Consider the following 111,750-nt stretch of genomic DNA (forward strand, 5'->3'; position numbering starts at 1 on the left):
CAAACTCAAGGGAACAGGGCTGGAGAAACTGGCAAATAGACTTTAAGGTGATAACCAAAGACTACCAGTAACTTTAAATACTTAGTATTTATAGATACTTTTTTTTTAATATATGAAATTTATTGTCAAATTGGTTTCCATACAACACCCAGTGCTCATCCCAACAGGTGCCCTCCTCAATGCCCATCACCCACCCTCCCCTATTTATAGATACTTTTACTGGATGAGTAAAAGCTTTTCCTTGCCATTCAAAAAAAGTCTCAGAAGTAGTTAAAGCCTTATAAAAAGAAATTATTCTAAGGTTTGAGTTGCCTTTTTCCTTCCAGATTGATAACAGAGGAGCCTTTGTGGCCAAAGTTACTCAAGAAGTCTCTGGGCCTCTAGGTATTCACTGGAGATCACATGCTTCTTTGAGATCACAACTGAAAGACTAAAAACAATAAACCATACCTTTGGAAGAAAAAAAAAAAAACATTAGCAGAAATCTCTCAGGAAACTAACCTGACTTGGGAAAAAGCCTTATTGGTGGCTCTGCTTAGGATAAGGGTGGCTCCTAGAAGCAGGCTCCCATTGAGCCCTTATGGAATGATGTATAGGAGACCTAGACCTTTCCTTTGTTCTGAATATCATTTAGGAGATCTGGAGGGAACTGGGGTAAGAGAACTTGACACTGTAGAATATGTGGAATCTCTCGGTGCAAATTTCACACCATTTCATGTTTGCTTCCAGGGAAGGATGTACCCTACAGATGTGCCATTGTACCATTTGAGTCCTGGTGACTGGTTGCTGTTCAAATCCTAGAAAAACAAACACCCTGAAGAATAGCTTTAGCCATGGTGGGTGGGACCATGTGAGGTCTTATTGGTTACTCACTCTTCTATCAAGTTAAAAGGTGTCAAGCTAGGATTCATCATTCCTGTGTGAAGCTGGTACCAAAACAGCCGATCCAATCACCGTGACTTACTTATCAGAACAAGACTGGAGACAGGAATTTTTCAAGTCAAAAGCATAAAAGCCAGGATGGCCCTAACCTTGGATGGTGGCACATCCCAAGCACAGACTTCACTCAGTCACTTTCAGAACGGGAATTTGCCAACTATTCTTGGGAGCCTTGACAGATTATAAGTTGTTTGTTATTCAGCAGACAATCAGACTAACAGAGGAATATGACTACTGCCAATTGTTGGTTTTTCTCTGTAGTTATCTCTTGCTTGGAAAGATAATTCCATGGTTAGAATTTTACAGACTTAAGCTTCTCCTGGTAACTTGTCTGATTGCTGGATATGTCACCTGAAGCCCTTCTCCATAAATGATCATGCTGACCCCATAGTTATGCTCATAACCAATTTCTGAAATGTGCCTAACTTCATGGCATTCTATGGAGAGAACCCTATGGACTTAACCTCTTGGGTCAGAATAGTTAACAGAGGGTCATATGTCCCCTGTTTCTTTTTAACTCCTCCTAGAGATCCTCCTAATGACCTTTAGTAGCTCATGCAAGGGCACTGGAACCCATGGTCATAAATACCAGACATTTGCTAACAGACAGGTGGTAACTAATGGTCTATTTAACACAAATTTACATTTTTCGGGCCCAGTATCTCTCTCTTTAGTTCAGCAGAGGTGTACTAATTATATTCTTCTTTTCTCCTATGTGCAAATTAAAAGTTATAAAATAATGCATACCTTAACAGAATCCCTTCCCCTTTATAGGCATATAGTATAAATTTCATGATTCCAGTGATGCTCAGCATTGTAACAATTCTTTAAAAAACATTTTCCAGAACTAGAACTAGAGGGTAGGTCCATATTAGACAGTGACTCACTCAATTTGCGGAAAAGTGCAAGGTTACCTATCAGAGTATCAGGAAGATGGAACAGGCTATTTCTTTGGAAGAACTTTATTATCATGGGGAAGTGGCAACCCGTGAACATATGACTAGAAACCCATCTATAATTTGGAAATGTTAGCCAATAAAACTGCTTTAGTTCTAGCAGCTCAACAGAAGTATCTGGACTCTTTAGCAGAAGTAGTCTTGGACAAAAGGATAGCTTTAGATTATACTTTGGCTGAGCAGGAGGGAATCTGTATGGCGGCAAACATGTCTCTGTGCCTATACTAATACTCCCTATAAAGTAGAGGCTCACCTAAACAAAATTAGACAACAGGCTGCCTGGCTTCAAGAGATTTCAGAAGATATTCTGGGATCAGACTGGTTTTCAGGTTTATTTTCATGGATCCCCCAAGGCATTGATTAATAGTATAAGGACTAATAAAAATGGACATGTCCATATTCATCATACTAATTACTAGATTTGGAATGACAAAATGTGTGCACAGTGTTACTCTAAGATGGTCAAAGAAGGAACTCCTATCCTGGTCATGCAAAATGTACATACAAAGCTGGAAACAGAAAATGCTTCCAACTAGGTACAAAAGAATTTCATTCCTCAAACCCCAAACTGTGCCTCTAAAATCAGCAGGAAGTAGCCAGAGTGATCATCATCCCTGTCTTCCCTTAAGACAGTGGAATGATCAAATGATAGAGAAGACTAAAACCAATATGCTGAGTTAAAAAACGCTTGGCTCTTCCACTCTAAGGACACACTGGTTAACCTGATTGATTTATGAGCTTGTTTTGCAGAAGTTGACTGACTAGCTGAGACTGGAGCAAACCAGGAGGAATTCTTGCAGTTACACAGAAGAGACCAAGAGTAAATGAAAGTAACCTCTTTGATGACACACTCTGAGATCTCTCTCACTTGCCATGCTTATCCTGCCATTTAAGGAACATACGTCCCATGAAAAGACATGATTCCTGAATTCCCATCTCAGAAAAGAAGACATCTCCCATTTCCCCTATAACCAATCAGCATATTCCATTCAACCTACATACCCTGTGACATCCTGACCCCTTATCCTTAAATACATTCAACTGTAAGCCTTCAGGGAGGCATATTTGAGAATTTTTTTCCCTATTTCCTTGCTTGGAATCCTGCAATGAAACCCTTTTTCTCTGACACAAAACCAGCATCAGTATTTGGCTTGTTGTGCATTGGATAATGGATCCTTGTCCAATAATAGCAATGAAGGTGTGGTGAAGACAGTGTCTCTGGTCTTCCACGAAAATGTAAGAGGTCTCCAGTCTCAGACCCCCTCATCTATGTCACCAGGCAGGTACTACTGGAATGGAACTTTTCCAGGGATAAGAAGCAACAAAGGGTAGGATGATGAAGGTCCCTTATGGGCTGTAACATTCTATGACAAACTGCCCTGAAAGCTGGCTTTGCCAGACAGAGAGTCCTGCTTATAACCTTGTGTTTCAAAGCCCCAGTCCATTAGACTGACCACCAAGGTACATCCAAGTAAATGCACCCTCTGGATGGTAGAGACAAAGAGAATATTCTTGTTGGTCACGAAGCTGAGCTCTTAGGACATAGCACAGGATGAAAGGCAAAACTTCGTCTGGTTCTTACAAAGAAAACCCACAGCAAAGTTTGTCCAAACAGACATGAGTCTGAGGAGAAGACTATTCTATCAAAATTACTAGAATTATCAAGTCCAAGCAACCAGTTCCACAAATATTTTCTAGAGCTAATCTAAATGTAGAAAGAGAGAGAAAAAGGCCTCTAACTTGTTTCAAATACATTAGCCCCACCCTCCCCCAGGCAGAGAGCCAGGGGCCGATGTGGCAAAAATTCCTACCTACTTCCAGTGTTTGTTGGGTGTCTCAGGATCTCTCAGCTGCAGTTGTGTTCAGCCAGGGAAGTTTATCCTGCCGATTTCACCAAGTGTTGTTGAGGCAAAACATTCCTGTACTCTTCAAGATTCTTCTAGTTGGCTTAAGAGTTAAACTGACATGAGATAGATTAATAGAAGAAAAAAAGCAAAGTTTAATTTCATGTGCACAGACGCCCAATATTAAAATTGAGACTCAAATGACTAAGGCAGGCAGCTCTTATATTTTTTAGAAAAAGAAGCGATAAATCTGTGAGGAATTGACAGGACAAAGAAAACTTGTTTGAGAGCTTCAGTTAGTAAGGGATTTTAAACAGAATTTGGGCAGTGGTAGTAAATTGGTAAAAGTAAAATGCTTGTTTATACAGCCTTCTTGACTCTGAGTTCCTGAACTCTGGTGATCGGATGCCTCTTTACCTCCTGGTACAAGATGTCTCCTCTTTATTTATGAGATATTTTCCCTGCTTTCAGGAGACAAAGGAGGGGGGAAGTCTAAGTGCTTTCCTTGCACTGTTGCTTATATAACTTTAATTCAAAATTGTTAATATGCCAAAGTGGCCCATTTTAGGTGGCATGCCTTGGCTCCCCCCATATGTGCATTTGGGTTGGTTAGGGCTTGGAATAAAAAAAGATGCCATGGAAGGCCAAGAGACTGCTCTTGAGACTTGGATTCTCCATACATTGCAGATTCTAGGTTTCTGGCTTTCCAAATCTACATAGCCAAGAAATGCGCAGTATGTACCCCAATATCTGATTTTTGGCAGCCAAGGACCTTCAGGCATGTGAAGTTGGGCTGATACACATCTACTGGCAGAACCTCCAGGGTAAATGGAGCTCAGTCCTGAAATCTTTTTAGGTGTCACCTTTAACTTGAAATGGTACCCATTTGACCACCTGCCTGGTGGGTCCTGGACTTCTGTAGCCACTAAGACTGCCAAGTCTCTCTTATTAAAGGATAGTCCTGCCAGCCTGCCCAGCAACACCCTGGCAGGGCAGTCCAGCTTCCTCCTGATCTGCCTTCAGGGGAAATGAATGCATTTGTATAGGTTAAGGCTTGAAATAAGGCAGAGGACTTGTAACCCCAAGAGCCTGATTCTGTAACAGATCTTTGGCTACCCTGGCCTGTGCATACTGCGCATGCACAGAACATACCTTTAAGCTGGCCTTGGGCAGACCTGGCCCTCCAAGCCTGTGGAACTCTAGCCAGGCCAACAACCACCTGCATAGCCTCTGGCATGGAGAGAGCCCACCTTTTGAAAAATGTTCTGAAGTTGGCAAATGGGCACCAGTGAGTCCCCATGTGGACTTGTTGCCTGATGGGGCCCAGGTCTGCTTTAGGAATCAAGACTCCCAGGTGTCTCCTAATGGAAGATACCTTGTCCTGTACACCCTGCCCCTCCATGGCAAAGCAGTTGAGAAACTTCCAGTTCTGTCTTGAGGGGGAATATAATGGATAGGTATTGCCATGGCAGTCCAGTGGCCTTGAGCTCTGATTCAGAGATATTGCCCCTTGGGTGAGACAGGTATTGCAAGTACTCATGCATCTTGTCCCTAAGAACCACTCTTCTACTCCAGCCTCCCAAGACCAGTGCCCTGTTCTTGGTCCCTGGCCACCCCGAACTGTGCCACCTGTGCAGTTCATCCCCCTGAGACAGCTGGGAACCTCGAAGGAGTGGTCGTGGTGTCAGACACCAGTACCTACATAGGCTAGGATGTGGGGCGTGTCCACCACCAAATATCACTGGCGGGGGGGGGGGGGGGGGGGGGGGGGGGGAGGGGGGGAGGTGCGGGGGCTGCAGCTGCAAATTGGCCATTATCAGTCTCCATTTAGACATCTTGCCTGAAGGGGTTGTGGGCTTCTTCACAACCAGGATTCCCAGGTGCCTTTTATTAAATACCCCAGTGAGAAAGCCTAGCCCTGCCCAGTCAAGGCAGACCAGTTGCCTTCAAAGGAAATGTGTATTTGCATAGGTTACAGTTTGAACTGAGGCAGATGCCTTTTGTCCACACCATCCTATTCCTTGACATGGTCTGCCTGGATCTATACCCTCTTCCAAGTTCCTGGTTACCTCGAACCTCTTTGACCATGCATGGGTGGTTTATGTCCCTTCAGCTGGCCTGAGGCAGCGGTTTGGGGGGGGGGGCCCTCCAGGCTGGTGGAGAGGGCCCAGCCCCAACATCACATGGAGGCAGAAGCTGCAAATTGGCCACTATCAGTCTTGACTTAAACTTGCTGCCTGTAGGGATCCCAGGGTTTGCCATCAACCAGGACTCCCAGCTGTCTCTTATTAGAGGATAGATACCCAAGCTGGTCTGCTCAGCCCTGCCCTAACAAAGGAGGGCAGTATCCTTCAGATTTATCTTCAGGGAGAATATGCACATTTGTGTAAGGTAGGGCTTGGAATTAGGCAGGTGACAGGGACACCCAAGAGCTCACTCTTGAAACCAGACCTCTTGAGCACTTGCCCTGTTGCAGGTCCCTCGCTTCCCTGATTTGTGTGACTTGAGCATGTGCAGTATGCACTCAGTTTGGAGGCACCACACGCCCTCTGGGCCTCTGAAGCTGGGACCAGTATCCAACCATCTGCATAGCCTCCAGGACAAAGGAGCATACCCCTGAAAATCTGTCTAAAGCAACAGCTTTTAGATTGGTCACGGCCCCCATTTGGACTGGCTGCCTGGGCTTCTCCAACAATCAAGGCTCTTAAGTGTCTCTTATTGGAGGGTATACTGGCCATCAGGCCCAGTCCAGGCAAGGCCAACCAGATTTCTCCAGTTCTGTCTTCCAGGGGAATGTGCACATTTGTGTAGGTTAAAATCTTGAAAACAGGAACACACCAGCTACTTCCAATAGCCTGCTTTGGTGCCTCAACAGTGGGGGGGGGGGGGGAACTAATCCCACCTCCTGAAAATTGCCCTGAGACAGCTGTAGAAATGGGCAACAGTCATTTCACAGGTTGACTTACTGTGTGCTGAAGTCCCGAGCTTCTGCGTCAATCAAGGTTCCCAGGTGTCTCTTACTGCAGGATACTGCTGTCATCCCATTGATCTAGTCCTGGCAAGGGGAGTCCGGACCACTTAAAGTCTGCCTTCACGGGGAATATGCACCTTTGTATATCAATCACAATTATGTAGGCTGGGGCTTGGACTTAGCCAGATTATTTTTAGCCCCAAGAGTCTTTTCCTGTGAACCCTACCTCTCATGAAGCTTGGTCTGTTTCAGGTCTCTGGCTACCTTGATGTGCACAGCTCATACATGCTCGGTTACACAATCTTTAAGCTGGCCTCTGGCACACTTGATACTCCAAGCCTGTGAAATCCAGCCAGACCCCAACCATTTCTGTAGCCTCTAGTGTGGAGGGAGCCCAGCTTTCAAACACTGCACTGAGCTAATAGCTACAAAAGGCTGACAGACGTCCCCGTGTGGACTTGCTGCTGGAGGTGGTCCCAGGCTTCACCCACGATTGTTCCCAGCCAGGTGTCTCTTACTGGAGGGTACCTGGCCATCCTGCTTGGCCCTTCCCTGGCAAGGCCATCCAAATTTCTCCAGCTCTGCCTTCAGGGGGAGTATGCACATTTGTGTGGGTTAAAGTATGGGAAGAGTCAGATGCCAGGTACTTCCAATAGCCTGCTCTTGTGACCCAGCCCCACAGGGCACTTGCACTGTTCCAGATCCCTGACTACCCTGACCTGTGCATGCACAATACGTACTCTATCACTGCCGTTTGACTGCGGCAATGAGCAACAATCAATCCCCATGAGGACATACTGTCTCCTCAGGTCTGGGCCTCTGGATCAATCACAGTTCCCAGGTGTCTGTTATTGGGGGATACTCCAGATTACTCAAGGACTTTCTTCAGTGAGAATATGCACAATTATGTAGGTTAGGGCGTGGAAGTAGGCAGATACTTTGTAACTCCAAGAGCCTGCATCTCCACATGCTTGCCCTCTTCCAGATACCCTGGCTCCCCAGACCTACACCACCCATGCAGGTACATACATTCCCTGTAAGCCAGTCTTGGGCAGACCGAGCCCTCAGAGCCTGTGAAACACTGACTAGACCCCAACCACCTTCGTAGCTGCCAGCGAGAGGGGGCCCACCTTATAAAAATTGCTCCTATTTGACAGCTTCTACTAGGAGAGTCTCCATGTGGACTTGCTTCTTGATGGGGTCTTGAGCTTCTGTAGGAACCAGGACCCCTCGGTGTCTCCACATGTCAGATACCCTCTCCTGTGGGCCTGACCCTTGACTAGCAAGGCAGTTGAAAAACCTCCAAGTCCGCCCTATTCCAGATCCCAGGCCAATTTAACCTGGGAGACCCACGCATGCGCTGTCTGCACACGACCAGCTGGTCCTGGGCTGCAGGGGGCACTCCAGGCTTGCGGAACTCCAGCCTGACCCCAACCACCTGAATGACATCAGCGGGGAGTAAGCTCCACCCTCTGAAAAATCTTTCTGAGGCAGCAGCTTAAAACTGAAGACAATCTGTCCCCATTTGCATTGACTTCTTGATGGGATATCAGGCTTCTCTAGTCATCAGGGCTCTCAGGTGTCTCTTACTGGAGGGAAGTCCAGCCATCTAGCCCAGCCCTGCCCGGTCAAGCCCAACTTTACTTTTGCAGCTCTGTCTTCAGGGGGAGTATATGCATCTGTGGAGGTTAAGCCTTGGAATTAGGCAGGTGCCATGTACCCTAATAGCCTCCTTCTGACCATCTTGACCTGCATGGCCTGTACGTGTATGGTCCATACCTTGTCAGCTGGCCCTTGGCTTTTGGGGCCCTCCAGGCCTGTGGAGCTCAAGCCTGTCCTCAAACACCTTCTAGCTTGTAGGGTGGAGAGAGCCTGAAGCCTCCTTCTGAGGCTTCAGCTTAAACTACTGTCAGCCCCCATTTGGAGTGGCTACCCAATGGGATTTCAGGCTTCTCCAGCAATCAAGGATCCCAGGTGTTGCTTACTACAGGGTTTCTCAGCCATCTCTTTTTGCCTCACTGAGGCAAGGCAGTCCAGATTCTTCTAGCTCTGCCTTTAGCAGGAATGTGTGTCTTTTTGTATGCTAAACCTTGGAATTAGGCAGATGGCAGGTATCCCAAATGCCCCCTTTTGTGACCCAACCTTAGCCAACATTGTCCAGTTCCAGGTCCCTGGTTACTGTAGCTACTTTGACTAATAGGGCCTATGCTTGACTTGTCCATACTCTGTCAACTGGTTCCTGGCTGTTGGACACTCTATGCCTGTGAAGGTCAAGCTGGTCCCCAAATACCTGCTGACCTGTAGGGTGGAGAGAGCCCACCCCCACTAAAATCATCCTGAGGCTCCAGCTTAAACTAGAGGCATTCCCCATTTGGACTGTTACCTGATAGGGTTATTGGTTTCTCCAGCAATCAGGGATTCCATGAATCTGTTACTGGAGGAAGCATGGCATCTATATGATCCATTCAGGGCAAGGCAATCCAGATTACTTTAGCTATGACCTCCGAGGGAATGTTTACATTTATGTAGGTTAGAGGCTTAGAATTAGGCAGATTCCTTATACCCCAAGAGCATGCTTCTGGGACCTGATATCTCTGGATGTTTGACCTCTTTTCTAGGTCGCTGGCTACCCCTTACCTGGGAGACCTGCATATGGGCAGCATGTACCCCAAAGTCTGGCTTTGGGCAGACCCTGCTCTCCAGCCCTGTGAAATTCAGACCAGGCCTCAACCATCAGCATAGCGTCTGGTGTGGAAGGAGCCCACCTTTTGAAAATTGCTCTGAGCCAATGGGTGCAAAAGGGTGACAGTCAGTTACCAGGTAGATTTGCCACCTGCTGGGCTCCAGGGCTTCTCTAGGAATCAGGACTCCCTGTGCCTCCATATGGCAGATACCCTGTCCTGCCAGGCAGGTCACTTCCTAGTAAGGCAGTCAATAAACCTCCAGTTCTGTTTTTGGGGGGAGGGGGAGGAATATTCCATAATGTGCAGGTAGGCTTTGCTCATTAGGCTGATACATTGTACACCTAATAGCCCTCTCCTGTGATGAGCCTCCCCCAACATCGCCCTGTTTCAGGTTTCTGGCTAGCCTGAACTGCCACGCCTGCTCATGTGTTCTCTGTATCCTGTCACCTGGCCTTGGGCTGCAGGGGCACTCCAGGCCTGTGGAGCTCTGGGTGACCCCAGCTACCTGAATGTCCCCTGAGTAGAAGGAGCCCACTCCTAGAAAGTCTTTCTGAGGCAACAGCTTTAATCTGGCAACAGTGTCCTCATTTGGACTGGCTGCCCGATGGAGCCCTGATGTTTGTCAGTAATCAGGGGGCCCCCAGGTGTCTCTTATTGGAGGTACCATGGTCAGCACTCCTAGTCCCGCTCTGCCAATGCAACCCAGATTCCTCCGGTTCTGCCCCTAATGGGAATATGCATATTTATGTAGATTAAGCCTTGGAATTAGGCAGATGCTTCGTAACCCCAGTAGCTTCATCTATAGACGGCTTATGCTGTCACTGCCTGTCCCAGGTCCCTGGCTTCCCTGGACTATATAGCTCCTACAGGTGTAATACATACCCTGAATTCTGCCCTTGGGTGACTGAGGCTCTCCAGGCCTGTGGAGCTAGGGTTTATCCCCAACAACCTCAAAAGAGGAGGTTTCTAGCCCTGTGAAATTCCCTCTGAGGCAGCCACTGATATGGGTGACAGGCCCCATGAGGACTGGCTGCCTTAAGGGGTCCCAGGCTTCTGTTGTTTCAGCTACACCCCAACCACCTGGTTAGGCTTTGACATGGAGAAACCTACCTTTGGAAAATTGCTTCAAGCAGACACTGACAAATGGACAACAGTCAGTCCCCACGCAGACTTACTGCCTGATGAGATACCAGGAGATTCTCCAGCAACCAAGTTTCCCTAATGTCTCTTATTAGTGGAGACCCTGGCAAGCCCTCCCAGTCCCTCCTGATTATCTTCTGAGGCAGCAGCTTTAAACTGGCGACTGTCAATCCCCATTTGGACTGGTTGCCTAGTGGGGTTCTGGACTTTTCCAGCAATCAAGGCTCTCAGTTATCTCTTATTGGAGGACACCCTGGCCATCCCACCAGGACTTGTCCTGGCAAGGCAGTCCAGATTCTTCCAGTTCTGTCTTCTGGAGGAGTATGTGCATTTGTATAGGTTAAAGCTTTGGAAGTATGCAGATGCCAGGTTCCCCCCATAGGCTGTTCTGTGACCCAGACTCTCCCAATATTTGGCTTATTCCAGGTCCTGGCTACATTGACCTGCAAGGCTTAAGTATGGGCAGTATGTACTTCAAAACCCACCCTTGGGCAGCTGTCCTTGGTCCCCCCAGGCCCAAGCCTGTGTGGCTAAGGTCCATCCCTGACCACCTGCATAACCTCAAGGGTGGAGAAACCCCACCCCTTGAAAATTGTCCTTAAGGGTCCGTTAAAATGGATGATAGTCCCCACGTATATTTATTATCTGCTGTTGTCCCTGGCTTTAGCAGCTATCACACTTCCTAGATGTCTCTTATTAGAAGATAACCCAGCCAGCCCGCCAGACCCATCCCTGGAAAGGCGGTCCAGATTCCTCCAGCTCTGCCTTCAGTGAAAATATAGTACATTTGTGTAGGTTAGGGCATGGAATTGGGCAATGCCTTGTAACCCCAAGAGTTTCTGTGACCTGACCTCTCCTGATGTTTCCAGGTCCCTGGCTACCTTGACCTAAGAGGCCTGCATATTTTTCACTCAATAAGTCATTGTCATAATACTTGTATTTAATTTCTTAGAAATGGTTCCTTTAGTTCTTTGAACATATTGATAATGGCTGTTTGACATCTCCATCTGCTTATTCCAAAATCTAGACCCACTCAAAGAAAGTTTCTATTGCCCTTTTCCCTCTTGTGTTCAGGATACACTTCCCTATCTCCTTCCATGTCTCTTCATATTGTTGTTGTTAAAAACTGGATATTTTAGATAACATATTGTAGAATTCTGAATCCTCTCCAACCAAGGACTGTTGCTATTGCTAACTTATTTGTTAAGTAGCCCAGACTAATTCTGTGGAGCTTGATCGTTGCAGCGTGCAGATTTTGATGTCATTGCTCAGGTTTTATTTCTTCTTATTTTTTAGTCTGACTTCCTAGGAGTCATTTCTGAGTCAGCATAACTTAATTAAATCAACCTATCATTGGTGGGAAGTTATGCTTAAACACACTGGCCCACTACACATCCTACCTTTTGTCTCTGAAACTGTGTGTGGTTTGGGAAATGTTTTCAAAGTTCAGGGAGTATAAAAGTCGGCTCCACATTTAACCAGTGACTAGTAGCTCGTAGGGCTCTCTCTGGTTTGTCTGACTGGGCACAGTCGTTATATGTCCAGTGATTTCTGGACCACCAGCAATAAGTGTCATCTTAGTGTAGCCCTTTTTGGCTGTCTTTTGCTTCCAAAGCAAAATTTCTGTTAAATTTCTGGCTGGCCTGCCATTTTGTTTCTTGCCCCAACAGTATCTGTTACTGTTGTAACAGACACAATAGTATCATGGGGAGATATCAGCCTTCCTAGATTGTTTCCCACTGTAATCTCTATTGTATTCAACAGTGTCATTGCATGTGGATTTTTTCCCAAGATCTGCCATAAAGTCATTCTGCCCTAACAGGGCAGCATAGCAGCCAGTTCACAATGCCTGCCTTGCCCATCCCAGGTCATACTTCTGAGCCACAGAATTGGGCAGGAATCAGAGAAGGATGGGAGCAGCCACTCTATTTTAGTGAGATTTACAGAGATTTTCTTTAATCAGTATTTCTCAACAGTATGCTCTTTAGCCAGTTTATAGAAACTCTGCATGGTTATTTTTTGTACATAATTTTGCCCAGTTTTATTTCTGCCTTTTGGAGACGGAGTCTACCACACCTGTGTCATAGCCATTCTTGAAGTCCCACCTAAATGAGTTTGAAATACACTTTGTCCAAAAATTTCAGGAAGCATTATTTGGCAAAATTATTCTTGACTACACTGAAAAAATACTAAGAGGGAACCTAATTCTTAATGCCAGTGTGAAGAAGAATTCATAATAACTGAAGGTTGACATGGTATTAAAATGAGGACAGATGACCTACACTTGGTCGCTTTCTGAAACAGGTGACTTCCTGGCCAGAAAGAAGATAAGAAAGGGCTTTATTTTTCCTGCTCAGTGGTCCATGTCTGAATGCTTCAAACTTAGAAAATTAGGAACCGCAAGAAGGAAGTTGCACAGCTATTATTTTGCTCAGATAAATATCAAGTGTTGACTTTAAAGTATTAATGTGAAAACATTAGTTATCTCACACCACCCTCTGTGAACTTTGATATTTACTGAAAGTATTTCACTGCACTGGCTTCCCGGCAGTGCACTGAAATTCGAAGTTTGCATATAACCACAAATGAAAGCGGGATTTGGAGTTATACCACCATTGCAGGACCATTTCTAAATATATGTGATTGGGCTAACCTAGCATGCTGCTTTTAATTAATGCCATTCTAATCTTATGGATTTCTACTGTTGAGGGGCAAGGTAAGTTGAAAACATGAAAACAGATCTAAATATTTTGTTCTTGTCTCAAATGTGTGTGTGTGTGTGTGTGTGTGTGTGTGCGTGCATGTGTGTGCGTGTGTGTGTGTGTGTGTGTATGTTTTAAAATGAATAATTATGTAAGAACATTTTGAATAAAGGATCATATTTGAATCTATTTCATCAATATTTTCTAATATGAAATTAAGAAAAAAAATCAAATGAAATGAATCTTCTCTGTTCTCGAAGCTCCAAAGTGTGAATAGCTACCAAAGACAACATTTGGGGAAGAATTCTATGATGAAAAAGCTGCATGTAATGAAGTTGAAAAGGTCACGTATCAGTGTAATTCTCCATAAACTCTGCAATGCCACTGACTAGAGAAAGCATCCCCAGAAAAATTGGACACCTTCAAAATGTTTGCATTTTCACAGATTTGTTAATTTAAGATTTAAATATCATTAAATCAGGAACTTCCTTTTTCGATCTAATTATCATCAATAAAGAAAAATCTTTTTTAGTAAAACAGTACAGTATATCCTAATTTTTGTGTGTAATAAACTGGTGAAATGTCCATGAGTTCTTTGCTTTTTCTGAGCTCTTTAGCAAATTTGAAAGTGAAAGGAAATTGTGTATCGTTTTTTATTAAAACTATAAGCCACATCTTAAAATATGTTGAAAGCTGTCTCATCTTATTTCACGCTGAAATAAAAACCATCATATCCGAATAACTGCAAACGAAACCTCTAACAATGCCCAGGACAGCTGATTAGACCATGTGTGGAAGTGGAGTTTCAATCCTGTGTCTTGTTTGATTTCCAGCAGGGCTTTCTTTTGCTATTTTGTTGCTTGCTAAATTTTGCATGCAATGGAAGTTCTCCCTTCCAAGTACTAACCAGGCCCGACCCTGCTTAGCTTCCGAGATCAGACAAGATCGGGCGCGTTCAGGGTGGTATGGCCGTAGACTACAATGGAAGTTCTTTGGGGAAGTTTCTCTTTAGTCCTCACATAAGAGAAAAATAGGAACAGTAAAAATGCTTTACTTTGAAGATGCACCTTCATGGGGTGCCTGGGTGACTCAGTTGGGTAAGCGTCCATCTTTTGATCTTGGCTCAGGTCATGATCTCACAGTTCATGGGATCAAGCCCTGAGTCCAGCTCTGCCCTGACAGCATGGCGTCTACTTGGGATTCTCTAGGTCCTGTCTCCCTGTCTCTCTGCTCTTCCCCCATGTGTGTGCTCTCTCTCTCTTTCAAAAATAAACATAAAAAAGAGATCCACCTTCATAAAAGTTATAAAACCCTATTTCTATGGATTTGAAACTTTTATTTGTTACTACATTTAGCATTGAGATGTACTCACAGGAGAACAGTTAGCTGATGGGGGTAAAAGTACTTTTTCTCTAATAGCATTCTTAGTCACTTAGTCTCAACTAAAAATACCAAATTCCCTGTGCACCTGGGTGGCTCAGTTGTCTGACTTAGGCTTAGGTCATGATCTCCCGGTTCATGGGTTCTAGGCCAACATCGGGATTTCTGCTGTCAGCATGGAGTCCACTTGGGATCCTCTATCCCCCTTTTCTCTCCCCCCTCTCCTGCTTATGCTCTCTCAAAAATAAACATTACAAATAATAACAAAAAATTTTAAAAATACAAATTCTCTGTTTAGACTATGCAGCAGCCTCTGCATATATATATATATATATATATATACACATATGTACATATATATGTATATGTGTATACATGTATATGTGTATATGTGTATACATGTATATGTGTATATATGTATATGTACATATATATGTACATGAGTATATATATACATATATACATATGTATGTACGTGTGTATATATATATATATACAGTTTATATACATATAAAACTGTGTGTCTGGTATATATTGTTTTAAACATCTGTTAGATATGGCATTAAGAGGGGATTTCTAAATGGGGAAAAAGCAGAGGAAAATAAGTATAAAATGTGAGACTAACATGTAGAATTTTTACAACCCGTAACCCAGAAAAAGATCTTCATCTTCAGTCTAGTTTTCCAGAGAACCTTCAGGGAAGCTCTATCCCAAAGCTGTGTAGATGTTAAATGACCTGTCAGTTTGTATTGCATTTACATTTAGGTGCCTATTGAGAAACTGGCCCCAAAGCAAAGGCAGCATATCAAGGTAACACTTTTATAAAAACTCTGCATGCTTTCAATAGTGAAATATTTACCGAGCAATATATTATGCTGCAGGCTGCGGTAAAGCTCCAAAGAAAATGAACGCTCCGTGCCTGTCTACACCTTCCAGTGTGCTCAGAGGAAAGCAAAACATGCAAATAAGTAAACAGAGAGCAAAACTATGTGTGTGTGTGTGTATGTATGTATATATATATATATATATATGCAATATATATATGTGATATATGTATGTATATATATATAAGGGAGTGTATTTCATAGGAAACATCATAAGCTTTTATCCGAAAGCTTAGACAAGAGATATTATCTCCTACTTTTGGCGACTGGATAAGGGAGGCCTGCCAGAAGAAGTTAACTTTCAGAGCTAGCACATCGCTGTGTGCACAAAGAGTATTTTCTTAATGTAGAATGAGCATTGAAGGGTAGGTAGAATAGGGACAATTGGAAGATGAAAGTGAAGTCACTCTGGATGGCAAAGTATATGTAGGTAGAAATGCATGGAAATCAAATGCTGTAATTTGAGGGGAGGGCAAAGCAGATCTGAAAAAGAATTCTGGAATGTACGGATGTCAGTGTTATGTGGCAGGGTGGGGGTGTCTCTTCCTCCATACCTTTTCCCAAACTACCAGAGAATGACAAATGTCAAATTGTAAACCGTCAGATAAGAAACTCCAGGTTTTGCAGGCTAAAGGCCACAAGCATCACCCGTGTGAAATATCGTGTGACAGGGAAAGTCACCCCTAGATAAATGCCAGAAGGGAATTTTCCCAATTAACTGGTTTGGGAGCAGAATTTCTGGAAGTTGTTTCCTTTTTTTGCATAAGGGGAAAACAAAACCGCTTCATCCTCAAGCACCAGGGAGAACCAGAGGACACAGAGGCTTCAGGCAGAGATTCCCCCGGGGTATCATCAGCGTAGAGAAAGGAATGGATGGATGAGCCCCCAGACCACTAGCACCTTGTGGGGACAGGTCACAACTGCTGCTGACCCCCCCCTGCCGTGTTCCTAAACCGTGGGGGATTTGCTTCTAGAAGTTACTGCAAAAGAGATTTTATTCCCCCTGACTCCAAAACATAAACTGCATTGACAATGGCCTTTTCAAATACTCTTGTACTCTTAAGTAGGGATCATTTTTTGTTCTCAACTAATTAGTACACTGGAAGGCACATAAGGTAAAGGAATTTGAGCTAGAAGAAAGAAAAAAAATCAATGAGATGATTAAAATATGACTTAATGATTCACCGATGTAGGTTAATTCTTCAGTTTTGTTTTCTTTTTCCCAGTGGGACATTGTGATTTTCCAAGAATCAACCATGGAATTCTTTATGATGACAAGAAAGATGCGCCCTTTTCCTCAGTTCCTGTTGGGAAAACTTTTTATTATTCTTGTGAATATAGCTTTGCGTCTCCTTCAAAATCCTTTTGGAATCGCATAACATGCAGGGAGGAAGGATGGTCGCCAACACCCAGGTGCCTCAGTGAGTAAATGCCCTGATCAGTAGATGCGAATGTGTCATTCAGTCAATAGAGAAGATATTCCGGAAGGGATGTCGGGCTCTTGGGGCTCTTGGTGGACAATCACGGGCATCAGGACTAGAGAAGCCAGCGAAGATAAGAAATGTAGCCCTTTCTTGAAAAGCCTTTTATGAAAACCAAATGAAGAATAAATGTGTGAACTTCCTTGTATTACCTAGAAGTGCTTTACACATTTTAATCTTAAAAACTGATGATTTATATGTTGAACTACTAATATGCAGTTCCTAATATTTCGTATCAGCCTGGTCATACTTTTCCTTTAAAACAAGTCTTTCTAGGGGCGCCTGGGTGGCTCAGTTGTTTAAGTGTCCGACTTCAGCTTAGGTCATGATCCCACGGTTCATGGGTTCGAGCCCTGCATCGAGCTCTGTGCTGACAGCTCAGAGCCTGGAGCCTGCTTCAGATTCTGTGTCTCCCTCTCTCTCTGCCCCTCCCCCACCCACACTCTGTCTCTCTCTATCAAAAAAAATGAATAAACATTAAAAAAAATTTTAAAACAAGTCTTTCTACATACTCATTCTGTTTTGAAACTTACTATTTGCAACAATTTGAAACTTACTATTCCTGCAATGCAAAGATTGCATAAGTGTAAATATTTTCACTTTTATATTTTCCATAAATCCCTTCTTTTGTTCTTACAATGATATCTTTCAATGAACGTGAAGAGCAGACTCTGGAGAGAATAGATAATATTAAGCAAAGAACAATGGGAGGCAGAACATATGAACCAACAAAGGAGACAGTAATGGTCTTTCTCCTTCTATAAGAAACATTTAGGAAAATTGAGAGAGAAATGGGTATATTAAAATCTTGTTTTGTACCTGGAAAAGTGTATAAAAATAAAATATTTTTAAATAAAAACCACAGAACAAAATGAAATGTTAATTTACTTCCAAATATGGAATATATGACTATATTTCATATAGTAAACATCATATATATAGTAGTATGATCTAAATTCTTTTGAAATTTTGTTTTTATATGTGATTTCAGTTTTGAGAGTTTGACGTTCTTTTTAAAACATTGCAAAACACAAATTTAGTTTGCTCTTTTTTTTTTTTTTTTTAACACTTCCACCTTGTACATTAAACAATTTTTGGTCCTTAGGACTGTGTTTCTTTCCTTTTGTGGAAAATGGTCATTCTGCATCTTCAGGACAAACACATTTGGAAGGGGACACTGTACAAATTGTCTGTGACATCGGCTACAGCCTTCCCGGTAATACTGACATCATTACATGTTTGGAAGATGGATGGTCTTCTCCCCCCAAATGCAGTTCCACCAGTAAGTAAAATACTGTCGTTTCACATCCTGACATGTGATGCGATTTTTTAAAAGAAATATATCCAAAGAATAAATAATAAATAAATAAAATAAATATATCTATTGTCAGAAGCTAAATGTAGGTTTCACCTTTTGCTTTTATCATTATGCATTTGTTTTTCAGTTCCAACTGTGTCTGATAGATGTACAGATAGCAAAGTTTGCCTGCCTACACAAATCTAATGTATGCAATAAGTAAAGTTTTTAGACAACACAAACACTTTGAAGGCTGTAACTTTAGGTTAAAGTAACACCCTTTAATTGTTTCCATGAAAATTATCACATTAGTTGAAAATGAACTTAATTTAAAACTCGAGTATTAAGCTGAAGAGAGTATTTAAGTGAAAATATGTCCAATACTAGTTAAAAATGTCCTATGACTAAGATAGATTTTTATAGTTATTTTCTGTGTGTATACTAAACTCCTATGCTGAATTCAATAAACTGTCGGTTTTTATGTTTAAAATATTTTGTACCCGTAAGCGTTAGGTTTATTTACGAGTGGCTTGGAATTTGGGAAACAATTCCTTTGGAAACTATAATATGACGGGATCTCCCAGATTTGGGTGAACGCTTGTAATTCTTCATCTTTAAGAGTCCCTGGCAATCACTCTTAAGCCAGCTCATGGAATTCTATCCTGTTTGCACAGCTTAGTACACAACCAAAGACTCAAGAACACTCTTAAAACGTCTCTGGCTCTTTCTCATCATAATACGCTCTCTCTGTTACTCTGCCCTGTAAATTCTAGCCACCATGGTCTCCGAAACTGTGATCTTGCTCTTCCCGCTAGACTCTGTATAGCTTCTCCTTCCCTGCCACACAGTCTGGAAAGTGCTACCAGAAAGCTGAAACAACCACAGATCAAACTTTGGGGTTTGGGTGATTTTTTGTCCCCCTTTTCTTGATTATCACGGACTCGCACCAGCCAGTTTCCAGTTTTTTAGAGAGAGGTTTTATACAGTTTTCTAATGTTTTCCCAGTTGGAGGCTATGCTGACACCAGCTACTCCATCTTATCAGGAAATGAAGTCTTCTGATTGGCTTTTTTTTTTTTTTTAATGTGATTCTGCAACTTCAATATTTAAATTCTTCTAGAAAATAGAGTCTTTTTAAAGCGGCTTGAATTACAATACTCACTCGGTTACGTATTGTAAGCTAGGCCACGACCTCTTTCAATTATGAGGGGCTTGCACATGACTAATATTTGCAAAAAAATAACAAAAGAACACATTTATTGACTTCCTACCTGAAGTGTCCAGTGGTTGAACAGGGCTCATAATTTAGAAGGCTTCAGTTATGGTATAAATATTTCATTGTTATCTCATCTCGAGTACCAGCTCTCTTCCTTTTTGTGAGATGATGGCAATCATCAGCCCAGCAATTGTATTTTAGAAGCCTGACAACTCAATTTGACAACTCAACTCAGTAGTAACCCACTCAAGCTGGTTGCTGTGTACGTTTTGTGAGACTCCGTTAGCCTTTGAAAAATTCTGTGTATCCAAGGTGGGGTGTTGGATCAAGAACACCATGGAGAAAGTCAGGGGCAGCTGGGTGGCTCAGTTGGTTAAGCAACTGACTTTGGCTCAGGTCACGATACCACCATTTGTGCTGTCAGCACAGAGCCTGCTTCGGATCCTCTGTTCCCCTCTCCGTCTCCCTCAAAAAATAAATAAACATGAAAAAAAAAAAGAGAGAGAGAGAACACCGTGGAGAGTCAACAATGTTTCAGAACAACTGGACTCCAGCATGGGTTCTGAGAAAAATTACCTCTGGGTCCATGAGTAAATGATTACCTATTTGAGCTGAGATTACTGATCTACAAAGTGAGTGTGCTGAACTATCTAGGTAACAATGATTAATGATTTTTCTTTAAATCCCTAAATTATTTCCACCATGGTGGAAGCTCTTATTTTCTACCAACTATGTTAATTTATTGACAAATATTTAGTGAGGAATGGCTTTTAAAAAGAATTAGACCCTGATTTTTTGTGGTCCTGTGAAGGATGATGAAGAATGTCTTTCAGCTTAGAAGATGGTTGTAATAAACCTAATAATCTGAAAAAAAAAATAAATAAAAAGAATTAGAGTAGCAAGGGGAGAAATAAAGAATGGATAATGAAATGGTGGAAAGAAACACAAAAAGATGAAAAAATAGATAAGAGGAATGCAGGAAAAGAATAGAGAAAAATAAATATCTAGAACAAGAGTTCTAAACTTTTTCTGGAGCATGCACACTTTTTGTTTCCCCAAAGAAGCTGTGGAAATGCTGATAAAATCATTAATCGTTTCGTAAATCAATCATGAGATGCATGTGCATTTAAATTTGGTATCCAATGTTACTAACATTGTAAATCATATGCTTTAAAGATATATTGGCTTTACTCTTAATGCTACAGTCTTAAAAAGGTTTTGTTTTTGTTTTTTTGTTTGCTTTTGTTTTTTGTTTTTTTGAGAGAGAGAGAGAATGAAAGAAAGAGAGGGAGCATGTACGCACATGCGAAAGGGGTAGGGGCAGAGGGAGACAGAATCTTAAGCAGGCACCATGCCCAGCACAGAGCCAGATGAGGGGCTTAATCTCACAACTGAGAGATCATAACCTGGGCTGAAATCAAGAGTCGGTTGCTTAACTGTGCCACCCAGGCGCCCTCACTAATATTTTCTTAAATATAGCAAGTACATTTTCAGGGAAGTCTGTCTTATATCAAACTCCTTTCAAGTACCACCATGATTTTCTTACAGGAGCAAACTGTGATTTTATTTTCCTAGCATAGCAAGGTCTCCACCAGGACAGGTAGTCAACACAAAACAATATTAGCCTGTGTTCCAATATAGGTGTCTGCATACAGTTGCTTAAGTTGCATAAATGATATCCCCTAAAGTTGTATAGATCAAAATATGTACAAAACCTTATTGCAGTCCTGATACAATAAACCATCTATTTATATCTATCTATCTACCTACCTATCATCTATCATCAACATCTATCTACCTCTATTATCTATCTGCCTATTTATGTATGTTACCATATACATACATATCTACATATATATAATATATAGAGAGACATTGATTTCTCTCTTACAGTGACTTTTATAGGTTCAGGCAAACAAAAATTATTTTATGAATTGTTTCTAATATACATATCAATGTTACCAAGTAGTAAATTCACATTAACAGGATTACATTTAAGATTTTCTATACTTTGTTGCATCCTCTTTTTACTGTAGTTTATTATATTACTTGATAAAACAAATTGTTGATGCTTGTTTTTATCATCAGATCCCAATATTATGTTTGAACAGTTTTGTTTTGGCCGTTTTTGAATTTTAACTGTACATAAACGTCTCAGAAGTATGCTATAAGCTTTAAACATTATGCTTTAATTCTCAGTTATTAAAGATGGAGAGAGCACTGTATCTGCTCTACCAGCCACTCATATACTTCTTTTTTATTTTTTGATACACGACTATATATAATTAAAAAATGTATTTGGGAAAAAACCTTTCAAAAATGAATAAGGTCTAAAATTCTGAAGTTTCTGCTATTGTAGTGAAAGTCCTATAGGCTTCAGGGATCAAAATGATTTTTAGCATGGCTACCTCACTCTAGGTCAGAGGTCATTTGCAGACATATGTGATAATACACTTATAGGCTACAGTTCAGCTGATAGAGTAAAGGCAAACTTTAAAGCTAATTTATTTAACAGAACTCCCAGAAATTGGTGCTTCAGTGTGTCATTCTATAAGGTTCCTGTGGCTGCTGTAACAAATTGGCACACACATGATGGCTTAAACAACACAGGTCTGTTCTCTTTCAGTTCTGGAGGCTAGGACATCCAAAATCAGTTTCTCTAGGTTAAATCCAAAGTGTAGGCCGGGCTGATTCCTTCCGGTGCTCTAGCAAGGAAACTGTTTACATACTTTTTCCAGCTGCCAGAGGCCCCTTGGTTTGGGGCCCCTTCCTCCCCCATCAAAGCCAGCAGTTTGGCTCCTTTAAATAGTTTTCTCCCTGTTCCTCTCCTTTTGTGGTCACATCATTTTCTGCCTGACTTCGACTTTTCTTGCATGCCTTTTGTAAGGATCACTCTGATCAAATCAGTCACACCTGGATAATCCAGGATAATCTCCCCATCTCCAGAGCCTTAACTTGACCACATTGGCAAAAGTTCTTTTGCCATGTGAGGTAACATTCACAGGTTCTGCGGATTAGAACGTGGACATCTTTGAGGGGGTATTATTTAGCCCACCACAGTCATTTACAGTAAAAACAAGGAGCATATCGATTCATGGAACACTACTACTGAACAACTAAAGGAATGAACAGTCTGCCTAAAAACCTCTGACCTCACGTGAGTTATACATGGACTCCTTTTTGTACTCTCATTGCACCGTTTCCATATCCCAATCCTCTAGAGCCAATTGTTTTACTATCTATTATTTCCTATTTGGTTTTCCAGTTACGAATTCAGTGCCATTTTTGGTCTGATGCAGGACCTGGTCTGATACTCCCAAGTTAAATGAATTCTGCCTACTAGTAACCCCAAACCAGTGTGAAGCCTAATGCAGGGGTCTGATTTATTGGAAATCACCCATAACACTTTATAGGAAATTATTAGATTACTGAATTGGATTTCTCTTGGGCATGCCAAAACTCTACTGACAAGAATTCTTTGCTCTCGTTTTTTTTTAAAAACAATACATCTATTTATAATCTACCTTACTGTATATAAAACTTAATATAGTTTACATTGTTTCCTAGAATGTTTTATTTGAGGATTTATGGCTAATTCATTTTTATTTTATTTTATTTTTTTATTTTAGAGGGAGAGAGAGCATGAACGGGGGAGAGAGACAGAGGGAGAAAGAGAGAAAATCTTAAGCAGACTCTATGTTCAGTGTGGAGCCCTATGTGGGTCTCAATCCCACAGCCCTGGGATCATGACCTGAGAAATCAAGAGTTCGGTGCTCAACCAACTGAGTCACCCAGGCGCCCACAGTTATTTTTAATAAACGAAAAGTGTGCACTGAAAGAATAATTCTAGGTTGTAGTTTCCCTGGCATAACCCTTATTTTTTTTCTCCTAATGGCCATATTTATTAACTTATCATGACAGTATTTACTAAACAAACACTGATATTTTCAGTGTGGTTATTTTCATAAAAATATTTAAAATCAGATATTGTAGTTGACAGTGGTTTTTGTCTGAATCTGAATATGCTTATCCATTTTTATAAAAATTTATTTATTTTTTTGCTTAGAGAAAAAAAAATATATATTAAAAATTTCTTCATGGTCCCTGGGTGGCTCAGTTGGCTACGCATCTGACTTTTGTTCTTGGGTCAGGTCATGATCTCATGGTTCTGGAGTTTGAGCCCCACATTGGGTTCTGTGCTAATGGTGGAGTGCTTGTTTGGGATTCTCTCTCTCCCTCTCCCTCTGCCCCTCCCCGACTCATGCTCTCTCTTTTGCTCTCTTTCTCTCTCTCGCTCTTAAAATAAATAAGTAAACTTAGAAAATAAAAACAGATTGGAAGCAGCATAGATTTCATGGTATGTAGTGAATATGACTGGTGTCATTTGCCCAAATGCTATCGTAAGTACTTTTTTATCCAGGAAATAGAAGCAATTCTGAATATATTTCTTTTCACTAGACTCTTTTGAAAGATATTTCCTAATGGACAATAATCTAAATTTAAGGTGTCTCCATATAGCTTTAAAAGACCAACATTAAATGTTGATATAATAACAGATCTTTGAAAAGCACTTAGCCCATCCAAAATAAGATTGTTTATATGCCATGTACATTATAATATTTATGACCAAAATTAAAGCTATTTTCAAGGTACCTTGAATTAAAACTGCCTCATAATTCAAAACTAAGCAAACATTACCAAATTTATAGTTGGTTATACATGCTGCAGTCACTTTAGATACTTTATTCCTTGACTTTCATCCTCTTCCGTGTCATTGGATTATTACTCATAGTTTATAGCCAGAGACTTGGTGTTTTTGTTTATTTTAGAGCAGTTTTGGGTTTCATGACAAAATTGAGGGGGAGGTATAGAGATTTCTCTATACTACTTGTGCCACACATGCAAGATAATCTGTCCCATTTTCAACTTGACAGGCCAGGGTGCTATTGACAATTGACACATCACAATTACCCAAAGTCCATAGCTTACATTATAGTTCATTCTTGGTGTTACACAAAGTCTTTGATTCAAATGCAGCCCAGAATGCCTCAGGTCATGCCAAATCATGTGCCTTTTAAATATGGTTGTACATTTTTTCCCATATGTATTAGTTTTCTACTGCTGCTGTAACAAATTACCATAAACCTAATTACTTAAAACAATACAGACTTATTATCTTACATTTCTAGAGGTGAAAAGTCCTGAAATCAAGATGCTGAATCATGTTTCCTTCCGGAAGTCCGAGGAAAGGATCGATCTCTTTGCCTTTTACAGCTTCTAGAAGCCCTTTGCATTTCTTGGCTCATGGCCCTTCGTCATATCACTTCAACCTCTGCTTCTGTTGTCATATTGCCTACTTTGATTCTGACACCTCTGCTCCCTTTCGTAAGAATCCTTGTGATTACATTGGGTCCACTACCACCCAGATAATTCAAAATAAGCTCTCCATCTCAAGTCCTTTAATTTAATCATTTCTGTAAAGTCTGTTTTTCCAAGGAAAGGTAACATATTTGCAGGTTTCAGGGATTAGGACGTGGACATTTTGGGGAGGCCATTATTCTGTCTACAACACTCTGTGATAATTACACTTAAATAAAGCAGCTAGAAAATCCTACATCAGCCAAGATAAATTATTTTCAATAGCTTTTTTTTTTTTTTTTTTTTTGCAATTGGATAAGAAAGGGAATGTAAACAACCAGTAAGTAAAGAACTGTCATGCAAAATTATTGGAATAAAACACAGAGATGCATGGGTACAAATTTTACTAAAGCTGAGTGAGTCACATTCCAGGGGGTTTGTACAAACTGTTATTAAACTATTAAATTGCCGATAACAATGTATAAAACTGGCTAGTTTAAATAGTATTTCTGAGATTTAATTAGAAAATATTTCATCATATTTTTGTGCTTGATTTGAGAGTATTTGTCTTGAATGTCATTTGTATTTTTACATGTGAATTTCAATATCTAATTTTATAAATGAACCACGAATACAGATTAGAAGAGAAAAATACACATACATATTCATATATATATCCATTTTTACCTGAACCAGAAGGCATTCATAATGCATTGGTATTTAGAAAGTTATTATAGATGTGGTTTAGGAAGATATTAGAGATGTGGTTGGGTATAATGGAAAGATTCAGAACACCTAGAAGCAACTTAGCCATGTTGCTTAGCCATTTTTTTGAAAAAGTCCATATACTACATACATTTATTATGGTCCTGAGGAGATTGTCATACAAAATTTTACTTTGCTGTTCAAAATGTTAATTTCTTAAAAGGGGCTTACACATATTTATTGGGTGTAAATAATTAGCTTATTTTTTGAAGGTAAGAATATAAGCATCTCTGCGTATGAAGTCCCCCTAATCTTATTTTTGTATTGCACATGTTAAATTTAATTTCACAATGATTATTTCACACATATTTATTTACTTTTATTTTTTTTAGATACAGAATGTCTTGTTCCATTTTTAGAAGCTAACATACATGTTTATCCAAAACAAGAAAAATACACACCTGGAGATGTGTTGCAATTTTCCTGCAGACAAGGACTTGTAAGAGTTGGACCAGATTCAGTTCAATGCTATCATTTTGGATGGTCACCTAATTTTCCAACATGTAAAGGTCAATATTTATTTTAGAGCTGATGAAACAACTTATAAAATTTTATATTAATGTCTATGTATTTTATCGGATCTTATATCTATAATCTGACAAACTGCAAAAAAATGGCAAAAGTAGTATTTTAATTGAGAAGAAGGAGGGATGCTGGGTCATAGATTAGTTATGTTTCCTTTATCAAGAGGTAATTCTACCTCTGTGCTTTGAAACATGTAATGGAGTTTTATAGATCAAAATATAGTCACCGGGACTGAGAAATGTTAGGGATTTTTCCCCAAACTCAATTTAAAAAAAGAATACTTTAAAAAATATTGTGTGGGCCTTGTTATATTTTATTAAGTAATTAAGAAGTAATCAAATAAACATATGGATTATTCAATATAAAAGAATTATGATTTTTTTACTTGCTTCAGATGATATTACTTTTTCAAAATTTTTGATAGTTATTTTATATATTTAAAGGTATTAATTAATAAAAACTATAATGGCATATGTATCTCATATCACATATTTGACAACTACTTACTTTTATATGATATCCAGATCATTGAACTACTTTAAAATCTTCAAGGGTACAATTAATATCTTGGTTATAATTACCTGCACAATATGGGGGGTAGGCGCAATCAGGATATTTGCATATAGAAAGAAGATAAGATTGCCCTAAAAATTATTAACTTAAAGAAATGCAATAAGATGTTTTGTATATGCTGGTCAGTGTTCTTATTTCTTAGGTATTCTGAAGAATTTAGAAGTCAAATCTTACTATGTCTGTCATTTACTTTAAATTACTTCACAAAAAAATTAATTGGGCAAAATGTAACATTCATATGATCGGTATATGTGTTCATTGTGCATCTTTCTTTGCTCAGAATTATTTATAGAAAAAGCATCAATATTTGAGAAAAAGAATAGACTTTACACAATACACTATGTACACCGTAAAAAGCAAACCTGAAGAAAATAGGAATGTAGCATAAATGTAATTTAGTTCTAGGTCAACCAAAATAGTAACTCCACGTTTTGCCAGATTTATAAGACTATTTAAGCATTATTTAAACAATTTCTTTATGATAGAGCAAGTACAGTCATGTGGTCAACCCCCTCAACTCCCCAATGGTAAAACAAAACAGATAAGGAAAGAAGAATATGGACACAGTGAAATGGTGGAGTATGATTGCAATCCCGCTTTTCTAATGATGGGACCTAAGAACATACAGTGCATCGATGGAGAATGGACAAATCTGCCTACTTGTTTTGGTAAATAGATGTTAATGTTTAAACACAACAGTTTAAACTTTGCACTTTTCATATACGTGTGTATATATATATATATATATATATATATATATATATATATATTTACATGTATATATTTGAAATATTTTAAAAGTAAGCAGATCTTTTATTACATTTTCTTAGAACACGTGAAAACATGTGGATATGTACCTCACCTCAAGAATGGCTATGCCCAGCCCTCAGTCCCTCCCTATCGACCTGGTGTTTCTGTGGAACTGCACTGCAGAAATGCATATACAATGGTTGGAAATAATGTAATTACTTGTATGGATGGAATGTGGACTGAACTTCCCGAGTGTGTTGGTGAGAATACATTTCTTAAGTTTGTATTTGATTGTTTATAATTTTTTAAGTCAGTAAATATAGCCACACCAGCACATGCTGGTGCCCATCAGGTATTAAACAGGATATAAGATACTTACTAAGTTGTTTGCTCCTAATTACTTAGGAAAGTGAATTTGTAAAGATTTTCTTTGACCTATGAACACTGTGAAAAATTACTGAGATGCTTAGAGCTCTGTGAACCAGGAGAGTTTGGGACTTCTGCTTCGGGGTAATATCAGATTGCTTTTCCTAGGTATCTACCGCTGGATCCTATCTTCACCATGTGATGGAGCTATGCAAAATGGATTTTCCTTAGCTTCTGGATAAGCCATGTTCTTTTAAATCTCTGTGCCTTTCCTCATTTGTGCCTTTGCTCTCTTCCTGAAATGTCTTTCTCCGCTGTAATCATATGCAAAACTATTCACCTTTAAGAGTCAACTCAAAATTCACTCACCTCTGTAACCTCTCCTGGTTTATTTTCCAGTACCCATATGCTCATCTCGAAATTCTAGTAGACGGATATAGCCTCTCCACTGTGTTGTCTGTCTGTACATTTATCATTGTCATGTACCTAATAGATACTTGTCTTCCATTTAGATTATAAAGTGCCAGAATATCAGGGCTCATCTGTATGGACCCAATCTCTAATTCACTGCCTGAGTAATCATTCGCTTACGTTTGCATAAAGTATTTTATGCAATACTCTATTACTTTATTTGCATAAAGTGTTAAGATTCTGTGTCAGTAACTCATTTCATAATTATTTTTGGTTGTTATCCCACAAGCTCCTCCTCTGGGGCACGGTGCACTTGGTATCAGCTCTCTTTTTTGTCTCACATACCCGCATTCTACCTTCTGTTGGTCTAGACTTTGTCATACACATAGGAAGTCTATATAGATGCTGCTTGACATTTTAATTGAATTAATGTCTCAAAACTTGTCCTCATCTCTCCTCCTCAGCCTAAACGTGTTGTAGTCCCAGAGGGGTTCTAGATGAGAAGGCATAGCCAAGGTACTTTGATTCGATTTTTGGTTAAAGTTGAAAAAAATGGGGAAAAAAAGAATGCTATAAAACATCTGTGTTACACTATTCACAATTGATATTTTTGACATTATTTGCTTTAAATATTTTGTAATAGAATAAATCATTGAAATGAAAACATGAAAGAAAAACAGAAGTATCCATTATCCTATCATCCTCCCAAGGGAAATTCCAATCAAGTAGAAAGTAGAATTTGTACTTTCCATTCTACTTTTTGATATATATATATATATATATGAGTGTTGGAGGAAATTTTTGTGTTTTTTCCCCTAAGCTTATGCAAAATTATTGTCTACTTGCAAAGTGCTTTTTTCTTCAACATTGTAATTTTACTGTGTTGTAATCTACCTTGAGAACGTACCTTGCTTTATCACTTCATTACCCTATTGGAAATGGAAACTGTTGTGTTTTTTTTTGTCCTGGTATAAAAGACATGCTTCAGTGTTTCCTAAAACATACATCTGCAAGTGGAATTGATGGTATTGGATTGTAGATACTTTTGATTTTACAAGGTACTGCCAGATGTATACGGAGACCTTACTCCTCTTGCCCTCACTTGATATTTTAATATTTTTGAACTGGCACCAAGACAGTGGGTCAAAATCATTTCTCGCATTTAATTTCATTTGTCTGACTGATAGTAATATTGAGTGTAAATTCAAGTATTTGTCGGTAGCTAGATTTTCTCTTACGTGCAATGAACATTTTTCTTTAACTTTGTGTTTTCTTTCTCCTTTTAAGATTTGAGTTCTGCATTAAATATTCTCATAATTATATTGCAAACCTTTTAAAGTTTTAAAGTTTTTTTTTGCTTTATTTTCTCTATGATGCCTTTTTCATTGGAGGGTTTTGTTTAAACTCAATTGTCAATCTTTCTTTTTCCGATTGTTTGCATGCTTGTGTGTATCTTGTTTAGGAATCCCTCATTTTTTAGGTGCATAAATATATACCCTTTTATTCTAAGGATTAAAATCTCATTACTAAGATTTATTTTTTTAATTTATTTGTTATATTTATGTTGTATTAGAGTACTTTTGTTTGTGTCGATGTGGAAAACTATGTCAATACTAAGTGAATTGTTCTATTTTCTACTAATATTTATTTCCCCCATGCCATTACTAGTACCCTATTTATATCTATTTCTAGATTATCTATTCTGTTCCCTTAACCTGTTTGTCTATTTTTATAGTAATATGGAAAAAATCATTATTATTACAGCAATCTTTTTTACTTATTATAATCATAGCAACTATTCTTTAAAATGCCCGAATCTATCTGTTTTATTTTATTTTTAATTTTTTTAATGTTTATTTTTGAGAAAGAGAGAGAGAGAGAGAGAGAGAGAGAGAGAGAGAGAGTATGAGCAGGGGAAGGGCAGAGAGAGGGGGAGACATAGAATCCGAAGCAGGCTCCAGGCTCCGGGCTGTCAGCACAGAGTCTGATGTGGGGCTCGAACTCACAAACCATAAGATCATGACCTGAGCTGAAGTCAGATGCTCAACTGACTGAGCCACCCATGCGCCCCTCTATCTGTATTTTAAAACTAAATTCTTTGATAATTCTGGTTCAATTTCGTTTGGGATTACATGAAATTTGTAAATTTGGCCAGAATTGCAATTTTATTTATTATTGATTCTTCCTCCCATGAATATAATGCATCAATCTATTTAGTCAGGTCTTATATTAAAATTTATATATAATAATATACATTTCTCATTAAAATTATTTCTAAATAAGCTTTTCCCCTAAGTTCTTTGGGATTCTATTGATAAAATAAATGAGATCTTTTATTAATTTATATATTTGAAGAGTTATACTTTCTATATACAGGATTATATTTTATTTTGAGATCTTTTATTAATTTATATATTTGAAGAGTTATACTTTCTATATACAGGATTATATTTTATTTTGTATATTGGTTTTGTCTCCAGCAATCTTGCTAAATTCCCATATTAGTTCTAATAATGAATTTGGATATTTTATTTTTAAAAATAATCACAATTTAATCTCTTTTATTTTATTTCTTTAGTTCATGAAACTATCTCTACATGGTCCAGAAACAACCACCAAAATAACAACCATGTAGCCTGAGTTCTATTTACGTCTGGGATATTTGGATTCTCCTCTTAGAGAAAGAGTTGAAGGCAGGACCTAGGAACTAGGCCTGATTCTTACTCTTCCTGTGCCTCTAAATCTTTTAACTCTATTCCAGATTTTCTGATCAGCTTGTCCATTTTCTTCCGCAGAAGTAGTGAAATCTCTTTCAGGTTTTTCTATCAATCCATCAGGCTGTGTGCTGTGCTCTCTCAACTGCATTCAAGCAGTCTTGGGCTCTCAGCCGTAATGTATAAGTATGTGCAAGTTTTGTCCTGATACCCTCAGATACTGTTCTCCTTCGTCCTATCTCCAGAAATCTCAAAATATGAAAGCCTTTAATTCTGAGCTTTAAAAACTGGCACTCTCTGTTGCTGTTCTTCAAGATTCTAAAGTGGAAAACCCAGACCCACTCTCTTCCCTCATTTCCTAGACTTTTGGATTATCAACTGACCTACCCACTTCTGGTGATGAAAACTGTCGCTCTTGTGCTTCTTTAAGCCTGGCAGACACCTTGGCCACTGGCAATTCATGATGACCTACAGGGAGGGAATGTTTTCCAGCCCCGAGAGACTGGACTCTGTTATAAAAAGGTGTAAATTGTATTGCTCATGGTCAACAATTATTATATGAGGGAAATACAGATACCCAATCACTAGCATCACACAGGGGAGATTTAGAACATGGATTAAAAAACACTTGGAAGAAAAGCAGTAGCAGAGCAATTCATGTCTCATTATGCCATCCTTGGACACCCTAAGGAAAGATTCCGTGATGAGCTACATATTTATGGACAAAAGGGAAGAATCGTAACAATAAAAACTATGTAGACAAGCATGTGGCCCATTGTGAATGCATGTTCTAAGGCTCAATAGTGTTGTTATCAGGGGGTTCTTCCTGTGAGCATACTCTGACTTCTTGCATCAGGGTCTTTACTGAGCTTCTGAAATGTGGGAGTAATTGAACCTCAAGGGAAATCCAGACTTATCTCTCCTAGTACTGTACTTCCCACAGATATGTGGTTATTTAGTGGGAAACAGATACGCATATCTTTTCATGGCCTTTAAAAACTAGGCTGACTCTGGAAAACAGTGTGGAGGTTCCTCAGAAAATTAAAAATAGACCTACCCTATGACCCAGCAATAGCACTGCTAGGAATTTACCCAAGGGATACAGGAGTACTGATGCACAGGGGCACTTGTACCCCAATGTTTATAGCAGCACTCTCAACAATAGCCAAATTGTGGAAAGAGCCTAAATGTCCATCAACTGATGAATGGATAAAGAAATTGTGGTTTATATACACAATGGAGTACTACATAGCAATGAGAAAGAATGAAATATGGCCCTTTGTAGCAACGTGGATGGAACTGGAGAGTGTGATGCTAAGTGAAATAAGTCATACAGAGAAAGACAGATACCATATGTTTTCACTCTTATGTGGATCCTGAGAAATTAACAGAAACCCATGGGGGAGGGGAAGGAAAAAAAAAAAAAAGAGGTTAGAGTAGGAGAGAGCCAAAGCATAAGAGACTCTTAAAAACTGAGAACAAACTGAGGGTTGATGGGGGGGTGGGAGGGAGGGGAGGGTGCGTGATGGGTATTGAGGAGGGCACCTTTTGGGATGAGCACTGGGTGTTGTATGGAAACCAATTTGACAATAAATTTCATATATTGAAAAAAAAAAAAAAAACTAGGCTGAATGAAGTTTCATAAGGACTGTTCTCCAGTCAAAACGCTGGACCAGACTAATTCATCTTGCATTCCCATTTCCTAAGCAACTTTGACATATTTTTCTGTCATTCAAAATGGAACACAGCTTTTAATTTTCTTTCTCATTTTTTCAACAGCCAGTATAGCCTACGCAATGAAATTAAGAGTAGTTTTATGTGATATGGCCTAAAGGCATCAAACATGATTTCATTATACCGCTAATATTTCAGATATTTTACTGAAATAATTGCTAGTTTCTGTTCAATATTCTGCTCATGTATCAATATTTTCCTTTTGAATAGCAACAGACCAACTTAAGAGTTGCAAAATACCAAATTTTTATCGAAGAAAACTGCTAAGTCCGCGTATGCCTGAATATAATCATAATGCCAGAATAAATTACAGATGTTTGGGGAACAGTGCACAGATGCAAATATCCTGCATAAATGGAAACTGGTATCCTGAACCAAACTGCAGAGGTAAGATTTGTTTTAGAGATATTTTTGTAAGAGAAAAAAACCCAGATTTTGTAGAACTTATTTCATCTTTATCAGAAAAGTTGTCTTGTAATTAGCATGTTTTTAAATTAAATTGTTTATTGCGTCACATAAATTTTTAAGTTGATGGTGAAGATAGAAACTACTCACAACACTATTTTCAAATATTATCACTTAAGAGCCCTTGCCTTCTGGTAAAGGTGATGAAGTAAACCCATTTTTACTCTATTACCATCTCTTGAATGATAAAAGAAAAAAAAAAAGAACGGTAAAAATAGAACAAAAACTCAATCTTCAATGATGTTGGGAAACAACTAAAACCCAAATGACACACTGTGAAGGTTAAACTAACAGACATGACAAAGTCTGGACCAAAAGTAGAAATTAGTCTGGGAAGAAAAATGATCAAGGAATTGTTTTCCTAATATTAAATCTCACATTCCTCAAAGGCTTGTTTTCAAATTATTTAATTTGAGCAACAGGATTATAAATTACAAACAATTATAAAGTGGGCACCATATTAAATTAAAATAAACCAGGCATAGAAAAGATATAATGCTTACAGAGAAATAACAAGATAGAGAAAACAGAGTAGACTTCAGACTTCTCACCAGCAATAATATAAGAAGCCAGGATAAAATGGAGCATTATCTTCAAAGTGCTTAGAAAAAGTAATTGGCAACCAGTGTTTTCCATACCCAAAGTATTCATTGATGATTACAAAATAAATACATGTTTAAACACAGGAGAGATGAAGGGAATTTACCACTCAAAATCATCCTTTGAAATAAATCATATAAAATATATATCGGCAAGATGAAATATTAATTCTTAACAAAAGAATGTGGTGTTATCAGAAATTGTGAGGGTAAAAAGTAAAATATATTAAATTTAAAGAAGTAATAATTTCAAGAAGCTAGGGTAACTATATTTTGTTTAAAACCACTAAAATGTTTTTATTTTTGTTAAATTTCTTTATTCAATATATTTTTATTTTTATGTAAGGAAGTGAAGTATTGCTCTGAGTGTTTCAACCATTTTAAAGCCTTTTCTGTGCCCATGTAATGTTTAAATTAATCTGTTATTGTGCATTAAATAATTCTCATAAGTTTCAAATATTAATACCCTATAGATTACTTTTTATAACCACAAAGAAATAATACTTAAAAGTAATAATAATATCTATCTACTTCCTTACCCTTCATTTTGTGAAATAATTCACTTCCAAATAACCTAATAACATAGTGTTTACACTACGAAGAACTATAATTCTCAGAGCATATAGTAAAACCCCTTAGAGGCAACCTAACCAAAATTTAGAGTGAAATGTATAGCCTTAAAATAATAAGTTTGGATCTAGTATCTATCTATCTATCTATCTATCTATCTATCTATCTATCATCTATCTTTCATCTATTATCTATCTCCCCTAGGCTAGGAAAAGTAAACTCCAGATATTAGGAGGCAAAATAATAAATGTAAAAGAAGATATGAATGAAATAGAATATTTTACTTACAGCTGATCTGGGAAATAACAATAATTTTATAAAGGTTAATGAGCAGACCTAGCTAATCAATTCTACTCTAGTCAAGAAGAATGGTGGGTAGGTCCAAATAAACATTTCTATAAGCCAAAATTAGATGAATATACAAATATAAGAAAAATAATATAAGAATACAGTTTTGAAAATGAAGGAGTTAAAAACATTAATTGAAAAGGAAAATCCCATGAAAAGGGCATTTACAGATCTTAGGAGAATGCCGTTTCTGGAGATTTCCCTTAACCTAGGGTAGTTGTCTTGACAAAGTTCTAGCAATCCTGGATTTCAAGCCCATTTTTCCATTGGACTTATTTCACTCCCCACAGTTGACTTTTCATGGAAAGCCCTTTTAAGACAACCCACAGCTAGCCTTTACCTGTGGTTTCCATCCTAGCCACTGAGATTTGGAAATGGAAAATATCACCAGTGCAGGCATGCCTTTAGGTGTTACCAGACAGACTACTTCAGTTATTCTCAAATTTCAAGTGTGAGTCAGAAACTGTTCTTTGTACCATTAATTCCCTGGGAAAAGCAGTTGTATAGAAGCTTCCTACTTTCACTTGGCCTAAGTGGAATGTGATTTTACCCTTCTCTCTCCCATGATACAACATGCAGACAGCACTCTTTAAGGAAACCTTTACTACTGGCTCTTTAAAACTCATCCTTTTAGCCTCTCATGCGTGCAATACCAGTTTAATGGGAGCAGAGCATAATTTATAATCTCTTGGCATGTCTTTAAAAAGTTTTTTATTGAGGTGTCTGGGTGACTCAGTCAATTGAGCATCCCACTCATGATTTCATCTCAGGTCATGATCTCATGGCTTGTGAGACTGAGCCCCACGTCAGGCCCTGTGCTGAAAGCATGGAGCCTGCTTAGGCTTCTCTCTCTCTGCCCCTCCCCTGCTTGCATGCTCTCTCTGTTTCTAAAAAAAAAAAAAAAAAAAAAAAAAAAGTTTTTTTATCATCTCATTTTAAATCTTGGTATAATTGAATTTGGAAGACTAGGCAAAGGAAAGAAGAATATTCTTATTTTAAAGCTTTGTGTTGCATATACAAACATGTATGGGTCTCAAAACATCATAGTTCATGAAAAAAGCAAGTTGCCTTACGATATGCTATAGTATAGCCCTTATAAATGCTAAAAAATAAATAAATTCACAGACACGAATTTTTCTTGTTTTCCAGATATAAGTAACATTGTCTTCTTCCTTTTCTTAATAAAAGAAACTAGATCCTGCAGCTATAGTAAAGTTCCTCTTGTGGCCTCACTGGTTTCCTCATTTTTCCTTCTACTTAATCACATATGTGTAATTTCTAGTTTTTATTTTCTCTAAACACATACATGTGAATCCACATTTAATATCCACAAGAGGAACTTTACTATAGCTGTAGAATCTAGTTTCTTTTATTAAGAAAAGGAAGAAGACAATGTTACTTATACCTGTAAAACAAGAAAAATCAAGATAAAGTATGAAATTATAGTGTTTTTTTTTTAATTTGAGAGAGAGAGAAAGAAAGCATGTGTGAGTGGGCAGAGGGGCCGGGGTGGGGGGGGGGTAGAGAGAGAGAGAAAGAGAGAAAGACAGGGAGAGAGAGAGAGAGAGAGAGAGAGAGAGAGAGAGAGAGAGAGAAGAGAGGAAGAGAGAGAGAATCTTAATCAGGCTGGATGCTCAACGCAGAGCCCAATGCAGGGCTTGATCCTATGACCCTGGGATCATGACCTGAACCAAAATCAAGAGTGACTGAGCCACCTAAGCACCTCTAAAATTATAGTTTTTTTTTTTAATTTTAAACAGTCTTATAAGAGAGCTAAGAAACCAACGAATGAAATTCCAGAATATAATATGCCCCTCCAAGGAAAAAAGCAAGTCACATTGCTGCTCTTATCCTTCCTGGAACAGTGAAAGGATGAGAAAGCCACTAGAAACATAAACATAAATAAAATAGCAGAGGTTTTTTGTGTTTTTTTTTAACACTTATTTACTTTTGAGAGAGAGAGAGAGAGAGAGCACTAGTGGGAGAGGGGCAGAGAGAGAGAGAGGGAGACAGAATCTGAAGCAGGCTCCAGGCTCTGAGCTGTCAGCACAGAGCCCGTTGCAGGGCTCAAACCCACGAACCGTAAGATCATGACCTGAGCCGAAACTGGACGCTTGACCAACTGAGCGACCCAGGCGCCACAAAATAGCAGAGTTTTAAAAGAAAATTTACAAGTGGTATGAAGGCTAGCACAACTGTTAAAATTTCCAGAGTCCTGAAACAAACAACCAAAACATCTGTCAACCTTTTCCAAGTGCCCTGCTAAAGTCTGATGTTAGGGTTAGAAAATAAAAAGAAAGCATCTGGGAAATCTGTCTCCCTCTGATCCTCAATGTTGAGATGACTTCAGAATGCTCACCTCTCTTTTCCTGGAGTTTCCTTTGGAGTCCTGAGTTCCATTTCCGTATTATATTTCCTGGTCAGTTCTTCATCTTGGCAGGATCGACACAAAAAATCTTGGGGAAAAGAAAATGGGATTATTGCTTTATTGCTGCTTAAATCCCAGAAGTTTTTTTGTGTAAATATTTTCACTTCCTGACAACCCCCCTTCTCCTTTCCAGTCTACTCATACCCTTAACTCCATTTGGGGAAAAAATGTAGTTTGGGCCAAATGACAAAAACAAGACATCCTGCCGCTCTCATTCCCCATGATGCTTTATGTTTGTCTGAGAGAGCCACTCAAGTGACTCTGGAATAAAACATATCTGCCTATATGGAGAAGCAGCAGCATTAAAAATATTACACCTTAATGGTACTTCATTATTAATCCTATTATCATATCATACACATTAATATCTATTCTGTATTGTTGATTTCACATCAGAACCTAATATGTTTGTGTATTAGATAAGGTGGTATATAATGTACCATTCCTCCATTGCTGGTTGTCAGATTACTGATAGTTTTAATACTAAAAATTCTATAAAATATACAGAACCCATTAACAATGGTATTTAAAATCCCCAAATATTCGATATGAGCTAGATAAAAGTCATAAACATTTGATTTATTGCATCAACTTGATTTTCTTAAAGGTTGTACTTATACATAATAAAATTATATTTCCAGAATGAGGTAGAAAACTGAGGAGGAAGCTTTCCTGAAAGCTGAAAGAAGAGTTTAATAACAATTTCGAGAAATGGTGGTAGGTGGCAGGTGGAGATTAGGTGAGGATATTATCAAGTGGCAAATATTTGTCACTCAAATTGCCAGACTTATTTTTTCTTTTTTTATTTTACAGAGAGAGAATGAGAGCAAGCGTGAGTGGGGGAGAGGGACAGAAGGGGAGAGAGAGAGAGAGAGAAAGAGAATTTTAAGGAGGCTCCACACTCAGTGCAGAGCCCAATGTGGGGCTCAATCCCACGACCCTGCGATCACGACCTGAATCGAAATCAAGAGTTGGACGCTCAACTGACTGAGCCACCCAGGCGCCTGCCAGACTTACTCTTAAGAAACACAACAAAGTCCTTCATTTTACAGACCAGGAATACAAGACCCCAAGAAGTCACTTAGCCAAAATCAAGACTGGAACTCGTTTCTTGGTTCTTATATTAGTGCTGTTTCAACTACACTATATCTATACTAGGTTGAAATTTCTAAAGACAATGTCCATACTTCTGTAAGGAAAGTAAGTTGGACAACTGACGTAATCATGCATAATATTTTTCCTAAAATATAATAGCAATGATATTTGAATATTTAACTTGGTTAGTTGGGATTTGGTTTACATTTTTTAAATTATTATTTATGTTTGAGATTACAGACAATGTCAACCTTCCTATTTCCCTATTTGGGACTTCTAGGAGGTAAACAGCACATGGTTGCTGATTCCCAAGATTGGCATCACACACCTTGATGCTCAGTCAAGAGTCTTGATGAAATTCAACAAGTATTCATCCTTGTGACTTTGTATTTAAATAAAAATATTTGCACACCTAAACAGAAATGAATAAATGACACTACAAAATTCTTCAACAAAGGGGAAATGGGACACCCAAAGTAGGAAAACGTCTACGTAACAGAGCAAACTGCCCCATCTATCTATTGAATGTGTCTTATCTTCTTTTCATGTACTTTTCATAGCTTGTCCTCTGGCCTATGAGCCAGACTTCACCAACAGAAAATGTGCAATAACAGTAATATCAGGCTATTCTTTATCTTCTTTTGCAGAGTTAGTTGAGCCAAAACAGATAATTAAAGACTGACCCTGTTAAAGGTTGACTAGAATAATGATGACACTGGAATGAAATTCTTTTATGCCATATATTTCTTAAACCAATAAACAAATAGGGCAAGTCATATAGAGCATAGAAATATGCTTGAGTGGTCCCACCTCTCAGAGAACCCTCTGGGTTTTCACAGAAATAGCTTTTGTTTACAGGATTTGAAGTATAGAATTCTAATGCGCCTTCCTTTCCTTGAAAAAATAAACCCAATGTAAAATTCAGGTTCCAGGTAGTATGTGTGTTTTCGCTGAAATTATACTGATCTTAGGTTCTACTCACATAATTTTGGAAATGTTTACTATAAATTATTAGTATATTTTTGAATGTAGTGAAACCAGGAGAGATAAGCTCACTCTTCTATATTGGTTTTAAAAGAAAGTAGTATAGTGGGAGATAAAAAATATGTATTAATTTCTTTGTAATAATTTTGAAGGGAAGTACCACTTTAGCAGCTTCTGTCCTGGGGTGGGGGGTGGAGAATGAACTGAAGAACACTGTATGACTCCAGGTCAGGAGGTGGGACTGTGGCTCAGTTAATGATGTTTTGGCATCCAAATTGGCCATTTAAAATTTATCCCTTAGAACAAACCAAGCAACCAAAAGTAAGTTAATTTCTACTCAAACAGAAGCATTCTAATTACATTGATCACCAGTCATTGTCATGTTTAGAACAAAAGGCAAATCACGAAAGCTTTTATTGAGATCAAAGGTTAGGTTATTAAGGGAAGTCTTAATTGGTTCCCTCATTACTATTACCAATTTAATTTTTTTGTGTTCACTTGTTTGAATAACATGTGCATAACTTATTTGAATCATATAAATTAGCTAGAAAAAACTAAAAGGGTTAATTTGTACAAGAGACAGAATAATGAATAGGAAATAGAAGGGAACACCAGAGAAATTTTAATCTGATGGTTGTACCCCAAAAGTGCTTGTTAAACCTTAAACTATGTTAACATAAAGTACATTTGTCACTATAGCATCATATATATACCTAAAAATATACATACACACACAATCGTTATACTGAAATATACTGAAATATTATCTTGTTGAGCTGTTTTCTTTAGATTTTATTAATCAAATAAGTTAATTCCAATATTTTTTAGGAAAAGAGACACAACTCTGCCCACCTCCACCTCAGATACCTAATGCTCAGAATATGCTAACCACAGTGAATTATCAGGATGGAGAAAAAGTAGCTGTTCTTTGCAAAGAAAATTATCTACTTCACGGAGCAAGAGAAATTGTGTGTAAAAGTGGAAAATGGCAGTCATTACCCCAGTGTATTGGTTAGTAGTTTATTTCTAAATAATGTTATTGAAAAAGTATTTACTAATCTTCTTTGCTTTATCTAAAGAAAAGGAAAAAGAATTTATGATTTATGTGGTGCACCGTATTTTGAAGCATTAAATTGTCATCTAGTTACTCAATGCTGTCACTTTTAAAAACTGTTTCTTTAGGAGGTATTTACAACAGTGACCGTATAAGAAAGAAGCTTGAGGTCTTTACTGGATATCCACTTTTATTAAGTGTGTTTACTTGATATGCAGCTTAAGATACAGAATGGGCAGTTGGGAGTGGTCAGGGCTAGGATGTAAACTTGGTAACTGCTAGTATATAGATGATTTCTAAAGCTACAGGACTGGATGGGATCACATGGAGAGCCCAAATGGCTAACAAAGAGAGGAGGTCGAAGGGACAGCCTTGGAGACTCTCCATTATTAGAGATCTGGGAAATGAGGAGTAGCCAGATAGTACCCAGAAAAACTAGGGAAGGCTGATAAAATGATTCTAGGACACAATTACATTGTGTGTGTTGGGGGAGGCGGGGTTCCCCCACATCCAACAAGCAACTCTTAGGCACCTGCTAGGTGTCCTACAATTCAACTCAATTCTGACACTATGCAGGGCTAGCATCAGATTTCTACAGGTTAAGAACTCAGTCTTAGAAGACTGCTTCTCGTATCCACTTCAGATGCCAGTCGCACATCTAGGTTGCCATCTGTGTGTTTCTGACTGACTGGCTATAGCTTGGAGGTTCCCACAACCCCCCTCCTTGTGTTTGATTAATTTGCTAGAGCAGTTTGCAGAACTCAGAGAAACATTTACTTACTAGATTATGGGTTTATTATAAAAGTATATAACTCAGGAACAGCCAGACGGAAGAGATGTATAGGACAAGGTATGGGGAAAGGGCACAAGACTTCCATGCCCTTTCCAGCCACCACTTTTCCCACGTCTCCATGTATTTACCAACCCAGAAACTCTCAGAACCTTGTCCTTTTGGGGTTTTATGGAGGCTTCATTACATAGGCATGATTGATTAAGCCATTAGCCATTGGTGATTGATTCAACCTCCAGCCCTTATCTCTTCCCCCGTAGGTCAAGATGGGAATGAAAGTTCCAACCCCCTCATCACATGGTTAGCCCTCCTGGCAACCAGGTTATCCTCTGGTGACCTACGGGTCTTATAAAAGTCATCTCACGAACATAACAGAAGACACATTTACTTCTCTCATCATTTGTGAAATTCCAAGAGTTTTAGGATCTCTGTGCCAGGAATGGGGAATAATACCAAATATTTATCATAAATCACATTATCAGAGCTGGTGTCCCAGAAGCAATATCAAGGACATACTTCAGAAGGACATGTTACACAATATCATTCAAAAGGTGGGCAAGCATGTCAAAGACTACTTAGAACTGGACGAGATGACTGATAATTGAACAATGGATTTAGGTACCTAAAGTTATTGGTAGCTCTGCTTAGAGGTATTTCAGCACTGGGAAATACCTAATTGCAGTGTGTTCCAGAGAGAATGTGGGCTGATAAAGTAAGATCAGGGATGATAGGAAACAAGTAGGTTTGCTCTAAAGGGACGAGAGAAATGAGGCAGTAGCTGGATATGGGGTGTGGATAAAGGGAAATTTTACCTTACATTGTGACATTTTCAACACGTTTGTATGTCGATGAATGATTTGGTAGAGAAGGACAAATTAATACAGCCAAAAGGGACGATTCATGGTCTTTGCTGAGTTTAATGGAGAAAGAATCTAGTGCCCACGTGAAAGAGTTAGTCCGAGAAAAATACAGGAAGAGTCTCTCAATGAAACAAGAAATAGAAGAAGTTATTCAGGATAAGATTATTTATTTGGCCATTTCGTATCTATATCCTTGGTGATATGTAGGAAGATAAATCAGTACAATGGAATGTATCCTAGCCATTCTTAACATGAAGTTGAAATTTTTATTGACAGAGAAAGATGCCTACGCTATTATTTGGAATTGGAAAATAAATGGAAGGCAGTAGGTCAATAATTCATTTCACAGGTACATGCTACTTGCAGAAAGTAACAGTTGTCCCAGAGAATAGAAATGGGAAGGGAGTTATTTATTTTTACCTTTCCTCTTTAAATAAAAAAATTTATGGAGGAGGTGGACAGTAGACCAGATAAGATTTACTTATCTGTTCATCACACATTAAATAAAAACTATTTCTAGTTGCATGCCCTTATAATACATATGTACTCAATACCTAAGTTTATTTGACTTATGGGTGCCCTTATAATACGTGCTCTTATAAGATATATGTACTCAGTACTTAAGTGTATTTGACTTATGGGTGAAGAGAAGCACTATAATTTTTGGTTATCAGGTTATATTGTAGAAATTATATAATGAGTTATTTGAGCTTGCAGACATCATATTAAACATCGAACATATAATATAAAGAAATGTATTTATACTAATTTATTTAAACTACATATCGGTTTTCTCTCAACACATAAATGTTATTTTCCAGAGTCAACACAATATTGTGGTTCCCCTCCACCTATTAGCAATGGAGATATCACCTCATTCCCATTAACAGTATATCCTCCAGGATCAAAAGTCCAGTACCATTGCCAGTCTTTCTATGAACTTCGGGGCTCCATAGATGTAACGTGCAGAAATGGACAGTGGTCAGAACCACCAAAATGCATAGGTGAGTTTGTCGTATTCTCCTAGAGTCTGAGATTTGATATTCATAGTAAAGCTCTCATGGACTAACGTCATAGGATGATTTTTACTTAAGTTCAGTTCAGCTGAAAACCTATCTGACATGGATTCAAGCCACTTAGCGAGTATTTGGTGGAGCTAAGAATCAGACACAGGAATCTGGTTCCAAATTTCATGTAGTTAAGCCTGAGGCTATGGTGGCCTCTCCTGTCTACAAAAAAGTGAGGGAGAAAAAAGATCAACCTCACTCTAACAGTAAAAGGACTGGTCTATCATATGTCATCAGGAAAATACTTGGTAATGTACCTTATAATCCTGGGCATGGACAAATCTAGGTATGAAAAGAAGTTCCTTATGGTCACCACTGCCTAGGATGGCTCCTCAAATTTAACCATGTGCTTATTTTTAAAACTCAGAACAATTCCCATATCAGAGATGATGGGCTATAGAGAACATGCTGCTTAGTACTGCTGGGCATGCTATTTACTCAGGGAAATGTTACCTCTCAAAATGCTAAATTTAAAAATGAATGAGGGGACTCTGATCATGGGGGGAAGGTAATACTGCTTTCCTACAGAAATCAATGTTGCATAAAAGTGACAACCCACTGATAATTACTTTGTGGAAAAGGAGCTCTAAATAAGAAATAAAATAGCTAATATAATAGCTAGTAGAATTTTTGGTCTTATTGATAAATAATTACCTTCGAGAATATGCTAAGTGAATATTTTAAGAGATGGTTGGTTTTTATATATATTGTGCCTTCTTCAGTCCACTTTCTGCACCGTGTATCTGATAGACAGAAGTAAACTTGTTTTTACTGTAATATTTAGTAAGATGTTAATACATCCGTATGCTCAAACTATGCACATTTTGGAAACAATGTAAAAGAGAATCCTGAGTTGGGAAAGGAGGGTGAATAACACTGACCCTAACAGAACATTTTAATTTAATCCTATATGGCATGTGGTTTTTAGGCATGTAAAGCACAGTAACTGAGAGCACAGACTCTGAAGTCAAACTGCCAGGGTCCATATTCTGGTTCAAAATACTCATTAAGTTATGTGACCTTGGAGAAATTACTCAGTCTTTCTGAGCCCCCATCTCCTGTTGTGTAGCTCAGGGAAATGATGCACAGTGTTTAGAGATAAGGCAAAGTACTAAGAACAGTACTGGGCAAACTCAATAAATATTAGCTTTTAATATCCTTTCATAAATTTTATTTAATTCCAAAATATTCTTAAAAGAAATGTCACTACTCTTGGAAAGGGAAAGGTATATTATTAATGATGTATTTTTTTTAATTCTTTCAGATGCATGTATAATATCTGAAGATAACATGAACAAATATAACGTGCAGTTAAGAGGAAAAGACACCAAAAAACTTTATGTAAAAACAGGGGATTTTGTTGAATTTGAATGTAAATGGCCACATAAAGCAAACACGTCAATACAGTCATTTCGGGCAATCTGTCAGGAAGGGGAAGTTGAATATCCCAGATGTGAATGAAACAAGCATTAATTTCCCTGAATATAAATTTTAAAGTAATGCTATATGTATGTTGTAAGTATGCATTATATAGGCAATTCTATAATTAATGTATTTATTCTTTCGAGTGTTGCTTATCTCAGTTTTACTTTGAACTCTGAATTTTCAGAGATTCACAAATTTATAAACCAAGAGCAACGCTTCACTTATTAGGTGGACCATATTATACCTGGGTCAAATCATAGTGCTGGGTCTCCTGTTCATATATTACCCACAGAAAGTGAGCATGTGCCTCAATTCAGTACTTTGTCCCATCTAACCTCTTCTAATTGTCTAAAATGTATAAGACAACTTCAAGGCTTTCCATCTTTCTATCACATCATAAAATATAAAAACTGTAGGGTGCCTGGGTGGCTCAGTCCGTTAAACATCCGACATTGGCTCAGGTCATGATCTCACATTTCATTAAGTTCGAGCCCCGCGTCGAGCTCTGTGCTGACAGCTCAGAGCCTGGAGCCTGCTTTGGATTCTGTGTCTCCCCTCTCTCTGCTCCTTCCCTGCTCACTCTCTGTCTCCTCTTTCTAAAAAATAAATAAACATTAAAAAAATGTTTCCTAAATACAAAAACTGTCACCTTTTATGCTTGTAGCAAGCATTAGTAAATATTAAAAAGTCCTCTGATGGGAGGCTGATTACTCATCAAATACTAAATACACCATCTTCCACAAATGGGTGGAAGACTAAAATTTTTACAAATCCTATTGCAGAACTTCTATTATAGTCAAGATGTGATACATGCATACAAAAAGGTAACCATAAATGAAAATTATTAGGTTACAATAGTGCATCTATAGGATTATCTAGATATGCATACATACTTAAAAAAGATTGAGAGTAAACACAAAGTTTGGCTGTAATAATTCTATGTGGTCTGTGGTTTCAGAAATTAGAATACTTGTAAATTTTTATATTCCTACATTTTATAATTTTTCATTTTGAATTATATTACTTTTACAGTTAGATGAGAGTTATCAAGAACTGTGATTAGAGACCAAGAAAGTAGAAGATTGAGAGTATAAGAACTCTGTGCTGTGGGCCAGGAGGCTGACTTCATACCAAAGCTCCGTTATTTTTTGATGTACCATAGTTTGGGGAAATACTGAACAGGAACTTTTAGAAATGTCCTTTGCATGTTCCTGTATTTTAGGTAGCATAGTATAGTTAAAACATTTTTTTGGCCAGCAAGTTTTTTTTAAGTATCTATGAAAATGGTGACAATTTCTTAAAATCTTCATGACTAGAGATACAGCAATAGATTTTTAGATAAGACATCAAAACAAACAATCAAGAAATAGAGAAATTGGACTTTATCAAGACTAAAAACCCTCATTCTTTAAACAATGCTAATAAGAAAATGAAAGCATGCAGATATAATCGGAAAAAATAGCTGCAAATTATATATCTGATAAGGGACTCGTATCCAGAATTAAAGAACTCTTACGAGTGAAAATAGAAAGACAACCTGATTTTAAAATGAGCAAAAGATCTAAACAGACATTTCTCCAAAAAAGATGTACGAATGGCCAAAAAACACATGAAAAGATACCTAACACCATCAATCATTAACTAAATCAAAATCTCCATGAGATAGTACTTCCCACCCACTAGGATGGCTATAATCAGTCAGATGGTAACAACTATTGTTAAGAATGTGGAAAAATTAGAACACATATACACTACTGATGGGAATGTAAAGCAATACGCCCAATTTGGAAAATAATTTGGAAGTTCTTTGAAAGGTTGAAATAGAGTTATCATAGACTCAGTAGTCTACTCCTAGATATATACCAAAAGAAAGACAAACATGTATCACACAAGCACTGTAACATGAATGTCTTAGCAGAATTATTCATAATAGCCCCAAAATAGAAACAACCCAGATGCTTGTCAATATACACAAAACATGCATCTTACATACTATTATTGGTTATAACAAAGGAATAAAGTGCTATCAAATGCCACAGCATGGATGAACCTCAGAATCTTCATGTTAAGTGAGAAAAGCCAGTCACGAAGACGACGTATTATGTGATTCCATTTGTAGGGTATGTCCAGAATAGACAGGTGTAGAGGGGACAGAAGGTAGGTCAATGGTTGCTTAGGGCTGGAGTAGGGAGGCAGGGGCTGATAGTTAACAGTGACAATGTTCTAAAATTGATTGTGGTGATGAGTGTACAACTCTGTGATTATACAACAAAACATTGAATATACATTTTGAATGGGTGAATTGTATGATGTGTGAATTATATCTCAATAAAGTGTTCTAAAAACTGTGGCCAACATTTCAAAATCAGGACAAACACTGGTAATTAAAAAATAAAATAAAAAATTAAGACCATATCAGAATTTATAATGAATTTATTCATTTATTTATTTTTAAGTTTTTTAATGTTTATTTATTTTTGAGAGAGAGAAAAACAGAGTGCAAGTAGTAAAGGGGCAGAGAAAGAGGAAGACACAGAAGTGGAAGCAGGCTCCAGGTTCTGAGCTGTCAGCACAGAGACCAACCTGGGGCTCGAACTCACCAACCTCAAGATCATGACCGGAGCCAAAGTCAGACGCCCAACCAACTAAGTCAACCAGGCACCCCTATAGTGAATTTATACTAACTCAAAGATTGATGGGGTTGAATAAAAAAGTAAAAAGTTGGAACCCACAGTGGTTATCTATTAAAACAGCTGACTTCTTGGATAGGAGAAAGGCAGGCAGAAGTTTTATTTTTCCTCCTCCAGTTTGAGGAGGAAATCTTAAAAGGAAACTGCTAACTTAAAATGTTTAGAATGATAAAATACATACACAATATTTTACTTAGGGGCACGTGGGTGGCTCAGTCGGTTGAGATTCCAACTTTGGCTCTGGTCATGATCTTGTGATTGATTCATGGGTTTGAGCCCTGCATTGGGCTTGCTGCTGTTAGTGAAGAACCCGCTTTGGATCTTCTGTCCCCCCACCCCGCCCTCTCTCTCGGCCTCTTCCCTGCTTGCGCTGTCTCTCGCAAGAATAAAAATAAAAATCTTTATAAAAATATTTTATTTAGAACACAATACATAGCAGTATTTTAAACTTAGATATTCTTTCTCAGTTTCTGAGAATTTCTTTCTCAAACTATTTTGTGGCACGTAATTCTAAGGAAGTTGCTTGAGTGGCAGTATAGTACTTGATAAGATGTGCTATTCTTAGCTTACTACTCTCTTCCAAGATGTGAAGAAATTAAAAAGAAATACAAAAGGAGTACAAGACTGGCAATTCCAGAAAGCATTCCTTTATAGACAGTTGTCAGATGAGTAAATTATGTGATATACAAATAACTAGAAGAATGTGAGCTAAACCCATTCTCAAGGGAAAAGACAGGTAACTGATATTGACTATAAGATGATCCAGATATTGGAATAGAGAAGTATTTTAAACAAGAATTATAGCTATTCTAAAGGAAATAATAAAAAAAATATGCTCTCGATGAGTAAAAACATAAGACAATAGTGGAAAAATAGAAACTATAAAAGAGAAAGAAATTCTAGAACTTATAATTCAACATCTGAAGAAAAACTTCATGGGGGAGACTTAAGATAGATGGAATTGACAAAAGATAGTGAGCATAAAAATAGATGGAAATAATGGAAATAAACAATGGAAATAATCCAATCTAAAGAAAAAAGAAAAATAATTATAAACTGAGTGTGGGAACGGTTGGTTGGACAATAGAAAAATGAAATGTGTAAATGGAGGCTAATAAGGAATGGAGAAAGGAGGAATATGTAAGAAGAAATATTTGAAGAAGCCAGATCATCAGTTCCTCAAATTAGATGACTGGCATAACTATATGGGATCTAAAAAATTAATAAAGTCAATGCAAGAAAAATAAAAAGAAAATATATTAAATACAAACTACCAAAAACTAATGATAATGAGAGAATCTTGAAAACAACCATTAACTAATGATGCATTACATACAGGGGAAAAATAATTTCAATGAAGGCTGGTTTCTTATTGGCAGATATGGAGGCTGGAAGATAATGGAAAACAGTTTTTCAGTACTAAAATCAAATATTCTGAACTCAAAATATTATGTCTAGTGAAAAATTACTTTAAGAAGAAAAGCAAAATTGGCACATTTTTAGAACAAAAGAAAATGAAAATAATTAACTAGGAAAAGTCATTGCCAGGAGACCTACACTATCAGAAATAGGTGTGTATCTGGGAGCCTGGGTGGCTCAGTCAACTGGGCGCCTGACTTCACCTCAGGTCATGATCTCACTGTTGTGGGTTCGAGCCCCACATTGGGCTCTGTGCTGACAGCTCAGAGCCTGGAGCCTGCTTTGGATTCTGTGTCTCCCTTTCTCTCTGCCCCTCCCCTGCTCACACACTCTCTCTCTCTCTTTCAAACATAAACATTAAAAAAAAGAAGAAATAGGTGTGCATCTGACATGAATTCTCAGGTATATTCTCTTCCTTCTCAGGGTTTTTTCCTCATAACTAACCTTCAGTCACCTGGTTTGAGAAAGAAAACATGAGCTACTTTTGCAAACCAGAAGCTCCTCTCAGGTGTCTCCAAACCCCTCTATTCTATTACTAACTGTAGGTTTTTCTCACTTGAAGTGCATTCTACTTGAAAAATAATGTCAAAGAACAAAGAAGTGGTATACAACTAAATTAAGTCTAAGTGGTTTTCTTAACCAGACTTCCCTCTGGGAGTGAGCAAAACTCTTCTAACCTGAAAAGCCTTCTTGACATTTCTAAACTTAATAAACTAATACTTTCCCCCATCTTTAAAAAAATTTTTTATTATAAACAATATTTTTTAATGTTTATTTTTGAGTGAGAGAGAGAGAGAGAGAGACAGACCAAGTGCGAGTGGGGGGCAGGGACAAAGAGAGGGGGAGACACAGAATCCAAAGCAGGCTCCAGGCTCTGAGCTGTCAGCACAAAACCTGAAGCAGGGCTCAAACTCACGAACCATGAGATCATGACCTGAGCCGAAGTCGAACACTTACCTGACTGAGCCACTCAGCTGCCCTGTTTTCCTCCTATCTTTAAATGCCCAGTATTTATTTCCTTTCTTCATACCTCCCCCTAAAAGTCTTATTATGCCCAAACTCTTTCGCAATCAACCTCAAATCTCCTGCCTCTCTCTTCTTTTGAAGGTCTAGTCTAACAAATTTCCATATGGAAGAAACTTATCCATCAGTCTTCTCTATCCCAGTACTTAAGCAGCCAAGCGTTGTGGAGAAAACTAAATAGGCAGATGGGTATCTCTCAAAATTCATGATCATTATGTTTTACCACTGCTAAATAATCCCATTCTATTTTATTTTTGTCTGCCTAATACCCTCCACTCTCGTTTGGATCAAGGCTTTGCACCCTTGACAAAATTACCGGACATGTCACATGACTGTCTCATTACCAGGTCTTAACACTCCAGCCTCTTTGCTTTCTTTTTGTGTGTTTGTGTACATTGAAAAATAAGAATATGATAGAGTAGGGACTTCCACAATTTTGAACTAAAATGATGTCGCTGGCAACATAAACAAGTACACTTACAGATGTATGTAGTTGAATGGTTTAAATAGTGATTAGAAACTTATTACATTCTTTGACTAGGATAGAGCTCTGAATGTGCGAAAAGAAAAAGTACTACTCATAATAACGATAAAATTATGTTAATAAAACAAAGTTTGGAGTTCTGGTCTGATCTGATGTTGGAAGAGCCTGAACTCATCTTCTCCACACGAAATCGCTACCTACTGAGAGAGCAATTCCTCCTGAAGAAGAACTGGGGGTTGACGGCACAGCTTCTGCACAACCAAAGACAGAGAGACCACACAGAATGGCAAGAGAGAAAGAGATCAGTAACAAAGGGAACTATCCCCGCCCCTCCGCCCCCCCCCAGCCCTACAAACTGCCTCATAGTGTCAGTGGGGTCAGACACTATGAGAGATCAGATTTGCCAGCCCTGGGACACAGAGAAAAGCCCAAGTTGAAAGAGCGACTAGTATTTAAAGGAACTAGGCCTGAACCTTGCCAAGTGGTGAGACAGCTGCCGGCACTCTCCCTGGGTTGGAGAGGCTGGACGTGCCATGGTTTCTGTTCCTCTTTCACCTTGATAGTGCAGATGGGTGAAGGGTTCTGGGCGCCATAACTGGCCTGCCACCTCAGTGAGCTGCAGTCCCTGATGCACCCCAGGCCCAGACACTCTGGTGCACAGGAAAAAAATCCTTGGTTTCAAAGAGCAAGTAGAACGTAAGGGAACTAGCCCTAGAAATCCACCAAATGGCAGGGGAGCTACTGGAACTCTCTCCGTAGAGCTGCCCAGTGCCACAGTCTGTGTTCCCTGTCCACCTTGCCATCATGGTTGAGGTAAGATCCAAGCACCACAGCAAACCTACTGCCTCAGTGAGCCCCTGGCTCTTAGCCCACACTGGCCCTAGCCATCCTACCAAAGCAGCCCCGCAAGGCACACATCGGGACACCCCCCGGTCAGAGCTCACTACAGCTCTAGCCATCACACCAAAATGACACAGATACAAAGCATCCCAGAACACTCCAGGCCCACATCACTTTGGGTCCAGATGGCTTGCAAAGGCACCCCTCAGTGCAGAGCACTGCTGTACCTCCCGGCTCATGCCCGCTTTGGCTCTAGCCACCCTGCCAAGGTACTCCTTGCACAGAGCACCCAGGAACACCCCAGCCTGTGCTTGCCTTGGTTGCATCCTGTTTGGAGCACCTTGGAACCCCAACCTGTACCCTGCTTGGGCTTCAACTGCCCTGCCAGGATGATCCCTGTACTGAGTACCCTTGTCACCCCAGTTTGCATGCACATCAGTTTCAGCTGTCCTCTGCATGTGCCCTCTGAGTAGAAAGCCCCAGGAATACCTCAGCCCATGCCCACTTTAGCTATAGCCAGGATGCCCCCTGCATGGGGCACCTCAGGATTGCCTATCCCATAACCCAACTCAACTCCAGGTATCCCATTGGATGCCTTTCATGTGGATTGCCCCAGATTCCCTGGCCCATGCCCTGCCTTGGCTCTAGCCACTTTGCCAGGGTGCCTTCTGCATGGTGAGCCCCAGAATACCCCAGTTTGTACCCAGTTCAGCTTCAGCTATCCTGCAAGGGTACCCTCTGTGCTGAGAATCCAAGGACCACCCTGGCCCATGCCCACTTCAGCTTTATGTCCTACCAGGGTTCCCTGTGTTCAAAGAGCCCCAGGACCACCCAGGCCCACATACACTTCAGCTCAGGCCATCGCACCAAGGAAGTCTCAGCACAGAGTGCCCCAGAATCCCCAGCCCACACCAGACACAGCTCCAACCAACCAGCAAAGTCACCAAATACACAGTCTGCATGGGGGAGTACCATACACAAGACCATTCCTTCAAGTTTAGGAGAAGTAGCTGTTCCGTCTAATTCATAGATTCAAAAACAGAAAGTCAGGTAAAATGGGGAGATAGAGGAATATGCCCCCAACAAAAGAACAAGACAAAAACCTGGAAAAAGAACTAAGCAAAACAGAGATAAGCAGTATGCCTGACAAGGATTTTAAAGTAATGATGGTAAAGATGCTCACCAGCCTGGAGAAAAGACTGCAAGATCTTAGTGAGGCCTTCAGCAGAGAGATAAAAAAGAATTAATCAGAGTTGAAAAATGCAACAACTGAAATGAAAAACACACTGGAGAGAATCAATAGTAGAGGAGCAAATGCAGAAGAACGTATCAACAATCTAGAAGACAGGGTAATAGCACTCAATCTGAATAACAAAAAGAAAAGAATTTCAGAAAATGGGGTTATGTTAAAGGATCTCTTGGACAACATCAAGTGAACAAACATTTGTGTTGCAAGAGTACCAGAAAGAGAAGAGGGAGAGTAAAGGAGGCAGAAAATTCATTTGAAGAAATACTAGCTGAAAACTTTCCTAACCTGGGGAAGGAAACAGACATCCAGGTTTAGGGGGCACAGAGAATTCAAAACAAGATGAACCCAAGGAGGTCCACACCACAACACATAATAATTAAAATGTCACAAGTTAACAATAAAAAGAGAATTTTGAGAACAGCGAAATAGAAGCAAAAAAATCACATACAAGAGAAGCCCCATAAGATATCAGCCGATTTTTTAGCAGAAAACCTTTGTAGGTCAGAAAGGAGAGGCATGATATAGTCAAAGAGGTGAAAGGGAAAAAATTACAACCAAGAATATGATACCCAGCAAGGCTATCACTCAGAATTGAAGGAGAAACAGAGCTTCCCAGAGAAACCAAAGTGAAAGGATTTAATCGCCACTAAACTTTTTCTACCAGAAATGTTAAAAGGACTTCCTTAAGTGCAAACGTAAAGGCCATAATCAGAGGTAAGAAAATTACTTTAAAATTATATAAAATATAACTACACTTATATAAAACATGGAGGAGAGAGTAAAAAAGAAGTTCTTTTAGAATGAGTTCAAACTAAACTATCAACTTAACAGTATATAAGTATGTAACAGACTGTTACATACCTAGGATCATATATTTGACCCTCATGGCCACCACAAACCCCAAACCTATAATAGATACACAAAATATAAAGAGAAATAAAGTCAAGGATAACAACACAGAAAGTCATCACTCATGAGGAAAAAGAGAAGAAAGAAAGAAAGAAAGAAAGAAAGAAAGAAAGAAAGAAAGAAAGAGAAGGGGGAAGGAAGAGGGGGAGGAAGAAGAGGAGGAGAAGGAGGAAGAGGAGGAGAAGGAGGAGGAGGAGGAGGAGGAGGAGGAGGAGTGGAAGGGGCAAGGGGAAGTGGAAGGAGAAGAAGAAAAGAATAGAGAACTACAAAGGCAACCAGAAAATAGTTAAGAAAATGAAAATAAGTACATACCTATCAATATTTACTTTATTGATGTTTATTTATTTTTGAGAGAGACAGAGCATGACCAGTAGAGGGGCAGAGAGAGGGAGACACAGAATCTGAAGCAGGCTCTAAGCTCTGAGTTGTCAGCACAGAGCTGGATGCGGGGCTTGAACTCAAGAGCTGTGAGGTCATGACTTGAGCTGAAGTCAGACACTCAACCAACTGAGCCACCCAGGTGCCCCAATACCTATCAAGAATTACTTTAAATGTAAATGCTCTGAATATTCCAATCAAAGACATAGGGTGATGGAACAGGTAAACAAGAGCCATCTCTGTGCTGCTGTGAGAGACTCACTTCAGACCTAAAAACACACAGAGTAAAAGTGAAAGGATAGAAAAAGATACAGTAGGCAAATAGAAGGAAAAAAAAAGCCATGGTAGCAATACTTATATTAGACAAAAGACTTTAAAACAAAGGTTATAATAAGAGACAAAGAAAAGCATTACATAATGATAAAGGGGTCAATCCACAAAAGGATATAACAATTATAAATATCTATACATCCAACATTGCAGCGTCTAAATACATAGGCAAATATTAACAGAAATAAAGGGAGAAATTGACAATATGGCTGTAGTCTGGGACTTCAACACCCCACTACATCAATGGATAGATAATCCAGGCAGAAAATCAAAGACACAGGAAACTGTGTCTTTGAACAGCACATTAGACCAGAGGGACTTAACACATATACAGAACATCCATCTAAAAACAACACAATATACAGTCTTTTCAAGTGCACATGGAGTCATCTCAAAGACAGATCAGATGTTAAGCAACAAAACAAGTCTCAATAAACTTAAGAGGATGAAAATCATATCATGTATCTTTTCTCACCACAATGGCGTAGAACTAGAAATGAATCACAAGGAAAAAGCTGGAAAAAAAATACAAACACATGGAAGCTAAACACCATGCTACTAAACAGCCAATAAGTCAATGAAGAAATCAAAGAGGAAATAAAAAAAATACACAGAGACCAATGAAAATGAACACACAACAGTCTAAAATCTTTGGGATGCAACAAAAGCAGTTCTGAAAGGGAAATCTTTAGTGATATAGACTTACCTCAAGAAACAAGAAAAATCTAATAAACAATTTAAACTTACACCTAAAGGAACTAGAAAAAGAACAACAAACAAAGCCCAAGGTTAGCAGAAGGAAGGAGATAATAAAGATAAAAGTAGAAACAAATGAAATAGGAAAGAAAGAAAGAAAGAAAGAAAGAGAAAGAAAGAGAGAAAGAAAGAGGAAGAAAGAAAGAAAGAATGAAAGAAAGAAGAAAGGAAGAAAGAAAGAGAAACAAAGAAAGAAAGAAAGAAAGAAAGAAAGAAAGAAAGAAGAAAGGAAGAAAGAAAGAAACGGGAAGAAAGAAAGAAAGAAAGAAAGAGAAAGAAAGAGGAAGAAAGAAAGAAAGAGGGAGAAAGAAAGAAAGAGAAAGAAAGAAAGAAAGAGGAAGAAAGAAAGAAAGAATGAAAGAAAGAAGAAAGGAAGAAAGAAGGAGAAACAAAGAGAGAAAGAAAGAAAGAAAGAAGAAAGGAAGAAAGAAAGAAACAGGAAGAAAGAAAGAAAGAAAGAGAAAGAAAGAGGAAGAAAGAAAGAAAGAAAGAAAGAGAAAGAAAGAAAAAGAAAGGAAGAAAGAAAGAGGAAGAAAGAAAGAGAAACAAAGAAAGAAAGAAAGAGAAAGAAAGAAAGAAAGAAAGAGGAAGAAAGAAAAAGAAAGGAAGAAAGAAAGAGGAAGAAAGAAAGAGAAACAAAGAAAGAAAGAAAGAAGAAAGGAAGAAAGAAAGAGAAACAAAGAAAGAAAGAAAGAAGAAAGGAAGAAAGAAAGAAACAGGAAGAAAGAAAGAAAGAAAGAGAAAGAAAGAGGAAGAAAGAAAGAAAGAAAGAGAAAGAAAGAAAAAGAAAGGAAGAAAGAAAGAGGAAGAAAGAAAGAGAAACAAAGAAAGAAAGAAAGAGAAAGAAAGAAAGAAGGAAAGAGGAAGAAAGAAAAAGAAAGGAAGAAAGAAAGAGGAAGAAAGAAAGAGAAACAAAGAAAGAAAGAAAGAAAGAAAGAAGAAAGGAAGAAAGAAAGAGGAAGAAAGAAAGAAAGAGAAAGAAAGAAAGAAAGAGGAAGAAAGAAAGAAAGAGGAAGAAAGAAAGAAAGAAAGAAAGAGAAAGAAAGAAAAAAGAAAGGAAGAAAGAAAGAGGAAGAAAGAAAGAGAAACAAAGAAAGAAAGAAAGAAAGAGAGAGAAAGAAAGAAAGAAAGAGGAAGAAAGAGGAAGATAGAAAGAAAGAAAGAAAGAGGAAGAAAGAAAAAGAAAGAAAGAAAGAGGAAGAAAGAAAAACAAACAAAGAAAGAAAGAAAGAAAGAGGAAGAAAGAAAGAAAGAGAACAAGGAAGGAAGGAAGGAAGGAAGGAAGGAAGAAAGAAAGAAAGAAAGAGAGATAAGATCAATGAAACCAGGGAGCCAGTTCTTTGAAAAGATAAACAAAATTGATAAGCCTTAGCCATACACATCAAGAAAAAAAAAGAGGAAAAAAATAAATAAAATCAGAAACAAAAGAAGAAAAGTAACAACTGACACCACAAAGGATTTTAAGAGACTATTATGGGGAATTATATGCCAGCACATTGGACAACCTCGAAGAAATGGATACATTCCCAGAAACATACAATCTTCCAAAGTGAATCAGAAGAAATAAAAAATCAATTATTAGTAACGCAATTGAATCAGTAATCAAAAAGCTCCCAACAAACAAAAGCCCAGGACCAGATAGATTCATACTCGAATTCTACAAAAGAGTTAATACCTATTCTCCTCAGAGTATTCCAAAACAGAAGAGGAAAAAACCTTCCAACTACATTCTATGAGGCCAGCATTACCCTGAAACCAAAGTCAAGGACACTAAAAAAGGAGAAAATTACAGGTCAATATCCCTGATAAACATAGATGCAAAATCCTCACCAAAATATTAGTAAATCACGTTGAACAATACATCAACAAATCATTCAGCACAATCAGGTGGGATTTATTCTGGGGATGTAAGGATGGTTAAATATTGGCAAATCAACTTGATATACCGTATCAACAACACAAAGGATAAAAATCATATGTTTATCTCAATAGATAAAGACTAAGCATTTGATACAATTCTACATCTGTTTATGATAAAAACTCTCCACAAAGTGGACTTAGAGGAATCTATCTCAAAATAATAAGGGCTATACATGAAAAACCCATAGCTAACATCATACTTAACGGTGCCACTGTAGAAAACAATATGCAGTTTACCCAAAAAATTAAAAATAGGAATACCATATGATCCAGTAGTTCCAATTCCGGATATTTGCCCAAACAGGAAACCTAATTTGAAAAGATATTTACATCCTTATGTTTATTGCAGTATCATTTTCAATACCCAAGATAAGGAATATGGAAGGAACCCAAGCGTCCATTGATCGATGAATGGATAAACAAGATGTGGTATATGTATATGTGTCTTATATAGTTCTAGGGCCTAGATGGTATTATGTTAAGTGAAATAAGTCAGACAGAGAAAGGCAAATACCATATGATTTCATTTACATGTGGAATCTAAAACACAAAGAAACAAAAGGCAGAAACAGACCTTCAAATACAGAAAACAAACAGTTGCCAGAGGGGAGGATGGTGGGGAGATGGGCAAAATGGGTGGAGGGGAGTGGGAGGTATAGACTTCCAGTCATGGAATGAATAAATCATGGGGATAAAAGGCATAGCATAGGTAATATAGTCAATGGTATTGTAATAGCGTTGTTATGGTGACAGATGGGAGCTATATTTGTGGTGGGCATAGCATAATGTATAGATTTTTCCAATCACTGTGTTGTATACCTGAAACTAATGTAACATTGTATGTCTGCTATGAGTCAATTAAAAAAAATTAAGGCTGAGATGTACATGTGTTCCCTGAATTTTCCAGATTAGAATAAACTGAATAATGGGGTAAGAAGTTGATTTGCAGTGAGTTGAGGCATTATTTACTCGATATCATTTCTTGTTATTTATATTTGTGCTTTATTATCTCTCTATTCATTTTTCTCTTTGGCTACTTTTTTTAAAAGCTCAATTTTTATTTACTTATTGTCTGTATGTTTCCTATTTTATTAAGGTTTGTATTTCCTTGTGTTAATTTCTTCTTTTTAAAATTTTATTTATTGTTCTTCCTCCAGCTTTTAGATTTGGCTGTTTAGTCCATTTTTAAAAACATTAATTGATATATATATTTAAGCTGATATTTTCTCTGAGCATTGTTTTATCTATAGCCCATAAAGTCCGATAGGTAATGTTTTCATGTTTTCCAGAAATTCGGCAGTTTTAGTTCATATTTCCATTTAAACCCAACCTGTCGAATAGAAAGTTTGTACATCCTTAGGAGAACGGCCCCTTTTATTTTGCTTAAGTTGTAAATGTATTGCATATAACCAGAGAATTTTGCTTATATTAGTCTATTTGGAATTTAATTAGAATTTTTTATGGCCTAATGTATGTGACCAGTATTCATGACTGCTTCACATTCACTGTTATTTAGGTACAAAATTAACATAAATTTATAAGATATACCTTATTGACTGCTTGTTAGAGTGTTCTATATTCGTTACTTATATTTTGTTCACTTGAAGTATTTTAAGCTAAAAAATTTACTTCCTTGCCTTCTTACTGCCTGTCTGACATACTTCCTGCTTCTAGTTACTCCCACAAGCTTCAGACAATGTCTATTGGTCTCTATCGTGAGAAACAATAAAATTAGCTTACAATCTTTTCCTTTCGCTTCTTCCCTCCTTCTCCTCCATCACCTGATTTTATTTCATGTTAAGATCTTTCTTGGCATTTATATTTGTTCTTTTAAATATATTTAGAATTCTATTTCACTTCTGCTTTAAATTATATTATTTGATTTCCACCTGTAACCTATGAAGGAAGGAATTAAGGAAGAAAAAAAACAGAAGGAAGGTAGAAAGGAAGTGAGGAAGATAAAAACAATTGAAAAGTCCGTTAATGAGAGATTAATTAAATAAATTATGTTACCTCCAGCTCTTGAAATACTATTTAGATCTTATAACAAATGAGATCAATCCATGTGTGTTGATATGGGGATAGGTCTATCATATACCAAGCAAAATTGAAAGTCTTAGGGGGCGCATGGGTGGCTCAGCTGGTTGAGCACTAGACTCTTGACTTTGGCTCAGGTCACGATCTCACGGTGTGTGAGTTTGAGCCCCGGCGTCCGACTCTGTGCTGACAGTGTAGGGTCTGCTTGGGATTCTCTCTCTCTTTCTCTCTCTCTCTCTCTCTCTCTCAAAATAAATAAATAAACTCTTTAAGGAATGATTTGAAGTTTTCTTCCAATAAATGGCATATAGAAAAAACAAGTCTTTATTTTCTCCTTTTTCCTTTTTTTTTTTTTTTTTTTTTTTTTTTTTGAATGCTTCGTGTTGGAGGTGGAAGGAAAAGACAGGAGACTGGTCACATCAGTGTTGGGCCTCTGGGGAGTGCTACTGGGTCCTCCAATGTGCACCCATATCACCAAACACGGGTGCGCTCCTGCACTAAGGAACCTGAGATGGGTAAGTTCTGAATAGGCTGTCACAGCTGTGGCATAGCACAGGGGGGTCTGCGGGGTGCCTGGTTCTCAATGCTTGCGGGGCTCCTGGCCTCCAGGAGTAACAGGAACGAAGACCAAATCATGACGGGAGGTCTCCCACTGTGCTACTGCCCTACCATGGGTTCCCTTCTGCGGGCCTTATAAGGTGCATTTAAAGACTAAAGTATATAAAACACAACGTGGTGTGTATCTAAAGAGTAAAACAATTCATTGGGGCGCCTGGGTGGCTCAGTCGGTTGAGCGTGTGACTTCAGCTCAGGTCATGATCTCACGGTTCGTGAGTTCGAGCCCCGCGTCAGGCTCTGGGCTGATGGCTCAGAGCCTGGAGCCTGCTTCAGATTCTGTGTCTCCCCCTCTCTCTGCCCCTCCCCCATTCATGCTCTCTCTCTGTCTCAAAAATAAATAAACATTAAAAAAAAATTAAAAAAAAAAGAGTAAAACAGTTCATGAGAAAATAAAAATCAAGTATATAAAAACAAATTAAAATTCTTGTTGGTTGAAACCTTGCATATTGTCTAATGATTAGTCCTCAGTTTACGTTTCAGAAGTATATTAGGCAAACCATTTTTCAGTTTCGGTTAGACTTTTTACATTTCTCATGCTCTCCATTTTTCCTCCAAAGGAATCATGCTAAGTTTCCCTGAATTCATTTATTTAAGTTTATTTATTTTGAGAGAGAGAGATGGAGAGAGCATGAGAGGGGCAGAGAGAGAGGGAGAGAGAGAATCCCAAAGAGGTTCCACACTGTCCGTGCAGAGCCTGATCTGCACGTGAGTTCACGACCTGAGCCAAAATCAAGAGTTAGACGCTTCACCAACTGAGCCGCCCAGGAGCCCCTCCCTGAATTCAGTTTTAATGTGTGATGTTCTCTAGGGTTTCGATCTCTCATTATGAAGAAACAGAGATATCTATGAACTTCTCCCTTTGAAAAATTAGTTTCTCTCTGCACCACCAGGCAGTGCCCTTTTAAACTGTGGGCTACCCTAGGGCAATCACCTTGTTAGGGACTCTTTGATCGTCGACTCATCTGTCCTACATTGCAGGGGTGGCAAATCATGTCAACACTGTTTGCTTTCATATTCATTATGCTAAAGATAATCTTGCAACATGAAGCTCTCTAAAAAGCAAACTGGTCATTATGGTAACATTATTCTCAGCACATCACACATCACATCGCATTGAAGTGATCATTCATTGAAACGGTTACAGCTTGCCAGATCACCTTGTTGGATTGTGCTTGCTTATCCCCTCACCCTCTGACTTGTTCCGAGTTTCTCTGGTCTCCTCCATCCTTCAACTTCTCTGCCCACATATCCCTTCCACATGCCCAGCAGTGACTTCCCTTCCTTCACAGAGGAGACAGAAATTATGTGACATGAATCACCTCCCAGCCAAGAGCCACCCTCCACTTGTGTCTTGGGTCCCATCTCTTCTCACTTTTGCAAGAATCCTCTGCAATTTGTTATGCAATATTTTCTCAGTATTTTCCAACCTGTCCTTCTTTACTGACCCATTCCCATTTAATGAAAACATTCTCTGATTTCTTCCATTCCATTAAAAAAACAAACCCTTCTTTATCCCTCCCTCCCCCTCCAGGCCAACCTACCTCTCTCCCCTTCACTGTCACACTTACTGCCCAGCTCACTACAGTCACGTCTCTGTTTTTTGTACCTTAGATTTATCCCTCAGCCTGTTCCTATCTCCATTTTACACTTAATGGTACTGTTTCTTTCAAGGTAATCAATAATATCCGAACACTATTTTCGGTCCTCAACTCTTCTGGTTTTCATTGGAACAGTCCAGCCATTCCTTATCAGTTTTCTTCATTATACCTTTTCCTATAGGAAGTCACTAAGCTTTAGGTATCCTCAAAGCCTTAAACTAGGCCGACTTCTAACCTAACCCTGAAAAACTCATCTATTAACTTAGTTTTAATAGACATCTGCTAACTGACAACTGGAAATTATGCCCAGAGCTCTGTTCTGATAATCAGGCTTATATAATTCTCACAGGTTGGGTTCCCAGGCTAGGAGATGGAAATTAACAGCCAAGAGCATTTTTAGGGAATACTCTTAGGATCCATACCCATGGAAGGGAAAGGAAGGAAGCAGTGATATCTGCCAACTCTAGGGGTAGATCTGAAGCTGGAATGTCCCTTTCAAAGTGTCCTGAGTTGGAATGAAGGGTCTTTCCTTAAGAATGCCTGTTGACCAGTCAGTGGTCAATGGCAGGTCACCCTTGGAAGGAGTTATGACCTTGGGAGGAAGGATTTTCTTCAGCTGAAGCAACTGACTTAGGACGCTGGTAATTGAGAACTTACAGCAGCTGAGAGAATAAGTCTTTTGTTTCTGAATGTGGGTCATTCACTACAGCATTGACTGCAAGAATCAACTGTCTCCTTCATATTTCTTCTTGGCTACCCAACAAATACCTCAAAAATTACATTTTTGACACTAAACTTTTCATGCTAATCCCCACTCCCTTGCACTGCTTTTTGCTCTGATTCCTCTGATTACACTTAGATGGCTAGCATCCGCTTAAGCCAGAAACCAAGGTGTCCTCCTGAACCTTTTCTCTGCTTCACCCCCACCCGCATCTAATCAGTCACCATCATAGTGACTTCACATCTTAAGCATCTCTTGCTCCAGTCTAGCTTGTACCGTCCATGCTGCTGCCTCTGTTGATTTGCAACCCTCCTGGGTGCCTCCCACATATAATCTGAAATTGGCCCCTGTACTCAGAGGGTGGGCAGAGTTTGAAAAAAGAGGCAGCCCGCTCCAGATTGGTAGGTGGCAGTTTTAGTAAGCAAAGTGAACTTACATATGAAGTTTGCCTTGGGCATCAGGAAGAGGGCTAGATCTCTGCACCTGCTCATCAGATCTTGAAGTTTATATAGAGGCCTTAACTAGGTTCAGTCATGTGTGCCATGCAGGTGTTCTTAATACCACAAGACTCTCTCAAGTCTATGCCGTTGGAGTAGCCTCTGGGAGCAGGAAAGGCAAATGGAACCCATATTCCAAGGACAGGGGAAGGGATTAGGAGCTGGGCACAGCTCACAGGTCAACTGGTTGCCTCGTCTTTTTGATGACCTTCCCCAACAACCTCCAGTAAATTACTATCATAATTTGCATGGATGATGTCATTCTTTCCCTAAAAGTGGCTGTCCTTATGCCTACATTTTTCCTCCTTCAGACCATTCTCTCCTTATGGCAGTCAGTGGTGTCTTTTTAGCAATTACTAGAAACATCTCATTTCAATCAGTGACTTCCAAAATCTTTGATTTGGCCTACAAAGGCCTTCATCATGGGACTCCAGTTTCTCCAGGTTTACCTTGTTCCCCTCTCTCCTTCACTCCTTCCACTCAATCCATACTGGATATTTACTATCTTCTTGGAAACATCGTATTATCTGCACATGTTTTCTGCATGATCCTCCCTTACTCAAAATATTTCTTTTCTCCCTTCAAGTCTCAGCTGATGTATCACTTCCTCAAAGAAGCCTTTCTTGAGCATCTGGGACTAGGCTGCATCTCCTTGTGTTCATGGACATGTCTTTCTTGGCACATGTCATCATGTAAGGATTTAGTTAATACCTTCCTTTCCCATCAAAGCACAATGCTCCATATCAGTAGACACAACGTATCATATTCACTGTTTTATCTACAGGGCTCAGCATGATGCCTAGCATATGGTATGTGCTTGATATTTGACTTTGTGTGTGCCGTTTCCTCTACTTGGGATGTCTTCTCTAGCCTTGCAGACCTTGGGCTTTTCCCAGGAAGCTTTATACACCCACCAAAAAGTTAATTACCACCTCCTCCATGCCATCACTTTATTTTATACATGCTTCCAGTGTTGTACTTTTCACATGTTCATTTATTCAGCATTTGGAGTTGACAAATTGGCAGCTTATGAGCCACATTGCTCACAAAATATTTTTAGATCCCCCTCCACATATCAAAATCAGAGGAGATCTCACCATTAAAAAATCAGAAGATATGGCAATACTGAATACATATTCCCAAGAGAGTTACCCGCCTTGAGCAAATCTTCTATTTTCTAGGATATAACAGGTGCTCAATATTGTTGATTAATGGATTGATTGATGCATTAATTGAAAATGATTAACACTTTGCTGTTGATATTTAATTTCAATCAAATTTCAATTTTATGGGATCCACTGTGGAAAACAACTACAGAATATTAAAATCATGATTATCGACTCAAGGATAGTTCTGAAGTATACATGTTCAACACTGAACAAAGTCTTATTTAATCCACAGAGTTGGGTCCAGTGTGGCTTCACTACAAGAAGGTATCCCTTAGCACACCAGTGGAAAATTGTAACTTGAGGGTTTAAAGAATGTCATCATATTGAGAAGGTCTTGAGTTCGATGAACCGAGTATCTTCTAGATAAGAAAATGTGCTGTTCTCGTAACAACAACCAGTCCTGACAGGGGTAGTGTGATTACATGTGCTTCTGAATGAACTGTAATAACCATTGGAAGTATAACTGTCCTTCAAACAGAAAGGTGACAGTGTGGCCATTTGAACACTTCAAAAGATGCTGGTAATACTACACTCTCAGGCTTTGTTGCTTGCAGGACAGATTTTTGATTTCATAATCTGCATGCTTCCAACAATTACGTAACCTAAAAATATTAATTGCAAGTGTAAAATATAAAAATGGAAAGGTTCTTGTTGGGATGAGCACTGGATATTGTATGTAAGTGATGAATCACGGGAATCTACCCCCAAAACCAAGAGCACACCATATACACTATATGTTAGCCAACTTGACAATAAATTATATTAAAAAAATGGAGAGGGTTATTCTTTTTTAAGCCATGTTCCTTGGGCAACATTTTAAGATGTGGATAGTTCACCACCTCACAATTTGATTATTAATCTTGTAGCTAATATTATAGTTAATTGCTAAAATTCTTTACATTTAGGAAATCTGAAGGGTAGTCTCTTCTGTATTTAAGAAAGTAAATCCTCTTATATGATGTATAGTTTCTTATCTCTAGTGTGTTTGGTTCCTTAATATTGACATAAAGATTGAATTAAAAGTAACAGAAAACCCTAACATTAATGAATATGATAAAGACAAATGTGAATTTTTTCACATATATTGAAGGCAACAGTATAGCACAATGAATGGATAATAGGTATCAAAAACATTTTTGCATGTAGATCAATCTTTTTAATAGATGGAAAATATTCAATAAAGGTTAAGTTACATGTCAAATCATTCAAACTAGAAAGGAAACAACATGTTCTGGCTTATTTATAAATAAAAAAATGTTCAACATAGACAATTTAGATTCAAATCCTCAAGCAAGTAAAAACTTAGAGATTTGTATTTTCTTCTAAAAATCATGTTTTACAAAAGATTTTATGATGTGTTGATATACTATTCTTCTCTCTGCCATGCATTTTTATGTCCTTAAGTGTTCTTGATAAGACAGCATCCTTGATGAGAAAGACAGAAAAGGAGAGAGATTTTTGAAATAAGCACCATTTCTGGTCAAGTATTTATTACATTCTTAGCCCTTCAACATTTCATATAATTAGTCACTGTTTTAACTAACTATTGTTGAAAGCAAGTTGCCCAACTTGGTAAATCATACCAGCAATTAATTCCTTTTTAAACACTCAATGTCATTTGATACAATAATACCATATTTTGAACATTTTTTCTAAGTTATTTACCTCTTTTTCTCTTGGAAATGAGAAATCCAAAACACTTAAATACATATAAAATTTTCCTCCACTGATTTTACCATAGTTAAAAATTATTTTTAAAGTTTTCCACCCATGTGTGTCTTATGAATGTTTTTTTAATAGAGTGTTCAAAGTATCTAAAAAGTTGTCTTAATGTTGTTCATACAGTTCATTGTTTACAATGACTAGGACAGTAACACATACACTTTGCCATAAGTTATTTTTATAATATTCTTAATTGAACATAAAGTATAATTTCCATTTTATACTGCATCATCTAAAAGGTCAAAATCCTGATCCTATAAAATTGTTTGCATTTACATCATTTCATTGTATTATTGTAACATATTTTTCTAAAAGCAGAATTATTTTTCATTCATCAAGAAGTATAAAATATGGTTATTGTTTTTCTTTGTCTGACTTATTTCATTTAGCATAATACTCTCTAGGTCTACTTATGTTGTCACAAATGGCAAGATCTCATCCTTTTTTATGGCTGAGTAATACTCTATTATATATATAATATTCCACATCTTCTTTATCCATTCATTTATCAGTGGACACTTGGACTGCTTTCCTATGTTGACTATTGTAAATAATGGTTCAATAAACAAAGGGTTGCCTATATCTTTTTGAATTAGTGTTTTTGTTTTCTTTTGTTTTCTTTGGGTAAATACCCAGAAGTGGAATTATTGGATCATATTGTATTTTGATTTTTAAATTTTTTCAGGAACCTCCACATTGTTTTCTATAGTTGCTGCATCAATTTACATTTCCACCAACAGGGCCCTAGGGTTCCTTTTTCTCCACATCCTTGACAACACTTGTTATTTCTTGTCTTTTTTGTTTTTAGTCACTCTGACAAGTGGAAGATGATATCTCATAGTTTTGATTTGCATTTTCCCTGATGATGAGTGATGTTGAGTGTCTTTTGTCTTTTCATGTGTCTGTTGGCCATCCGTATGTCTTCTTTGGAAAAATGTCCTCTGTCCATTTTTTAATTGGAATATTTGGGGGATTGTGTGTGTGTGCGTGTGTGTGTGTGTGTGTGTGTGTGTGTTGAGTTGTATAAGTTCTTCATATATTTTGGATATTAACCCATTGTCTGATATATCATTTGCAAATATTTTCTCCCTTTCAGTGGGTTGACTTTTTGTTTTGTTGATGGTTTCCTTTGCTATACAGAAGGTTTTCATTTTGATGTAGTCCTGATAGTTTACTTTTGCTTTTATTTTTCTTGCCTCCGGAAACATACCTAGAAAAATGTTGTTAAGGCCAAAGACAAGATTACTACCTATTCTTTCTTTTAGGAGCTTTATGGTTTCAGGTCTCACATGTAGGTCTTTCACTCATTTTGAGTTGTGGGTGTGTGTGTGTATCATGTAAGAAAGTGGCCTAGTTTCATTATTTTGCAGGTAGCGGTCCAGTTTTCCTAGCACCATTTATTGAAAGACTTCTTTTCCCCACTGTATATCCTTGCTCCCGTTGTCGTAGATTAATTGACAATGTAAGTATGGCTCTCTATCTTGTTCCATTTATGTATGTCTATTTTTGTGCCAGTACAATACTATTTTGATTACTATAGCTTTGTAGTTTATTTTGAAATCTAGAATTGTGATACCTCTATTTTTGTTCTTCTTTATCAAGATTGCTTTGGCTATTCAGGGTCTTTAAATAAGTCAGACAGAGAAAGACAAATACCTTATAATTTCACTTATATGTGGAATCTAAAAAACAAAAAAAAACACAAAAAGCAAAAACAGATCTATAAATACAGAGAACAAACGGTCACTAGAGAGGAAGGGGATGGAGGGATGGACAAAATGGGAGAAGGGGAGTGAGTGAGAGATACAGACTTCCAGTTTAAGTAAGTTATGGTAATAAAAGGTACAGCATAGGTTATATAGTCAATGGTATTATAATAGCATTTCATGGTAACAGATTGTAGCTATACTTGTGGTGAGCATAGCATAACAATAGAGTTGCTGAATCATTATGTTGTATCCCCGAAACACAGAATTTTACAACTATATGTGTGTCAACTATACTCAAATAAAAACCAGAAAAGAATGAGGAAAAAAACAAACAAAAAGGTATAAAATATATATTTTTAAGTTGTCCTATGAGGAAACACTTTAGTGTTTCCAAGCTCTTGCACAGAAATGTGTTCCTGAAAATAACATAATTTTAATCATTGTTATTAATATGCTCTTCTATCAATAGAAAGATTTGTACAGTTTTGTTTCTCATATTTTTTAAGTTTATTTATTTTGAGAGAGAGAGAGTGGGCATGTGAGTGGGGAAGGGCAGAGAAAGAGAGAGAGAGAAAGAGAGAGAGAATCCCAAGCAGGCTTCATGAATCACCCAGGTGCCCCTTATTTCCCCCATCTTTATTACTCATACTTGGGTCTATACTGAGAGGTGGGAGAAAATGTGATTTTCCATCTCAACATATAGGTTAATTTTTCCACATTTAAATATTGCCCATATAAATTGATTTGCCAAGTTGCCAAGTGTCACAAATATGAAATACAAACAACACTTTGACTTCAGACAACTCAGAAAGTTTGTTGAATTAATTAATATTTCTAGGAGTTTGCCTGGCTTAAAAAAATAAAATCATTTTTTCCTTTATAATGACCATAAAGTAGGAGTGTCATAGAACCTAATATTTCTGAAATTTATAACAAAAAAAATCTCTTGGATAACAACATGAAGAAAATAATTAATTGTAGGCACAAGTTTCTTCTTACCTTTCTTTTGGAACACATCTTGGATATTTTAACTGCCCTCTGTCACACTGCACTCTGAGTTCAGATCCTATAATAGAGGACTCATCTGTATATGTATCTCTCCTACAAAGAAATTCAATATACTCGCCATGGAAAATATATGGTCTGTTGTCAAAACTCCATTTCAGGAGTAAGTTATTATTTTCCATTTCAACAAAAGATAACGTACAAGGCTCTGAAAAATAAAAAGAAGAAAATAATCTTGACACATCTTGGCACTAACAGGAAGCATTGTGGCTTCCTACTCATGATGACCTTAAAATTCCCAGGCATTTGAGTGGCAACTAAGTTAGTTAGAATTAATATTTGAGTTGGAAAATATGTTCAAAGCTCACAGAAAACAGTCTGCCATTTATCTCTGTGGTCCTGGATTTGGCAAAGAAAAAAGTGTATATCCTGCCAGTCACTTAGCTTTATGTCATTAAGATTTTCAAAGATAGCAAATAAATAAAGGTGTTTTTTAATAAAGAGCATTGAGAGTTACTAACAATTATTCAAGTAAGCTTCCTTTTCTTATTTTTTTTTTCCTCAGAAAGCTCAAATAAAATCCCCACGAGACAAAGTATTTGTTTGATTGTTGGATAGATAAGATATTATTGAAATGTAGAAAGAAGCTGGATTCTCAACAATGATTCAAACTCTATCACCTGATGGCATCCAGAGTGGCTGACAGTTTTCTCTCTTTTAAATTTCCAGTTATTAAGGAATATCAATATTGGATTAAGGTGCTTTAAATTCTAAGCATTGAAAATATTATTGTGTCCTTCCACTAATGCATTAAAACAAAACAAAACAAAAACTTAAAAAAGTTATTAGGAGACCTGATAAATTTCTTTGATTTTTTTTCCTTAATAAAAATATTGATATTTTAAAAATGTCAAGTTATTTTAGAAAATGAAGTTATTTGTGTCCTTATTTGCCTCTTGAATGACCTAGCACTAAACAGTAGATTCTGAGATAGGTTAAAGGTCCAGAATTGTTAATAGAGCATATGAATCATATAATACATTAACAAACTTCTTTATTCAAGATTTCAATATTTATTGAATCCCTATGTATCTGCTGTTATGCTAGAAGTTCTATAGATAGAATAAAAATGAATAAAGATAATCAGAAAGACTCTAAGAGAGTCTTTGTAGTCACTGAAAAATAGCTTTGAAAATGAGGTCAAATGGCACTATAATTTAAAATGTTGTTCTACAAAATATGAAATTTTAATTAAAACAAGTTAAAAATTAATTCATGGACCTTCTGTTCTCAGCTATGACAGAATAGCCTATATCAGACAAGCACTTATACTAAAACATGGAAAATCTGAAAAGACATAAAGCAAGAATTTCAAGGAATTAGAGAATTCCCAAGCCAGTCAGTTTAGCACTCATGGTGCTAAGATCCTGGTAAAAGCTCATTCAGAAGAATCCAACATTCTAGGGGCATTTTCCTCTTGGAGATTTAGTGATTCTCAGCATGAGCTGAGAGACTGTGTCGAAAATGATCAACAACAAACATAGGGCTAGCAGATCTTTTGGGAATCTAGTGTTGTTGAGGATAGAAAAAATGGAAGTTTAGGTCAGCCATGACAGCCAGGACTTAAAGGGTCAAGACCCAGAGTAATGGGAAGTGCAGAGAATGAACGTGATACTTGGCATGGGTTTTTCCCTTGAAGCATTTGCCTATTCTTGACTTGTGTGAAATGAGAGCATAAAGGGCCAAGCAGAAAGTGTATGGAAAGCTATATTAAACTGTTGGTAGTCTTCCAGTAATATGATAGCCAGTCAAGAAGGAGGAACCTTAGTATGAACACCAAAATTCTTAGCGAAGAAACTTGCAGGGTTACATTCTATGAGTAGAGGCAAACAAAGGATTGAAAATAAGCCTGGAAAAAACTTCACTTCTAATTAGATTGAGACCAATTTCCCCTACACTATTATCCAGAAGATGAGATGAGTATTCTCTGGAACAAGATGGCACTGTTGCTTCCAGCTACTAGAAACTTCCATGAATAATATTTGATATTCAATCAACTGTTAATAAAAATAGCAAGAAATTAGGCTAGAAATAGAAATAGGCCTACAGATGATCCAGATAATGGAATTTTCAGACAAGAACTTGAAATAAGTGGGATTAACATGGTGAAGAAATGGAAGTTACGGTAAAGACTTTCATCAGAGAACTCAAATCTACCCGCACACAAAAGCATAAAGTGGACATTTTAGAAATGTAAAGATATTGAGAGCTTAGTAGATGAATTTAAAGCAGACTGGACATATCTAAAGAAAGGGTTAATGAATTGGAAGATATATCAGTAGAAAATAGCCAAATGGAAACAAAAAAAAAGATAAAAGATACCTCCAAAACCTATGAAAAATATCAAGCCACAGATTCAAGAAGTGCTACCAGCTTGAAGAATGAAATGCTCAAAGAAACCCACATCAGGCCCAGCATAAATAACCCACTGAAGATAAAGGGGAAAAGAATGTCAGGACCAGCAGAGGACAAAAAGAAACTTAGTTTCAAAGAAGTACAATTATGAATAACATTAACAAACAAAAACTACAAAAGGCAAAAAAGGATAAAAAGACATCCTTTATAGCACTAAAAGAAAAATGAGGACCAAACTAGACTTCTACCTTTGGCAAAAATAACTCTTCAAAAGGGAAGGAAAATAAAGAAATTTGCAGACAAACAAAAACTGAGAAAATAATAAAAAAATAATATTTTTCAGGCGTATGGAAAATGATCCCAATCAGAAACAGAGAGAAGCAGGAGAAGATGAGAAACAAATCACTGAAAAAACACAAATTTTAAGGAGTATTTTTGAACAACATAATATTCACAGTATCATTGAGACTTAAACTGTAAGGAGAATGAAATGGGTGACGGTAGTACAAACAGTGGGAAGGGTAAATCAAGTCAAGGTGTTCTGGGTCCTGGAGAAGTGGTAAAAGTACTAATTTGTATGCAATTGTAATAAGTCCAGGTTGAATTATGTAATATCTATGATAACACTTAAAGGAAGCCAAGAGGAAATTATAACCAACAAGCTAGTAGAGAGTAAAATGATATGAAAAGAATTGATTTACCCAAAAGAAAGCAAAAAAAAAAAAAAAAAAAAAAGAAAAAAGAAAAAAAAAGAGAGAGAAAAGAATACAGAACACATAGGATATATATCTAGTACAGTAAGATGGTAGCTATAAACCCCAATATATCAGTACTTATATTAATATATAAATAGACTAAATACTATAAAGAGAAAGATTGTCAGACTGAAAAAGTATGCCTTTAAAATTAACTATATATTGCTTATAAGACATACATATTGAAAGTAAGAAACCAAAAAATTGAAAGTTGAAGGATGATAAAAATGTATGCCTTGTAAATACTTGTCAAAAGTGCGCTAGGACAGCTTAAGTAGACTTCAGGCAAAACCAGAAAAAACAAAGCACGGCATAGACAAAGGAAGACTCTCTTAAAGTTTGGCGGGGCCAATACACCAAGGTTTAATATGCTTCAATTTGTGTGTACCTAGAAGAACAGCGTGAAAACACAAAAGCAAAAATTGACAGAACTAAAATAAGAAATGTTTTTAAATGCACAGCGGGAGAGACTTTAACATACTTCCTTTGACAACTGACAGAAAAACAAACAAACACAAATCAGCACAGATATGAATGACCTTAACATGGAAAACAAAATTCAACTGACATGTGCAGCAGCAGTGAATCCAACACTGACGATTATTTATTCATTTATTTCAAAAGAACATGTACCTACCACAAATACAGTAATAAAGTAAGTATCAAATGAAACTCAAAGGATTGATATAATTCAAAGTATGTCTCACTGGCGTTCTATGTAAGTGACGCATGACTAAATTGTACTCCTGAAACTAATATTACACTATATGTTAACTAACTAAAATTTAAATAAATACCTGAAATATAAAAAAAAACAAAAAAACCTTTAAAAACTAAAAAAAAAAAAAACCCAAGTCTTATAAAAAAAAAAATGTCTCAAGGGATTTACATTAGAAATCAGTAACAAAAGAAAATCCTCCAATGTTCAAAACCTAAAAACCTCAGAGTGCATACAAGATATCAAAATGGATATGGATCAAAATGAATCAAAATATATATATATATATTTTCTTTTTTGAGAGAGAGGAGAGAGGGAGACGGAGAGCGCTAGCTGGGGAGGGGCAGAGAGATAGAGAGGGAGAGAGAGAATCCCAAGTAGGTTCTTTATTGTCAGCGCGGATCTTGAGCAGGGCTCAATCTCATGACTGTGAGGTCATGACCACAAGATCATGACCTGAGCCATCCAGGAACCCCATGATATCATATATTTTTAAACTGAATGACTGAATGATAATAAAATTCCAAAATGTAAAAACGTGTGGGATAAAGTTAAAGTTGTGCTCAGTAGGAAATTTATATCCTTAAATTCATATATTAGAAAGAAAACAAAGGCTGAAAATCAGTAATTTAAGTATCTATCTAAAAAGCTAAAAGAAGATCTATAGGGGCACCTGGGTAGTTTAGTCTGTTAAGCCTCTGACTTAGGCTCAGGCCATGATCTAACCGTTCGAGGGTTCGAGCCCTGCGTCGGGCTCTGTGCTTATTCTTTGGATTCTGTCTCCCTTTCTCTGCCCCTCCCCTGCTTATATTCTGTCTCTCTCTGTCTCTCAAAAATAAATAAATGTTAACACAATAAAAAAATAAACAATAAAAATAAGATCTATAAAATAGACTCAAGAAATTAGAAGAGAGGAAATAAGGATAAGAACATAAATTAATAAAATCGTAAGCAACATTTGATGATGCAAATATTAGTTAAGAGGCCTCGTAAAAGTTGTAGACCCTTAGTAAGACATGCCAACAAAGAAAGAGATACATATTAATAGCAGTAAAGGCAAAAGACTCACCACTAAAGGCATTAAAAAGAATGTAAAAAGATGTTGTGAACATTATGTCAACAAATTTGACAATTTAGATAGACAAATTCCTAGAAACCACCCTACCAAAACTGACAGCTGTCATTATCTGTCCTCAAAGAAAACTTGATGCCCAAATGGCATGTTTGATGGATTCTTACAATTACTAAGGAAGAAATAGTACCAATCTTACACAAATTCCAGAGAATTCAAAAAGAAGGGACATACCAATTCACCATATGAAATAAGTAGAAAGTTCATACCAAACCCAAAAGGAAAATACCAGACTTATCTCTCTCATGAAAATAGATGCAAAACTTCTAAGTAAAATATAAGCAAATAAAACCCAACAACATGTAAAAAATCATGATTCATCACAACCAAGTGTGATTTATTAGAGGAATATAATCCCGCTTTTAACAATCAAAAAGAAGCAATTATAATTCTAGGGGGGAAAAGTACTCATATAGTCATTTCAATAGGTATTGTTAAACACTCCCTGAAGATTAAAAGAAATTAGAAAAATAGAAATTAGAGCTTTCTATATTTTTAATTCGATTTTTAAAGACTTTATAACACTGTAAATAAAGATGAATTATTGAAAGTTTTGCTTATGAGTTTGGGAAACAAGATATCCACTACTTCTTCTACTCAGCATTGTACTCAAGTTCAAGCTGGTGAAATAAAATAGCAAATAAGTCAAATATGGACACAAAAAAATTTTCTTTTTATTTAAAGATATGCTTTTTTTTTGACTTCTGAGAATCTTGGTAGATATTGTTACTTCTACTCAGATACTTCACTAATAAGGCATTAACTTGCTTCAACTTTCTATCTTTGTTTCCCCATTGCACTCATGTTTCCTATTATAGTACCAATCACACTGAATGATAATTGTTAACACGTTTACCCACACCACTATGACTTAGTCATAGTCATAGCCCCTTAGTCACTGTATAGCCCCATACAACACCAGTATCTGGTGTATATTTGTATTTAATAATACTTGTTAGAACCAGCTGGACAATAGTTATTTATGATCTAAAGGAAAGAGGAGGAACTAATGATTGAATAGGTACACTGAAGCACAAATATAGCAAATTAAGCATTATAATAGTGTTATATCAACTAAAAGAGAATAGAAAGTGAAAAAATATGGTTTTTATTTTATTAAATAGTGGGATATTTAGTAGTACATACCTAAACATGATGGTGGTGTAGTCCACACTCCATCTAAGCAATAGGACTCCCTAGACCCTTGAAGGAAATGGTGATCAAAACATCTGTATTCTACTGAAGAACCATTTTCGTAGATGCCTAATGTTGAACTAATCATGACTCCATTTTTAATAAGTGGAGGATATGCACACATTCCTTTAGATTCTGCAAAAATAATTTTAGAAGGATATAATGAATTTCCATATAGTAAGCATCCAATACTTTAATAATTGCTATGGAAATAAAATGGCACATTTCATGTAAAAGCATTTTTAAAATAGCTGTCAAATTTCAAATATTGAGAGCATTCTGTAATAACTTAATATCATAAAATTGATTATTGCAAGAATTAGAATCTTATTATAAAATTGAAATACACATTTAAAACTGGCAAAGAATTAACAATCATGATTTTATTTTTCCCTTTTTATGTAGCCAAAAGTGAAAATGTATGAAACCCCATTGAAGCCAGGCTTTCTGTATGTATCTTCTTACATTTTTTTTCTTATTAAAAGTAATAGTTCCATGTCCAAGGAGCACAAAGAATCTCCCAGTCTGTATCAAGATCTTTTCTGAGACAATACAAACCCAGCAAACCCCAAGAAAGGCAATGTTTTCCAGAGTTGTTGATTGCTCACATTAGGGTGATCAGTCCCCTGATAGTCTGGGGATATTTATAAGACCTATTAATTTCTCCCTTTATAAAATTGACTTATTGGAATTAAAAGATGTCAGCATAGTCATCTTTTTTAAGTATTTGTGCTTACTGGAAATTAATCAGATCATTACCAATGTTGTATATTAGAAGATGATGATAGTGAGTTGTGTAGGGTCTTTCTTATACTTTGAACCCAAGTAGTGATATTAATCACCTGAGAAATTGTCAGAAAACACTGTTATTTTACCTTTTATAATACATAAAGGATATCTCACTTCTCCTCTATTGCACTGTACAGATAATTCAGACAATGGGGTTGATGGAGATAAGTCATATCCTTGTTTACATACAAAATCTATTAAATCTCCATGTAAGACCTTTCCTTCATACTTCCACTTCATCTCTATGTTATTTCTTTTCATGTAATCCACATTAATAGTACATGGTTCTGTAAGAAAAAATGTTCTTTTCAATTATTTACTCATTTGACAAGTATGAAGCTTAATATATTTTTAAAATAAAAATCTGACAGGTATCAGAAGCAATGTTTTATATTTAACATTTACATTATTAAAGCCCCTCAAACATATACATAATAAAATATGCATTATATTGCTATCAAATGAATTTATACATTTCTTATTATTATCATTATATTATAAATTTAAACCACTTAATTTGAACGTTAAAAATATTGTTTAAGCTACAAAAGATGCACTTAAGACTTAAAGGTACATAGAGACTAAAAGTGAAATGATACAAAAAGAAATATGATGCAAATAGAAGTAAAAAAAAAAAAAGCCAGGGTAGCAATACTTACATTGGACAAAAGAGACTTTATTTATTTTTAATTTTTTTTAATGTTTATTTATTTTTGAGACAGAGGGAGACAGAGCATGAGTGGGGGAGGGGCAGAGAGAGAGGGAGACACAGAATCTGAAGCAGGCTCCAGGCTCCAGGCTCTGAGCTGTCAGCACAGAGCCTGATGCTGGGCTCGAACACACAAACTGTGAGATCATGACCTGAGCCGAAGTTGGATGCTCAACCAACTGAGCCACCCAGGCGCCCCAGACAAAAGAGACTTTAAAACAGACTATAACAAGGGACCAAGAAGCATTACATAATGATAAGGAAATTATTCCAATGAGAACATATAACACTTATAAATATCTATGCACCCCAAAATTGGAGTTCCTAAATGCATAGAGCAAATATTAACAGACATAAAGGAAAAAATTGACAATAATACATTAGTAGTAGGGGACGTTAACATCCCACTACATTAATGGATAGATCATCCAGGTGTAATATCAATAAGAAAACAGTGTCTTTGAATGAACTTTTAGACCAGAGGGTCATAACACATATCCCTAACACATTTCATCCAGAAACAACACAATACACATTCTTTTCAAGTGCACATGGAACGTTCCCAGGATAGATCACATGTTAAGCCACAAAACAGTATCAATAAATTAAAAAACATTAAAATTATATCACACATCTTTTCTTACAACAACAGTAAGAAACTAGATGTCAATAACAAAGAAAACAATGGGGAAAAAAACCCACAAACAGGTGGAGGCTAAACAACATGCTACTACACATCCAATGGATCAATGAAGAAATTAAAGAAGAAAATTTTTTTAAACATGGATATAAGTGAAAACAAAAACACAGTGATCCAAAATATTTGGGATGCAGCAAAGCAGTTCTAAGAGGGAAATTTATAGCAATAGAGGTTTACCTCAAGAAACAAAAAAATCGAATAAACAGTATAACCTTACATCCAAAGGAACCAAAAAGAGCCCAAGGTTAGTAGAAAGAAGGAAATAATAAAGACAGCAGAAATAAATAATATAGAGACTAAAAAAAAAATAGAAAAGATCAGTGAAACTAGAGGCTGTTTCTTTGAAAAGATAAACCAAATTGATTAGTCTTTAGCCAGACTCTCAAGAAAAAAAGAGACAACAAAAATAAATAAAATTAGAAACAAAAGAGAAGTAAAAACTTACACCACAGAAATACAAATGATTATAAAAGAATACTACAAAAAATTATATGCCAGAAAATTGGACAATCTAGAAGAAATATATAAATTTCTAGAAACATAATCTAAAACCGAATCTGGAAGAAATAGAAAATCTGAGCAGACCAATTAATAGTAACAAAATTGAATTGGTAATTTTAAAAATCCCCAAAAAACAAAAGTCCAGGACCAGATGGCTTCACAGGTGAATTCTACTGAACATTTAAAGAAGAGTTAAAACTTATTTTCCTCAACTATTCCAAAACATAAGAGAAGAAGGAAAGCTTCCAAATACATTCAATTAGGCCAGCATCACCATGATACCTGAACCAGACAGACGCTACAAAAAAAAGAGAACTACAGGCTAATATCCCTGATGAACATGGATGAAAAAATCCTCAACAAATTATTAACAAACTGCATTCAACAATACATTAAAAGAATCATTCACCATGATCAAGCAGAATTTATTCTGGAGATGCAAGGATGGTTCAATATTCATAAATCAATCAATATGGTCCACCACATCAAGAAAACAAAGAATAAAAACCATATCGTCATCTCAATAGATGAAGAAAAAGCATATGACAAATGTCAACCCACAGTTAACATCATACTCAATGGTGAAAAACAGAGTTTTTCCTCTCAGACCAAGAACAAGAAGACAACGATGCCCACTCTTGCCACTTTTATTCGACATACCACTTGAACACTCTGGCCACAGCAATTGGATAAAAAAAGGAAATAAAAGGCATCCAAATGGATAAGGAAAAATTTAAACTGTAACTATTTGCAGATGACATAATACTATACACAAAAAACCCTAAAGACCCCACCAAAAAACTATTTAAAATAAAAAAATGAATTCAGTAAAATTGTAGAATACAAAATTAATACACAGAATTCAAACACATTTGTACACACTAATAACAAAGCAGCAAAAAGAGAAAATAAGAAAGTAATTTTAATTTTATTTATAAATATGTCCAAAAGAACAAAATACCTAGGAATATACTTAACCAAGGAGATTAAACCTTTACTCTGAAAACTATAAAACTCTAATGAAAGAAATTGAAGATTACACAAAGAAATGGAAAGACATTCCATGCTCATGGGTTGGAAGAATTAATATTGTTAAAATGTCCATACCAACCAAAGCAATTTATAGATTCAATGCAATTACTATCAAAATACCAATAGCACTTTCCAGAGAACCAGAACAAATAATCCTTAAATTTGTATGGAACCACAAAAGCAAAAGCAATCTTGAGAAAGAAGAACCAAATTGGTGGGATCACAATCTTAGATTTCAAGATATACTACAAAGCTGAAGTAATCAAAACAGCATGGCATGGGACAAAAATAGACACATAGGTCTGTGGAACAGAATAGAGAGTACAGAAATGCTCATATGGTCAATTAATCTATGGCAAAGGAGGCAAGAATATTACAATGGGAAAAAGTCTTTTCAATAAGTGGTGCTGGGAAAACTGGACAGCTACATGCAAAAGAATGAAACTGGACCACTTTCTTATGCCACATACAAAAATTAACTCAAAATGGATGAAAGATCTAAATGTGAGACCTGAAACCTTAAAGCTCCTAGAAGAAAAGATAGGCAGTAATCTTCTTGACTATGGCCTTAGTAACATTTTTCTAAATATGTCTCCTGAGGCAAGGGATACAAAAGTGAAAATAAACTATGGGGATTACATCAAAATAAAAAGCTTTTGTGCAGCAACGGAAACCATAAACAACACAAAAAGGCAACTCACTGAATTGGGGAAGATATTTGCAAAGGATATATATGATAATGGGTTAATATCCAAAATATATGAATAAGTTATACAACTCAACACACACACACACACACACACACACACACACACACAAAACAAATAATCCAATTAAAAAATGGGTAGAGAACTTGAATAGATATTTTTCCAAAGAAGACATATAAATTGTCAACAGACACATAAAAAGATGCTCAACATCACTCATCATCAGGGAAATGCAAATCAAAACCACAATGAGATAGGGGACCCTGGGCGGCTCAGTCAGTTAAGCATCTGACTTTGGCTCAGGTCACAATCTCATGGTTTGTGAGTTTGAGCCCCAAATGGGGCTCTGTGATGACAGCTCAGAGCCTGGAGCCTGCTTTGGATTCTGTGTCTCCCTCTCTCTCTGCCCCTCCCCCACTTGTGCTCTGTCTCTATCAAAAATAAATAAATGTTAAAAAATATTTTTTTAAATAAAAAAACGCACAATGAGATATCACCTCACACTTGTCAGAATGGCTAGAATCAAAAAGAGAGGTAACAAATGTTGGTGAGGATGTAGAAGGGGAAAAAAAATCACCTCGTGCCCTCTTGATCGAATGTATATTTGTATAGCCACTGTGGTGTACATTGTGGAGGTTCCTCAAAAAATTAAAAATAAAAATACTATATGATCCCATAATTCCACTTCTGCATATTTACCCAAAGAAAATGAAAACACAAACTCAAAAAGATATATGTACCCCTATGTTTATTGCTGCATTATATACAATAGATAAGATATGGAAGCAACACAAGTGTCCATATAATGGAATATTACTCAGCCATGAAAAGGATGAAATCATGGGGCACCTGAGTGGCTCAGTGGGTTGAGTGTCCAACTTCAGCTCAGGTCATGGTCTCTTGAGCCCCATGTCAGGCTCTGTGCTAAAAGCTCAGAGCCTGGAGTCTGCTTCAGATTCTGTGTCTTCCCCTCTCTCTGCCCCTCCCATGCTCATGCTCTGTGTCTCTCAATAATAAATAAATGTTTAATTTTTTTTTTTAAATAAAAGGATGAAATCATGCCATTTGCAACAATATGGATGGACCTACAGGGTATTAAGCTAAGTGAAATAAGTCAGAAAAAGACAAATACCATATGATTTACTTATATATGGAATCTAAAACGTAAAGCAAATGCATCAACAAACAAAAAGCAGCAACAGAGCCATATATACAGAAAACAAATTGATGGCTGCCAGAAAGGAGTGGGGTATGGGGACTGGCAAAATGTGTGACCCTTCACACATTGTGGGAGATACAGTCTTCCGTTATGGAATTAATAAATCATGAAGATAAAAAGTACAGCAGAGGGAATGTAGTCAATGGTATTGTAATAGTGTTGTAAGGTGACTGATATTGGCTACATTGGTGGTGAGTGTAACATAACTTATAGACTTGTGGAATCACCATGTTGTATCCCTCAATGTAAAATTTTGTGCCAACTATACTTCAGTAAAAAGAAAAAAAACATATATATATATATATATATATATATATATATATATATATATAATCACTTAGGTTAAGCATGATTTCCTCCCTCTAAATAAAAATCATGACATAGCAAACATATTTACTGTATAATATTTGTGGGACACCTACCACTTGAGATATATCAAAGAACAAAACAAAGATCTCTACCCTCATGGACCTTACCTTCTAAATGGGAGAAACACAAATGAACTAGCAGTAATTAAATACATGGGTTTTATAATTTGTGGCCATCTTAAAACCACATATAATAAATTAGATGGAGAATAAGTAGTGGAGGGAGAGGAGGGGCTATCAGAGCGATGGGGTAAGGGAAGTAATTTTTAAGTCAAATGGTTGTGATAAGCCTAAGAAGTAGTATCGACACAGACTTGAAGAAGGTCAAGGAGTGAACCATGGCTTTTTCTGAGGGAAGGGCATTCCAGGAAGAGGAAATAGCCCTGAGGTAAGAGCATACTTGTCTTGTGTGAGGAAGAGCAAGGAAACCAGAGTGGCTGGAGTAGAATGAGAAAGGGAAGATCGGCGGGAGGTTGAAGAGGTTCATAATGACTGGAACAATAATTCACAGATGGAAGATTCTGCTCCTTACACCATTTTCTCCATTTGTAGTGAGAGTACTTGCAGTTTCTGAGGACAAATAAGATGTACAGAACTCTGCCCTCTTGCCCTGATGACAATAAATGGTCTTCATTTCGTATCTGCTTTGATTTATGAGCACCAAGTCTGTGTGTCTCGAGACAATTGTTCCAGACGGAATGACAGATTTCCCTAAACCTTGTTATTCCTTATGAGGTTGTTTCATTACTAGCTTTTCCATTGCTATTTCCATTTAGTCTCCATCCTCAGAGATGACTGTACTTCCATTCAATGCATTATCAATCATATCATCAAAGCCTTAATATCAAAAACTTTTATAAAAATAGGAAAGCAATAGAAAAGCTACAGGTAGGGGTGCCTGGGTGGCTCAGTCGGTTAAGTGTACAGCTTCGGCTCAGGTCATGTTCTTGCGGTTCGTGAGTTCGAGCCCCGCATCAGGCTCTGTGCTGACAGCTCGGAGCCTGGAGCCTGCTTTGGATTCTGTGTCTCCCCCTCCCCACCACCCCACTCGTGCTCTGTCTCTCTCTCTCTCAAAAATAAATAAAAAACACTTAAAACATTTAAAAAATTATAAAAAAGAAAAGCCATAGGTAGACATATCTGAATTTGCATGAGAACAGTAGCTTAAGAATGATTTGGAACAGAGAAACCACAAAGGAGATGTGGAAAGAGCTTAAGATTTAAAATTTAAACTTATATATATATAAACAGTATAAAGAAAAGGAAAATAAAAATGGTTGCAATATACATTGTTATATCTTGCATCATTGTCCAGTGAATAATATAATTTATACTAATAAAACTTTTATTACAAGTATAAAAAAATCAAGGTCATTGGAAAAAAAAAACAACCTGTGGCCAGCCACTAGAAAATTGACAAATGCTCAATTGAGTAATACTTAAATAACCAAATCAAATAAATAAACTCAATTTATTAATACTTAAATAAACCAAATTAAAATAATTTTAATTGTTGGATTAACAATTTGTGAAGATTAAAATAATCAAGTTGACAAAGATTAAGAAAAGTGCTACTTTGATTCACTGATGGTAGGGTCATAAATCAGATTAACTTTCTCAAGGACAATTTGACAATTTACAGAAAAATAATTAAAATTCCAAATTTCTTTCATCCAAAGTTCTCCTTCAGAAAATCTGAAAAAAAAAAAAAAGCTAAAACAAAATAAGACATGTGAAAGAAACATACTTAATTCTAAAAATCAAAAACTAAAGTGTTTTCTAAGCGTGCAAACATTTAGTACGAAAAAATGTACTGTTTGGAATATAAAAATGTTGAAACCACACTAAACTTCCATTAAAAGTGATTAATTTAATTATGGCATATCTGCATTATAGAATACTATGCATCAATTAAAATGTATATTGTACAAATATATCAAACCACATTCATAATATAGTTTGTGGGGAAAAAACAAGTTACATAGCCTCTCATGATAGCATATATTTTTTATAAATATGCGTTGCATATGTGTGTGTGTGTGTGTGTATGTGTATGAAAAGGCTTAGAAAACCATTATCTAAGTAATTAACAGCTTTTGTTTCCTCCTAAGTTACTGATATTTTCTGTTTTCTTCTAGTTGCTTCTATATACTTATTTTTTTATTTTTTTAAAAATTTTTTTTTTTAATTTTTTTTTTTTAACATTTATTCATTTTTGAGACAGAGAGAGACAGAGCATGAACGGGGGAAGGTCAGAGAGAGAGGGAGACACAGAATCCGAAACAGGCTCCAGGCTCTGAGCTGTCCGCACAGAACCCGACGCGGGGCTCGAACTCACAGACCGCGAGATCATGACCTGAGCCTAAGTCGGACGTCCAACCGACTGAGCCACCCAGGCGCCCCTACTTATTTTTTTAGTAAATAACAATGATTTACATTTATAGTTTGAAAGGCTAACATTTTTAATTAAATTACTATTTTATTTTAACTTATAGAAAGTTTATGATACCATTACCTATTTGTAGAAGTCACAATGTAAGAAGTTCATTGCAACTGTAGTGACCAATTACACTCCTTTAAATATAATTTTGACTAGCAATGTCAAAAATGAGGCAAATATATAGGCTTGAAGTGAAAGGTGAATATTATTTTCTGAAAGTTATCTCAATTTAGATAATTATTTAGATAGCTGCCTTAATTCTCCATTTGACACATTGTTAACTATATACCATGTCTTAATACAAAATATATTTACAGTAATTACAAGCATGTCTTTATTTGCTCAGCAAAATAAAAGAAAGGTGATCATTCAAGTGAGGAATTGATAGCCAAGAAAGCTATTAACAATATGCTCTAGCGAGGAAGGAACTGGATTGATTATCCTCTCCAAATGACATTCTGGGGACAATATAGGAGAGATGCTGATGACCCTAGTAAGGGAAAATTTCAGTTCAGAGAAAGATGACACGAAATGTAACCAGTCACAAAAATGTGAATATATTTAATGCCACTGAAATGCACATTTACAAATGCCTAAGATGGTAAAGTTTTATTGTTCATATTTTACCACAATTTTTAAAAAGTAACAGGTAAGAACTAGTGGAGTTTTAGACCCTGTGATATTAGATTTTCTGCTTACAGAAAAGCGAAGGGATATTGGGATCAGCACTGGGTGTTGTATGGAAGCCAGTTTGACAATAAGTCATATTTAAAAAAATAAAATAAAAACCTCCTAAAAAAAGAGAGAGAGAAAGAAACATTTGGGGAAAAGTTTATACAAAATTCATCTTTTCCATGCCATAAAACATGTAAAAATCACATAAAAATAGACACATAATCATAAAAGAAATTCAATGTGTTCTGTTATAAACGGAATAAGTTCCAGAGATCTAATGTATATAATGGTGACTATAGTCAATAGTATTATTTTGATACTGGAATGTTGCCAGGAGAGTAGATCTTCATAATGACAAGAATGACAAAAAATGGTGATTATGTGAGGTGAAGGAAATGTTAACTAACCTTATTGTGGTAAACATTTCAAAATACATATGTGTATCAACTCACTGCATTGTACACCTTAAATTTACACAATGTTATATGTCAATTGCATCTCTTTATTTAAAAAAAACCACAATGTGTTCTCTATCTTACCTAAGCAAACGGGTGGGGGTGACCATCTTCCTTGTTCACAACGAGATATTTTTGCCCCACTCAATAAGTAGTATTCATTGCATCTATATTCCACAGAGGATCCTGTTGTGTAGCTTGCTAGTAATCCATCAACAACAGCCCCATTTATTACAGCAGGTGGAGGCTTACAATTCTCATTATTTTCTAAGGAAAGTGGTTATTTTAAAATTAATATGAACTTATAACAACATAATGATATCATAAAGTTACCACACTCTAGTTCTTCAATATTTAGGACAATTGATTCAGGACAATTGATTTCTAAACTCTCCAGAAATGAGAAAAATGCTATTCAACTCAAATATTTTAAAAATTTACTATGTAAGAATAAACAGCAAATGTTTCACCTAAGAACACATATGCATATTTGTCACTTTTTTTGCTTATGAATGAATCATAATAGAGATATTCTTAAAATGTATGGAAAGGTAAACAATAACCCAAATATTATCGTCAGTTTTTTTTATTGTTTATTTTTTTTATTCTCATTCCCTTCATCTCAGATCTCAGTCAATCCATGGATGAGATTTTCTACTTTTTCTCTCCCTTTAGTTTTTTTCTTATCTGCTGATTTCTTTAGCACCCTTCATAGCTTTTCTCTTATGCAATAAATATCTTAAATAAACATGTTTGTGGAGATCTTTCTAGGAGAGCTCGAGAAATGAGAAGGATGACAGGAAGGGTAGCACCTAGGAGTGGCAGTATAGCCTGCTTGTGCGTATCAGCAAAACAAAAGACCAGAGACATGTCTCAGAAGGATGTAGGGCTCAGACTGGCCAGATGCATAAGTAATATCAGAAGGACTGACTCAAAGTCAGTAACAGAGTGCGCTAATATAACTTTGCAGGACATAAAGGGGGAGGAAGTAGATCATGATCATGGCCAGTCACCCAATCCAACATGCCCTTATTTACTTCTCTAATGAAGCACACTGTTACTTATGTAATTTCATATAAAGCTCAGAAATCATGGTATAAAATAGGTCAGATAACAGTGCTTAGCACTAATGGACATTCAAAAATCTTTTTTAGTTTCCCAATTCTTTATACTGGGTCAAATTCTATGGATGGCTGCACACACGCGAAAACGGTAGTAGAGTAGGTGCCCTAGTAGGCAGTAGTGTCTTGCTATAAGCGTGTGGGTTAAATAAGGAGAGTGAAAAATTGTACGGAATTGGCTTAGCTGTTGATGGTAAATATAGCATACATACCAACACACTCAGGAGGACGTGTCCAGTTTCCACGTTTACAAGTTATTTCTTTTGATCCACGGAGATGATACCCGCTTTTACATTCATACGCCACTGTATCCCCATTGTAGTAAATCGTAGAGTGTGGGTTTGCCCTGCCATTCTCAATGAAAGGTGGGTCCTCACAGGCTATCTTCTCCTTTTGTTCTGCAAAGAAACAAATGAAAGGAAAGAGACTGTTTAGCTACACATGCAAACCTCATTTTAGGGAAAGCTTATTCAAGGTGTTGCTAACCAATGCATTTTGGAGGTTCTGTCCATTTTCCATTTTCACAACGTATTTCTTCTGATCCCTGTATCTCAAAATTAATTTCACATTCTACATGAACTACTTCTCCATGACGATAAGTTGTTGAATGTGTTTGGATTTTGGAGTTTAGTGGCAGAGGTGGTGGAGGACATCGGTTTCTTCTTCCTTATAAAAAACATCACCATATTTAGTCATATAGTTACGAAAATAATAGGTAGATTTAATAAACACATTCATTGAGCCAAGTACCATAGGAAGTATTGAAGACAGACCCTAGGTCACCCCCTTGATCTCCACTTTTGATGTGTTTGTTGTTCACTTCCTTGTGTGATACCCCTCCCCACTGAGCAGGAACTGTGACTTCCTTCTGACCAATAGAATGTGGCAAAGACGAGGGGATGTATGTGATTATGTATGTATAATATGCAACATACTACTGTAAGGCCATTCTTGTCGAGAGACTCTCTCCCTGCTGATTTTGATAAAAAGCACACTCCCACATTGTGAGCTTCCAAATGGGGAGACAACAAGGCCAGGAGCAGAAGGCTGACTCCAGCAGGCAGCTGGGAAGAAATTGAGGCTCCCAGCTCAGCAGTATGCAAAGCACTCAATGCTGTCAACAACCACAATGAGTTTGAAAGCAGATTCTTCCCCAGTCAAGCCTCAGATGAGACTGAAGCCCCAGCTGACACTTTAATAGTGGTTTTGTTAGACAAAGATGCAGAGGATCCAGATAAGCTATTCCCAGACTCCTGACCTACAGAAATTATGAAATAATACAAATGTGTTGTTTTAAGCTGCTAAATTTGTAATAGCGGTGTTATACACCAATAGAAAACTATAAAAGCAAGTAAATTAAAACAGCATTCATTATCTCCTTTATTCCTAAAGTAACTTTATTAAGCAGGGACAATTATTTCTCTCATATAGATAAACTAAAGCTTCTGAAGTAAGTATATTAACTATTAACTGGTGGATCTGTTCTTGTACCATGTCTATATGAATTAAATAAAATCTTCTTAACTATTCTAAAATGCAGACTGTATTAATTTCCTATTGCTGTTGGGACAAATTATCACACTTAAGTGGCTTAAAATAGCACAAGTTTATTCTTTACAGTTTTGGAAGGCAAAGCCCAGAACCAGTTTCACTGGTCTAAAATCAAAACATCAGGAAAGCTTCATTCCTTCTAGAAACTTTAGGAGAGAATCAGCCTCTTTGCCTTTTTAAACTTCTGTAGGCTGAACGCATTCGTAGGCACACGACCTTTCCTCCTATTACTCCAACTTCTTGCTTCCACTGTCACATCTCTATTCCTCTTCTGTAGTCAAATTTCCCTCTGCCTCCCTCTTGGGATTACATTTAGGGCCCACATGGATAATCCCAGAAATTATTCCTACCTCAAGATCCTTAATTTTATCACATGTGCAAAGTCCCTTTTTATAAATGAGGTAACATTCACTGGCTCCAGAGATTAGGATATAATTTATTATTATTCAGCCAACTGCACTGCCTACCTTACATCTAATGACTATTTACTAGAGAAAATAACATGGCATGCTGGCATGCTGACTAATTTGGATGGGGGGAGGGGGTTGGGCATAATGTAGGTTTGCCATTTATTTCTCATATAACATGCGGCAGGTAATTTGCTAACAATCTTCCTCTCTACTGTTAGACCAAGGTTCTTGAGCAGGACTGGAAAATTAAAAACAAAAACATTGAAGTTATCATTTGGTGCATTTAAAGAATTAGGATCCTTCTGGGCAGTCCCATCTCATACCTCTGGTCATCTCCCCCTTTCACTCTTTCTAGCTTCACTCCCTCTTCCAAGTTCCACTTTCCTGTCTTCCTCCTGCCTGTCAATAATGGCATTATTTTCTATATTACAGAGAAAAGGCTATCAAGACCTTTACTTCTCCCCATCTCTCCCAATCCTGAAACTCCTACTTACCTTTCAGTTCCAATACTATCCAACACCTCCAAAAATGCTATCGCACCCCATACCTCAAAATCTTCAATGTTTGTTCAAATACTTTATACCTGACTTTATTATATTTGTCACATTGTATCAATGTGTTCATTTTCAAATGAACAATTTTCAAATCTGTTCCCTCTGCTAGGCTAGGATCTCTTTCATATCTCATTGTAGGTACATTTAAATGACTGTTGGATTGTTGCCTTCCAACAGGTGATCATACTATCTTCTTGGACATGTCCAGTGATAGAAATTTACCCCATGGATTACATTTTACAATAGCTCTTACTAGAGGATCATATTTTTCATTTTTACTCTGGTTAATATTCTGTTGATTTTTCTATTCTTTACCCCCAGTGTTCTGAAGACTGTATTTTCATATCAGGAAATATGTAGCCAGATAAGAAAGAAACCCTCACAAAGCTGCCAGCTTGGAATAATTGAATCTAGTAATTCTCAAAAAGAAAATTTATTCATTGTTATAAGATATTTAAATTTATAATAAGAGAGTTTAAAAGTTATAACCACTCTACAAACTAATGCAAAATTTAAGATTTCTTCAAATTTAAATGTATTAAATATTGGTGAAAATAGCGCTGATTTAAAAGACCATATTTATCTTAAAAGATAGCACTCAGGACAAGGATTAGATATCATCAGAAACATATTTTTTCATAAAAATTAAAGCTGATTTGGGATGAGCACTGGGTGTTGTATGGAAACCAATTTGACAATAAATTTCATATATTAAAAAAAATTGAAGCTGATTAAGACATGACATTTTATTTGTATGAGTGTGAAATTTTTAAAATTACCTTCACATACAGGAGATTCTGGATACCAACCAAAGTTATAGCACTGAATTAAATCAGATCCACTTAGATAATAATTTTCATGACAGAAAAACTGAACTACATCTCCTTCTTCATAAGTTTGCTTTATAGGATGAAAATAACCATTTTCTATTAATCTTAAAGAAGAGCACTTTAATTCTAAAAATGAAAGAACGACATAAAATACAAAAGAAAGTGTCATTTTTTCTGTTGAACAAAATTCATCTATTTATATATCATATCTGGAATGGAAATTAGTAAATTTGCCATATTTTGTAATACATATAAAAGCTTGTCAATTCCTATATTTATGAAATATCATTAGTTTTATGTTAATTTAATTATCTGAGCTAAAAGAAATTCTGCTATTTGAGAGCTTTATGTTTATTTTTTAATTTTTTTTTAATTATTTTTTTTTCCTGTGTGGAGGCTTGACTTTCAACAGACCTCAGCGAGGGAGCTACGTATGAAACCCCTGAGAGCTCTAACTGATCAAAGCCTATGATCGACATAATTAAAACCAGAAGCAAAAAAAAGTATGAAAAATGAAACATAATCAGGGTGACAATTTATATACATTTCCATATAAGAGAAAGTTTTTAAATGAGACCAGATCATCTTTAAAATGAGAACGTACTGGTACATCTTGGTGTAAGAGACCATCCATATGTGCGACATTCTACCTCCTCTGCCTTCCTTCCTCCAGCTGTATAGTAGCCAGCAGTGCATTCGTATTGTACTCTGTCCTTCACCTGGAATGTTTTCTGCGTTGTGGAATAATTTCCATGATGTAATTCAGGGACCAAACATGTTTCTAAAAAAAAAAAATCAACGTTATTTATTTTATGAATTTTATCATTAAAATAATATTAAAAAGAAATCTCAAAATGTATTTTCACAAAATCTTGAGCATATTTGGTGGAATCATCTTTGGCAAAATTGAAAAACAGCCAGTTTGCCTTTGTTTCTCTATTCCCTTTTTTTTTTAAATACACCTTGTGTGTTAATGCACCAGTCTTATACTCTTTTTTCTAAAAAAAAAAAATTATTTTGAGAGAGAGAGACAGATCTGCACAAGCACAGGAGGGGCAGAGAGACAGAGACAGAAAGAGAGACACAGAGAGAATCCTAAGCACATTCTGTGCCATAAGCACAGAGCCTGATGCGGGGCTCAATCTCACCAACCGTGAGATCATGACCTGAGCCAAAACCAAGAGCTGGTTGCTTAACCAACTGAGCCACCCAGGCACCCCCTCTATTCTTAAAATTCTACTCTAGTGTAGTTGAAAAAAGGCCACAATTCAACTAAAGGCTTGTTCAGTAACAATTTTTTGATTATGTGCCATCTGAGGATTTGTACAGTTTAAGCAACTGACAACACGTTAACAAAGTATGTCTATTCAAGTTACTGGATTATTTTAAGTGTATCCGATATGCATCTGCCAATACAAATCATGGGCATTATCTTGAATTCTTCTTTAATAAGGGAAATAGGAATTTACATATGTTGCAAGGAACAGGTTTAAGGTTTTTTTATTTTATTCCATTTCATTCTTTTCTTTATTAGTATAAAGTAGGAACTGCTTCCACCTTTTGGCTGTTGTGAAAAACTGCTGCTGGGAACCAACATTGGTGTAGACTGAGTTCCTGCTTTCAATTCCTTTGGGTATATACCTAGAAGTGGAATTACTGGATCGTATGATAATTCTATGTTTAACTTTTAGAGGAATTGTCACCAATCCACGTGTCCATCAGTGGATAAATGGACAAACAAAATGCTATATGTATATATATATGTGTATATATATATATATATACACATATATATATACATATATATATAATATTAGAATGTTATATATATACATATATACATATATATATAACAGAATATTATTCCATCATAAAAAGAAATTAACTCTGATACATGCTAAAACATAAATGAACCTTGAATACATTGTGCTAAGTGAAATAAGCCAGACACAAAAGAACAGTATTGCATGGCTCCTCTTATACAAAGTTTCTAAAATAAGAAAACAGAGACAGAAAATAGAAGTTACCAGGTACTGGGGTATGGTGGGGGGGTGTAGGGGATTATTAAAGGTAGAGAGTTTCTCTTCGGTTTGATGAAAAAGTTTTGGAAACAGCGGTGATGGTGATGACAACATTGTGAATGTACGTAATGCTACTGAATTGTACACTTGAAAACAGTTGAAATTGTAAAGTTCATGTGATGCGTATTTTGCCACAACTAAAAAACAAGATGAGGGCTGCCAATGGTTTGAGGGAAGAAAAAATGGATGAATAGGTGGAAAACAGGGGGCTCTTAGGCACTGAAACTATTCTGCATGACACCTTACTGGTAGATATGTATCCTTAGACCCTGGACAAAACCCATAGCATGTGTAACACAAAGAATGAACCCTAATGTAAAGTATGAATTTGGTTATACATTGGCTCATCGATTGCAACAGATACGCCTCCCTCAATGCAAGATGTTAATAATAGGGGAAACTGTATGTGGCCAAGGGCAGGAAAGGGTATATGGGAACTCTCTGTACTAGCTGATCAATATTTCTGCAAATCTAAAACTGCTCTAAAAATAAAAGTCTATTAATATCAAAACAAATAAGTAGGAGCTACTGGAGTAGGTGTGTTTTAGGAGTTGAGAACCCCTGGGTTAGGGAAACACCTAGCACTTAAGAAAAACAATATAATACCAACTTCTTGCATTTGCAGACATGATGAAAAATAAATTCTATTAAATAAAAATGCCTATCAATATAAGAAAGTACTAGCCTCACTGTCCCTTTTCTTCGGTTTTAGGAAATGGTTCTTAAACACATACCATGTTCCTTCCTGCAGGTAGGTTGAGAAGACCATCCATCAGCAAGACATTGAACCACTTCTTCATCCTTCCCTCCAGTAGTTTTATATCCTGAATTACAACTATAACGCATGTTCTCTTGAATTTTGTACCATAATTTTACATCAGAGATGTAACCATTCGTCAGCTCGGGCTTAGTGCATTTTTCTATGGGAAAAAAAATTCTTTGTTTAACTTGGTGAACTTAAGTTTGTCTTTTACTTAGCTGTAAAAATAAGGCAAAAGTTTAATATTATTCTTGGAATTTATTTATTATTATTATTATTTTAATGTTTATGTATTTTTTAGAGGGAGACAGACAGAAAGAGGGTGAGCAGGGGAGGGGCAGAGAGAGAGGGAGACACAGAATCCAAAGCAGGCTCCAGGCTCTGAGCTGTCAGCACAGAGCCCGACACAAGGCTCAAACTCATGAAGAGTGAGATCATGACCTCAGCTGAAGTCAGATGCTTAACCAACTGAGCCACTCAGGTGCCCCTATTATTCTTGGAATTTAAAGAATGAAGAACAAATTTCACTCCCAAATTCCTTAATTTTGGAAGTATCCTGCATGTTCTGTAACAAACTTCAAAAATCGATTCAACTTCATACTGACATTCTTTGTATTTATTAACTTCAGTTTTTATAGTGACACCTACACCTATCACATCTACTTTTAGAAAATTTAACAGCGCTCTTCCACTAACTAATTGTCATTAATGGCAAGTAGAAGCAATTTCATTTGAATTTACTTCCTAATATTTTTAAGTCCACTGTGTTTGACAATTTTTAACACTGTGTAACACAAGCACATACCGACTTTCTAAATGAAAGAGATTCATCTAAAACCTCTACTCTGCAAAACAGAGCTTAGAGGATTCTTTGTTTGAGAGAGGTCACCTGATCTGATGGAAGCTAATTAATAGTTTGACTATAGGGTAGCCTGGCATTAAATAATGAGACAGATCCATCAGATTTATTTTTCCTAAATTTGAACTCAAAATTCAGAAAACACATTTTTTAATGGACATTATGGGAGAAGAAGTTGGTGCACAAAGGAGAGATGAGTCTTTCAAAGGATAAAACACTACAGTAACAATCTTACTCTTCTTCCTATGGCCAGTGACAAGCATTTTTTTCTGGCTTCCTATGCACATTATCTGTGTAAGTGCCTCACTCCTTAAAGTAACTTATTTGTATCTCTGTTTCTGGCAGTATGATAACACCAATTTCAATAAATGTTTTTATTCTCTTCACAGGGTATTACTGAAAATAAAGACAATAGCATTTTAATAAGAAACATTATTTATAGAATTTCAGAATATGCCTTCATTTTGTAACAGAGACCCTGGACCAGTAATTTTGTTCTTAATCTACCAAAACTTTTCACCACCAGCCAGGTTTTATTGGACCCTTACAGACTACTCTCTTCGCATATTATACATATTTTGTGGACACAGGCCACCAACTCACTGAAGCATCGTGGTTCTGGAGACCAGCCCTCTTGGGTACATGTGATTCGCTCCTCTTGTTTTCCAGTTGCAGTTGAATAACCAGCCAAGCAGGAAAATGACAATTTTTCATTTATTCTCATTGGAAAGTAATAGCTTTTAAAAGGATAGTAATATTGGGCAATCCTTCCATTTTCCACACTAGGAAAGCCACAGGGTTTCTCTGAAATGAGTAAATATCAAGATGAAAACTGAAAAACATACCTAAAACCATGAAACCAAATGGCAATACTTTTTTTTTTGGGGGGGGGAGGTGGGGGGGGGAGGAGGAGGGGAGGGACAGAGGGAGAGAATCCTAGGCAGGCTCCACGTTCAGGTGCAGGGCTCCATCCCACAACCATGAGATCATGACCTGAGCCGAAATCAAGAGTCAGACGCTTGACTGACGGAGCCACCCAGGCACCCCAACATTTCTAAATTCGAAATGTTTACAGCCACTTTAACTAGTACTTCTTTTTATTAACTAAAATTTTAAGGCACTTCTGTGACAATTTTTTCAATCAGAATTAATCTGCTTGTAATCCCAATACCCAACAGTAAGAAGAAAATTGGTCAGGCCGCTTCCTCAGGGAAGCTTTCCCTAGCTTTGTAAAACAACACTCACTAACAGAAATATAATGCAAGCCACACATGTAATTTCAAAATCTCTAGTAGTCACGTTAACAAATGGAACAATTGAAGTTAATTTTAATAATAGGTATTATTTGACCCCTTCAAATATTAAAATTATTTTTCATTATTTTTTTCCTACTAAGTCTGAACTTCAGTGCATATTTACACTTACAGCACATCCCAGTGTGGACTCACCACATTTCAATAGCTGTATGTGGCTAGTAGTCACTATCCTGGACAGCAGAGTTCTAGAATAGGTGAAGTTCTGCTTAGGATTTGCAAACGTACAGAATTTTTAAATGAATGGCTTTTTTTAAAATTTAGAATGAAAAAGACAACCCATTAAAAATAAATAAAAGACTTGAGCAAGAGATTTACAAAACAGGATATGTAAATGGTCACAGACCTAGTAAAAAGTACTCAACTATCTCTGGCGATATTAAAGCAAAATATGCACATACCATATTTAAAAAGCATTCATCCCTTATGAACATTGATGCAAACATTCTCAACAAAATAGCAGCAAAGAGAATTCAGCAGCGTATTAAAAGGACCAATGAGCATGTGGGCTTTATTCCTGGAATGCAAGGATCATTCAACATACAAAAATCCATCAATGTAATACACCACATCAACAACATGAAAGAAGAAAGAAAAAAAAGTATTTATCTGTGCACCCAAAGACATTTTAGAGAATGTTTGTAGCAGCATTATTGGTGTAGTCCCAAACTGGAAACAATCCAAATGCCCATTCATGGTGGAAAAGTTAAACATATTTTAGACTATGCATTCCATGAAATGGTATACAGCAATACAAGTGGTGAATTCTGAATGGTGACTCTCACAAACATATTATTGAGTGACAGATGCCTGTCACACATAAGTAAATATTATATGTACTTACATAATATTTTTATCGAGGTATAATTGATATACAACATATTAGTTTTTGGCATACAGTATAATGATTACACATATATATTTGTATATATTGCAAAATGATCTCACAATAAATATAGTTAACATCCATCACCACACAGGTACAAATTCTTTTCCTTGTGATGAGCACTTTTAAGATCTACTCTCTTAGCAACTTTAAAATATAAAATATAATATTATTAACACACATGTGAATATATATATGCCAGAGAAATTATAACAAAGAAATAGGGTGATTATATGGACAGCATTTATTTCAGAGTTATTTGTGGTTAGAAGCAAATTAGAGGTAACTATGTGTCCATCACTAGGAAGATGGATAAGTAAAATTTATGAAACACTATGTAGCAGTAGCAACAAAATAGATTGAGCAACATGGAAATGTTTAAATGATAGCAAGTAAAACAAACCAGTAAGGAGAGAAAATCTATGGCAAGCTTTTATGTGAATGTCAAGCACATACACAAAAGCAGACATAGTTCAGAAAGATGGTTACATATTTAAGAATATATCAAACACATTATAGTGGCTCTCAGTTTGATGCTAGGGGAAATGGAGTTTGGGATCAGGGATAAAGGGAAGAAATATATAAATAGAGCAAAAGTGGCACCTTTCATAGGCCAATGATGATTGCATGCTATGAAATCAGTTATTGCCTGTTAGGTTTCCAGTGGGGGTGACCATGAGACTGTGGTCCCTGTCTTCAGGCAGGTTATTTTTCTGTTTGCTTGGGAGAAAGAAGATTATGACCATGTAAAAATTAGGAAATTATCTAGAAAATGCAATGTCTTCATGATAAAGATAATAGAGAACTGTATCAGCTGGTTTTTCTCTCTTTAGACAGAAAAATGAAACCAAAGGAAACTATTCCTAAAAAATAATTTTATTGTAGAATTAACTGTATCGAATAAGATGAATTCTATTTATTTCACTTTTACTGTTTTAATAGCAGACTTTTTTGGGGTACACAATTTATAGTAAACTCTTCACCTAAAAGGCAATTATAATCTGTAAGATATTTTATTTCAACAAATTCCCTAAGGTGTTTATTTTAGAAAAGCCTTATTGCTGTGGTTTCCCATTTTGTATATTCACTCTGCTGACACCTAATGACCCGTCTGGTTTCTTATCCCTAAAGCTTAATTATTTCTAAATAATCCACACTTGTACACTGCCTACCTCACATTCGCTAATTCACACACTGGAAAGTCTGGCGATGAAGATTTCTGAGTCAGGGAGTCAACAGATATTGGTTTGTCTGGACACTCTTGATTTGCAACGGTTGTCCCACACAATTATTAATAGAGCTCCCTCTCACTCTCAAAAGTATCCTTGTCTGTGTAATCAATTACATGGTCCTCCTGATCACAACTTAAAGATTTAAGCCAATAAATAAATTAGGGTAAAAATCAAAGGGTGAAGAGTCAAAAATCTTGATGATTTATGGCTATTTTTTCTTTTCAAATTTCCCACACTAACATCTCACTTTATGAACAGAGAATTAAATTTGTACAAGCTTTGCAGTGTTATGAATCAATTCAATTATGAAGTTAGAATTAAGATTAACATACGACTTCTAAATGGTGGTACTGTTAGCCTGAAAACCCTTTGAGGTATTTAGATCCTAATCTCCTATGCCCTAAAACCTAGAGATACAAAGCAGGATTTTGTTTTGTCTTGTTTTGTTTTTCTAAATACTACAAAATACTAAATACTACAAAAATACTTACTAGTTATGCCCAAAGGAAAAATAAATCTGCCTAACTATAACAAATTCTATTTATAAGAACTGTGCTTTTATAAAGTTGATACACAAAAATGAAAGACTATATTAAAAGTTCAAGTTAAGTGGATGTTAGAATTTCCCTTTATGGTTTTTAGGGAATAAGAGTATTAAAAACTCAATTTACCTTCTGCATAGAGTTCTCCTGAGATGATTAATACGATGATAAAAGCCAAGTCTTTCGACCTCATCTTCAGTGGTGTGCCCCAGAAAGATTGTAACAATTGTAAAGCACTAGGGACTCCTCATTAAGTACACAATACTTTGCCTGAAGAAAAAGTTAATTATTTACAACATCTGTCTAAGTCCCTTTGTAACAAGACACATCTTTCATTTAAACCATTTTTGGAATAATGTTAAAATAACACAACTATGTTAATTGACAGAATTTTTGGTGCCAGAGTCCAATAAGGGCATGATCACCTATAAGGGCAACAAGAGCGGCAGCATAAATAATTAACTCAGACTGCATAAAAAACAAGGTAAATTTTCAACTTCAATTCTCTATTGTAAGTCCATGGAGTAAAGTTCACCTGTGGCCATTGATTTCTCTACCACCATTGATCAAAAGGAGAGATGAACTTAGAAACATGAGATAATGATACCTGATGTAAAAATACAGTGCTGTCTAGGTTGCACTGCTGGAAGAGAAAAATGACCTTAATTGTGTCAAGCAATGATATCATAATATTATAGTAAGATCTAATGTTTAGAGTGTTTGTATTCTGTGGCAGGTGATGGAATTAACACTGTGCTATATTATCATTCATTGATAAAAAATGTTTGGTGTGACCACTATGTACGGGTCATGTTCTAATCTTGGGTATATAGCAGTGAAAAAAAAAGATTAAAATTATAGTCTTCATGGAGTTTACATTTTCATGGGTTTTAATCTAAATAACAAAGTAAGATGGGGAGATAAGAGCTGTTATTATTTTAATTTATGTAACTTTTTATTAAAATATATTAAGGGAAAAGGCACACAAATAATCAGAGCACAGAACATGAATTCTCACCAACTGAACCCATTTCAAAATAAGAAATAGAATATACCAGCACCTCAGAAGTCACTAAATATGCCCACCCTGATATGAAACATTACTTTTTTTTAAGAAATCACATTGTTTGTTTGTTTATTTAATATAATTTATTGTCAAATTGGCTAACATACAGTGCATAAAGCGTGCTCTTGGTTTTGGGGGTAGATACCCGTGGTTCTTCGCTTATATACAACACCCAGTGCTCCCAACAAGTGCCCTCCTCAATGCCCATCACCCATTTTCCCCTCTCCGCCACCCCCCTATCAACCCTCAGATTGTTCTCTGTACTTAACAGTCTCTTATGGTTTGCCTCCCTCCCTCTCTTTTTGTAACTATTTGAAACATTATTTTGACTTTTACCAGTGTAGATCAGTTTTGCCTGGTTTTACACTACATAAATGGAATCATGGAGTGGTTTTTTTTTTTTTTTAATGTCTAGCTACTTTTGTTTAATATTTTGCTTATGAGATTCATCTTGTGCTGTAGATAGTTCCTTCTCTGTATAGTATTCTATTCTGTTAATATGCCACAAATTATCTATCCATTCTACCGTTCATGGGCATTTTAGGTGACTTTTAGTTTAGGGATATACCTCTGCTTATTTTCAAAGTTTTTTCTTTTTTTTTAATTTGAAAATTTTCAAACATTCTCACCTGGGTCTACCATTAACATTATATTACACTTCCAAAATCACATATTTATTCACCTATTCATCCATTTTTTAATTCATTTCAAAGCAAATTGCAGATATCCGTGCATGCCCCTCTACTTAAGCAAATATATCATTAACTGAAGCTCAGTATTTTTTACAGATTATTCTTTTCATATGAAATTTATAAAGAAATGTGCAACTGTTAAAAGTAACCTCTGTGGGTCTTGAACAGTGCATTCACCTGTATACCTCAGACCACTGTCAATCACCATCACCCAGAAAATTCCCTCAGACTCCTTTCCAGGTAGTCCTCACCTTCACTCCTGTTATAGGTAACCACTGTTCTCATCTTTCCACCAATCGTATTACTTGTCTGTTCTAGAACCTCATATCCATGGAAAACACAAGGACTCTTTTTCTGTAAGGCTTCTTTCATTGAGCATAATGTTTGGCATTTATCCATGTGGTTGTGGGTACCAGCATTTCAGCCTTTTTTATGGCTTAATTTAATAAAAGAATACTTTCATAGAAAGTATTGAAGTTGGTTTGTCAAAGACCACAAAGCTAGTGATAGATCCAGGCTTCGAAGTTCTTTTTAAAAAAGTAAAATATATGTTATCAAAATTAAGTATCTAAATTTCTAATCAATTAAAAGTTGCCAGCATCTACTAATTTCAGTAAATGTAGTAAGTGTATTACATCTAAAAATTAAACTAAATGAGGGAGTATATTTAGTGTTTCAAAAATTAAAAGTCTGGAAGAATCTCTTTTATTCCAAGTAAGAACAAAGCTAAACAACATAATTTTAAAGGTCTTATGTTCTGAAATAATATATTTACATGGTGCTAACTTCAAAGGGTACAAAGTGAAAACTCTCCATCCCACACTTGTTCCTCAGTCACCCACTTCTCCTCTGTAGAAGGTAAATAATGCCCTCAATACCTTTTGCATTTTTCTGGAGTTATCTTCGGTGTAAACGAGCAAATATATACCTTCTAGCTCATTACTTTTTCACTTAGTATATATTGGAGATCACTCCATAGCAATGCCCAAGTGACTTCCTTATTTGTTTTTAGATCAGTTTTCTAGTATATGGATGTATAAATTAAATTATTATTGGATAATGAAGTTGCCTACCATGTTTCATCATTGCTAGAATTTCTGCAATGTTTAGTACTACACGTGTCACATGTCCCCAGCTTGGCTCATTTTTCTATTGAAGTGTTGGTCTTTTTGCTGTGAACTTGTATGCACTTTTTATATATTTGAAAAAATGGATTTAGTCTGTGATTTTGAGTTATACATTTTTCTCCTTGATGTACTATTTATCTTTTAAATTGTCACAGTGGATTTTGCAAATTAATCATTTCCTTGAAGATTACAGGGTTTGTGTTATTGTTAGAATTACTACAACTTTTTTTTTTATTATTGCTATAGTATCTTACAATACTCCTTTGGCTAACTTTTTTTTAATGTTTATGTATTCATTTTGAGAGTGAGAGAGAGAGAATGGGGGAGGGGTAGAGAGAGAGAGGGAGAGAGAGAATCCCAGGCAGGCTCTGTGCTTTCAGAGCAGAGCCTGATGCGAGGCTTGATCTCATGAACTGTGAGAACATGACCTGAGCCAAAATCAAGAATCAGAAGCTTAACCTACTCAGCCACCCAAGTGCCCTCCCTTGTTTAATTTTTAATCAATGAATATAAAATAAATCTTCATGAACATGTCAACCTTATTTTTTCCCAGATAGTTGCCATGCTATCCCATTATTTATCAAATAATTCATGTATTTTGCCTCTGATCTGCATTTCCACCTTTCTCATATGCTAAATAATCTTATATGTTTCGGCATTTAAACTAGCCATGTTTTTTAGTCCTATCCCATTAGCTACCCTAGCTATAAAATATATGTGAACGTTTAATAATTAATGTATGCCTCACACTTAAGTTTCCCTTTTCAGAAATTTCCTGTCTAGTTTTGCTTGCTTATTTACTGTTGATATACTACAGGTTTGGAGTGAAGACTTTGGAGTCACTCAGCTCTGATTTATAATCTCAATATCCAGATTGTGGCTTTGGAAAATGAGAACTCATTTACCCCTACATTTCTACATTTCTAAAATAATGGTAAAAATAGTAGCTTTCCCAAGCATGTTGTGGAAATTCTGATGAGAATAATTTAGTACTCCACAGTTTGCTGATCCTAAAAAAGTTGCATTAAACATTGTCTTAGAAACAAAATCTTGGGATGCCTGGGTGGCTCAGTCAGTTAAGCGACCAACGTTGGCTCAGGTCATGATCTCAAGGTCTGTGGATTCAAGCCCCACGTCAGGCTCTGGGCTGACAGCTTCGAGCCTGGAGCTTGCTTTGGATTCTCTGTCTCCCTCTCTCCCTGTCTCTCACACTCTGTCTCTCTCTTTCTTAAAAATAAACATTAGGGGCGCCTGGGTGGCGCAGTCGGTTGAGCGTCCGACTTCAGCCAGGTCATGATCTCGCGGTCCGTGAGTTCGAGCCCCGCGTCAGGCTCTGGGCTGATGGCTCGGAGCCTGGAGCCTGTTTCCGATTCTGTGTCTCCCTCTCTCTCTGCCCCTCCCCCGTTCATGCTCTGTCTCTCTCTGTCCCAAAAATAAATAAAAAACGTTAAAAAAAAAATTAAAAAAAAAAAAACATTAAAAAAAATTAAAAAGAAAAAAAACAAAATCCTAAGTCAAATTTCATAAATACAGTCCAATGAAGTATATCCCAATTCTGGGGGAGAAAAAAGGGTAATAATGCCTTTAGTGGAAATATCAAAAGATAATAAAAGATGAAATCATAAATATGTCATTCTAATTCTCTTTCCTTCTTTCTTCCTTCATTATCTCTAAACCTTATCTGTCAATAATAAAAATCTAAAATCTACTTCCTATAGGTTTTGAATATAACAACAGTTCCTTTTTAATTATATAACTGAGTATATTCTATGGGCTATAGACTTGCTTGACAAAATATCATTTCCACTCAACATTTTTTCAAAGTTGGCACTTTAGGGATAAACAATGAAATGTTTGGCTCACTTCTCTTATTTGTATCTCCTGTAAAGTTTGTTTAATGCATGCCAAAGTACACTTCCAAAACTTTAGGACACTATGGCTCTTGTACCGACCTAGATTTTACCCAGTAGATACATGTTCAGAAAAAAATAGATGTGAACAGTGAATATCATAAAGCAGAAGCCACATTTATGTTGATTCTGCCATTTTGCCTGGTTTGAACTATCCTGGAAGCACAAGCTTTACTAAACTGCTGCAGAAGAATCAGAAACTCTTGTTTCTAACTTCATAATGTCAAGGGACAGGTTATGGAATATTTACTGTTGACAGCAATGACAGTAAATGTGGTATGGCCCTGACCTCAGCATTGTGCTGGTGTCTTCCTGATTCAACTTCAAGATCATGACCAAAACAGCACATGCCCAGGCCAGTTTTGTTGTGTGCTACTAGGAGTAGTAGGAGCATATAGACATCATCAAAAAGTCTATCATACTTCTAATTGGAGTTTCAGCATAAGACTGATGGAAATTTAAGTAAAGGGGAATGGACTTGACAGATATATTTAGAACTCTGCATCCCAAAGCAACAGAATATACTTTCTTCTCGAGTGCACATGGAACATTCTCCAAGATAGATCATATACTGGGTCACAAAACAGCCCTTCATAAGTTTACAAGAATTGAAATTATACCATGCATACTTTCAGACCACAATGCTATGAAGCTTGAAATCAACCACAGGGAAAAGTCTGGAAAACCTCCAAAAGCATGGAGGTTAAAGAACACCCTACTAACAAATGAGTGCGTCAACCAGGCAATTAGAGAAGAAATTAAAAAATATATGGAAACAAACGAAAATGAAAATACAACAATCCAAATGCTTTGGGATGCAGCGAAGGCAGTCCTGAGAGGAAAATACATTGCAATCCAGGACTATCTCAAGAAACAAGAAAAATCCCAAATACAAAATCTAACAGCACACCGAAAGGAAATAGAAGCAGAACAGCAAAGGCAGCCTAAACCCAGCAGAAGAAGAGAAATAATAAAGATCAGAGCAGAAATAAACAATATAGAATCTAAAAAAACTGTAGAGAAGATCAACGAAACAAAGAGTTGGTTTTTTGAAAAAATAAACAAAATTGACAAACCTCTAGCCAGGCTTCTCAAAAAGAAAAGGGAGATGACCCAAATAGATAAAATCATGAATGAAAATGGAATTATTACAACCAATCCCTCAGAGATACAAACAATTATCAGGGAATACTATGAAAATTTATATGCCAACAAACTGGACAACCTGGAAGAAATGGACAAATTCCTAAACACCCACACGCTTCCAAAACTCAATCAGGAGGAAATAGAAAGCTTGAACAGACCCATAACCAGAGAAGAAACTGAATCAGTTATCAAAAATCTCCCAACAAATAAGAGTCCAGGACCAGATGGCTTCCCAGGGGAGTTCTACCAGATGTTTAAAGCAGAGATAATACCTATCCTTCTCAAGCTATTCCAAGAAATAGAAAGGGAAGGAAAACTTCCAGACTCATTCTATGAAGCCAGTATTACTTTGATTCCTAAACCAGACAGAGACCCAGTAAAAAAAGAGAACTACAGGCCAATATCCCTGATGAATATGGATGCAAAAATTCTCAATAAGATACTAGCAAATCGAATTCAACAGCATATAAAAAGAATTATTCACCATGATCAAGTGGGATTCATTCCTGGGATGCAGGGCTGGTTCAACATTCGCAAATCAATCAACGTGATACATCACATTAACACAAAAAAAGAGAAGAACCATATGATCCTGTCAATCGATGCAGAAAAGGCCTTTGACAAAATCCAGCACCCTTTCTTAATAAAAACCCTTGAGAAAGTCGGGATAGAAGGAACATACTTAAAGATCATAAAAGCCATTTATGAAAAGCCCACAGCTAACATCATCCTCAATGGGGAAAAACTGAGAGCTTTTTCCCTGAGATCAGGAATACGACAGGGATGCCCACTCTCACTGCTGTTGTTTAACATAGTGCTGGAAGTTCTAGCATCAGCAATCAGACAACAAAAGGAAATCAAAGGCATCAAAATTGGCAAAGATGAAGTCAAGCTTTCACTTTTTGCAGATGACATGATATTATACATGGAAAATCCGATAGACTCCACCAAAAGTCTGCTAGAACTGATACATGAATTTGGCAAAGTTGCAGGATACAAAATCAATGTACAGAAATCAGTTGCATTCTTATACACTTACAATGAAGCAACAGAAAGACAAATAAAGAAACTGATCCCATTCACAATTGCACCAAGAAGCATAAAATACCTAGGAATAAATCTAACCAAAGATGTAAAAGATCTGTATGCTGAAAACTATAGAAAGCTTATGAAGGTAATTGAAGAAGATATAAAGAAATGGAAAGACATTCCCTGCTCATGGATTGGAAGAATAAATATTGTCAAAATGTCAATACTACCCAAAGCTATCTACACATTCAATGCAATCCCAATCAAAATTGCACCAGCATTCTTCTCGAAACTAGAACAAACAATCCTAAAATTCATATGGAACCACAAAAGTCCCCAAATAGCCAAAGCAATTTTGAAGAAGACCAAAGCAGGAGGAACCACAATCCCAGACTTTAGCCTCTACTACAAAGCTGTCATCATCAAGACAGCATGGTATTGGCACAAAAACAGACACATAGACCAATGGAATAGAATAGAAACACCAGAACTAGACCCACAAACGTATGGCCAACTCATCTTTGACAAAGCAGGAAAGAACATCCAATGGAAAAAAGACAGTCTCTTTAACAAATGGTGCTGGGAGAAGTGGACAGCAACATGCAGAAGGTTGAAACTAGACCACTTTCTCACACCATTCACAAAAATAAACTCAAAATGGATAAAGGACCTGAATGTGAGACAGGAAACCATCAAAACCTTAGAGGAGAAAGCAGGAAAAGACCTCTCTGACATCAGCCGTAGCAATCTCTTACTCGGCACATCCCCAAAGGCAAGGGAATTAAAAGCAAAAATGAACTACTGGGGACCTTATGAAGATAAAAAGCTTCTGCACAGCAAAGGAAACAACCAACAAAACTAAAAGGCAACCAACGGAATGGGAAAAGATATTTGCAAATGACATATCGGACAAAGGGCTAGTATCCAAAATCTATAAAGAGCTCACCAAACTCCACATTCGAAAAACAAATAACCCAGTGAAGAAATGGGCAGAAAACATGAATAGACACTTCTCTAAAGAAGACATCCGGATGGCCAACAGGCACATGAAAAGATGTTCAACGTCGCTCCTTATCAGGGAAATACAAATCAAAACCACACTCAGATATCACCTCACGCCAGTCAGAGTGGCCAAAATGAACAAATCAGGAGACTATAGATGCTGGAGAGGATGTGGAGGAACGGGAACCCTCTTGCACTGTTGGTGGGAATGCAAATTGGTGCAGCTGCTCTGGAAAGCAGTGTGGAGGTTCCTCAGAAAATTAAAAATAGACCTACCCTATGACCCAGCAATAGCACTGCTAGGAATTTATCCAAGGGATACAGGAGTACTGATGCACAGGGGCACTTGTACCCCAATGTTTATAGCAGCACTCTCAACAATAGCCAAATTATGGAAAGAGCCTAAATGTCCATCAACTGATGAATGGATAAAGAAATTGTGGTTTATATACACAATGGAATACTATGAGGCAATGAGAAAGAATGAAATATGGCCTTTTGTAGCAACATGGATGGAACTGGAGAGTGTGATGCTAAGTGAAATAAGCCATACAGAGAAAGACAGATACCATATGGTTTCACTCTTATGTGGATCCTGAGAAACTTAACAGAAACCCATGGTGAAGAGGAAGGAAAAAAAAAAAAAAAAAGAGGTTAGAGTGGGATAGAGCCAAAGCATAAAAGACTGTTAAAAACTGAGAACAAACTGAGGGTTGATGGGGGGTGGGAGGGAGAGGAGGGTGGGTGATGGGTATTGAGGAGGGCACCTTTTGGGATGAGCACTGGGTGTTGTATGGAAACCAATTTGACAATAAATTTCATATATTAAAAATAAATAAATAAATAAATAAATAAAAATAAGTGATTGGTAGAATTCCCCTGTAAAAAAAAAAAAAAAAAAAAAAAAAAAAGGAAAGGGGAAAATCTCATTAAGAGAAAAAAAAACAAAAAAAACAAAAACACGTTACTTCCAAACAAGCAATAATAGGACTGTTGAAATGAAAAAAGAAGGAGAAAGCAGAATAACAATCTTTAATATGTTAAATGAAAATAACTGCCATAAATGAAAATAACTGGGGCGGCCGGGTGGCTCAGTCAAAGCGTCTGACTTTGGCTCAGGTCATGGTCTCATGGCCTGTGGGTTTCGAGCCCCACACCGGGCTCTGTGCTGACAGCTCAGAGCCTGGAGCCTGCTTCGGATTCTATGTCTCCCTCTTTTCTCTCTGCCCCTCCCCCACTCACACTCACTCTCTCTCCCTCTCAAAAAATAAATAAACATTAAAAAGAAAAAGAAAATAACTGCCAGCCTAGAATGCTCTAACTACTAAAAATATTTTTAAAAATAAAAGAAGTATTCAAATAAATTAAAACGTAAAGAGAAAGCCAGCAGCAGAACTCTACCAAAGAACTGCTAAATGGAGTGCTGTAGACTAAAGGAAAATGAAACATGAATTCAAATGCATGGCATCAATAATGCAAAGCCAGGAGGAGTGAAGAAATGAACTCAAGGCATGTTGTATGTTTTTAGGTCTTTCAAGAAAGTTGCAGAAGTAATATGCCTACTTAATTATCATTAGTCAAGGTTCAGGATTAAAATTTCAAGGTTTGGGGTACCTGGATGGCTCAGTCGGTTAAGTGTCCAACTTCGGCTCAGGTCATGATCTGGCAGTTCAGGAGTTCAAGCCCAGTGTTCGGCTCTGTGCTGACAACTTGACACCAGAAGCCTGTTTTGGATTCTGTGTTTCCCTCTCTTTCTGCCCCTCCCCCACTTGAGCTCTCTCTCTCTCTCTCTCTGTCTCTCTCAAAAATAAATAAACATTAAAATTTTTTTTAAAAAAATTCTAGGTTAAAGAATAATGGTTAAAAAAAAATTTTTTTTAATGTTTTTGTTTATTTTGAGAGACAGAGCAGGAGTGGGGGAGGAACAGAGAAAGAGGGAGACACAGAATCCGAAGCAGGCTCCAGGCTCTGAGCTGTCAGCACAGATCCCGACGCGGGGCTCGCACCCACAAACTGTGAGATCACGACCTGAGCTGAAGTCGGACACTCAACTGACTGAGCCACCCAGGCGCCCCAAAGAATGATGTTTTAAAAATGTGCAACTAATAAATTAAAGGGTTAAAGTAATCGCAAAAAGTTACATGTGATTGTCATAAATAAAGACAAGGAAGTAAAAAGGAAGGAACAAAAATTGGTTGGTCAGATTTCGGCTTATGGCCACGATGGAGCAACAGGAACTGGATACACCCTCCACCTGAAACAACTTAAAAAAAAAGAAGATAAAATTTAAGAAACGATAGTTTTTAAGACATTAGAGATTAGGCAACGAGATGAACCCAAAAAACACCCCACAGCCTGAGAGTTTCTTGCCACACTGTAGAGTACGGTGGTCTTCCCAAGGTGAGGAGATGGAATTGTGAGTTATGAAACCAAAGCAGGTAGGGGGTCAGAGTGCAAAGTACAGGAGAGAAGAGAGCTGCATAGACAGAGATCTGCAGAGGGTCCACTTTAGGTTTTTAGCTGAGTACTGACTAGAACATCTGAGAGAAAAACATGAGAGGCCAAGGAAGGTACCACCCGAGAAGATTAAAGGGAGGAATTCCTGGAATCCACTTGGGGGTTGGGGATAATTCCTGCTCTCGTGAGTCAGAGTGGAACACTTCATGATTTACATGGCATTCATAATGTTCTCGGGTTTTTACCTCAGTAGCAGAGAAAAACTGTTCCTGCCTAACAAAGCTTATAGCAAGACCAGAAAGGATCAGTTTTCAAGTAAAGTAACTGAATTCCAGAACAAGCTCAAAAGTATTTATAGGAGTACAGAATTATCCAGCATGCAAAATAGGTAAAATTCACAATGTCCCCAAAGGAGAGGATGGGGAGGAAAGAAAACACTATTTGAAGAAATAATAGCTGAACATCTTCCAAATTTGGTGGAAACTATAAGATCATAGATCAAAGATAGTCAAACACTAAGAACAATAAACGTAAATAAAATCACAGTAAGGCACAATATAATGAAATTGCTTAAACCTAGTGATAGAAAAATTTTAAAGCGCTCAGAAAAGAAAAAACAGCCCAGAGGAACAAAAACAAGAAGAGAGCAGACTTTTTGTCAGGAACATTGCAAGCCAGAAAACAATGGAAGCAACATTTTTAAAGTATACAAAAATTAGAAGAAAGAAAACCTGCATCCTAGAACTCTATACGTAGTAAAATACTTTTTAAAAATGAGAGCCAAAAATAAAGACTTTTTCAGATATATATATTAGCTGAAATTTTCACTAACAGACCTGTACTATGAACCATATTAAAGGAATTCCTTCAAATTAAATAAAATGATACCAGATGGAAATGTGGTATTCAGTCTACATAAAGACTGAAGAGCACTTCAAAATAGCACCTATGTGAGTAACTTTAAAGATTTTTAGATTATCTAAATCTTTTAAGAGATATATGATGGTTAAAAGCAAAAGTGATGAAAATTATACTTTATTATGGGTTTATAACATACTAAGAGTAAAATATTGACAATAAAACAAAGGTTGGGAAGGCAGAAATATAATATATTAGAAGATCTTTATACTATATGTGAAGTGTTATAATACCACTTACAAATGGACTGTGATGTTAAAGATATTTACTAGAAACCTGAAAGTAACCCTGAAAGTAACATAACAAAGAGTTATAGGTAATAGCCAACAAGGTAGATAAGTTGGAATCATAAAAAACAAAACAAAACATAAAAAACAAAAAAGCAAGTATTTAATCCAAAACAGGTCAGAAAATAAGAAAAAGGTTTTAGTGGGGAAAGCAGATAGGATGAATAAACAGGAAGAGGATAGATTTAAACTCAGCCATATCGATAATCACATTAACTGTAAAAAGTCTAAATATCTCAAGTAAAAGGTAGAGATTGGCAGATTAGATTAAAATACAATGACCCAACTATATGAACTCAACAAGAAACCCATCCTACACAAATATACAAATAGGTTAAAGAGTAAAATATGGATAGATACACAATATGTAGAGGGTTTATGGTGGCCCGGAAAAGATGTGTCTATATTGTAATCTCTGGAGTCTTTTTTTCCAAAAAGGGTCTCTGCAGATGTAATTAAATTGAAGAGTCTTGAGATCATTTTGGATCATCACAGAGGCCCTAAATCCAAGGACAAATGTCCTTATAAGAGTGAGGCAGAGGGAAATTACACAGAAGAGAAGGCCATGTAACCACAAAGGCAGAGATTACAATGATGGGGTCAGAAGCCAAGGAATATCTGGGGCCAACAGAAAGTGGAAGAAGCAAGGAACAGATTTTCTCCCAGAACACTCAAGAGAGAGCACAGCCTTGCCAACACCTTGGTTTCAGATGAATGGTCTCCCAAACTGTGAAAGAATACATTGTTGTTGTTTTAATTCAACAAGTTTGTGTGAATTGTTACAGAATTATGAAATCAATACACATGTTAACAATGATCAAAAGAGAACTGGAGTATGGAACAATGTAAAGATAATTAATGCCAATAAATTTAAAATGGTTAAAATGGTAAATTTTATGTGTATTTTACCATAATTAATTATTTGTAACATGTAAGAGAGAGAGAGAACAGGAATTGCTGTATTAAGTCAAATAAAATGGATTTTAGAACAAAGAATATTACTGAGAATAAAGAAGTTCATTCTACAATTATAGAGTGATCAATTTATCAAGACAACATAATCCTAAAGATCTCCTCAATTAATAAAGAGCTTGAAAATACGTGTAATTTAATCAGTTTTGGTTTTTGGTTCAAGGGGAAATAGAAAAATCCACATTTAAAGTCCAAGGTTTTAATAGCCAACTCTCAATAACTGACACAAGTAGACAGAAAAACAGTAAGTATACAAAAGGCTTGAACAACACTATCACCTAATTTGACTTACCTGATATTTGTGGCACACTCTACATGATAGCAGGACATTTATTCACGTGAACATGAAATATTTGTGAAACAGACCATATTCTGGGCCATAAAACAAGTCTCAATCAACCTAACAGAAGCCAAATCATAAAAAATACTAGAGTTGGATTAAGTTACAATGACATCTAGAAAATCTGCAAGAATTTGCTGTCTAAACATATATGTAAATAATCCATGGGTCAAACAATAGATCAAAAGAGAAAGCATTTTGAACTAAATGAACATGAAAAAATATATCAAAACTTGTGGGATGCAGCTAAAGCAATACTTAGAGGTAAATCTATAGCAATGCCTACCTATTAGAAAAAAAAGGATTTCAAAACGACTTAGCATATACTTTGAGAATTAGAAAATGAAGACCAAATGAAATTCCAAGTAAACAGAAGAATGAATTAATAAATGATCTAAATTTCATATGAAGATGGGAAGAACCTAGAATAGTGAAATCAACTTTGAAAAAGAACAAAGTTGGAGGATGTACACTGCTTGATTTCAAGCTTTATTATAAAGCTACAGTAATCAACACAGCATGATACTGGCATAAAAATTTAACAGATTGGTGGAAAAGAAGAGATTTCAGAAAGAGACCAATACTTATATGGTCAACTGATTTTTGACAAATGTGCAAAAGCAATTCAGTGGAGAAAGCATAGTCTTTTCTAGAAGTCAGCCTGGAACAACTGGTTGTCCATATGTAAAAAAATAAGCTTTGATCCATACTTTGTAACATATACAAATTAATTTGAAATGGCTCAAAAAATATACAACAAACTAAAATGACACAAGTTCTAGAAGAAAAGCATAATAGAAAATCTTTGTAACCTTGGGTTGAGTAATGAGTTTTTAGATGCAATACCGTGAGTATAATGAATGAAAGAAAAAAATTGGTAAGTTAGGTTTCATCAAATAAGAAGTTCTGCTTTTCAAAAGGCACGGTTATGAGAACGAAAAGACAAGTAACAGACAAGGAGAAAATATTTGCAAGTCACTTATCTGATAAAGGACTACTATCCAGAATATTTAAAGAATTCTCAAAACTTACTAAGAAAACAACCCAGTTTTTAAAAATTGACAAAGACTTGAACAGGCTTGTCATCAGATATATGGATGGGAAAAGAACACTTGAAAAGATGTTTAACATCATTAGTATTAGAGAAATGTAAACACAATGATATAACACTACTCATCTATACAGAAATTTTAAGATTATGTTTGACCATAACAAGTATTCTTGAAGATGTTACCAATGTATAAATATGCAAAGAAACATATTGGGTAGACACACCATATTGATTCACACTCTTAGAGCAGGGGTCTCGTTGAAACTTATAATGGACAAATAAACCAGGAGGGGAAAAGATTTGAAAGGCTGGCTAAGTCAACTAAGTGAACTTGTTCACACATTCAATATGATATAAAGAGCAAAGAGAAGACTCTACTGGAAAGGCCTCTATGACCAGGAGGTGAAAATGAGAATGAAAAGTAATGGATGGAGTTACACCACTTTTTGTTTTTGGCTCCTCACAAAATTTTCTTCTATCTTGACTGACCCAGTTGCCTCAAGACTGGCCCTGTACTGCTGTGTACCAGCACAGCACAATATCAGTGCACAAGACACAACATTCATACCATTAATTTTGACAGTACATGCTCCTAAGGGAATGTCAGAGCCATCACAGCTTTATGTGGCCAAATGAGGGGTATATGCAGTCCCATTACTAAGCAGCAAGGACAGGCCTATAATTCTTTGTCAAATCTAACACACATCCCTGGGAATAGGGCAAAGGGTAGGCCATGGAAAGACTGATGTTACTGTTTGCTTTAGGAGTAATTAGTAAAGCTGAGCCAGGGGAGGAAGGAATGGGTTAAACAGTCTGCAATAAAAGAAACAGGAGATACGGCAAATAGAGGGTTTGACCTGAAAATAATACTCTTAGCTGTCTCTCTCAGCTCCAGTGCTAACGGCTAAGGCTAGAATACACTTGACTCTTTTCCCAGAGAGGAAAAACTGGACTCAAACTGATTTAGGAGTCTGCCCAGTCTCTACCTGGGTAAACTAGCGATGTGATGCAATACTCAGTGATTTGAATACCAGTATCTGTCTGGAGCCACCTTTTGGCTCACCATTTGTGGTCAAATTTCCTTGACTGGTTTTCAGGTAACCTGAAGTTAAGAGTATCCCCAACTTGCACAATATGGAAGTTGTTAAAGAGCAAACATCTGCGTGTTCATAGTGAGACTATGAATCAAGATGAGTTTTCCCTGAGAAAGCAGCCTGGGTACGATGGGGAGCAGATTGCTACAACTTACCATTAACTCAGCACTTACCTTAGAGCAAATGTGAACACAAATGTAATGAAAAGTCCTTTTATGAAAATGGCAATGGAATTTATTTATTTTTAAATGTTTATTTTTGAGAGAAAGAGAGAGATAACGAGCAAAGGTGGAGCAGAGAAAGGCAAGGAGAGAGAATCCCAAGCAGGCTCTGTTCTGTTAGCACAGAGCCACGTGGGACTTGAACTCATGAACTGTGAGATCATGACCTGAGCCAAAATCAAGAGTTGGACACTTAACAGAATGAACCACCAGGCATCCCTGGAATTTAGATAGCCTCGAAGAGAAAGTACCAATAGAAGGAAGACACTGAACAGCACTGTGAACAATTCGTCAGTAACACCGTGGAAGTAAATATGTTATTGGATTACTCTTTTAATGCACCTTGATAAAGATCAATTGCGAAGATTGACAGCAAGAAGAATTTATTCTAAATATTCAAAAAATGTTCAGCAGGTATGAAACAATGATGCTTTGGCAAAGCAAGGGCAAAGTTTAGATCAAATTTCATTTTGTACTCATTTAGATCATAATTTAAAAAAATACCACTTTCACAAACAAACAAGTTATCTGCAGTAATAACAGAATATTATTCATAGACTAAAACTATGGCCTAAAACCTGTTTCTGAAATAGGCATCTATAATTTTTTTAGGTAAAAAAGTCCTTAATTTATATAAGCTTCAGAAGCTACTTTAAGTGATCCTCCATAAACATTTCGTAAAATAATCAAGTTTTTAGAATATTTCCTTCTTCCTTTACATGGGTTGGGAGTTTGTACACACACTCAAAAACAAACATACTCTCAAATATTAGTTGGAAATAAATATTTCCACTATTTTTAATTCTGGTAAGTTATAAGCAAAGTTTTTTCATTGGAATTCTCCCTCTTTATTGAAAACAGAAAGACAGATTATCACTGTTTCTTTACACCAAGAATCAATGGCTATTTGAACAATACACAAATTAAAAACCAAGCCTATTAGATGGGCACTTGGCTGACTCAGTTGGTAGAGCATACCACTCTTGATCTTGGAGTCGTGAGTTTAGGCCCCTCTACCCATGTTGAGGGTAGAGTTTACTTA

At 36.8% G+C, this 111,750-nt stretch overlaps 2 protein-coding genes across 4 annotated transcripts; one reads left to right on the top strand and one right to left on the bottom strand.

Moving 5' to 3' along the window:
- The first annotated feature begins 13,192 nt into the window (after positions 1-13,192).
- CFHR5 (complement factor H related 5) lies at positions 13,193-44,410 on the top strand. 2 transcript variants are annotated; one of them, XM_042924995.1, is made up of 10 exons: positions 13,193-13,250; positions 16,727-16,921; positions 18,087-18,263; positions 25,949-26,125; positions 27,200-27,382; positions 27,545-27,724; positions 32,900-33,076; positions 40,007-40,189; positions 42,704-42,886; positions 44,214-44,410. In XM_042924995.1, the coding sequence occupies exons 1-10, from the start codon at positions 13,193-13,195 to the stop codon at positions 44,408-44,410; spliced, it is 1,710 nt and encodes a 569-aa protein (XP_042780929.1). The 2 variants fall into 2 exon arrangements, with proteins under 2 accessions (XP_042780929.1, XP_042780930.1); XM_042924996.1 differs by lacking the exons at positions 25,949-26,125; positions 27,200-27,382; positions 27,545-27,724; positions 32,900-33,076; positions 40,007-40,189.
- Positions 37,058-95,606, bottom strand: F13B (coagulation factor XIII B chain). 2 transcript variants are annotated; one of them, XM_042924994.1, is made up of 12 exons: positions 95,526-95,606; positions 92,027-92,227; positions 90,539-90,724; positions 88,328-88,504; positions 87,673-87,849; positions 84,865-85,044; positions 84,591-84,776; positions 83,342-83,524; positions 74,538-74,738; positions 73,615-73,797; positions 67,443-67,656; positions 37,058-37,127 (listed from the first exon to the last, which is right to left on the bottom strand). In XM_042924994.1, exons 1-12 carry the CDS (start codon positions 95,587-95,589, stop codon positions 37,100-37,102), a joined length of 1,980 nt encoding a protein of 659 aa, XP_042780928.1. In that variant the 5' UTR covers positions 95,590-95,606; the 3' UTR covers positions 37,058-37,099. The 2 variants fall into 2 exon arrangements, with proteins under 2 accessions (XP_042780928.1, XP_042780927.1); XM_042924993.1 differs by lacking the exon at positions 37,058-37,127 and adding an exon at positions 64,185-64,437.
- Positions 95,607-111,750: the final 16,144 nt, after the last annotated feature.

Source organism: Panthera leo, chromosome F3, assembly GCF_018350215.1.
Source record: "Panthera leo isolate Ple1 chromosome F3, P.leo_Ple1_pat1.1, whole genome shotgun sequence".
In the NCBI taxonomy this organism is placed as follows: domain Eukaryota; kingdom Metazoa; phylum Chordata; class Mammalia; order Carnivora; family Felidae; genus Panthera; species Panthera leo.

Excerpts from the sequence above, each read along its gene's own strand:
- CFHR5 (XM_042924995.1), top strand. The coding sequence starts at position 13,193 with ATGCTGCTTTTAATTAATGCCATTCTAATCTTATGGATTTCTACTGTT. Across the intron at positions 40,190-42,703 it reads GTCATTACCCCAGTGTATTG|AGTCAACACAATATTGTGGT; the intron begins GTTAGTAGTTTA and ends GTTATTTTCCAG. Across the intron at positions 42,887-44,213 it reads AGAACCACCAAAATGCATAG|ATGCATGTATAATATCTGAA; the intron begins GTGAGTTTGTCG and ends TAATTCTTTCAG.
- F13B (XM_042924993.1), bottom strand. The coding sequence starts at position 95,589 with ATGAGGTCGAAAGACTTGGCTTTTATCATCGTATTAATCATCTCAGGA. Across the intron at positions 74,739-83,341 it reads ACCCCCACCCGTTTGCTTAG|AACCATGTACTATTAATGTG; the intron begins GTAAGATAGAGA and ends TTTTTCTTACAG. Across the intron at positions 67,657-73,614 it reads TACACCACCATCATGTTTAG|AGCCTTGTACGTTATCTTTT; the intron begins GTATGTACTACT and ends TTTATTTTTCAG.